Raw genomic sequence first — 144,179 nt, 5'->3', positions numbered from 1 at the left:
TGCGACGATCATCACAAGTCCTTATAGATTCATCTAAAGTCAATCGGTCAAGAGAAATTAGTTTTTTTAATAGATAATCTTGTGCCTGATCGAAGCCAATATTTTTCAGATTTTCGAGAGAAAAAAATCGAAATGTTTGAAAAAAAGGTGTGTGTGTCAGCTCCGACACGCGACTGTAGTTTACTCCTTAAGAACGATTACCGTGATATTTAAAAATATATTTAATATGCAAAAGGAGTAAATGAAGACTTTTTCTATATTACTGGAAAAATATAAATTTATTTATTCTATTCGTTATAGTAAGCCACCTGGAATGAACAATTTTTTGTCCAATTGCAATGTCCACTTATAATAGCACTACAAATATCAAATAGGTATTTTTGATCCGTACTTAAATCTTTTTCACTGGATATATCTGGTAGTGTGAATATAATTGGTTTATAATTGAGGAAAGAAAGCTTCTCACAATCCTTCAATTTTTTCTCTATTTCATCGTTAAAGCTTTCAGACATAGAGCCATCAATGTACTCAAACAAATGTCTAAGCGGTAGTTCATTGGCGTGTAATTGGCAGATGAACCATTGTAAGGGTTTTTGAAGACAATCTCCTCCAAAGGTTCAGACGATATCACTAGTATATGTAATATAGGTTCTCAACGAACGCCCAAGCACTAGATAGGAAACGGAAATAAGCACCAAAATGTGGGCAGTGTTATTTCTGACTAGAAATTAGCAACCACAAGGAAATATATATTTCCTACAAGTTTGCACCAACAAACCAGCGCCACAAGGTATGCAGTGCTTTTTCTCACGAGAAATCAGCACCCACAAGGAAAATTTATTTCCTACAAGTTTGCACCAACAAAGTAGCGCCACAAGGTAGGCAGTGCTTTTTCTCACTAGAATATAGAAAAAGGGCAACGCGTCACTTCCGTCAGCGTACACTTCCGGTGATTCACACGATTTTACTACCCATGTTTTTCATACCATGGGCCTTATATATCGTTTCTTAAGGAGTAAACTCCAAAAATCCTTCTATCAGGCATGATTCTTTTATGTTTTTCAAAAGCAGTGTAAATTTTATTGAATTTACAGTGATCACCAATTCAAAAAACATAGTTTTGAGAAAAACGCATTTAAAGTTTTCCTATTGACTTATGAGCGCCCGAGCGCCCTTTGTTAATTGTTGAATAACTCGAAAAGTATTTGTCGGACTCACTTCAAATTTCACAAAATATTTTTAAGGTATTATACTTTAAGAAAATGCAAACAAATTCTGACTACCCGTAACCACTCTAGTTTGATGTACACTCATTTTCGAACGGCTTAGCAGCCGCGCTCTGTGATTATAAATCTATGATAGTTATGCCATTTAGCTCTTGCAGTGCACGCAGGCTCTATTTGGTTACTTTTTGTGGCAAACTTTATAAAATATCCGGTAGCCAACATCAACATCGTAGAGTTGTTAGGAATTCTTTTGTTTTTGAATCAGAAGTTGCTGCTTTGGCTGAAATATTCAAATACTTTGATAGAGAAGGAGAACCAATGGACTTCGAATGGGTGTTTCTGTGTTCTATCAAAGAGTTTGACAGGATTAAACTCGAAGCTCATCAGCTATACATTTAAAAAAAAATATCATCTGTAAATACCGCTCAATATTTAATCCTGCACATACCAAATCTTTTCCCGCTCGATATTTCTCAGCAGCGATGTGGTCTTATTCTTCTTTTTTTTTAATTTTGTGCAGAGAAGCGTCCGTAGAGGTGCAATTCATGCGCCAACCTCTTTTTGCCTCACCACTACGACATTTTTAGTATCCTGTTTTTTCATCCCATTTCATTCAACGCATTTCCATTATAAATATTTCTGCACCACACGTTTTGCTTCAGCTGCTTGTAAGTGCATACACACAAATTTCATGCCAATCCAGAGAAAAAAAACTGTGATTTAGAATCAGTAAGCAAGATTTCTGAGAAAAAGGTTAACCCCGTCAGCCTTTACATAGGCGATATATATCTCACAGATTAATCAAATTTAACTTATCTACTGAACTTAGCGCTTAATAATTTGCATCTTATGCAATATAGTAAAAATACTTTTTTAATATTATTTACAAAAAAAAAAACGTGAAATTATTATATGTTTTAAATTATTACACATATTATTTTTAATTATTATTAAATATAAGTGGTTTTTAGCTTGAAAAAGTCATCAAATACGAGTATTTGCAATTTTTTTTCTGGAAAATAATATTTCAAAAGCATTTTGTTTTTGATTTTTTCTTAATGAAGTTTTTGAATTTTCTTCAAAGAAACTTTATTTTTTAATTTTATATTTTTTTTGGTTCGATTAATGAGCATTCCAGTTTAATAATTTCTGGATATTTCTCAAAAATGTTAATACCTTTGAAACTTGTGTCCGTCCTAAAAACAAGAGTTTTAGATTTTTCCAAAACAGACCTCGATAGAAAAAAAGGTGGAAAGGGAAAATTGCAGAACTTTTTATTTCACTTAACAACTTTCCCGTCCACATATGAATGCTTCACGTCCACTCTTTTTTCTTCTGATATGCCAAGTAAGATCCATTTGTGTCTTAATATAAAATTTCCACAAATCATTTTACATAGATTTTTATTATTTTGGTTATTGTATAGAGAAATAAGTCATATAAAATAAACAAAATAATAAAAATCTATGTAAAATAATTTGTAAAAGCTATATATTGATAAGTGGACCTTATTTGGCATATCAGCAAGAATTTCTGATATAATTTAAAGTTTGCAATTATATAGTTTATTAAAATTGGTACAGTAAAGCGCAAGTTTCAAGTAGCTCAAAAGTCACATAGATTTTTGGTAATTTTTTTTTGGTAGTGCTCTTGTGCATTTTCTTCATTTAACGCCTACTCCATATTTTCTTGTATGGCAGAAAAAATTGGCAAAAATCACACAGAATTTTGACGTACTTAAAATTTGAACTTTATTGTCCCAAAATTAAAAAACCTATAAGACTGCAAGCCTGACATTCTTTTAAAATTAAAAAAAAATTTCAAATTTTTAAAAATTTTTTACAAAGATGAAAACCCTGCATTATATGGATTTTGTAGTACTATGAGCTATAGTTTTGAATAAAATTAATTGCAATTAAGAATTAAATTAATAAATAGTCCAAACTTGCCAGTATTTGCTGAACATTTAATTTTGACGGTGCCTATATATAAATATTCACGTTAATAAAGAAGAATATATTTTTTGAAAAAATGTCGGAGAAAATATTTTTTTTTAACTGCCGACTGCATAACCTTTACCTTAAGAGCTCATTCTTTGGCAGTACTATTAAATGACTGAATTCCTGTTTCTGCTGGAGATGAAATATTTATCATCAAGCCATATGAATATGTGCGTCCGCCACATCCTTTAAATATAGTCTTTGCATTTTTTTAATTTTAATTCTGCCTTGACTTCTGCTAGCCAAGACCTCAGTGGCTAATGACCGATCTGCTCTATGTAGTGCGAATGCTGCCGACAACGTAAGATGTCAGTTCCAAATTCTTCTTAAATACTCGTCGAAATAGTTGATTGCTGAACACATTTTTGATCTCTTTGCGCCCCTTTTTAACTAACTTTTTTAGTTGAATGTAGTGTTAAGAAAAAGTAGCCAATTAACTCACTTTAGAAGAGATTTATGTACATAAAAGCTTCGCAAATTTTTCGAGCTGAGTTTTTCATCTCTCTTCTTCTTCTCTCTGAGTTTTTCATCTTCTCTCTTCTGACTACTTCACGCTTTACTGGATCCACTTCAAACGAGGTAAATATTTCGCTTCCCTACTCTCTTTGTAACCCAAACTGACACTGACTTTTCGCTCGGTTTCGTTTTCAACTAATTATCAGCGTAAGATATCCTTCAGTCCCTTTTCGTCAGGCACCCCGTCCTTGATTTCTTCCTTTCATTCCTTCTCTAATGGCATTTTTTTACTTCATTATTTGTTTACGTGCAATTGATATTGAAATTATGCAAATTTTCGGAATTCTGTTAACGTATTTCCCCGCAAAAGCGGCAATACTAATTACGCGCAATTAAAAGGGCAAATGAAGCGAAAACAACGAAAACAAGGAAAAACGAGAAAAAGGAAAGGAAAGGAAAAAAAACACAACGAAAACACAGCGAAAACAAGCGTCGCACTTACATGCACTCGCTATATAGACAATGAATTATTTGCTGATTTAATTACTTGGCAACACTTCAATTGTTGTTGTTTACACAGCAGCCAGAGATATGCGAATATGTTCGTTTGCATGCGCGTGTATGTGTGCATTGTGAGCAATAGGATTTCAATGTCGGTAGTGAAGTGCATTTGTCTGGCATCGTCAGTTGATTTTTGGCGGCCCAGCAAACAGAAGCCATGAGGGTTGTTGACTGAACGTTGAAGTGCGCTGACTTTGAGTGCTTGATATTCGCCGATAAAATGCCCGGCTTGAAGTTGATTCAATTATGTGGAATCCATTAAATGTTTGTTGGCATTCATAATTTGCAAAATTGACGAAAATCAAGAGAAAACTTTATTAAATTATGGAAAGATTAAAATTTTAGAATCTTGCATGCATTGCATAATAAGGTGATTAGTTTAGCTAATTTCTTGGGAAATTTATTTATATTGTAAATAAACTTTTAATTACAATTCACAACAAAGAAGGAAGAATGATAACTTTTGCTCTATGAATAGTAGGGGGAATAGTGAGAGTTTCCACACACACCTCCTTTAAGGCGGTCGCGGCAGCTGAGTGGTTTTTTCCACTGTTTAATATAAGTTGTCAAGTGATATGAAACTTTTTCACGAAAAGCAGTAATTTTTTGACATGAAATTCTAATATTAAATTGTAATTCAATGGCAAAGCGCCGAGTGTATTTCTGCCATGAAAATCCTGGTAAAATCCTACTTGAAGCAAAAAACCAGAAACAAAAATATATATAGCGGGCGGGCAAAATACTTCAGCGCTAATTATTCTTATCATTGCATTACAAAAAAACAAAAAAAAAAAAACAATAAGCGCGACTCACAGTCACCCAATTTTGAACCCCAGTTAAACCAATGTTATTAACGCCAAACATATAATGAAGGGCAACAGCTGCAATATTCGCAACAGAACATCCAGTTCTTGATCTGTAAGTCTTTTTTATTTACTTAACAGAACCAGTTGCTGACATTGTTTACCAATCTTTGATTTTTTGACTCATTATGATGATCATTCCCACCAAAAACATTTTGAATTCTGCATTATTTTGTTCTTAAAGAACGATCAGAGTAGAGTGACTACTAAGATCTCTCCTTAAGAAGGCGATCTTTTTTCATCATCAATTATGTGGCTCCTACACTTGCGTGCAATCTTGGGAATCTGAGATTTAAATTAAGGATGCAAGCCACTAACTGTGCTGCCGATTTAGCAATAGGTTAATACTTATAAACTAGTGGAATTTGTGCATTGAAAATTAGTAATACATATTTTATTATAGAGAAAGAGAGCGAGAAAGAGATGGCCTGTGACAGGCCAAGTTGAATATCAGTAATTGGTTTTTATGGAAGTCCATTAAAGGAAGGTATATTTAATGTACTATACAAAAACAAACATTTAATTAAAAAAATGTAAAGAACAAACGAATAACCTCAGAAAAATAGTTCAGCAAATCAATTCCGAATTGAAAATTAAAACGTTTTAAACAACGCTAAGTAATAAAATTTTAATTAATTCAAGTAACTATTTTGAAATACAAAAATTAAAAAAAAATAAATTATACAAAAAAAAAAAGGAAAAACTTAGACAGTATTACAAAAGAAAATATTACACAAAATTTAAATACTGGTTTTTAAAAATGAAAAAACTTAAAATTAATATTGCAAAAACAAACAAAAAATATTACTAGAATTTAAATACTGGTTCTAAAAAAAATAATTTAAAATTAGTATTACAAAAATAAATTACATGGAGTTTAAATACTGGTTTTTAAACAAAGTATCACCAAAAAAAAAAAAACCAAAAAAAATTAACTATACAAATAATTTAAATTCTGTTCTTTAAAAATGAAAAAAATTTTAATTTATGTTACAAAAACAAACAAAAAACATTACTAGAATTTAAATACTGTTCCTTAAATACCGGTTTTTCAAAATAGAAGCACTTAAAAGTAATATCACAAAAAAAATCTATTACAGGAATTTAAATACTGGCCTTTTAGAATTGAAAAAATTTTAAATCAATATTAGAAAAATAAACAAAAAATATTTAAATACTGGTTCTAAGAAATTAGAAAACTTAAAATTAGTATTACGAAATATTAAAAAAAAATATTACAAGGAGTTCAAATAAAAAAAAAAAACTATTACAAGAAATTTAAATACTGGTTTTTTAAAATAAAAACACTTAAAACTAATATCACAAAAAACTATTAATATTACAAAAAGCAAATATTAAAAAAGAATAAAATACAGCTTTTCGAAAATGAAAAATCTATATTTAATCCATTGTATATTAATAAATCTAAAAATATTAAAAAAAAAATAGTACAATAACTTTAAGTAATGGTTTTTAAAAATGAAAAAATCTAATATTAATATTAAGTGAAATACTGTTTTATAAAAATGAAAGAAGTTAAAACTACAGTAGTATTTAAACAAAATATTACAAAAAATGTAAATACTGTTTTTTAAAAATGAAAAAAGCTTAAAATTAGTATTATTTTACAATATTAATTTAAACAATGGATTTTAAAAATGAAAAAATCTAAAATTAATATTACAAAAAACAGATATTTTAAAAAAATGCAAATACTGTTTTTTTAAAATATAAGGGTTAAAATTAGTAGATAAAAAAAAAATTTAAAAAAATTTAAAAATTTAAAATGAGTTAAATAAGTATTTCAAAAAATTAAAATGCTGGGTTTAAAATGAAAGTAGCTGGAATTATTTTTTATTTATGAATTTTATTTTATTCTTATGTAATACTCGAACTTGTCATTGAACCAAAGTTATAAAAAAATATCTTAACTCTATCAATCTTTGCTTATATTTAGCATGCTAAAAAGTAGTAAAATAACATAAAAAAGTGGAAAACTGTACTATATATCAGTAAAGTTTCGAGTGGTTATATAAAAAAAAAAAAATTAAATGAAATATTAAAAAAAAAATAGTATTAGATATACAAACAATAAAATTACGTTAAAAAAATTAAATTAAATTTAAAAAGTTGAATTAAATTAATTCCACAAAATCAAACTCGAAAAAAATTAAAGTAAAATAAAAAAAGAAATATAATTTACTTAACAAAACAAAAAAAAAAATTTTAAAAAGAGGTTGTCTGTAAAGTCGGTTTACTGACGATAGTTTAGCGTGACAACGTCATAAGAAAATATTGATGGAATGGTTGCAATTTTCAAAACAAAATTTTAATTTTATTTGTTTGATAGATATTTTGTATGGATATAGAGGAGGAGGTAAATGGAATTGCAATGGAATAGGTCAAGTTACATTTACACAAACGTGAAAAATGACGAAACATGTATCAAAGTGATGAAGGATATGTTCAATCTCGATTGTGCATCAGACGTTAATAAGTCACCAACTAAGAGGCATCATCATCGATTTGACTTTCTCAAGACACATTACACTTGAAACACTCCCTTTCATTTCCTATTTTTCCTATCATCGTTTATTCTCAACAGAGAAATGGTTCATTACCATGCACACAGGAAGAAGGCATATGCAAATACAAGTATGTGAATTTATATACAAATGCGCATATACATACATATATATGCTCACTCAAGTAGGACAGAGCCAGATGTCGAACGTTGCCGAACGCGGGGGCCGATTTTGCTCTTTGTCGTTCGTTCCGCGCTCTCGCTTGCAGTTCAAGCACATTAGCTTACATTTGCTTGCGTACGGAATACATAGATTCGTATATTTGATATGTCCATATGACTTGTATGCATCTTTACATATAGATTTGTTCTTTTTGAAAATTGCGCGAAATTGTATATGTATATGCATGTTTATATACATATATTAGTGTACAACATATCTTATAAGGTATATGGTAAATATTACCATACATTTTTTCCTTCATATATAATAAAAAAATTAATAATAATAACATTAAAACAACAGGTATTATTAACAAATTTGGTTTTGTTTTAAATTCTTCAAGTAAATCAAATTAATAATAATCAATAAGAAGGCATATGCAAATACAAATACGTGAATTTATATATGTACATATGCGCATATACATACATATATACGCTCACTTAAGTAGGAGAGAGCAAGATGTCGAATGACAATGATCAAGGTAACGACAAAGGAGCAAGGTAACGACACATTTTTTCGTGCGTGCAGCCGGCTAAATCGAATTATAAGACGTTATCACGTCAAAAGTAAATTCATATTCAAATATTCTATATAAATTCATAATACGAGTATCAGTTCATTTCTCATTTATTTAATGGGTTAAGAGTAGTCAGAGGCCCGAAAAAATGATGATTTTCAATAATTTTGTGAAGTGAAACATTTTAGGCGTCGATGGGCGAGCGAGAATGGAGAGTACAATTTCAAGGCCATGCAACGTTTAAATTGTTTAGCGCCGCCGCGACTAAAAGAATCATGGCTGTGCCTGCGTTTACGAATGTATTTTGTTTTTGTAGTCGCTAGGCTTAGATTTTGGGCGTCGTCCAAGCATATTGAGTCATGAAGTGAATGCGCTGTGTTTTTGTTGGGTTCTACAACATTTTGGAATGCGTGGTGCCAAAGCGGCCTTCGCGTTGCGCTTGCTGCTGCTTTTGCCTCAATCAAGGTATTTTGTTTTTGTAAGTGCAATATTCGGAATACTGACTGGTGGAAGGCAAAAGTACACGGAAGCAAGAAGAGAGCGCTGTACTTGCGCATATATACACTTGTAGGAAGTTTAGAAGGCAAGTTCGGTCAGGCAAGGCGCTCAGTTAAAGGTATTTTTGAAGCGACCTGCAATGCTAAAGTATTTTGAATTTTGATAATCTACCGCATCTTTTTTTAACTTAGTTTCATATGAAGTTTTTTACACAGCTTTGTTTATACTTGAATATTTTCCACTTTGAGGGCATCTCGATTCGAACTTAATCAATTCAAGCAGTCAATTGCTTATTATTTTCCAGTGTTGTCATCAACACTCGCCTGAACCTCCTTTTTTTCAACTCACTTAACCAAATCGCAAATTGCTCTATTTGTATTTACCAGCCCTTTTACGTGCATTGTCTTAATTTCTGTTTTGCTAATCGGTTATGAAATTTTCGTCGTACATTTCAATATCAGACCCTCTGATTTCATACTACACGCATCTGTCACTTTCCATTTTTCTTGCTTTTGAGTACCTGCTATATATCAGCACTTTCTATGTCTCGTCTATGTAACCTCTTACTTTTCATCTTACAACTTCCTTTTGCCGCTTTGTAAATATCCCCTTCTAGCTCATACTCCGGACACTAAATAATCTTTCTTACATCCTCGTTTAGGTTGCGCTTTTTTGCTTTTCCCGCCGACATTAATTCGTTTCCTTTTGTTGCCGTTATCTGCTCTACCTCTCTCATCACTGCTCCTCATTCATTTTGCCCCATTTTATATGGCTTTCGTGTTGTTAGTAATTCTTGGCGCAAATACGTTTTCAACCTATGGTTGTTGTGCTTTGCATTTGTTTGACCATCTTAGCTCAGATTTTCGTCTCATACAACCTTTTGCTCTACCAACAAGCAACAACAAAAGCTCCACACAATACATATGCACTTATAAACTTGTGCTCTGCCTTCATAGCCACCGAAGTGTTTTCTTTTTTAACACGCGCATTTCTCACTTTTCCTCGGCTGCCTCATAGGTCGTGCCACAGCACTTCGTGTGCGGACATCAGGATGTCAACGACATTGTTAAAACAGGATAATTAATTTGCGCGCAGCTTTGTTAGCTACAACAGATTGCGAGTGAGTTGTTGTAGTGTGGTTTTGATCTGTTTGTTTGTAGTAGATATTTGTGTTATAAGGATTGCTTGCTGTTGTTGCACTGGGGTTGTGTAGTTGTTTTGCGGGATTTTTTTTCTAGGTTTATATGCTTATATATTTTTTCTGATTTTAATTCTTTGCAACTACGCTTTACTACAACTGCGGTCGCCAGTGCGTATGAGTGATGCCAATTAATTTGTGGGTATTTACTCGTCTGCCACTTATGAAGATTGGCTGTAAAGGCAAATGATGCAATCAACTTTTTAAAGCTAATTAAATATGAATTTAATAAATAAAGCAAGAAAGAAAAAAAATAAAATAAATTAAATAAATAATAAAATAAATAAATAAATAATTAATAAATAAATAAATAATTGATAAATATTTAAATAAATTAATAAATAAATAAATAAATAAATAAATAAATAAATAAATAAATAAATAAATAAATAAATAAATAAATAAATAAATAAGTAAATAAATAAATAAATAAGTAAATAAATAAATAAATAAATAAATAAACAAATAAATAAACAAATAAATAAAATGTGCTAATAACTTTGCATAGATTTTTCGATAGCGCCTAATCATTTGCCTTGAATTGTATTTCTAACTATGTCTACAATTTCATTTGTGGAATTCGTTTGTAATTCTCAAACATTTAGCGATATTTCTATGCCTGGCTTGCCTGACTTTTTGGCCAAAAACCAGGCTACTAGTAGTCTCACAAACCTTCCAATTAATTTTGAGCTGCAGTCCTTCGTCCTTGAAAATCGCACTGACTTGTGATATGCTTACTAAGATGTATCATTTCTGCTCTTACTGAGGTCTACTAGTCCATATACATTTTTGAAAATTATTTACTAGCTATTTTGCCATTCAAAAGAGGGGATTGAAAAGCGTTTCTTGGTACCATATGGAGGTGGGGATCGCTCGATTGGTAATTTAAATACTAACAGTTCCATCTATGACTTTTTGTGATTAAAGTAGAAAATTTATTACTGCAATTTACACGAAATAATAGTTTCTAAGCCCCTGCAAAGTCTTCAGACTGCAGTTTTAATGTTTCTTAGTGTACCTCCAATTTCGGAGCATGCATTGGGGTGAACTACATGGACCGTAGGTGCTGAGGTGAGCAAAGTAAGTGATAAATCCGCAAAGCAGGCAAGCACGATGGAGTTCACTCCTTAAAAATTTGTTCGAAAGTTCTTTTAGCGCCATTTAGTTCTTGCTTACTAGTAATTTAGTATTTGAAGTTGTGGGGAGCTGGAATTTTATATCCTCCGTGTCTTTCATTTTTCATGTAATTATAGGTTTAATGGATTGCCCTATACTGTTTCAACAATTTATTTCAACGTTTCTCAATGAAACTTAATTAATTGTTTGTCATTTTAATTGGTAGTAATGAAATTAATCTGATACCGAAAAAGATGTTAGCCGATTTTTTTTTCACAATGTTTTACAAATATTTTGGAAATCTATTTTTTTAAATTTAGAATTTTGTGTGTTATTAACTAAACATCATTTTAGTAGTAGTTTGTAAGAAATTTTGTAAATTCTACAGACTGAATAAATAAATGAATAAAAACTGCCCATTTTCTATAAAGTGGCTGGTTGAAATCAAACGTCAGGGTCAGTATCGACTAGCTTTAGTGATAGTCGGGCTGCAAAAAAGGGCCTGGAGAATGCAAAGCAAACTTCAAAGATTGTTCAAGAATGCAAGAAGAAGCTTAATTCAGGACGGAATAAGCTTGTCTTATATGGGTCCAAGGATCAGTAAATTTTATTTGTAAATGCGTGCTTGTGTTTTAAATCAAATAGAGTTTGAGTCCAATGATTATGTAAATTTTTTTAAAACATTATTTTATTGGCTTCCTTACCCATATACGTCATATTTGATATGCAATTATACAATACAAAACATTGACTGCATCCAATTTAATTCATAACAAAACTAGAAAATTTACGCTTATTTTAGCTTTAAATATTTGCTCTTTTTCCATAACATTTTCCGTAATTTCAGAATGAACTTCATATGTCCATGACCTTAAGGGCATTGCTCTGCTTTGCCACTTCTTCTGTTTTACCTAACTCAGTTCGACCTTTTGCTAAGTGATGTAAAAAGTTAATCATACGCCCTGTCGAGTGAACGCAACAAATGTGAGTGTGCATGTAAACTTTTATGAATACAATGAAGTGCTGTTGTGTGCAAGCAATTAAAGCATAAAATGGAATTGAAAATTAGGGAGCGTATGTAAGGAAATGATAAACTCAAAAGCAGGTAAGCAATTATTTTTGTGAGAAATGTGGGAGTGGAGTGGAATAGAGTAGAGTAGAATAAGTGGCAAAAATTTGCAAACAATATTTTGCTGGTGGCAATTCAATTGCTTCGTGTGCATTGTACTGACAAAAAAAAAAACACAAATAAATAGCTTTACACATTACAAAACTTTATAGAGCCAATATTCGCACAGCTGCAGTGAGACGGCAAGTGAGTGAATTCTTATTCAAGCAATGCCCAACATTTGTTTGTGCAGATAATTAAACCACTTTGCCTAAACCGAAACCAAGGCAGTCAAAGTAAATAACAAAGCAAAGCAAAAGCAAGGTGAAGTGCAAAACAAAAATAGAGAATCAAATAAAAAACAATAACAACAATTAGCAACAGGAGATTGCATCGCATGACAGACGAATAGACGATGATGACTCAAAGTCAGGATGTGGCTTGCGGTTGCCAATTAAAATATGCAAAAGCCGTAAACATTACAAAAGACAATACTCGCACAGACAAAATGCTTGAATTACAGCGCACAAACACACACACACTCACATGCAGCACATATGCATACTAACATTTGTATTTGTTATAACAAATTGTTGCAAGACAATGCACTGAAATTATTTCGCCTTTAATAAGCAACAACAACAACCACAATTGCAGCAACAGTGAGAATCGCTATGGCTTTTGTACGCACAAGTTTTCTCTTGCTTTTGTGTGTGACTAACCAAATGTATCTAGGCGCATTTGCGAAGCATTTCAAATGAGAATGAATATGCGAGTTGGCTTGGCCGAGCTCAGCCGTTTTGACTCGCCACAAAAGCGTTCAAGCTTCAGTTGGTTTCCACTGAAAATTATCGTTAATGTTATAATAAGCTTTTGTCATTTGTAAACTTTGGCATGCTGGCGGCAAGCAGTACCAATTTACAGTGCACACACACTTACATATACATGCAAACATTCATACATACATACATATATACATATATAAGGAGTTTAAGCATTTCTATGACTTTTGGTTGCAGTGAAATTTAATTAGTGTAAATTAATTAGATTTTACTGCTCCTGTAGGTAATCGGTTGGTTTGCGCAGCGAATAGGCAAAAGCTAGCATTAATTAGTTGTAGTTGTCTGTAATTATATGAGCTAGTTGTGAGCAGACGCTGGCTATTTCGAAAGGTTGTATTTCAGCTCTGTGGGAAATATCCTACGTCCATGTCGAATGTATATCTGCGCCAAAATTGCATTCAGAAATATTTGGGACGAAATTTGTAACAAACTAGCATACGATTTCTGCTATTAGTGGAGAGAAGGGGGAAGGTTTAAGGTATTTAAACTTTTTTTCGCTTCCTTTCGTTTCGTTTTTTAATTATTTTTATATATTTTTTAACTATTTGTTATATAATTTTATTAATGAACGGATGACATTTTAAGAATTTTGTATCAAAAAAGCAAAATCGGCAAATTTAAAGAGTCTTGAAATACCTTTTTTTTAATTTTTTAATCATTTTTATATATTTTTTAAATATTTTTATAATATATATTTTTTAATAATAGTTTTTATATACTTTTTAAATCAATGCATAACATTTCAAGAATTTTGTGTCAAAAAACCGAGACCTGCTTAAAAACTACTTCTTATAAATATTTTTACATGTTTTTTATATACTTTTAAATTTTTTGTTCATATTTTGATATTTATTTTATATATTTTTTTAATAATTTTAAATATGTTTTATATATTTTTCAAACGAATGCAGGATATTTCAAGAATTTTGTAGCAAAAAGGCAAGATGTGTGAACTTCAAGAGTTTCTGAAATATTTTTTTTTAAATATTTTTTAAACACTTTTTAAATATTTTTCATATATTTCTTTAATATTTTTCAAATATTTGTATATATTCTTTATATACTTCTTCAAAATATTTTATGTATTTTTAAATATTTTCTAAATAGTTTTTAAATATTTCTTAAACATTTTTTGCATATTTTTTATTTATTTATTTTTTTTACATATTTTAAATTATTTTTTTTTGCATATAATATATTATTATATTTTTCAAATGAACATTTCACGAAGCTTGTATCAAAAAAGCTAGGTCTGCGAATTTAATGGGTTTTTGAAATATTTTTCAAACTTTTTTAAATATTTTCAATTATTTTTTAAAAAGTTTCTATATATTTTTTAACAATTTTTGCATATTTTTTATATAATTTTTAAGTTTTTAAATATTTTTATATTTTTTTATATTTTTTTTTGAAATTTATATTTTTTTGCAACTTTTTTAAGTATTTCTTAAATGAATATATAATATAATATTTCAAGAATTTTGTGTCAAAAATGCAAGATCTGCGAACTTAAAGAGTCTTTGAAATACTTTTATATATTTTTTTATATAGGGTGGGCCATGTAAAATTTGCTTTTTGAATCGGCTTTAAAAAAAAACTAATCAATATTTTTTCAAACTTTTTTTTTATTTTGTAGATTGAACATTGTCATTTATCAATAAAAAATAATATCGTTCAAATGACTGCCACGACTGGCTTTACAGTAGCCCATTCGATCAACCAAATTTTTAAGCACATTTTCGATTGTTTGGGCTCCAATTTTATGAATGGCAACTTCGATTTCGTGTTTTAAAGCATCAATCGTCTCTGAATGGTTCGCATAGCATTTGTCCTTAACGGCTCCCCACAAAAAATAGTCCAACGGGCTTAAATCACAGCTCCGAGGCGGCCAATTGATAACGGAATTTCGGCTGATTATTAGGTTTTCAAAAACGGTAGCCTAAAGTTCGAGTGTAACATTGGCAGTGTGACAAGTTGCACCGTCCTGTTGAAACCAAATGTCGTCCATGTTATCCTCTTCAATTTTTGGAAACAAAAAAATGGCCCGATGATGCCGTCAGACCAAAAACCGCACCAAACAATGACTCGTTGAGGATGCATTTGCTTCTCTACAGTAACGTGTGGATTTTCTGAGCCCCAGATCCTCCAATTTTGCTTATAGACGTAGCCACCGATGTGAAAATGAGCTTTATCAGAAAAGAAGAAGAAGACTCACCACTTTGGAAATAGCTTTTCAATATTTCCCAATTTTGTTCAAGCGTATAGCATCCCATTTCGTAAATGTCAAACCTTTAAGTAAATTATGAACACATTTGACATGTTATTTGTGTTACCATTCTCAAAAAAATAGGTGGTTCAAAAAGCAAAGGCTATATGGCCCACCCCGTATATATTTCTTAAGCATTTTTCGCATACTTTTTATATATTTTTTTAAATATTTTTAAGTACTTTTGAAATATTTTTTAAACCTTTCGTAAATATTTTTAATATATTCTTTAAATGAATGCATAGCATTTGAAGAAATTTGCATCAAAAAAGCAAGTTTTGCAATTTTGCATTTAAAAGGTCTTTTAAAAGTGACGCCCAGTTGCCAGTACTGAATAAATCCTAGACGGTACATGCTTTTGTGCAATGAATGAAAAAACTTATAAATTAGCCAGGAAAGGAGCGGCCTCCCCATTTATCTGCCCACATCCATTTTGGGACTTAAGAAATGTCAATTTCAGGAAGTAGAGGAAAGACAAAAAGATCATACTGGAAAAATCTTCGGGGTTTATCGCAATCAAAATCGTTGGTCGACTGTTTGGGCCTAGATAAAGTTAGGTTATGATGGTAGTCAGTCTGTACGATCAATTCACTTAGACCTTACAGATCCGTCGTGATACCAATGTGCGATACGTTTCCAAATATTAATCTTCGCATGCCCCAATGTTACTTCTATTTCTGGCTAGCTTAATGGCCGAAACCCGAGTAAGGCTGACCTTAGGGCCAGCTTTGACCTTAATCGATTTACAAATGATATGGAATTAAATAAGAATACTTTTAAGATTATCAAGAGAATTCTAACAGGGAGTTGCGGTTTGAATTATCATCATCCTATTAATATATTGTACTTGAATGAAACGTGCAGGCGCTGTAGGGCGAAATATGAAATCGTCAAATCTCCTGGCTAAAAATATGTTACCAGAGGAGAAAATAAAACTTGAGGAAGTTGAACTTAGAGAAATACCCTGAATCTATGAAGCGGTCATAGGAAATCTTTCCGAAGGCAGTGCTTAATTCTTTCACAATGAGTTGGTGCCGGTATCTGGACTACCATTTGGAAGTGCGCAGATACGAATCTCCGTGCGTGAAATACGAAATTATCGCAAAAGTTTTTTCTTAATAGCGGTAGCCCCTCGGCAGGCAGTGGCAGGCCTCCGAGTGTGTTTCTGCCATGAAAAAGCTCCTCATAAAAAAAATTGAAACTGTAGGTCGCTCCATTTGTGGAACAACATCAAGACGCGTGCCACAAATACGAGGAGGAGCTCACCCAAAAAATGAATGTACGCGCCCATTATATAATATTTTATAGTCCGAAAGGAACTACTTTGAATAAAACAGACCTGGTAAGTAATGAAAGGAGCTTTGAAAAAAAAAAATAATAATAAAACAAAAAAATAAAAGAGTAAATAAATTCTCAAAATTCTCGTCTTATCGTCTAGTCTTGCAAGCGCACTTAACCGCTTAAGTATCAGGTCAGTCCATAAGTTCGTGCGTATTTTACCCATACTTTCACTTTTGTACGATTTTTGCATACAAAAAATTATTCGCAGAATATAACGGAACTATTTATATTTTCTTTGATATATTGTGCTTTCAACAAGTGATTTTAATCGCGGATAGAAGCACGCGTTGTTAAAAAATAAATTGGAATCTTCGAACGCGTATAAGAGGCTTATTATGTTTTTTTTTTATAAAACTGGTAAAAAGGCAACAACTGCTGCTGCAGAGATAAAAACTCTTGACGGAGAGGATACTGTGAGTGTAAAGACTGCGCAAAAGTGGGTTTCAAAATTGTAAATTGTAGTAACTGCGACGGGGAGGATGCCTCGCGTGCTGGTCGTCCTGAAGTCTTTAACTCCGACGCCTTGCTCGAACTGAGCTGAGCCAAATTTCAAAGTCGATATGATAGCTCAGAAGTTAAATTCATCGCTTGCAGCAGTTCACAGGCTCCTGGTTCAGTAGGGAAAGGTTTCAATGCTGGGAAAATGGGTTCCGCATAGACTTTCCGTCGCCAACCTTCAGCAGAGAGTGAATGTGTGTTCTCAGCTGCTGCAACGGCTTGAAAATGAAAGTCTTTTGAACCATATCGTTATTCGTGATGACAAATGGGTCCTTTACAATAATTCTGTTCGCAAACGCCAATGGTTAGTACCGGCCCCTAGAGATGGCCTTCACCCCAAGAAGATTCTCCTGTCTATTTGGTGGGATATGGCAGGTATTGTTTATTATAAACTTCTAGAACCAAACCAGACGATAACTGCTGATTATTATTCCCATCAGCTATCGAACCTGAATGAGGCACTTAAAAAAATCGATCGTCTTTAGTGAATAGACGCAAAGTTTTGTTTCACCACGACAACGTAAGACCTCATACCGCAAGGCAAACATTAGGCAAGCTGAACGAGCTCGGATGGGAGCTAATGCCGTATCCACCATACTCTCCGGATATTGCGCCTTGTGATTATCACCTTTTCCGTAGACTCTAATCCCATATGAGTAACAGGAACTACTCCTCAAAAGAAGCTATAAAAAGGGATATCGAAGCGTATTTTGGCTTCAAGGACAAACAACTTTTTGAGCAGGGAATTAAAAATTTGCCTAAACGTTGGGAAGACATTGTAAATAATGAAGGAAAATATATTATTTATTAATAAATACTTTAAACATCTTTTTTATTAATTTTAAAACCACCTTTAAAAAACGCACGAACTTATGGGCTGACGTGATACTTATCAGCGTAAATTTATGTACTCAGCGAACTTCCTCTAAAGACTCTCAAATGTATTGCGTAACCCTTCTCATTCCCATATGATGCTGCCGAAAACTTTTTATTTCATTTCATTTTTATGGCTTTTAAGTGCAATTTCGGCAGACAACCCAAACCGTAACCTCCGTTGACATTTGTAGTCATTACAACTACACCAATTTAATATATGTCATACAAATTGCCTGAAAATATTTCCAAATCAACGCAAATCCCTTTTCTGCCACACAACAACGGCATAGAAAAATAAACAAAGCACCAGTTCGAATGCAAAACTTCGTCAAGTATACGAAAAGAAGAGCAAAACAGGGCATTAGAGCATTTAAATGCCCTGGCATTGTATATGGAAGGCGTTTTCAAGCTGTTCGCTCCCTCCCACCGCCGAGGCATTAAATGTTTGTGTGGCAAATTTGAATAGAAATGACATTTGTAAAACCATTTTCAAATTGTCACCCCGCTTAGTAAGTAGCGCGACATGGTAATACATGACTCGTACAGACATATGCACGCACACATACATGCATTTAAAATATAACAACTTTTCGCCACAGACACACACACATTGACGTACATGCGCTCATTTCTAAAACATAAACAAAAAAGGGAAGGAAACGGAGCCTCCGTGGCATTTGGACTGCATACTTTTTCTACGTCGCTTCGACTACAGTTAATGTCCTGCTGGTTTTATGGCAACGCATAGAATTTGTAATCAGCGTAAGGGACTATAAGGACACAACAACATGCTGAGCTGCGTAGATTTCCTTAGTTTTTGCCGCTTGCTTAGTGCTGGCACTCAACTAACTACGCTGGCGGCGGCAGCGGTGAACGAATTGAATAAAGCAATAAAGTTAATTTAGTTGCAACCAAAAACTGAAAAAAATAAAAATAATAATGAAATAAAAAAGGGTAAATAAAAAAACGAGAAAAGTTTTGTCAGTCGCTTAAAATTTGTTTAAAACAAAACTTTGTTTGGCTGCTGCTGTGCGGCCATGCTTACTTGCTGTTATTGCTTTTTGCTGTTGTTGCTGTTGCTGTTTACTCGCTTGCAACGCATTTTGTGGTTTAAGTTTATTAGGCTGCTAGCTGCCCCCAATGCGCCAAGTCCAATGAAAACGAGACGAACACTTGCTGGCCTAATGGCTAGCCAACAATGTAAGCCCATTTCAAAGTTGCTCGAAAGGGGAGCAAGAGGAAATTTACGATAAATACAAAAGTCCTTTTAAAAGTCTTATGACATAATACACAAGAGTGTGATTAAAAATTTACGGCTTAGACAGCAGCTGGTGGGGCGGCGTAAATGATTGGCGTGATCAATGCGCAGGGTTCGAGGTTCAAGTAACATAAATGGGTATTAGTATATTTACAAAGCGATGCATAGACCAGCATATAAAAGGTGTTCGGAAAGCAATTTAATAAAGGGTGGTCAATTTAGGGTTATCGGATTTTAAATAGAATAAAACAGTGAAAATTCAAATTGTATTTAATGTATTTTTTTGTATGATATTTCACACTTTGTATGATATTTTATGTAACATATCCTGAGATGCTTGTCCATCGAATTTACGTCCCAAAAAAAGTGATGCGTTAGAGTAACTTCTCGAGTTGCGGCATTAAAACATGAGGTAAGTGCAAAGGGTTAAAAAAAGTTTACATTTGTAATTAACCACAATCAAAAAATAAGTAGGTTGCAAAATTTTTGCAACTAGTTAGAAATGGTACAAAAGCTAACTAGTTGCTAACTAATTTCAAAGTGGCTAGTTTTTATTTTGCGGCACTAAATCATGTGGTAAGTGCAAAGGGTTAAAAAAATGTAAAATTTTCTAATTAACCACAATCAAAAAATAAATAGGTGACACAAGTTTTTACAACTACTTAAAAACGGGCCAAAAGCGAACTAGTTATAGACTCTTCAAATTAAATAATTTTTATTTTGCGGCATTAAATCATGTGGTGAGTGCAAAAGATTAAACAAATTTAAAATTTGTAATCAAATAATAAATAGGATGCAACATTTTTTGCAACTAGGTAAACATTTTTAATCAAAAAATAAATAGGTAGCAAAATTTTTTGCAACTAGTTAAAAACGGTATAAACGAACTAGTTGCAGACTCATTTCAATGCAACTAGTTTTTATTTAGCCTCTAGTAAACCAGTCTAACACTGCTAGTTTCGTAAGCGAATGAGAGTTAGTGGTGAATATATTTATAAATACTGTTGAATTCTAAATACAACTCTGCAAACCAATCCTGCTCTCTTATACGAACAATTGTACTTCACTTACATGGAACTTTGTACTTGTACAATTATACATTTTATAGTAGACGATGCCAAAAATGTAAAACGGCACTTAGAATAAAATCGTGAATTACATCGACACGATTTTTTCTTTCTCTGCGCGGAAATACTGCTTCAAATACTTATTTTGAAAAAAATTTTTTGTAACCACTTAAAAGCGGGCGAAAAGCTAACTAGTTACATACTCTTCAAATTAAATAATTTTTACTTTGCGACATTAAATCACGTGGTGAGTGCAAAGGACTAAAAAAATGTAAAACTTTTTAATCAAAAAATAAATAAAATGCAAAATTTTTTGCAACTAATTAAAAACGGTGTAAAAGCTAACTAGTTGCAAGCTCATTTCAAAGTAACTAGTTTTTATTTAGCCTCTAGTAAACCAGTCTAAAACTGCTAGTTTCACAAGCGAATGAGAGTTAGAGCTAAACATATTTGTTAACACGTATTTGTAAAGAATTTTTTTTCATGGTGATTGTGGCGTGATCGGCAAAGTGAGGGAGTAACTACTTACATATATCTGCAGTAAGCTGACGAAACCAAAACTTGTTACTAGACTTAATTTTTTTTCCAACAACCAAATTTATGTATTGTAAAATTTTCAATGAACGTAAAACCAGCAGCTATCAATAGAACTCTAACTGTGACCTGGTGTCTTTTCTCACAAGGCTGTCGTTTGCAAAATATTCGTACATACATACGTACATATAAAGCATGGAAAACTAAACACATACTCCTTGCTCATAAGTCATAGTTAATATGAAAACATTTGTGGTGATTTCCGGAAGCTACAGTTGGTGTTGCTGAAGGTAAAATGAAGTTGAGAGAGTGAAAGAGAAAATGGAAGCTGTAAGATGTAAATTAAAAGCCATCAGCTTGTAAAATTTCATGTTAGCAAGTAAAATGTAAGTGTACACAAATTAGAAAAAAGAAAAATGAAATAAAACTACCGAAAAGGACTTCAAGCATTGAATATATTTCTGTTTAAGCTGCTGGAGAAATTTTGTGGTCAATGGTAGCAAAAAGTAGAGCGAGAGGCGAACATGGAGGGAGTAGTAATACTAATTTGGGTTGCAGTGGTAATTGTTGTTCTAGTCTTAATAGCGCTTGGTTGGTAGCCAGCAACTAAAAATTGCTTTGCCAGCTATTCGGCTTTTATTTCTGGTCAAAGATTTAAGGCTGTGTTAGTCTGGCAGGGAATTAATGTCAAAAATTAATTTATACATTTTATTTCTCCTAGCTCGGGTAGTTTGTATTTAATAATTCAACAAATGGCGCTCCTTTTTTGTTTCGACCACAACACGCCTCTATGTAGGCAATGTTTTATGTGTATGTGTTGCAGAACTATGAAAGCTTAAACAAGCTTAACAACTTGCTAGCACATTTACATACGCCCCGAAGTAGCTGTTGTGGTTTTGTAATACTGCGTTTGTGCCTGCGTTAAATTTTACACACTTTTTTGTTATTAAGTTTGATAATTCCCAAATCTTTTTTTTTGTTCTTGTTTTTTGTAATAAAAAAGGTTTGTTATTAACGCCAAATTCATGCCAACAAATATATCCCTCACTTTTTGCTGTTGATACACTGTTTGCAAATAACTTTTTCAATATTATTTTTTAATTTGCTCTCGATCCGCAAATATTTTTGGCTTTACTCGCCGAACAACATATTTTTAATTAACACTACTATGACCTCAGTCATTGCTTAATTGCCATTTAAATATGTTTGATGTGTAGGCGTGTATGTGTGTGTGTGTGTGTGTGTAAAAGCGTTTATTAAAGCGTGCTTTCAGGCTTCAAGGCAAAAATAATGTGGGACGTACAGCAAAGTTGGGAAGCCAAAAAATATGGTCTGTTCTGTTAATTGTTTTAAATTGCGGTTTGATTTTGGCTTGCATGCGCTTTGGGGAATTTCAAATGTAGTTATTGCAGTAGCAATTTGAATTTTTCTGGGATATTACGTTATTATTTAGTTTAAGAAATATTTTTGTTGTTAACCAATCATTACATAACATTGTTGAAAAATATTTGACCTAAACTTTTCCAGGCCAAACTGGTAAAACAGAGAAGTGGAATATTTGTGAGCCATATATCTTGTACTTTGCATGATAGATGGAAAAAAGTGAAAACACATTTATTAAACAAAATTAAGACATTTTTATATATTATATAATTTATTTTCATAATGTTTTTTTATAAAGTAGCCTTTGCCCATATATATTTAAAAGCTTTTAGGAAAGAGTTATGTTACTAATCGTCATGTTTTTGTTTTACGTTCCGAAAATTGAATTTTTTAAATATATATTTAGGTGCCCTTAATTCTCCCGCACAAGTTTCTGTAGTTTTATATTTGATGACAGAAAGTAAAAAAATAATAAAGTAAAAAAAAGAACATAAAAAAATGTTAAGAAATAAATATATAAAAGAATATATAAAATAATTATAAAAGTGTATTATTTAAAATTTGTTTTGCATTATAAAATACTTTATTATTTATATTGTAATAAAAAAAATGTAAGAAATTTTTAAATTTTTTATTTTTTTAAGAAGTTTTTGTTTTTCACAAAACTTTTCACAATGGCAGCTTTTATTTAAATGCTTTAAAGTTATCAACCATAATTACTTTCAAAAAATTTAATTTTTTTAAATATATTTTTATGTAATTTTAGTTCACCCTTCTGAATCCAAAAATGGGACTTGAGTCAAATTTCTTGTGCTTGGTATATTTGATGGCTTAAAGTAAAAAAAATTAAAAAAACTATTTTTAAGAAATTTAAATACTTTAAATTCTCTTTTTTCCATTACTTTCAAAAAATTTAATTTTTTTAAATATATTTTCATGTAATTTTAGTTTCCCCTTCTGAATCCAAAAATGGGATTACAGTCAATTTTCTTGTATTTGGTATATTTAATGGCTAAAAGTAAAAAAAAAGTATTAAAAAAAATGATTTTTAAGAAATTTAAATACTCGTTTTTCCGTTACTTTCAAAAAATTTAATTTGTTTAAATATATTTTTATGTAATTTTAGTTCCCCCCTTCTGAATTCCTGAAAAATATATGTATATATATTATATATTTATATAAAATCTGTTTAAGAAATTTTATGTTTTTACAATTTTTTTATCTTTTAAGAATTTGTTTTTTATTATTTTATATATATATATATATAATTGTCGCGTACACCCGTTTTGGGTGTTTGGCCGAGCTCCTCCTCCTATTTGTGGTGTGCGTCTTGATGTTGTTCCACAAATGGAGGGACCTACAGTTTTAAGCCGACTCCGAACGGCAGATATTTTTATGAGGAGCTTTTTCATGGCAGAAATACACTCGGAGGTTTGCCATTGCCTGCCGAGGGGCGACCGCCATTAGAAAAGTGTTTTTCTTAATTTTGCTGTTTCACCGAGATTCGAACCGACGTTCTCTCTGTGAGTTGCGAATGGTAATCACGCACCAACCCATTCGGCTACGGCGGCCGCCATTATTATTTTACTTGACTTAAATTCTCCCATTCCCAGCTATACTTAGTCAAACTAGGGAGGATTTTTGTGAGTCAAATTTCGGGTATTGTTTATATTTGGAGATCAAATATAAAAAAGTAAACAAGAAAAATGAAATTTATGAATTATGTATTAAACAATTTTGATTTTTTACTAATTTTTTTTCTTAAATAGCCCTTCCTTTGATGTATTTAAAAATTTTTTATTTAAATTTTTTTATTTTCTAAGACATCCTTTTTAGGAAACTTTTATTTTTTTAAATTAATTTTACCTTTATGTATGCAAATGCCTTTAAGGGGGTAGTATGGTTAATTCGGTGTAAAACAAGCATATTTTTCGAAATTTTTTTTGTCGACACAGTTGATTTATTCAAAATTTTAAAATTACTTCATTATAAAGTCATATTTAAAGAATATTGTGTGAAATTTTCATTGATTTTTATGAAGAAATGAGTTGGTGGCAGCGAATCTTCGCGGAAGTCTCATAAAAAAGTTTTATTGCGGTGTCCCTCAGAACTCATTACTGGATCAACTAAAATCAAAAAACCAAATTGATTTCATCAGCTAATAAAGTTTCGCAGGTAACAACGTCGGTTTTTTTTGTTTTTTTTTTTTAAATTTTTTAAAGCGCTTTGAAGTCAAAACACCGATTTTTCATAAAAAAAACTTGAAAACTTTGTTGTTTTAAAATATGACAAAATTTAAAAAAAAAAAACTCGACGTCATTACCTCGTGAATAAAGTAAAGAAACAAAAAACCAAATTTGAAAAGAATCGGTGCAGTAGATATGAATCTACAGTGGACACCGACCGTAAAAAAGGCAAGTGTGAGAAAAACGCGTTTAAAGATTTGTGAAGATTTTTACAGCGTGAAATCCGGTTGTAGAGGTAGATACTTAATCCTTTGTGTCTTTGTCAATTTTACTCTAATGCACTTCAAACTTTCACACAATAATCTTAAGATGTTATAGAATAATTTAAAAAAAAAAAAAAAAAAAAATGAAAAAAAAAAATACCATACTACCCCCTTAAGAAATGTTTATGTTATGAACCACCCACTTTTCTATTACTTTCTGGGGGAAAAAATGTTTCTAAATACTTTCCATTGACAGCAGTATTTTTATTTGTACAAATTTGAATTATTTGTATTTGTATTTTTATATATACAAATTTGAAAGTAATATAAAAATTATATAAATATTCTTGGAACAGTAGATATAGATACAAAAAAAAAAAAAAATCCATTGTCTAATGGACATTTACTAACAGAAGAAATATAAAATTATTTAAGATTATTTCTTTATTTATTGTTTGTATTTATTATTTCATCATTAAGTTATATATTTTATTGTGTATATTTTCACTTTCTGTGGACTTATAAAGTGTTTTCCAATAACAGGTGTTATTTTCAATAGGATTGCGCTATCGAGAGATGATTAACGATTTTTTATGGCCGGAATTGAATGGTATTGATCTGGACAACGTTTATTTTCAACAAGACGGGAAAAGCTTCCGGACCGTGTTATCTCTCGAAGAGGTGATCACAATTGACCACCGAGATCTTGTGATTTAACACCTTGTGATTTTTATCTTTGAGGCCATGTGAAAGAGAAGGTCTACGCCAACAGCTCCGGGTCGATTCAAGACTTTAAAGATGGCATTCGTGAGGCTATAGAGGACATAGGGCAGCCACTTTGCATTTCGTTGATGGAAAATTTCATGAAAAGGATATTGTCCTGTAAGCGTGGTCGTGGTGGTCATTTGCCTGATGTAATTTTCTACTATTAACAGCATACCTTCGTCTTTATAATGAAATAAATATTCGATCATTTATATTAAAAAATAGCCTTTCTTATTATCAAAATTACACCTCTTATTGGACAACCCTTTAGACCTTTTGTAGAACGATGTTGTTTGAGCGGATCCCTAGTGAAATTTTATGGCAAATAATTTTGTAGAATATTTTAACCTTCTAGCGAACTTCAAAATGCCATTTTTTGCGGACTTTCTAAAAAAGCTCATAAAAGCTCATGGCTCATACAATTCTACTATATGTACCTTAACAATATTTTTCTCTCCGATATGTATTTTAGCTCTTTTTTCATTGGGTTTTTATTACTTGGGAAAAATATTGGAAATTCAAAATTTTACTATATGTACCTCAACAATATGTTTCTCACCGCAAAACGATTTTAAGGCTTTATTTTATGGCCTTTCATTCTGTGTTGTAATTAATATGCCTAAAAATTCCTGTTGCACAGTGCTATTTATCGCTTATGCCATTTTCTGTTTCGTTGTTTTTTTGTTATAATTCATATCTTGCACTCATTTCAGCAGCGTACCCCGTTTTTTCGTCTAAAAGTGACTCAGGCACAAAATGCAGCAACGTTTTGTGGATAAATAGCCAGCGCTTTCCAATGCTGATCAGGAAATTGAGCAATTGCCATGACGCGGTGTAAAAAGTGTGACAAGGAGAGAAGTAGAAACACAGAAATAGAGAGAGAAAGAGATAAAGTGCCTAATAAAGAGCTGTTTAAATGCTTACCATTGATGTTGTTTTAACAAGCGCCCAAAATGCTAGCCCAACTGCAGGTGAAACGCAACCATTTTTGAGTTATAGGCAGTCCAAACACCAGAGTATTTTAGTTAAGCTGCCGCTGCTTGAGGGGCCAAGGTAGAACCGAACAAACTGGTGCTGATTTGGCGAATTTGCGTGAATAGCTTAGGGTTGGCAAGCAAACAATTGCAAATTACGCTACACACAAACTGCACAAGTATGCGGATGACGATGACAGCTCGATTTTGGCTGCGCACTAGCGGCGCTTTAGGCATTTTCAGCGACCAAAACTATTGAGCTATGCGTTTTTATACAGCAAACGAACTGAAATTGCGCCTAAATGAACACATACAAGTGCAATTACACACACGCACAAATTCGTACCTTCACATTTACATGCTCAAATATACACACATAACCTACTTATACAATTCATGACGAATCGTTGCGCGAATTTAGGCGTTCCGGCAAATCGCACACATTTTAATTTACCTTTACGCGTCACAAAAAGCTTAGCTAAGGTCTGCGACGTCATACAAGCACATCAGCAAAAACAACGTAGAAGCATAATAATAACAACAACAATAAAAACAAACAAAAATTTGTTGCCCTTGCTTTAAATGGCATTTGAAATGAGCCACATCGCATTTGTTGCGTTCGTTTTATTTGCTGCCAAGTTAAGTTGTTGTTGATGTTGTCGCTCTGTAGTCTCGTTTTTGTTGTTTCGGGGCGTTCACCACCTTTCTAACGTAAATCAGCAGTAGATACGAATAACTGTATATCCATTTGTGTGTGTGGGAGTGTGTGCAATCCATTTTAGTGAAATTGAATTTGAAATGTACGCTTTTTGGGGGCCAACGGTGCGTATACGCAACCTAAGTGCCATGTAATTTTATAAAATTTGTGCGCGACCAGTGCTGTGTGCTTGTGAAAGTGTGTGCGCTGCTTTTGTGGCTTCACATCTACCTATATAATGCGTGGTGTGCTCCTAATGAGATCGCTGCAAATCTATGTGAGGAATTGAGATTTGGGAGATTTTCTTTTTTATTTCCACATTTTTAAGTGATTTTTCAGCTCTGAAAAAAATTAATCGATTGAGTATTGAAATTATTTAGCTTCTACAAATTTATCAAGTTTATTTTATTTCTCTTGCATATTATTTATGAGCTGCGACGTAACAGGTACTTTTTTTCTGGTGAAGTAAAGGTGTTGAAGTCAGATTTTTTAAGTCAGAAATATGGAGGCAGGTTATAAGTCTCGAGCCTCTAATTGGACCTGAGCCTTTCTGTGGACTTACAAGAGGCTACATGTAACAATTTCTCAGGAAGTGGGAGGAGAAGGTGGAGAAAAAATGCCTTAAGCACTGGCGAAATTTGATCGGTCAGAGACAAGCGACACAATTCGTAACGCTGAACAAAGGAATTTCTGATAGGTTAGTTTCACTCAGCAGAGTAAACTTAAGACTTTTAACTGCTGACTTTATAGGCCCCAAAGCGGAGTAACATATTTTAATGAAAATTTTTTGTCTAGTTGATTTCAATTGATTAAAGAGGCTTTACATTCCACGGCGCAAACTGAAAGATCCACTTTTGAGCAGCTTTACCGCCGCCATTTTTTTTCTAATTTCAAACAAAATTTTGTATATTCATTAAACCATAAATATTAATATGTAATTTATTTTAAGATAACAAATACTCTCAGTTTTTCGCAAAAAATGATTGAAAAACTCGTTGTCTGGAGGAGCTGCCTCGTTAAACGCCCAAGGAAGTTCACAAATTTAGCAAAAAGTGGTTATTAAGTTACCACAAATAAGAAATTTCAACAAAGCGGAGAATAAATTGCCTGAACCTGAGGTGAAATCGAGGGCTATTATCAAAATTAAACATAAATTCTATAGTCACAGAAAGTCACCAAAAATTTCTCAGCTTAAAAGTATGCTAAAAATTTCAACAAAATCGAGGGGAAATGAAAAAATACATAACAGCACAAATAAGGAAAGAACCAGCTCAGTAGCGGTGAGCAAAATGAAGAGAGCACACGAGAGAAGTTAGAATAAAATGCATGGGGAAACTGTGTTGCTTTGCTTCAGAGCGCGACAGTTCATCGGCATTCGCTGTGGGGAAGGTGAATTAACACAATACACACATTTACTGCTTCTCTCCCCTTTTCCTTGCATATTGAATTTACCACAGCCCACCTTGGCTATGGTGATTATTGTTAGCTCGTTAGCACTGAACCGTAATCGTTAACAGCGTGGCAAGAAAAAACAAATTTACGTATTAACATTAGTATAACGGCTAAATGAACGGTAAAGGTGTATATTCAATACTGCATATGTGTGTGTGTGTGTATTAAATTAGACGAATTTTCACACACCACAGTCAAGTGCTTGCAACTCACCACAGTAGCCAGTAGTAAAACCATCAAATGGCTTGGCCAAGAATGCATCAGTTCGGGTCGGACATTTAACGGTGAATGTACGCAACGCACGCCAGCGTCGCGTCGTGGCAGTAATGTAACGCGAAAGTAGTGGGGAAACAGAAAGACAACAAGCAGATAGTATAAGAAATGAAAAAACAAAAATTATGAAATGAAACCAAAACAAAAACAAGTGCAAAACGCGAAAAACAAAAACTAAATAAAATTCTTACCAGCCACACGGTCGAAAACAAACTCATGTGTTTACTTATGGTATAAACCATTATTATTGTATGGGTACGTGGGGTACGTGTGTGTATTTGGATAATTAAAAATTTATGTTTACGCGCCTTGAAATATGCAGGCTGCTCTGTGCTGTTATATGCAGTGCGTTGCGCAGCTGAACGAAAGAGTGGCACACAAACTAGTAAAAGCGTAAGGGCAAGCATTGAGGGTATCTATTAAGTGAGCGTGTGTGCGTGTGTGCATGTGTGTAATTGCTGTATGGGTGCCTGTGTCGATGCAATCGTGTCCCCATGCAGCTGCTGCCGTAGTACGTCATTGCGGTCTGCCGCTATCATTTCCTGCCGCAACGCACTTCCCAAGGGTGATGTTTTTATTTTTTATTTTTAGTTTTCTGCCTTTTTATGGATCTGCAAGCGTTGCAGGTTATGCGAATGTAGCGATGTTCGCATTCTCAGAGAGAACTAAAAAATTAAGCAGCTTAAAATACAAAATGGTGAGTAGAAATACATGAATGGATTTAAATTTTTTAATAAAATTATATTTAATTCATCAGGGATAAAAAGTGCGCATAAATATTTATGTGGAATGGAAAGAGTGCACTAGAATTTTTATATTCTCGCATTTCAATATTTTTTGCTTTGATGGTCTCGAATTCTTCGACGAAGTAAGCGGTTTAACTAGCTGTTTTTGTGCGCTAAGAGGGTTCGTGTTGTAGTATACGGGAGTCCAAATATTGGTCAAAATATAATGCAAAATATAATGCAAAATATAATGCAAAATATAATGGGTCAATAATGATTGCTATCTTCAAGTTGCTTATAGGTGAGCGAGAGGGGTGGGATGTAAGATATAAGAAACACTTTTGGTTGTATATATGGAGTAAAACACTTCACACAATCAGCAGGAAAAATTGTCAAAAATCAAAGTAATTTTTGAGCGACTTGAAACTTATACTTTACTGTAACAAAATTCAATGAACTATTAAACCTTATACTCGAAATTTTCCAGAAATTCTAATTGAAAATTTTGCAATTCTGTTACCGTTGTTGATTTGCCGAATTTTTATAAATTTTGTACAAAGTTGAGACTTTGCGTTATATGGTTTTTGTTGTACTATAAACAATAGTTTTATAAAAAGATTATTGAAATTAAAAAACAAACAGATAAATAGTCAAAACTTCTCCATATGTGGTGTACACCTGCTTTTGACGCTGACTGTAACGATATATTAGCTTGGGGAAAAATAAATCCATTACTTTATAATACATTTTTAAGCAAAAAAGGTCCAGAAAAAAATTAAAAAATGTTAATTAAGCTAAAAAATCTGCACTTTAAAACTTACGCAATTGAACCACGAGAATCTTTAGTTTCCAACACACTTTCAATCGACTTTTTTTTTTTGTTAACTAAAAGTTTTTCAATTGTTTAAGTTTTCGCAAAAAGCTATTAGTTCTGGAAAAAGAAATCCTTTATTTTTGCGTATACTTTTTGCACAATTGGCTTAAAATTGTTTTATGATTGATCCTTTCTGTCTGGGTGATACTACGACTACTAACATGCCGGTATGCTTGATTATGTTTGTGATTGTAGCGACATTTTAGACATTTTTGACACTTTCTTTAACATCAAAAATGCCTGAACGGCATCGACAAATCAAAATTGCACGTAAAGTTGTTACAGTATCGGCACTATAAAGGCTATTCACAATTTTATCGACCTGGCTTGCATTTTTGTCTTTATAAAAGAATAACTCTAAAATGTACCGAATTTTCTCTTTGTTGATTTTCATTGTTACTCATCTTGTCCTGCAATTCACAACTGAATGGAACAAACAAAAAACAGCAACAACAATTAACTGGTGCTTACTCCCTTTTTTTGGGTTTTCGGCCGAGCTCCTCCTCCTATTGGCTTCTTGTGCGTCGGTGTGCGCCTTGATGTGGTTCCAAAAATGGAGCGACCTATAGTCTTATGCGGCCTCTGAACGACAGACAGTTTTTATTAGGAGCTTTTAATGGGAGAAATACTCTCGGAGGTTTGCCATTGCTTGCCTAAGAGTGAGCATTTGAATATATTCGGCCCTAACGCCCGAATATTTGTGAGACCTTAGGGTCATGTAACCGTTTTTTGCGTTTTTTTGCATATTTAAAAATTACGTAGTTTTATGTCCAAATTAGGAGGGTACAAATTAGTAATTTCGCAATTTTTTTATTTCATTAGTAAAAAGAGCTTTGGAATGTTTGCTCAAAATAGTTTGGAATATGAAGATCTTCAGTATCTGCCGAATGAATATTAAATCCAAATATTAAATTATACCATCATTAGGGTTTATTTAAGAAAAGAAGTGAAACACATTTTCTATTAGAAGCTGCAATTGTGTATTAGCCGCAGAAGGCTAGTTAATTTCCCTGTTAAATCTGGTTGGCTTTCGCACACTGACGTTGGGGAAAGCCATCCGCTGAATTAAGTCAGAGTGGTGGTCATCCGACCCCTTTCGAGAACCATGCCACTCTTGCTTCTCTACTTGAGACGAGCTTTAGTTTTGCAATTTTCGGGACAAAGTGGTACAAAAAATGAGTTTGTTTTGCATTTTTTGAGCTAACAACTTTTTCATATTTGCATTTAATGGAAAAATGAATAAATAATAAATAAAAACAAATTAAATTTTATTAAAACTTAATAAAAGCTAAAAGAAACGTAGTTTAATATTTTTTTATAAAGTTTATTGTTTGGCAGATATCCCACGTAGTAGGCATACAATTTTAAATGAGGAGGATGCTTTGTCAAAGGATGCTTTAAAATCAACAAAAAAGCATAAACATTTACTTCACAATAAATTTTAGATGCACCATTGACGCAAGTCTGTAGATATTGTTAATCGTTGAATACTTTTACCGAAAAACCTGCCTGAAACTCTGTGCACACCCATTAGAATTTTTGCATTGCAATTCATAAATGATTTTTTTCCTTTTCCACTTCTCTCGGGAGTATAGGGTCCCGACAAGACATTTGTCTTGCGCTGGTTACGTTAATCTATTTGATTTCTGACAGGGTAGGTGATTAGCCTGCCGCTAGTTCGTAAAAGATATTCCACTGTAATTTGTGACTTCCGCTCTATCACCCTTTTTGAAAATCAGAATCAGAGCAAATTTGTTTGGAAAAAGTCCCTCAAACTTTAACAGTTGTGTGTAAATTACTGTAAATTCCCACAAGCTGGTCCAAAAATTCACGTGTTGAATTTTTCAAAAAGGCATATGCAACAAAAAAATTTTTTCCCAACGTTTTATTTATTCATAAAGTAAAGGCAAGCCTTAATGCGAAACTCTTATTACGAAAAACAAATTTTACAATAGTAAAGAGTGAATTTTTTCTTTTTTATTAAAGCAACAACAATATATTGAACAAAAAAAAAAATTTGTAGTAAACAAATTTAGTACAAAATATGGTTAAAAAAATATAAAAAAATTTAAGAACAATTGTTTTTTTTTAACATAAATACTATACATACAAATGATTTTTACTCTTTTTCGTAAACAACTTTTTTTCTTTTTTCGTAATAAATTTGTGTGAAAATTTAGGTATTGTTTGTTTTATTGAAGTAAAATAAATTTTTGTGTCGAATCAAAACAAAAATTTAAGAAACAACAAGAAAAGCAAAAGTAATACATATAAAAACTAAATAATCAAATAAATTTTTTATTAAAGCAGCAACAATTTATTGAACGAAAAAAAAATGTTTGTATAAATTTTAGTACAAAAAATAAAAAAAAAATTTAAGAAATAATAATTTTGAATTATTGAAGCAACAGAAATTTATTGAACGAAAAAAATGGCAAGCAAATAATTGTAGTAAAAAATTTTAGTGCAAAAAATATAAAAAGAAAATTAATAAACAAATGTGTTTTTTTACAAAACAAAAATAATATATATATTATAAAAATGATTTTTTTTTTCGATTTTTATGTTTTAGTAAATCATTTTAAGAAAACGTAATATCTAGTAAAAACTTTTGGAATTTTGTTTTCTTTCGACAAAAAAATTGGTTTGTTTTCAATAAAAAACAAAACAATACCAAAATTTTTTTCTAAACATTTTTTTCGATAGAAGGATGGTTTTGTTTTCAATAACAAACAAAAAAATATTAATTTTTTACTAATTTTTTTTTTTTGGATTAGACAAAAAATTGTTTTTGTTTCGACAAAAAAATTATTTTGTTTTCAATAAAAAGAAGTCCTTAATTTTTTACAAAAACTTCTTTTTATTTCGACAAAAAAAGTATTTTCTTTTCAATGAAAAAGAACAATAGCTCAATTTTTTTTTTCGACAGAAAAATTGTTTTTGTTTCGACTAAAAAATTGTTTTGTTTTCAATAAAAAAAACCTTAATTTTTTACTAAAAACTTTTTGAACTTTTCGAAACAAAAATAATATATATACAAAGTTTTGTTTTCTCAGTTTCAGTTCGGTTTCGATCCAAAACAAAAAATTAATAATAAATTAAATATTGGTTTTTAATTTTCGGTTTGTTTGGATCAAAACCGAACTGAAACCAAACCAAATCTTCGTGAAATAACGTTTCTTTTCCGAGATAAAAAAAATATTTTTAAGAAAACTTTTTTCCACAACAAAAAGTTTTTGTAATATATTTACAATTTTTCCTTCTGGAAGAAATATTTACAATTTTCCTTTATTTAAATAATATAATATGTAAACAATTTTTTTTTTGGTTTCAGTTGGGTTTCGATGCAAAAAAACAAACTGAACTTTTGTGTTCTGGCTTCGGCTGAAGGCGAAACCGTAGGTCGGTAGTTCTCAAATCAAAATCCTAGAAAAGTATTTTGCGGCGTTTCGTTTTAAAGTTTTTCAAAACATTTTATTTGGTTGCACTGCGTTATGAAACTGAAATGTTTCACGTTAAAACAATAAAAGAATCTTCATATAATTTAAATTTACGCCCACATTTTCAGCGCCGCCTGCTTGCACTCATTTCGAAATGAGTGCTAAAAAACCTATTTTTATGTGAACGAGTATGAGAATGTAGGTGTAAGCTATTGTTTAGGAATTTCACCGCCACAATACATGAATGCAAGCGAAATTGTAGCTGCACGAATTCACTAGTTGCGCCGTGTGAGCGCATGGAAAAAATACTGCGAAGCATAAATTTCGGAGCGAGACTAAATGTTGAGTGTGTTTTTTCTTGTTTTTGTGTGCCAGCGATTGAGGTTTTAACTTCATACAAGGGGCGACTTACATTTTGCGTCAGGCGGTTGTAGTGTGTGTGTGTGCGTATAAAAAAACACGTACAAGTGTTTGTCTGGCGAAGCTGAGGAATATACGGCTGCATGTGTGCTACATATGACTGTGTTTGCAGCGTACTGGTGTGTGTGTATGTGTGCGCGCTAAATGCTTGCAATGTGCGCATTTCCATGCCAGCGAATTATGTCTTTCGTTAGCGCGAATTATTTAGCAGACTGTTGGCATACTTTCGTGTGCATAAAAATAAGTTTTTTGCGCGCGCCTGTGTGAGTGTGCGTGTGCGTGTAGTGGGGGTAAGCATTTATATGTAGTTGTGGACGATTTGTATGTCGCCTGATTCCACTTGTCTGGTTGTTCGTTGTTAAACCATGCGACCACGGCGGCTGTATGCACTTGAGTGCACTGGAAAAGCCACAAAACACACACACACAAACGCACGTGAATGCACGAATATGCATACATGCATCCATAAATAAGTTTAAAATAAAAAAAAAAACAAAAACGAAATACTATTCAAATGCATTTAGTGGATGCACTTTTTTAAACATTTCCATATTGAAGTATACACACACATACAAATACATACTCACTCATACACACTTAAATATGCACAGCTCGCTCGGTTCACGCCTTACTTTGTTGCCATTTTGCCGCCATTTAAGTGCACTTTTAATATGGTTTGTTGTTCTAGACTCGTCGCGTCTCGAAAGTTGGCCTCAGTTCCTTGCCACTTTACTTGGCTTTGCCTCATATCTCACAACCTGTTTCTCTTGCTTCACTTCACTTGCCTCATTTGTTTCGCTTCCCATCGCTTTTCTTCGCCTGCTTTACTTTATCACAATGCGCCTCTCCATTTCAATTTAAAAGCTAGTATTTTTTCTCTCCCGCCCTTTTCCCTACCCTCTTATTCTTTCGCTCTTCCTTCCCGCCACTTGTCTCGATTTGACTTATTGTTGCGCTTTTCATGGCATGCGCTGACACACATAGCCAATCAACTACGCACACACATACACACTCACTCACTCAAATGTAAGAGCGCGCCATGCCAGCACAGCTGCGGTCTTGGTCACATTTCTTCAGTTTTCGTATATTTCACTGTGTGTGTGTGTAGGTGTTTGGCTTGCCTGGTTGAGCATGAAATGTGATATGAGGCACAGCAAAGTGCAATGACTTACTGCAGTCTGCTGCTAAGGCGCTGAGCTCTACGAGAGCTGCAAGCATTGTCTACACATACATATGCACGCAATGTGCGTAGGTATGTATATTTATTGAGCGCTTAAAGCGAAGAAGAAGAGCCCTGCACATAAATGAGAAGAAAATGCTTTTAGCGCAAGTGCCACTTTTCTACATACAAAAACAAAAAAAAACAAGTACTACAAAAATATTTTGCAACTCAGTTTAAGAATTCAAGATATAAATTTTAAAGTAAGCTCGCTGAAATTTATACTTAATAATCATACCAAGTCACCAATAAATTGCTTTCAATCTGACCTGTTAAACGCCACACTAAGGCGACGTGAATCGAATATCGAAAGCGAATCCATTATCTTGGGATAATCCTCGATAGTAAACTCCTTTGGAAATCACACGTTGAAACAAAGACATCCAACGCACTGACAGCCTTCTGACAAAGGCACAAAGGTGTCTTTGGGGAAACGTATTTCTCGTAGCAAGATCCTATGGATCTACACTGCTCTGATAAGACCTATTATCACCTATGCATCAATGGTCTGAATGGGTAAACTCTCAATTGGGGAAGTCAGCAGGACCTTAAGTAGGTAGGTAGGTAGGTAGGGTGGTTGTCGTAAGACACACTTAGACCTTCGGCAGGTCCATTGTGATACCACTGGAGCTTATCCTTACTCTACGTGTTCCTTTCCAAACCATCCGGTTGCTTTAATAAACGAGCAGAGCTTCGTTAGTTTTAGATGGGCTATATCCGCTACATCGGTTAGAAATGCTGTATCGAGAGTGCGCAGCCTTCTCATAGCTAGGCTTTCTTCTCTTCTTCTTAATTGGCGCGATAACCGCTTACGCGATTTTGGCCGAGATTAACAAAGCGCGCCAGTCGTTTCTTTCTCGTGCTAACCGGCGCCAATTGGACACACCAAGTGAAGCCAAGTCCTTCTCCATCTGATCTTTCCAACGCAGAGGAGGCCTTCCTCTTCCTCTGCTACCACCCGCTGGTACCGCATCGAATACTTTCGAAGCCGGAGCGTTTGTATCCATTCGGACGACATGACCCAGCCAACGAAGCCGCTGGATCTTTATTCGCTGTGCTATGTCTATGTCGTCGTAAAGCTCATACAGCTGAAAGCTAGGCTTTCACACTCACATAAAAGGTGTCTGACTGTTTCCTCTTCTTCTGTATTAAGACAGCTTCTACAGAAATCGAAGTAAGGGAGTCCTAACCTTCTAGTGTGGCTGCCTATTAAACAATGACCAGTTAAAACACCTATCATTTTTCTTATAGGTTCTCTGTTGAATCTTAGCAAGATCTTCGATCGACCGCTGTTCCAGCTCGGCCAAGTCTGTCTGCTTAGTTCGCATGTTGTGAGGTTTTGCCAGATTGTATTTACGTATTTGATGGTTTCCCTGTCAATAAGTAATTTACAAGTGGCTATGGGCATGGGTATCAGCGCCTTATCCGGTTCGATATCGAGCTTATCGAGACTACAAACCACTGTGGCCATCTGTCGTACCGGAGCTTTTCCGACTACTTTAGGCTCGGCATTGGATGCTCTGGTTAGTCTACCACTACTTGATGTTTTTATCCAAGGAGAGGCCTTGAAAGCCGTCTGCAGGCTGAAAAACAATGGGAATTGGGGCAGCCCTTGTCGGGCATTGGACTTAAATCTATGGACTTCAATATGCCGCTTTACTCCATGCCATCAGGAGTCGTACTTGATAAGTGATACAGTGTGGTGCTGCCAGAGACTCAATTGTAGTCAAACTCCGAAAATTTGGCAGAACACTGCTTTCACATTTTCCCGGATGGCTCCAGGACCGAGCCCAGATCTGGTTCTGGTATCTACGTGGAATCCAGCGGGACAAAACTACACTTCGTTCTTGGTATGCGCGCATATGTGTTTCAAGCGGAGGAGTATGCTGTTCAAGAAGTTCATTGCTGTTGTGAAAAACAGATGGATAGGTAAATCTGTATGTGTCTGCAGCGACAGCAAAACTGCGTCATGGCCTTAAACAGCCCGTCAACTACTTCAAGGGTAGTTGAGTACTGTAAATTCAGGTTAAACTATGCCGGTAGACATAATATCCTGATGCTAACATGTTTCCCGAGACACGTGGGTATCGTGGGTAACGAATCTTCTTGCTCTTTAGCTAGGATGGGCTCTGAGCCCAACTTCTTTGGCTTGGAGCCCGTTCTGCCAAACTCTTCTGCAGCGATCGAAGCCACGGTTAGCAAACGGGTTACTTCAGCCGACAAGCGATCTTGGCAGTCTGATAGAGACTGCAGATGGACTAAACTATTGTAACCTGTTGTGCCCGACCGACTGTCGCAGATCCTCTTGTCACCAAGCAGAAGGGATTGTAGGCACTTTTGACAGGCACTTTTCTATGGGTGAAACACTTGGAAAAGGTAGGCATCTCAGACTATGCACTCTGTCCAGCATGTGGAAAGGAGGATGAGACAGCGGACCACTTTCTGTGCGCATGCCCGACCTTTGCTCGAATCAGGCTCGAGGGTTTGGCACTGATTTGTTAAGAAGCGACTTCCTTCGCTCCTTGACGTCATAAGATCTACCCAGATTTCTTCGGAGGTAGGGTAGATTTAAAAAAATATTAAAAAGGGAACCTAAAAATTTTATTTAAATGAAAAACAATTCAAATGTAAAAACTTTATATTACAATAATTAAACGTTTTTTTTTTTAAATTCAAAATAGTTCAAAACATTAAGATTTAAAAAACTAAAACTATTGTAATTAAAAAAATTAAAACAAAAATAAATTTAAAAAATTTAAATTAATTGCAGAAATTAAAAAAAAATTATACTAATTTAAAAAGTAAAATTGAAAAATTTAAATTAATTAAAAAAAATAAGATTACAAATTTAAATTAAATAAAAAATTTAAATTAAATCTAAAAACTAAAATTTAAATTAATTAAAAAAGTAAAAAGAAAAAATTTAATTACATATTGATTAATTAAAAAAAAAACAATTTAAATTAATTTAAAAAATGAAAATTAAAAAAATTTTAACTAGCTCAAAATATTAAAAAAAAATTTAAATTAATTCAAAAAATTAAGAATTAAAAAATAAAAAAAAATAAAAATAATGCAATTAAAAAATTTATAATTAATTACAAAAATTGAAAAACAAACAAAAAAAAATTGAAACTAAAAATTTTAATAAACTAAAAATTGTAATATAAAAATAAAAAAATTCAAATGAAATCTAAAAATTAAAATAAAAAAAATTTAAATTAACTACAAAATTTATTAAAAAATTAAAGTTTAAATTAGTTAAAAAGTTTAATTAACTGCAAAATGTAAATGAGATCTAAATATGTTTAAAAATTTAAAAAATTTTAATTACTTAAAAAATTTAAAAAAAAACTTGTAATTAATTTAATAGAAGAACAAAAATTTATTTTATTTAATTAAAAAAAAAAAAAATTGAAAACTTTAATTAACTAAAAAATTAAAAAAAATTTTATCAAATACAAATTAATTAATTTACTTAAAAAATTAAAAAAAACATGTAATTAATTTAATAGAAGAACAAAAATTTATTTTATTTAATTAAAAAAAAAAAAATTGAAAACTTTAATTAACTAAAAAATTAAGAAAAATTTTATCAAATACAAATTAATTAATTTAAAAAAAAATTTTTTAAAATAATAAAAAGAAATAAATTTAAGACATTTAGATTAGTTCAAAATATTAAAAAAAAAATTTGAACTTTCAAAAAGTTAAAATGCAAAAATTTAAATTAACTAAATATTTTGTTGTTTAGTTTGATTTAATTAAACTAATTTTAATTAAAATTTAAAAAGGTAAGAGAAAAAGTTTTTAATTTTTTTTTTTAATTTTTAAAAAATTTAAGTTAATTGCAAAAATTAAAAACCAAAATTATTTAAATAAAGAAATGAAACTTGGAAAATGTATATTAATTAAAAAATTTTGAATTTACTTATTTCGTTATAAAAATAGCGTTTGTGCTGTTTGTTTTATGGTGTGGTGTAATTACTTATTCTTAAAAACTTATAAAGAAGTGTCTTTTTTTATGTTCTTATTTTTTAAATTTTTGTCCAATCTAAATAAATAGTATTCAAAATTTGTTCTTCATGAATTTCGAGTAACGCTCGTTTACTGTCATAACTTTTAATTAACTTCATAATGCTAAAATTTCCCTAATTTTTATACAAATGAACGAGGCTTTTTAAATTTTTACTTAATTGTTCAGGCGCTTCGCGATCCCGAAATTGCGTTAAGGTTATCCTGATAATATTGTTAATTTTATATTTTTTGTTCCTTACTTAATGTTTCTAGTTTTTATAAGAAGGACCGGCTAAAGTCTTCTAGAAGTATGAGTAATTTTCGGGATCCAGAAATCACACTAGAAATATCTTAAAATCCTGCCATAAAAAGTTGCTGTTAATATTTTAATTTTTATATCTTTATTTCTTATTACTAATAAAGCCTCCAAAACCAGCTTAAATTTCATATCAAACATTTGTTCGATTCACACTTTTTTTAAATAGTCGGGACTAAAAATTGCTTCATTGCTTGTTGACTTTAGTCTTTACTGCAAACTAAACCTGCAATACTAGTTTTCTGCTCCTATCAAACGGCTATTAAGCGTGGCAGTGGCCATTTATCAAAGTTCTCACAAACATAACTCTAAAAATTTACTCAAGAAAAAATACTTTAATTTACTTAGTAATTCAAGTGGTGTATTTTTTAGTCCTCGTGCTTTCATTAACATTGACTAAGAAGTAGCTCCGAAAAGTAGGCCATATTTGTGGTCACTCTTAAAACATAGTTGCCATGTCTTATGTTTAGGTCTTACTATTTTTAGCGATGTCACAAGTGACCAGAAATTTAGACAAAAATGCAAGGTTTCCAAACTTCAACCTGACTTGCCTTCTCTTCGCAAACAAAACTTTTATAGCTACTTATATATGTGAATATATTTACTGATATGTAGTAAGCATGTATGTATGTATGTATGTGTGTAAGTACGCTTCCAATGCAGCCACATATGCTGAGGAATATGTATTTCAAACAAATTTAGGCTTCTAAGTTTTTTATTTTTATTTCTGCTCCGTTATCTGGATTTATCAGCTTTTGCACTTAACTGTTGACAAGTCAACGCTTAAGCCCATTAGAAATATAAAACGACAATCATGCATTTCTAAACATGTATGTGTGCACATAAACACAAACAAACGCACCACATATACAGAAACTTTATCAAAATTGTTGTTGGGCGAGTTGACATTTTCAGCAAAGCAAAAAAGCATACCAACATTGTTGAAAATAGCAGCCTTTAAGTAGTTTTAATGGTAGACCCTATAGTCTACTTTAAGGGCAACATGTGTTAAACATGGCAAACAACAAAAACATTAGCAACTACAAAAGTGAGTAGAGCAAATAAAACACATCCGACAAATGCGAAAATTACAGCAAGAACTAAGGCGAGCAACAATGTGAAAAATTGCTTAAAAGTAGAAAATAGAGAAATTTGACTTTGCAACTAAATGAGCCAGAAGTAAGAAAAGAAGAGAAAGCAAATCTGATTTACGAATTTGTAAACCATTCAGAGCATTGACCAGCAAGTGAAGGCATATATGTATGTGCAGTTTTGTTAGAGAGTACGAGTAAATCATGAACATTTTTTATACTGAGGTGTGAGTAGCGCTTTGAGGAGATAGGGATTTTCAAAATAAAAAAAAAAAAAGTTTCTGAAATGGGTCCGACTGGATGAGATAGGCATGAAAGGTGGTCCATTGTTATAAGCAAATGAAGTGTTCAAATTAATTTAGAGTAACCATAATATTCATCGCACGATCTGAAGACCCGGGTTTATCTAATTTTCTACAAATTTTGTATTTAGTTGCTTAACGGGTTGCAGACAACGAGTTCTTAAATATTTTTTTGGCTCCTTTAAGAGGTCAGCAGCGCTAAAAGAGGAACTGTTTTTAGACAGGATAACAATAAAAAAATTAATTTGTAGTGTTTCTTAGTATTTAAATTTTATAAAAAAATGAATTTTAAGTCACATGACCCAAAGTACAATACAATGAAAAAAAGTTGCACCACGGTCTGCAAAATTTCTCTTTGAAATGTTGATGGATCTGTAAAAAGTAAAAAAATTAAAAAAATAAGGTTTCCGGCTCTACAACTATATAGAAAATACTTTCAAATATTAAAAAAAAAACGCATCAAAAAACATTAAAAACTCTATGAGTTACCATGCAGGCCGTGCCGAAAAAAGTAGTTTCGAGAAAAACGAGTAACCTGATCTTTCCAACGCAGAGGAGACCTTCCTCTTCCTCTGCTACCGCCTGTTGGTACCGCATCGAATACTTTCAGAGCCGGAGCGTTTGTATCTATTCGGACAACATAACCCAGCCAACGTAGCCGCTGGATCTTTATTCGCTGTACTATGTCTATGTCGGCGTAAAGCTCATACAGCTCATCGTTCCATCGTCTGCGATATTCGCCGATGTGCAAAGGTCCGAAAATCTTACGCAGAATCTTTCTCTCAAACACTCCAAGCGTCGCTTCATCGGATGTTGTCATCGTCCAAGCTTCTGCGCCATAGGACGGGCATGATGAGAGCCTTGTAGAGTGTTAGTTTTGTTCGTCGAGAGAGGACTTTACTGCTCAGTTCCTACTTAGTCCAAAGTAGCATTTGTTGGCAATAGAGATTCTGCGTTGGATTTCAAGGCTGACATTGTTATCGGTGTTAATGCTGGTTCCTAAATACACGAAGTCTTTTACAACCTCAAAATTATAACTGTCAACAGTGACGTGGGTGCCGATACGCGAGTGCGCCGACTGTTTATTTGAAGACAGGAGGTACTTCGTTTTGTCCTCGTTTCATTCATATCTTCATCCGCCTCATTTGTGATGATGGCTCAATGGACTACAAACCTCACAACAGTGTGTCATACTCGTAAAGTTATACAGATTTCGAAATACATTGGCCTAAATTTCAGAAAAATTAAATTTATGATATCCGTGTTTCTTTAGAGTACCTCAAATTCTTTATGCAATCTCCGTTCCTAAACATATCTAAAAAAAATAAATAATTGGCGCTTACACTTCTGTTAGGTGTTTGGCCGAGCTCCTCCTCCTATTTGTGGTGTGCGTCTTGATGTTGTTCCACAAATGGAGGGACCTACAGTTTCAACCCGACTCCGAACGGCAGATATTTTTATGTGGAGCTTTTTTGTGGCAGAAATACACTCGAAGGTTTGCCATGCCTGCCGAGGAGCGACCACTATTAAAAAAATGTTTTTATTAATTTTGATTTGATTCGAACCAACGACCTCTCTGTGAATTCCGAAAGGTAATCACGCACCAACCCATTCGGCTACGGCGGCCGCCTAAACATATCTCCTAATGGCAAAAATTACTAAGATATCGAAGATTTAATTTCTGCTCGTACAATCAGCGTCTTGCCTAACTGCTATCTAAGCCTATACGGCCAACTCACTTTTGCTAGCTTAAAAGGTTGGTTCGATCAGCAGATTTATGCGGTTATGGTTATGGCATCCCTAACTCAACTTTAACAGAAGATGTTACAGTTGCAGTGAGAACCATTTCTCATATGCATGTTAAATGATAAAAGTATTTTGTAGGCGCAACCAGAGCCACTCTGTACAAATAAGAGAATAATAATGAATTTGGTGTGGCCGAGTTCCTGCACAAAATGCTTGCTTTTGGCATAAATACATATTTAACGTAATAAACGAAGTGATTGCTGTCATAATTTGGAAATAACAAAGACCAAAAAAATCAAACAAAACCATGCAACTAGCACTCTCTGTTTTTTTACATAAAATTACAGGAACCTCTGTTAGTCCTCTGGTGTCAGCAAGCCACAAATTTTAACGTAGATCGTATATATCTCGAATTTAACAGAGTTATCATTTGCAGTTAAGTTCGAATAATTGGAAAGAGGCTATATTTATTTTGTACTACGTCCCATTATTGCTTAAAAGCTCTGTGTTGATTAGCTTGAAGTGGATAAGTTAAATATAAATAAATTCTCAATAAAATGATTACACAAATTATCTTTTCATAACATTTTAAGATCTTATGTAAGCTGAGATACAAGTTTTTGTTGTTTGAAATATATTATATCAATTATTATGACATACAAATATTATAATAGGACTATGAATAAGTTCGTGCGGTTTTTTTTCGAAATTTGAAACTTTATTGACGTAAAATGGTTACAAATTTAATATTCAAAATATTGTCCATCGCTTACTACTACTTTTTCCCATCTTTCTGGCAATTCACGGATTCCCTTTGTGAAAAATTCGGTCGGTTTTGCCGCAATCCACGAATCGATCCATTTTTTGACTTCATCGTAATTACGGAAGTGCTGGTCAGCCAGGCCATGTTGCATCGATCGGAAGAGATAGTAATCGGATGGCGCAAGGTCTGGACTATACGGCGGGTGGGGTAGGACATCCCATTTGAGCGTTTCTAAGTATGTTTTGACCACTTGTGCAACATGTGGCCGAGCATTGTCATGTTGCAAAATAACTTTGTCGTGTCTATCGGCGTATTGCGGCCGTTTTTCTCGCAGTGCTCGGCTCAAACGCATCAATTGTCGTCGGTAGACATCCCCCGTAATCGTTTCATTCGGTTTCAGTAGCTCATAATACACAACACCCAGCTGGTCCCACCAGATACACAGCATAACCTTCAGGCCATGAATATTCTGCGCCGACGTCGATGTTGAAGCATGGCCAGGGTATCCATACGTTGCCCGACGTTTTGGATTGTCGTAATGGACCCACTTTTCATCGCCAGCCACAATTCGATGCAAAAAACCCTTTCTTTTGTGCCGTTGAAGCAGTTGTTCGCATGCCATAAAACGGCGTTCAACGTCTCTTGGCTTCAATTCATACGGCACCCAATGGCCTACCTTTCGGATCATTCCCATGGCTTTTAAACGTTTGGAAATGGATCTTCTTGCGTTTGAGCCGGATCTTGATCGAGCAATTCCTCCAATTCGGTATCCATGAACTTTGGCGGCGCACCCTCGCGTTCTTCGTCTTCCAAGCCAAAATCACCACTTTTAAAGCGTGCAAACCACTTCTGGCACGTTCGCTCAGATAGAGCATGCTCACCATAAACTTCCACCAAGATACGATGACTTTCGGCTGCTTTTTTCTTCATATTAAAATAATGAAGAAGAATTCCCCGCAAAAACACATTATTTGGCACGAAATTCGACATTTTCAAGTGTGGTAAAAATATTGTTGTTTACGCTTCAAATAAAAAACTTATACTGACGTTTGTGCCTTACGACAGTAGCTCTCCAATGAATGTTTGGAAATGTGGATCGATGGAATAATAATCAAGTTACGCCATCTGTTGTAAAACCGCACGAACTTATTCATAGTCCTATGAAAATCGCCACATCATCGTTTTTCAACGTAGGAATTCGCTATGATGCTAAATATCTTTATTTTTAAATTTGCCTTCAAGTCTTTTCATGTAATTTCTAACAAAATCTGCAAAATTTCACAGCTTACTGCAATGCACACTTTTGCGTGCTAAATTTTTGTGTAGCTTGTACTACTAAACATCCATATGGCGGCCTTGCTAGCGAGAAAAACCTAGTGATGTACGAATGAAAATTGTTACAAATTTAAACCAAACCAAACGCAACAACAAGAACTTCTATATGTACATATTGTTTACGCTTCAAATAAAAAACTTATACTGACGTTTGTGCCTTACGACAGTAGCTCTCCAATGAATGTTTGGAAATGTGGATCGATGGAATAATAATCAAGTTACGCCATCTGTTGTAAAACCGCACGAACTTATTCATAGTCCTATGAAAATCGCCACATCATCGTTTTTCAACGTAGGAATTCGCTATGATGCTAAATATCTTTATTTTTAAATTTGCCTTCAAGTCTTTTCATGTAATTTCTAACAAAATCTGCAAAATTTCACAGCTTACTGCAATGCACACTTTTGCGTGCTAAATTTTTGTGTAGCTTGTACTACTAAACATCCATATGGCGGCCTTGCTAGCGAGAAAAACCTAGTGATGTACGAATGAAAATTGTTACAAATTTAAACCAAACCAAACGCAACAACAAGAACTTCTATATGTACATAGGCAAGTATATATGTAGCGTCTACTATATTTAGACACAAGAGAATTGCAAGCAAACTTTTGCTACGCCCCAATAGCTTGATAATCAATAACAGCTGCAAACAACAATGCTAGTGACAACAACAATAATGCCAGAACTAGCAAAACTCTTGTAAAAGATGTATGCACTTGTATTTCTAGTTTGTGCGCACAAAAGCGTTGGACAACATTGCGTATACGTAACATTGTAGCAAGCAATATCAAAGCCGGATAATAGATGGTTAATGGACGGATGAAGAAATGTGTGATCGAGAGTCGCTAGTCGGTAACTGTGTCAGTGTAAGCAAAGAAGTGGTAAGCAGAGGAAGGTGGTACAGAAAAGCGGATAACAGGAGCCAACAACAACAATGCAGACCAAAGGAAAGGAGAAAACTTTATTGGCGCTTACTTCACTTGGAATGGGTGAAGGAAAAGTTCAAAGGAAAGTGCATACACTACCATGTATTTGAAGCTATGTGTAAGCATGTGTATCTGTGTGTGGCTGTGCATGAATAGAAATTTCACTGCAACACCGCTTCAGCGTGCCTCTAAGCGTTGATGATGCTTGGGATTTAGTGGTAAGTTTGTTGAAGAATGTTAGCAAACGCAGCCACAGCAACAGCATAAGCAGCAGCCTCGTAATGTTGGCCGGCAACCGTTGAGGCGTGAGGATTTACTACTAACTGAGTTGTTAGGGCAACCAGTTGCTCAACCTCGATTTACATACATACATTATTCACCTGACATATCTACGTGGACATTTAAATGCTGAGGTGTTGAGTAAATATTTAAGAGAGCATTTGAAGTTTTAAGCGGTGAGGGGCAAGTAGTGGATCTAAATCAAATATTCGCTTTTAGTTTTGAATCAATTTAATATATCTAAAACTACTTTTTCGTTAATAGGATGTGCCTTAAAGCGATTGGAAATATTACAAAAAAATTTCTCAGCAATAATTTTTTTGTCTGAAATTATGTGTGTTTTGCATATGTTGATAGAAACAAATTGTTGGATTTTGCTGCTATAGCAGTTAAATTTTTATAAAAAAATGAAAATGATATAAAATGCATTAAATTCTATGCATTGCATTCTCAGTAAATGGTTAACCAATATAAATTGGAATGTTTCGAAAAAAAATTTTAGGTTTATTTTTAATTATTTTGAGTAAAAATAATAATAAGAAAAATTAAATTAAATTATAAATTTTAAAATAAGCTCGTTTAAGTTTATGCTAAAACTTTTGCATTAGAACTTTCAATTTTATTTATAAATGTAAAAGGGATGAAATATTTTGTACTTTTTTTATATCTTTTAGAAGACCAGGGTTAAGGGAAAAATCTGTTAACACAAATTTAAGAACTAAGAAAAAAAAATTTCATGGAAATATAAAATACAAATACATTTTGAATTACAAAAAAGGAAAGAATATAATAGAATATAATAGGAATAAAATTTGCAAAAATAATAAGTTCAATATTTCTGAAAACAAATCCATTTTATACTTAAATTTCTTAAAATTTTTCACCGAAAAGAAAGTTTTTAAAGAAAAATGTCTTAACAGTTTGACTTGTATATATCTGCCTGTGAGGTCTCATATATATATATATATATAATTGGCGCATACAACCTTTTTGTGTATTTGGCCAAGCTCCTCCTCGTATTTGTGGTGTGCGTCTTGATGTTGTTCCACAAAATGGAGGGACCTACAGTTTCAAGCCGACTTCGAACGGCAGATACTTTTATGAGGAGCTTTTTCATGGCAGAAATACACTCGGAGGGCGACCGCTATTAGAAAAATGTTTTTCTTAATTTTGATGTTTCACCGAGATTCGAACCTTCGTTCTCTCTGTGAATTCCGAATGGTAGTCACGCACCAACCCATTCGGTTACGGCGGCCGCGAGGAGGTCTCATAATGATATCAAAACGGCACTTCTGTGCTAGTTGAGGAGTGCCAGACTGGCACTTCAACCATTTCACCTACCTACGTACCATTTTATCTCATATTTGACTTCGAAGCGAATCTAATATTTCTTTTTGTAAAAGATGAAATAAAACAGAATAAAATATTTTGAAAATAAAGAAAATCACAAAAATGAATTGCTCACAAGGACCATTTTCTCATCTAAATTTGATAAAAAAATTCTAAAGATCATTTTTCACTTCAAGGATTTTGTACAGAAAAAGTAAAAAAAGCAGCAAAAAATATGTATGAAAAAAGAATATTTCTCCAAATATTTCTCCAATATTCATCCAAATTTTAGAAAAAAAATTACAAAGGTCATTTGATCACTATAATCTTTTCCAACATTTTATATAGGAAAAGTAAAAGAAAACAAGAAAAATTTAAATATTTATAAAAAATTTTTAGAAAAGAACAAAATATTTCTCACAAGGGCAAGTGGTAATTTCATCATCCGAATTGTCAAAAAAAGTGTCAAAGCTCATTTTACCACGTTCGTCTTTTGAAAAATTTTATATGGCAAACAATTTAAATATTTATAACAAAATATTAGAAAATAGTATAAAAAGATAAAATACTTCTCAGAATGGCATCTGACCATTTTATCACCAAATTTTATAAAAAACTTTAACAAGCCCATTGATCACTTTTATCTTTTGAAATATTGTATATGGGAAAAGTAAAAAAAAAAATAAGAAAAATTTAAATATTTATAAAAAAACAATAAAAATATTAAAGAATATTTCTCTCAAGTGTACCTGGTCATTTTATCATGCAAATTTTACAAAGAAAAAATTACAAAAGCCTTTTCCTCACTTTGATCATATTAAAGTTTTTACACAGAAAGTCAAACATAACAAAAAACAATTTCTTTAAAGAACGAATATCTTTTAATAGGCCCATTTCAGCCCCTAAATTTTTTGAAACTCGTAGAAAAAAGGTAAAACTGCAAACAAAGTGTTTTAATGAGCTATTTTATCAAATACAACTTTTGAAGCACTTTTTTAGAGGAAGACTGAAACTGAAAATTTTTGAACTCTTTTTTTTCAAAAAACCAAACTTTAAATTTTTTTGTGGGTTTGAATTTGAAGACATAAGTTTGTAAATCAGTTTCATATAATTAATGCTTTTTTTGTAGAAATGGTATTTAATGTAATACCAGTTGCTCACCTGCGTAAGACTCCTGCTAATTGTTTACAAAGAAAAATACAGAAATGTAGAGAAAAGTTCTTTAGTTGAAAATTTAAACTTTTTTACAAATTAACAAATTTATAATTCAGAAAAATCACAGAAAAAAATTCATTTTAGGGAAAATGTATTTAAAAAAATTAAATTAAAACAAAAATTTAATAAAAAGAAATATGCATTTTATACCAAAAGTTTATGAAAATTTGTACAAGTTTGGTTGTCCGCAACAAATTTGTAAATTAATTTAGTTAAGCCCGTGTGAATCCCAAAACTTAAATTTTTGAATTATCTATGGGCTAACAGATAATAATTTTAATGTAATGGGCAGATCTGTATTGAAGCTTTTCATATATTTATCAAAAAAAAAAGGCAAACAAAATATTTAGTTTTAGGGTAAAAACATTTAAAGGACCATTTTATTACCTGAATCTTATGAAAATGTATCGAAAGGGCATACCCATTTGTTTAAAAGAAAATTACAGGAACAAAAAAATATTTTTGGAAATCAAAATATTTCTTATTTACTATTATTTTTCTAAATGTTTCAAAAATTTTGGGAAAAACTGGGATGAGTTTCAGAATTTAAATTTTCCAATAAATTGATGTATTTTCATAGAATACTTTTAATAGAATGGCAGCACCTACATCCGTCATATTCATATTTTTTACAAAAAAAAAGGAAGGAAACTAAATTTTCTAAATGTTAAACATTTTGGGAAAATATCGGTCTGTAATTAAAAATTTAAAGTTTTCAATTAATTTATGTGTTGGCAGATAATATTTTTAACCAAATGGCGTCATCTAACATAGTTTTATTCATTTTTTTTACAAACTAAATTTGGTTTAGAGGAAAAATATTTAAATGGCGATTTTACTACCTAAATTTTACGAAAATTTTTTTTAAGGACATACTCGTTCATTTTAAGAAAATTTTACAAATAAACAAATATTTTGGGGAAATCTATTTTTTTTACAAATTTGTAAATTCAGCCGTTTATTTTGAAAGTGGTTTAAGTCCATTTTTTAAAAAATTCTAGTTAATGATAACAATAATCACAATCCTATATAATCTTTTTTATGAACAATTTATGTCTAGTATTATCATTAAAATCGCTACGATTTGGGGCACCGAAAATTTGCTTGTTAACGAAATGCAAAAAAAATTATTTTGAAAGTGGCTTAAGTCGACGCAGTAAAATTTATAATGGCAAAAATTATAAATTGGCGTTTCTTTGGTAATATGAAAGTGCTTTAGTAAGCAAATTTATAAAATTCTTTAATAGTGCCATAAGAATAGTTGTGTTTATTAATTATAATTTAAATAGTTTCTTAAGCTCTAATTATAAACTTTAATATGTCTGACAAAAATTACACTGGAATTACCTCAGATGTGTCACTATCTGGGTAACAAAAAAGAATTTACTTATAGGTTTGTAATTAAAATAAATTTCTATTGGGAAATATACCCTGTGCAAAGAAATAAAATTTCAAGAATTTTGGATTCAGAAAGTGAAGATGATTTAGAAATCAATAATTCGAATAGTACTAAGAAGAGAAGAAGAATCGTAGGAAATTATTTGTCATCAGATGATGGTCATGTGATTTCAGCCCAAATTCTCTAGAAGTGAATGAGTTACCAGAAAGAAATGGTGATAAATACGCTCAAAAATTAAGAAAATCTTATAGAATTACAGGAAAGAAATATTACAGTGCGGCTGGAAAAATTATCCGGGGAAAAATATTCCAAGACAAAGTCTGTCATTGTTTAAAGAAATGCTTAAATCTGATTAATGTATAAGAAAGGAAAATAATTTTTGATAAATTTTAGAATTTTGGGAATTTCAATAAACAAAATGTATATTTACATGGAGTTACCGAACATCATATTGTGTAACGTAAACGCTTGAGAAACGGCAAAGGTTCGCCAAAAAATTACACTTACAAATACTACTTAAAAACTACTCACGGAAATGTTTCAGTATGTAAAAAATTCTTTTTGAGTACTTTTTTTATATATCATTAGACCAATTACAACGTATTTTAAAATGTAAAAATATTGGAAATGATTTGCGTGGACGTGTGCCAGGACCTTTTAGGAAAATTAATGAAGAGGATAGAGAAGCCGTAAAAAATCATATTAAATCTTTTCCTCAATATGAATCTCATTACACAAGGTCTCATAATCCAAATAGAAGGTACTTACACCCTGAATTTAATGCTACTAAAATGTTTAATTTATACCTGGAAGAGTGTAAACAAAAAAAATTAAGCAATGTTAATGAGTGGACATATAGAACAATTTTTAAAAGCGAGTTTAATTTACATTTTCATCACCCACAAAAAGATACTTGCCAAAATGTGATCAATTTAATATTAAAACTAAAGTATCTTGTAATACGGAAGAAAAGGAAAACCTCACGGAAGAGCATAATATTCATTTAAGATGTGCTGAACTGACCAGAAAATCATTAAAAGAAGATCAATATTTGGCCCGAAATAATCCAAATGTATATTTTGCTTTTTCATTCGACTTTGGAAAGGTTACCTTTTATAAAATTGTCTGTTTCCATCGCCTATTACAAACGTAACCTGTACATTTTAAGCCTAGGTTGTCGTAACTTTCACAATAATGAAGTTTACATGTATTCCTGGGTTGAAACTGTGGCATCGAGAGGTTCTCAAGAAGTAGTATCTTGTATATTAAAACACCTCAAAAATCTTAAAAATCAGAAACATATCAGAGCTTACAGCGATATGTGTACTGGGCAGAACAGGAATATAAAAGTGTCAGTAACATGGTTGAAAATTGTGCAATCAGCAGAAAATAATGCAGATATTATTGACCATAAGTTTTCAGGACATTCATTTTTGTCAAATGATAGCGATTTTTGAGTTATAGAAATGGCTTTGAGGAAAAACAATTTAATGTATGTCCCCCTGGATTACTATGAAACCATAAAAACGTGTCGAAAGAGTAACAAATTTATAATATTGTAACTAAAATGAAACGTGAAGATTTCTTTTCTTCAAAACCTCTGGAAGAAGAAATTCATAAAATATTTAAAAACACTAATGGCGAACCTGTAAATTAAATAAATAATTGGCGCGTACACTTCTGTTAGGTGTTTGGCCGAGCTCCTCCTCCTATTTGTGGTGTGCGTCTCGATGTTGTTCCACAAATGGAGGGACCTACAGTTTCAAGCCGACTCCGAACGGCAGATATTTTTATGAGGAGCTTTTTCATGGCAGAAATACACTCGGAGGTTTGCCATTGCCTGCCGAGGGGCGACCGCTATTAGAAAAATGTTTCTATTAATTTTGCTTTCACCGAGATTCGAACCAACGACCTCTCTGTGAATTCCGAATGGTAATCACGCACCAACCCATTCGGCTACGGCGGCCGCACCTGTAAATTGGCTAAGGATATTTTGGATGCGATTTATAAAAAGTGAACGCTATAAAATTTTTTATAAAGAATCTATGGAAGTGGGTACAGAGTTCAAAGTACTTGATTTACTACCTTGTCGGGCAAGATCAAGGAACTTCAACAAAATAAAAAAATCAAAATATTGTACAAATTGGGTTTTTAGTGAAAATTGCCGCAGAACTTGCTCGATTCTTAGATTAAGTTTCGAATTAACATTAATTTTATGTGTACAACTTTTTTTGAATAAATATACGAATTTTTCGTTATTGTGAAACGATTTGTGTCGTGTTGCTAAGGTGCAAATTTTTTTCGACGGAGAGTAAACATAAACACAGAGGTTTGTACGCTCTTTATGAAGAGAAATGCTTTAGTACACATACACGAACGCCGAACTACTGATTTGTGTTTTGTGTGCAGTTCATTTGTGAGAGCAACAAGTGTGTTGACCAAGGATAATAGATTTACCAAGGTTTGCCAGACAAGAAACAGTTATTCGGCTCTCAGAGAATTTGACAGAAGTTGTTTTTGGGTTTACGTCAAACGATTCAAGGATGATAGATTTACCAAGGTTTGCCAGACAAGAAAACAGTTATTCGCCTCTCAGAACAAAGGAAATGTTCAAACGGTTTGTTTACGAATACCGCACACCAGAGCACACCACTTTATACCTTTCCCCATGTGATGTGGCAGAAAAAATTTGTTTTTTTTTTGTTTTTGCAGTTTCAAGCAGACCTGGTAAATTTATAGGCCTTGTGTGTTGACAGTTTTCTTGGGGTATTCACATCGATGAGATTACAATAGAATGCATTGTTCCCGGATTGATACGAATTGAAAAAAATAACATTACATTTTCGGAATGGCAGATTTAAATAAAGTTGTGGATTTATTTACCGAAGAGGATGAACAAATGAATACACAAAATTCAGATAACTCCAACGATATGAGCGTGTTTGAAGACAAGGGAATTCAGATCGATGAGGACAATGTGATTATTGTTTCAGACGAAAATTCAACGAACAACGAGTCAAAGACGGAAATTGTTCACCACGAAACGAAGCACAATCCGAAGTTCTCAATCGAGAACTGGAGCGTGAATACCATTATGATTGTAATGAACTAAACACATTTGTAACATCAAATTTAACGAAATTGAATGACCCATGTAGCTGTTGGTGATACAATCATGAATAATGTTAGCCATGGAACTGGTGGATTGTTTTTCTTGGATGCTCCTGGGGGAACAGGAAATACCTTTTTGATTTCATTGATATTAGCAACAATTCGATCAGATAATACCGGTGCATTGGCACTCGCTATTTCCGAAATTGCGGCTACATTACTTGAAGGCGGTCGCACAGCACATTCTGCATTAAAGTTGCCATTGAGTATGCAGGTAAATGAAACACCAACATGTAATATTTCGAAAACATCTGGAATGGCAAAAGTTTTTTCATCGTATGGGACGAGTGTACTATGGCACACAAGAAACCATTGGAAGCACTTGATAGAACTTTGAAAGATCTACGAGGAAGCCAAACAGTCTTTGGAGGTGCCATGATTTTATTGGCGGGAGATTTCAGGCAAACCTTACCTGTGATCCCAAAATCTACGGCTGCAGATGAAATCAATGCATGCTTAAAATCATCGTATTTATTGAGACATGTAAACACGCTTACACTTGCTACAAACGTACGTGTTCAACTACAGAACGATCCGTCAGCAGCTGAATTTTCACACCAATTACTGAAAATCGGAAATGGCTAAATGTCTGTCGATCCAACAGGAATGATTACATTGCCTAACAATTTCTGCACCTTTGCACAGTCTAAAGAGACATTGATACAGAGGGTATTTCCAAACATAGTTCAACATTACAAAAACCATGATTGGCTCAGCGAAAGAGCAATTTTAGCTGGGAAAAATAAGGACGTAAATGAAATAAATGTAGCTATTTTGGATCAAATACCTGGTAACATAGTTGCATATAAGTAAGTCAATGGCCACTATTACTGATCAAGATGATGTCGTAAATTATCCAACTGATTTCTTAAACTCACTCGATTTGCCAGGCCTACCACCTCATAATTTACAATTAAAAATTGGAGCACCGATTATTATGCTGCGCAACATTAATGTGCCAGGACTTTGCAACGGTACCAGACTCGCTGTGAAGCTAATGGGTAACGTTATCGAAGCAACAATTTTGAAGGGAAGTACAAAGGAGAAGACGTTTTGATACCCAGAATTCCACTGATTCCGACGGATTTACCATTCGATTTCAAACGTTTGCAGTTCCCTATTCGCCTTGCCTTCGCTATGACAATTAATAAGGCGCAAAGACAGTCTCTACAAATGTGCGGTATTAATTTAGAATACCCAATTTTTTCTCATGGACAATTGTATGTAGCTTGCTCACGAGGTAAACTATCGTCATTATTCATTTACGCGAAAGATGGAAAAACCAAAAAGTGTTACAATAAAGTTCGAATGAAATTGTATCAAAGAATTTGCTTTGTTTCGTATTAATTTTATTCTCTTTCAGCAAATCATTGAATTTATCGCCTAGCGAAGCGGGCAAGGGTACGCTAGTATAATATATATATATAATATAATAATAATATCTTTAATATTATCCTTAATAAATGAATGTTCGCTTAATTTTTAATGCATGAATTAATATTAATTTTTAAATACATGCTATTCTAATTACATAAATAAAAATCTGTATCTAAATTGAGAGCTTCCCTATTTATTTTAAAGCTATCACATTCTACTACATCAAATATAAAATATTTACAATTTCTATTATTTAATTTCTTTAAAATAATAATAATTTCAAGAACTTACCTTAAAAATATTACTATTTACAGAAATCTCCAGGTATACAATTCTTTTGGATAATTTGTTCAATATTATTGTGAAACTAAATTATTTTATTTGCTAATCAACAACATGTAATAATTATATTGGAATTATATAAACGTAGTGGAGTAACTTTAAGTGAATAAATTAACTTATAATAATATTAAACAAAGAACACAAAGTGGACTTATTCTTTTTCAGGAACAAAAAAGGTCACAATGCCATAAAAACAACTTAATACAAGTTAACAATATTTTTGAAACAATTCAAACGCAAACCCTTAAATATCTCAATATAAGAAAAAATGGACTTAAACCACTTTCAAAATAAACGGCTCAATTTATTCTCTAAATGCGTAAAATTTTTGGAACAAACCGGGGGTGACTTAAAATACATTTGTCCTTTTTATATGTTTTACAAAAAAAAAAAAAAAAATTACAGAAAAAATCACCACCGGCCATTTCTTTTCAATATAATTATATCTAAATTTTTCTCTTTGAAAAGGAAAAACTGAAACAAATTTAGTAGCAATTTTTTTTTATTAAAATTCATATAATAATTTTTGCTCTAAATATTTGATAAATGCAATATTTCCGTTAAGTGCGAGAGCCTATTTTCGTTTGTTTCTTTTTGTTTATAAAATATAATGCGCACCTATATTTACTTTTACATGCAGCAGCAGTCATATGTAGCAGTGCTTTTAGGCGTGAGCACATCAATCAAAGGCCGTATGAAGGCCATGTTTCGTATTCAATACATCCACACAGTAACATACATACATAATATACAAACACCTAAGTCCCTACGTGCATTTTCATTCATCCACTCACACATTTGCTTGCTTTTTTCAGGTTTTTCAGGACAATGTAGCGAACAAAAGCGAGTAATATCGAAAACCGCGCCAACCAACCAACCACCAACAAAATGGCAAGCGAAAACAACTACAACAAAAAGAGTACATGCCACGAAATCGTACTAAATTAAATATTTTCTGCAAGCTTTCAAAAAATATATGATGAACAGCAACAGTAACAAAAAGAAAGCAAGAAACAACAACAGTTTGAGAGAAAACCCAATCAATATGTGGGGAAAAAAACAACGAAATGAATGAGCAATCGGGCAAAGTGAGAAAGAGTCGAACGCAAACACAATAAGCAGTGAAAATGAGCTGCAAATTTGAAAAAAAAAATAAAGTGATATTCAGGAATTCATCAACAAAAGTGTGGAAATAATTAAAATGAACAAAATAGCAAAATCGGAAAATTGAAAAAGAAAAAAAATAAGTTAATTAAAGTTTAAGGGAAAAGGTTTTTGGGTAAAAGCAAATGAGAATTGAAGTGGAAAAAATCGAAAAATTTTAATTTCTTTGAGTTTGCTAGAGTTTATTTTTTGTTATTGAATTTTAAGTTATCGTGAGGCGAGTTCAACAGCTGAATAAGCTGAGCATATATCCTAGTCCTGCTGCATACTGCGCTGCGACAAAGCTTCTGGTTGCTTTAAATTACTTACACGCATATTCCCATTCCTCAATTCTGAACGCTCAACACTGGCCACAGGACTTAAACCAATACTTACCAATTTCGAAAATCCTACGCTTTCAGTGGTGCCCAGAACCACAATATGGAGCATGGGAATCTATTAACACCATTCAACACTCCTTACCGAGAAAGGCCACACATAGGGGCAGCCTTGTGAAAACTTTCAGACAAGTGATACAAATTTATAGGAGTATGCCCAGGACTCTCATGCTCGTACTTTAGTAGTAGTTTCGAAATTGTTCCGCCCTTCCATTAGAAATGGAATTTATGCCTTTGGAACACTTTTTTGCCTTGACTTTATTTTTACTGGAAATATGGAAATGAGAGAAGTGTAGAGTATGTGTCAAGTCAGATTACTTAATTTCAATCCAAAAGAAAGCATCAGTGGACGTGAGCGCAGTAAAAGAGAGATAGGAAGAAAGTTTTGGTCAAACATCACTAAAGATGATATACTACCCGGTTTGACCTTCAGCTGTGGGGAAAAACGAAATTGAGCGAATGATTTCAGCTACCACAGGTACTAGGTAGCAGCTAATTTCACACAAAGCGTATTCCTTAAGGGGTTAGGTGGGTTTCAGAGGTTGGAAAAAAGAAGATTTTGACTATTTTTTTTTAGTATATAAAATCATATATTTTATTAAAACAATTCACTATTTCTAAGATACATTTATAAACAGTATTTTGTAAAATTTTTATTTAAAAATTTCGAAAACTCAGCCGTTGGTACCTCATCTTCTTTGACGTCTCAAAAACAAATGCTCTTGCCGTGGACAACATAACTCATTATTGGTTCATCTAAAATCAAAAAACGAAACGGATTTCGTTAGTACATGGATAAATCATGTTGTTGTACGAAGGAAAAAAAATCAAAATTTGAATTTTTGACAGGCTTTGAACCAAAAAACACATTTTTTAGTGAAGTTTTCGACATACATTGGCTCAAAAAAAATAGTTCTAATTAAAAAAAAATCCTTCGTTCAACAACTAGATAATGTTATTTCAAATATTTGTACAAAATTTGAACTAAATCGCTTCATAACCGTTCGAGATATCGTGTCCACCGTCTTAAAAAATGGAGTTTTGAGATAAACACGTATACCTGAGAAACGCTCAACTGACGTGGCCTAATGGGCGGGAACTTCTGAAGGGTCTATCTCTTAGAATTTTACTCGGATCGACTTAAAATTTTAGGAGAGTATTTTAAACATACTGTACTATTTAAGGAGACAAAAGAAAAAAAAATCGATTTTTTTAAATTTTCAAACCCACCTAACCCCTTAAAGGTGGTGTCACTAGACCAACAACCATGTTTACTTCTTTGGATTGTCACGGCAAAGTATTGGCAAAGTAGAAAACAAAGAATGAATTCGCTTTGTTTTATTCTGTGCTGGCAGCTATATGGGCAAGGCGAAAAAAATGCCAGCTGATTTATCGATACCACATTTAATAGACGCGGCTTGCTTTCACAAACTGGTCCAATCAGTTGTTGTTCAGGCGCCATCGAAGCAGCATGAGAGGTTGATTTGATTTTTTTCGTTTATCACCAACACAACCCAGTCTTTTCGTAAACAAATCGTCATATCATAACCTCAGTGACGTCATAAAATCAGCTGATGCTATGAAATTCACTGAGAGCCAGTTAAAGGTCTCATATTTGCCACACCTACTGAATTTTTTCTACCATGAGTTGCGTCCTGATTTTGGTGAAATTTTCAATGCATAGTCCTTACTATAATAAGAAGGCTGTGGTAAAAGTGACGGTTTTACAAGAGACAGGGAGAAATGGATTGAAGATAGAATCCTTTTTTATTGGATTAGATTTAAGTTATGAAATTTCATATCCCTGATTTTTAGTATAAAGTAATAAAAGGACATATTCTTGTGACAAGCCGAACAGAAAACTGTCGAAATTTCTTCTAAAACTTGGAAGTAAAAACGTTCGAGTGATGGTCGGTGTTATTAGAGGTCTGCATATGACCACTGCTGATTAGCTGTCTCTATCTCTATCTCTATTTCTTTCTTTCTGTTACTCCTTTTCTTTCCTCCTTGACTATCTACCCTTTTACTTTCCAGAGCATATAAGTTGATCGATTTTGACCAATAAGTGACAGTAATTATAAAATAAATTAATAGATACAAATAAAAATAAATAATAGATGCATTTAATGTGAAAAATCCTAATTTATTTTTATACAAAAAGAACCTGCTAAAATACGTAGTTGCTTCATCAAAACTTGACTTGATTTGACACTTTAATAGGGCCAAAAATATTTTGGTCAAGGAAAGAAAATGAAACGCAGAGGGGGCTACAATGAAATGAGCACAGCGAATGTGCATAAAAAATAGAAAAGAAAATACAAAAAATAAGTGCGAAAAATTCCGTGTATAAGAAACAACTGAAAACACTGAAAAGGTAAATCCCAAGCCGATGGGGAAGTTGTTAAGAAAAATGAGCAGCAGAAAAAAAATTAAAAAATGTGAGCCAGGAGAAATCGAAGGACACAATGAATTGAAATTTCACTAACAAGAGCTGGAAAAACAGTAGGAAAAAATCAGCAGCCTCCGTAAGAAAAGTGAAAGCAAAACGCGTGAAACGAACTAATACACCAATAAACCATTACAAAAACAATGCTAACAAAAACGTAACGACAAAATTTCAAACTCAATGAACGAGAAATTATCACTACCCGCAGCCACACCTATTGAACAGCTGCAACAACAACAACAACAACAACAGACCATTGCTTGTGCGACCATTGACCGCGCGGATTATCATTACGAATCAACGCAGCTACCACTAGCGATAACATACACACACGAAAGCACGAATAGCAATAATGACAAAGCGAGTGGAATTGATGTGGGCTGTGTGGTGGATGGCAGTAATGGTGGAGCAGCAGCTGCAACAATCGGAGCTGGAGGTGGTGCCAGCAGTGAATTGTATCGTTACGCGTCGGTAGCAAGTTTAGGCGGCGGCTCAACAATGCCGGGTATAGATGCCTTCATGGCGGGCACATCTCCTGCTCCAGCTGGTGCGCCTCTAGCGCCACCTGCGACAATTCTGAAAATTAGCAACAATGGAGGCAGTGGCAGCGGCAGCAAAGGTAGCAACTTGAACAGTCCGCACAAGCAGCAGTTGGGTGCACCACAGCGCGACAATTTTTGCGGTTGCTTTGGCAACGGCAGCCCGAATGAGGGCGTTGGGGTCGGCGATAAGCAGCAATTGCCCGCGTTGACTTTTTGGCCCGCATTGTTTGCCAATTTGGGGATTTGCACGCTACTGCTCGGCTATCTATTCATTGGTGAGTACACATTAGAGATTTCGTTTTTGGCGTTTTTGCTTCGTTTTCCTTTCGTTCGAATTTTTCGTTTTCCGTTTTTTTGTTTGTTGGTGGGATTTACGCGTTGCTGGCGGATTTGGTTGTTTGCTTTTGTTTGCTCATTCTAATTTCATAAATCAATAGATTGTGGGTTTTCGTGGTGTAGGCTGGGTGTGGTAAGTAGAAGTGCGCCATACTCGTGGGAGGATGAAATTTAGGATTTGAAAAAGAAAGAAAAATTTAAAATTTGTGAAATTGATTGAGAGGCTATTTCATGAAGCACTGATAAAAGGTGATATAAGGTATCTAATTTTCACCCTGTGCCAGCCATCTTGAGCTGTGATGTTCTCTTGGAAAAGCTACTTTTTATTTTGGAGCAAATTTCAAGAAAAAAGAATAAAAATAATTAAATTAAGTTGATATGTGTATGTTCATATTTTAAAAATTGAAAATTATTTCACATTTCGTCAAAATTAAGAAAAGAATTTAAGAGATAAGAAATTTAAAAAAAAAATTTTTGATTTGTATGAAAATATTATTTGGAAGTCTGCAATTTTTGGTCAATTTTAGAAAATCAAAATGTAAAAATTGAGTTTTGAAAATTTTAACATTAAAAAAAAGAATTAAACAAATAAAATTTAATTTAAAATTGAAATTCTAATATTTCTAAAATAAAAAAAAAATATTTTACATTATCAAACTTAAAAACAACGAATATTAGAGAGAAAAAAATTAAAAAAGTGATTTAAAAAAGGTATTACATTTGAAATTATAATTATCCTATTCCCTAAGTTTACCATTTTTGGCCAATCGTAGCTGATAAAAACAGAAAAACACGAATTTTGAAAATATTAAGTTAAAAAAAAATGAATAAAATAAAACAAATTAATTTGGAATTGAAGTTCTAGTTTTTCAAAACTTAAAATTTTTTTTACATTTGTTCAAACGCCTAACGTAAAAATGGAAAAAACTAATTTATGAGATTAAAAAATTCAAAACATTAAAAAAAAATCTTTGAATAAAGAAAAAGATATATTTCAAGGATAAAATTAAAAAAAAAAAAATTTGAAATGTAAAGAAAGATTAAATAACTTCTGGTCATCCAGAAATTTTTAAGTTATTTTATATTTGGCCATGCGTAGAAGATGAAAAAAAAATTAATTCGAAAAACAAGATAAAAAAATAATAAAAATAAATACAATAATAATAAAAATATAACAAGGTTGAAGTTGAAATTTTTATATTTTTGAATTTAAAATTATTTTACATTTAGTCAAAATTAACGTATTTAAGAGAAACAAAAGTTTAAAAAATTATAGTTAATAAAAAATTAGATAGTTAATAAAAAATTAGAATCATTAAATATTAAAAAAAATTGTTTATGATTAAAAAAAAAATTCTATTAAATTCTCATATCCCAAAAATCTAAAATTATTTTGCATTTGGTCAAATCTAGAAAAGGAAAATTGAAAATAGCAATTTTTAAAAATTTTAAGATTCAGAAAAGAATTTATAAAAAAGAAAATTAATTAGAAATTTAAATTCTCGTATTTTAAAAATTAAAAATCATTTTACATCGAACCACTTCTACCTACTTACCAAGATTTGTTTGAAAAAAATATATATTTATGAAATTAAAAAATAATAAAAAAATCCATATGTATTGGTTAATTTTAGAAAATGAAAATAAAGAAAAACGAGTTTTAAAAATAATAAAATAAAAATTAAATTTATGTAAACAAAATAAAATAAAATGAAATAGGGGATATCTTATATTAAAAAATTTATTCTGGATACAAATGAAAAAAAAAAAACATTTTAAAATTAAGAATATTTAATTAAGAAAGAAAAAAACAAAAAGAAGTTATTTGAAAATACATTTCTATAAATATTAGAAAAATTTGAAATTATAATTCTCTTATTTAAAAATATGTTAAATTACTTTACATTTGGTCAGTAGTAGGACTAAAATATTATAAGCGAACTTAAATTTAGTTTTTAATTTTTTTTATTGTTTTTTAAATTCGTTTTAAATTAAAATTTTTATGGTGTTTTGTTATTGTTTGTTAAATTTGTTTTAAACTCTGAGAATTTAAATTTCACGTTTTGAAATTAAAATTTTTATTCACGAATTTAGGAGTTCTTTCAATTTAATTTTAAAAATTCCCTAAAGAATTTTAATATTATTTCTAATGTTGTTGAATTTATAAATTTTTATTGGTAACAAAAATATGGAAAATATATAAAATAGTTAAAAATTTTAATTTGCTTCGCATATATTGATGCACTTTTATTCCATGTATTAATTTTTCTACACCACTTATTTTCGCCTGTTTATTAAACCACTTTTTCAGAGGCACGAAAAAACTGCGCTAACAAAAAAGCCATGAACCCATTAAAAAATTTCAAATCTCAATTACATTTCTCTTTGCCACAGGCTCATTTCTATTCCTCACCATAGAAACTTCCGGCGACGGAGGCAGCGCAGCGGGCGTTGTCAGTGATCCAAATGCCTGGTCATACGCGCACAATGCATACATATCGACACAACAAGAACAAAAACCACACAAACACCCAGCTGAAACGAGTTTCGGCGGAGCGCAGTCAAAGTTATACAAATCCAGTGAACCGTTATTGGATGTGGCAACCGCAGGAGGAATGCGCTTGCAAGGAACTACTGCTGCTGCTGCTGCTGATGGAGAGAAGCCACATGAAAGCAGTATCAGTGGCAACTTCCACGTGAATATGCCCAATACGAAGAGACAGGTAGCGGTGAATAGTACGCAAACAGTTGCAACGGTTGCTGTGCAATTTGATGTGATTGCAAAACCGGAAACGGAAACATACATTGACAACAAGCACGCCAACAAGTTGGGGCCAACGAACAGCATGACGCCGCAACAGTCAAATGACGCTCCGGCTGGTATAGCTACATACGAGTATTCAACACTGCGACAAGCCTATCGAGTTGCTGCTAATACCATGGAAGCTGCCATTGGCAATGACATTAACGGCCATGATGTTGATGTTGATGCTGAGGTTGGTGCTGGTATGGCTGATGGGGAAGGGGTTGGCGAGGTGATGGCTGCGGCCGATGGTGCATGGGTTGGGGAAAATGTGGCGCTGAAACGTACTGTGGAGAATATTTGGGATATAACGGTTTCATTGAATATACTCTACAAGGAAAATTGGACTAAGTGAGTAGCTATGTAATTAAGCACTGGTAGGTAAAATTATGGCCTGAAATTTGCTTTGCTTATTCATTTATATTTTCCAAGAATCAGAAAAATGGTTAGTTAGCTGCTTGCTATGCTTTTTTGTCGACCTCAGGTGTCAAAGTAGTTTTGCTATATTACGTGATCGCTATATTTGTTATATAGGGTTGTTCAATAGCTGCGCTTCAACTTTTTTCCGATAGGGAGGGCGAACGACGCAATATTTTTTATTTTTCGCTTGTCATTTGTAAACTTCATAAGTATACATTTCATCATGGAACGCAACACACTTGAGCAAGGAGCAATGAGCAAATCGTGCAAACTTTTTATGAAAATAATCGTTCTGGTGCTGCTACTTTAAGAGCATTACGACCATTTTACGGTCCATTTAACAAGCCGTCCCGTTTTGGGGTTATGTGAAGTCATTGGTCTACAGTAACAAGCCGGCGACGATTTGTGAGCTCAGAGCCAATATTGAACGCGAAATTGCCGGAATTTCGGCCGATTTATGCAAAAGAGTGGTCGAAAATTGGGTTCAACGATTGGACTTCGTAAAACGTGCACGCGGTGGTCATGCAAAAGAAATCGAATTTCATACTTAAATGTATATGTTCAAACCCGATAATAAAAAAAACATTAGTTAAAAAAGTCAAACCGTTTGTGTTTTATTCAAAAAAGTTCAAAAGTTGAAGTGCTCTTACTGAAAAACCCTGTATTAGGACTCCGAAAGCCAGCTGTTTCTTTTTATGAGGAGCCTTTTCATGGCGGAAATACACTTGCGGTTTGCCATTGCCTGCGCACTCTCTAATGGCAGTCACGCACTAAACCATTCGGCTACGGCGACCGCCTTAAGTGGCATAGTTGATCATGTTTTCGAGTTTGTCAGTCTAGTCGTCGTGGATCCAATGTGACCATCCATCTAAATATGATTTGCGCGCACATCCTTTGCGAGTATTTGGCCGAGCTCCTCCCTTAATTTATGATGTGCATCTTGATTCTGTTTCACAAATGGAGGTATCCGCATTCCATGCCACCTCCTAACGGCAAATGATTTTTTATAAGTACCTTTTTTATGTCAAAAACACACTTGGAAGTTTGGCCTTGCCTGGCGAAGGGTGACCTGTATTAGAATAAACGTTTTCTATCATTTCACATCCATCCACAGTGGGGTTCGTATCTAGGATCTATTGCGACATCACGTAAAGGAGAATTAGGTGACTATTTACAATAATATTAGAATTTTTATCCATCCCAATAGTCCTATTCTACTAATGTCCAGGGGCTACTTTATGTGACTTATGGAATTAGTTGCCAAAATATGGGCATTCTAAGTCGAACTTCTTAATCTTCTTTATAAAACTACTCCATTCAAATCTGCTCTGTGCCAGTCTCTTGACTTTAAGCTGGAGGAAGATACGATTTTTGGAATCAATTTTCAAAAAGCCCCATGTTTTAGCTGGCCTTCCGAGTTTTTCTTCTCATTCTTCCTTACACGTTGGAGTACATGAAAATTTGGGTAGATCGTCGCTTTCTGGACCTGCCAGTGCAGATTCAATTTTTTCCACGTATCACGAAGAGCATCGGCTTACGGTGAGATGCGCTTTATAAATCGCCACTTGAGGTACTCTGTAGCCAGCATATTTTGTAAGATTAAATAAAACAATTCAGTAAAACCAATTTTTGTGGAGTTTCAGTAAATTTTCACCGGTCGTTCATGTGTTTTATTCGTTTCGCAGCCACAGTTTGACGCATTGGAAGACATCTCAGCAAGGGTCGGAAACATCTGCTTAAATTCGCAATAGAAATAGGGACCATGCGAGTGGAAATTTTCAAATATATAGCTAATAATCTCCATCTGGTAGCTCTATGGACCGAACCGGTCTATGCGTGACTGCAAGTCAACCAGTTCAACTTAACCTAACCTTTATAGAGTTTTAAAAATCATATCCAGATGCCTGCCTGTCTCAGCTCTATTTTCTATTCATAATAGCGACTGTTTCGCTTATTGTTTTCTTGTCGGGAGAAGTTTTTTCTTTCAAAGGATACCGTTACGAAAAGCTGAATAATTGCCATGGGGATCTTAGTCTTCAGTCCAATGAAATGAGAATTAAGTGAACATTTTATTTATATTATTATTATTTGGGGGTAGGCAGCTCAGAGAAAGGTTAGAGCTTATCAGAGAGGCCGGGTATTACTTGATACTTGATGACTGTTCTGAGCTAAGATGTGCATACTTGGAGTACCAAATGTACAGCAGGGGAAGCTAAAATAAGCATAGCCTTGTCACACTGATTTTTGGTATACGAAGTACTGTCTTATTGGGAAGCACACTCAGAGACTAGACCTGCAGACTCAAAACTACTGTATAAGCTGTCTAAAGGAAGAAGAGGAGGAGATGAACTCGCACCTTCTGTGCGATTGTCCTGCTCTTTCCAGACATAAATTTCCCACTTTTGGTAGAAAAAGTTTCAATGAAAATTTTTGAAAAAATTCACATTGGTTTTAGGCAGATCAGGACAAGTTCCTCACGCGATAAATGGGTAGATTGAACTATGGCCTGAGTGTGTCTCATAGTTGACAGGCGCTACAACCTAACTTAATCGTGAACACCGAAAACTTGCAGATGCCACTGATGGACTGTGCGACTGTATTGGGCGTCTTGCTTATCATTGTTCTGCTCAGAATTACTCTTCGAGAAATATTCTCTTCATCTTTTTCTCGATTGACGCGATAATCCCTTACACGATTTTGATCGAGCTTAAACAAAGCCCGCCGGTCGTTTCTTCCTCGTGCTAACCGGCGCCAGTTGGACACACCAAGCGAAGCCAAGCCGTTCTCCACCTGATCTTTTGAATGTAGAGGCGGCCTGCCTCCTCCTCTGTTACCATCAGCTAGTGCTGCATCGAATACTGTCAGAGCCGGATCGTTTGTGTCCATTCGGTTGCTATATTTCGCTGTGCTATATTTATGTCGCCGCAAAGCTCGGATAAATATTCCACTTCCGAAAACACAGATCACTTTACAGCTCTAAGCATCGAAAGGCTAAGACCTTTATTTTTTGCATTTACAGGAATAGATGTTTAGTGCTGGATTTTTCTGTGATGTACGCCTGGATTTCCTATGTTTTTTGCTCACATTTCTAAAAGTGATTCTGAAATCATTCGCCTTTGATTGAACTTTTAAGTCGTTGTTAAGGGAGACTCAACCGCCCAGCATCCCAGCACGGAGCTTTTGGGCTAACGAACTCACTCGGAACTACTCAATTTTTGTGTATTTGTGTTGTGCTGTTTTCGTGTTTAAGTGCAGAATTACCCAGAAACCATATAAATTAAAGTAGAAACTTGCTAATAAAATGCTTAAAAGCGTTAAGATAAAGCACTCGAGTTTAATTGTATTTTCCTCTTATCAACTTTAATTAAATTAATTTTAATGCGATTAAACTAAATACTTTTCTATCCATCCCCGTTCTGCTTCTTGTCTGAATTTCTTGCTACTTTTGCCTTCCTCATTCTTCGCTTGTGCACTCACATTCACACACGCACACATGCACATATAGATTGGCCGCCTTGGAGATTAATAAATTTCAGGATCAATTAGTCAAACGGCTTGTCATGGATTTGACTCTATCAACGGCGACAGGAGTAGTGGGGGCAGGTATGCCCGCAACAACAATAAACGATGCATATTCAAGGCAACAACAACAATTATACTCACAACAAGATAACATTGAACAACATCAGCCATCGCAGCCGTATGATTATCACAACATGGAACCGGCTACAAATAAACATTACGGCAATGATGCAGCTCAACAGCGTCAACAACAAAGACAACGTGAACGTTACTGGCAATTACAAGCGGCTCGACAACGTCAGTGGCAATTGCAACAGCAGCAACAACAATTTGAGTGGAATTTCGCAACGTCGTTTCTGTATTCACTTACCGTGGTGACGACAGTGGGTAAGTGTTGGCTAAATTGTTTGCAAAAATATTAAATACAAAAAAATATATATACAATATATAACTTATTTATGTGAGTGTTTTGTAAATAAGGGTATTTCAAAAGTGACGCCTAGATGTTAGTAGTGAATAATTTCTAGAAGGTACCTTTTTTATGTCACCTTTGACATTCGTCAAGTAGGCAGACGTACAATTTTACTCTAGAGAACAAGGCGTTAAAATTTTTGAAACTTATTATGAAAATAATCGAAGTTTAAGTACAACACATCGCAAAATTCGAAATTTTTTTAGTGGAAATAATCGTCGGAAGGAGTCGACAATTCAAAGCTTAGTGAAAAAATGGTTCTATCGAGAATGAAAAAGGGTTGGTAGACCAAATGCTCTGATGCTCTCTTGAGAATGTTGCTGCTGTAGCGCAGAGTGTTGTGGAACAACATTGTCAACGTTCCCAACAATTAGACATTTATGAATTGACTGTTTCGCGGATTTTACCTCTAGACGTGGACATTTAATTGATGTAATTTTTCACATGTACAGTCTGTCCAACAAAAGTGTGACCGGTGAAATTCAAACTTAGAGTTTCATTATATAAAAATGTAAATGCTGCCAAGTAGGCCTATCCATTACGGAACACGCTTTGCCCAATTTGCTAGTTTTTGAGAAATTTACGAAATAAGTACCGCGTATGAAAAATGATTTGAAGCAGTGTTCCTATTACACACCCTGTTGCGTGTATATGCAGCAAAATATTTGAAAAAGTCGGAGACGTTCAAAAAATGCAATGGTATAACGAACTTAAAAACGTAGACGATTTCGTCGGACGGGGCACAAAGCAAGGTCAGAACATCATTGATTTGTTTGTGACATAGTCGAACTTATCGTTCAGTGAAGCTGACATAGTTTTATGGAAAAGGGATGTTAATGCAATCAAAAACATGATTCGGGTATGTTTACATGTAGAATATCTCGAATTCCGGATCACATTAAAAAAACCGCTGTTTGCATTATCCCACAATGGAAAAGCACCTGACTGTGCTAAGGCAAATTCAGTATACTCGTATTTACAGATGAATCTTCCTTCTAGGCCAATAGTTGCATAAGTCGGAGCTAGTGTATTGTTGATAATCGATAATTTCAACGAACTGTTAAACATCCAGTTAAGGCTCCTATTTGGGGCTCCTTCTCCGTAAAAGGATTTCAACGTTTATTTGTGCTTACCGCCAATTTGGATATGGTTTTGATGTATAAAATTTACTAAAAAGCAGTATTTTCGTCAATTGCGAAGATGGTTGGAAGAACTAGATGAGTTTGGATTTTACAGGAGGACAGCCATCCCAGCATCGAAGCCGAAGGTGTATAGAGTGGAAACAGTAAAATAGGATGGTAATGTTGGTTTACACTTCACAGTCGCCAACCCTATTGAAAATGTTTCGACAAAAGTTCGGTTAGGTTAGGTTAACGCGGCTGGCATTAAGCCACGCATATACCTTGTGGTACTTAGCGATACCAGATGGAGATTGGGCTTTATTAAGATTTAGAGTAGACATTATGTAGGATCTCAACGCATTAAGTAAACCTAAGCACCTCAGGTGGCTCTGTTTTTAAGATATCCTCCAGACCCTCAAACTGTGGGGCTCCCAGGCATTTCGAGCGCGTTTTTGATAATGTCGGACGAAACACAGTAGATGCTCCAAAGTTTCCCTTATATTATCCCTGCACTTCTTGCATTTGTCGTTGCTAGCAATCCCTATTTTGTACGCATATGCAGCCAATAGATTATGACTTGTCAGCATACTTATGATAGTTCTGCAGTCTTATCGCGAGAGTGTAAGTACGAATTGAGTCAATTTTTTGTCTTTAGTTCTACACATTCGTCGTTCGGATTAGTTTACTTAGCATGCGCTTGCTTTTTCATACAGTCGACCATTTCGATGTAAATTCTATTCAGCGGTTTTTGTATGTCGATCTCTTGTTCAAAAGGTAGGTTAACAGCACTTTTGACTATCTCATCCACTATTTTGTTTCCTTCGATGCCTTTGTGACTCGGTACCCAATAGATACACAGCCCTCTGTTTGCGGCTAGCCTTTCTATGGCTTCCCTGCTCCAATCAGCAATGAAGCAAGATGAGTGAAGACTGTGTGGATTTTTTCGTTTATCACCAACACAGTCCCAGTTTTTCCGTAAACAAATCGTCATGCCATGGTTCCGGTTACATCAGCCAATCAGTAAAATGCGCTGAGAGCCGGTTAAGGGTCTGATATTGGTCACACCTTTTGAATTTGTTTCACCATGGTACGAATGGGTACTGCAGCACTGAAAGTATTCATTGAGAAGTCTGTTAGTGAAGGCAGAGCAAGAGAAAGTACTCCTCCAAGTTGATGATAATTTGGGCTCAATTGGTGTTTTTAAATAGCACCAGTTGATTCTAGTAAGTAATGAACGGCATGCTTTGCTGAATTCTTCCAAACTTTCTTAATCGATTACGGCGCCAAAGGCTGAGAAATCACTCAGTAATTTCCATATTTTCTCTCATAACTTCTACGTCACTTCATATTTTTTCATCACTTCTGAAATGTAAATTTTTATTTAAACATTTCCTTTTTGTTATTCCAGGCTACGGCACCATTACGCCACGCACTACACTCGGCCGCATGGTCACCATTGCGTATGCCACAATTGGCATTCCACTCACGTTGGTGTATCTCTCGAGCATCGGCAGCATTTTGGCAAAATTAGCCAGCGGCTTTTGTGAGCGTCTACTATGTTGTTGTTTTTGTCGTGCGTCTCCCAATAAACGTCATACAATTTGTGGCTTTAGTCGACAACAGGTCTCGGATAAAAAATGTAATCTCAAACTGCAACAGTTACAAAAGCATCATCACCAACAACAGCAGCAGCAGCAGCATCCGTCGAACTCAGCTCAGTTGGCTCAACAACAACAGACAACGCAGTCTACACAATCGGCACACTTGCCCTACTGCTACGTGCGTCCCCCAGCTGATGATTCACTTAGCTATGCTGAGCACTCACCACTCTCTGCGCATTCCGGCACGCGCAACAGCAGCGCGCATACACTACGCTGGTCGTTAGCGCTGCCGCTTGGCTTCTGTGTGCTGCTGTTATTGTCGTACGTTGCCTTCGGCTCGCTGGTTATTGCGCTAATGGAGCAGTGGCCTTTCTTCGATGGCATCTATTTCTGTTTCATGAGTTTGACGACAATTGGCTTTTGTGATCTACTGCCGGGTGCGCATGTGCGCCCTGCCACCACCGCCTCCACGTTGGTGGTGTGGTTCTGTGCGGCGTACATATTGAGCGGTCTAACGCTCACATCCATGTGCGTGAATTTGTTGCATGATGAATTTTTGCAGCGTATGCGTGTTGTGGTGAAATTCAAAAAAGTTGCCACCGGCAAGAACACAGCGAAAGAGCGAAATTTCTTTGGTGCACCACCTTGACGATGCGGCGAAAACTGTGTGGGTGCACGTGCTGGTGGTGGCACAGCTGTTTGCGATGCAACTTTGTCGTCGAGACTGCTGCATGGCGATAGCTTTCTGCGCATGGTGGCATTGTTTCTGCGGAATGGAATACGGATGCAGCAGCGAACGAGCGGGCGATGAAGATGCAGATGGGTGTGTGTATGTGAGCGTGAGATGCGGAACGTGTGGATCGATATATGAGATTAAACCTGTGCCAAACGTGATTATTTTTTAAGTGGTGAGTATGGTGATGATTGAGTATGGTGAGTATGATGGTATGATTCTCATTTATTTAGACGTGGGATACTTGTTTGGGATTTTAAGAAAGTTTGTTTAGCTTAAGTAGTTTATATAAATACCATGGGGTACAAATTTTTTCCTACTTGAGAGAAAATCGTAGTTAGCCTTTATAGATTCAGTGTTAAATGTTTCGAAAATTTGTATTTGGAAAATACCAAAGAAAAAAAAGAAAATTTTACGTCTTAGTTATTGTCAAACTCAATTAAGTAAGTCCCGAAAATAGACTAAGAAAATTAATATACTTTTATGAGATTAAATGCTAAACTAACTCTAAAAAATATTTGGTGAGCCCGTAAGATACTTTAAGAAATCCCGAAACCCTCAGTCAGTTCCGATAAATTAATTTATGTAAAGGAGATTATTTATTAATATTTTTAGGAGTTCGTTAGGATAAATTAGTTAAGGGGTTACAGACCTTGTGAGCCCGAATAAATGAACGATTGTCATAATTTTTTTTTAAATATGGTTTAGAAATTGTATTCAAATGAGGTATATATCATACTGAAGGGTTACTCTCGAAGAATCCATTTTGGTGCTTTTATTTTAAAAAATGTTATTATTTATTGTTGATATCGCCCTTCCCACGAAACGCCGTTTTTTAGAAGAGGCTTGCGGTGATCAGGTAGCGCAAGAGCAGCTCAACTGAAATCAAAAAAAATTCAGTGATTATTGTAGAAAAATGTTTTGTAGTGAATCTGAACGGTTTATTTACTCAACAAAAATTTTTCTCGATATGAAAATCGGAAAATAAAACTATTTTTGAGGGGTTGAAAAATTAAAAAAAAAAAATTTATTTCAGCGAATGCATATATTTAAAAAAAGTGAACCGTTCAAATTCACGAGGTCTTAACTTTGAATAATTAAAAAAAAGCAAATCGGTCAAATAGTTTTTATTAAATAATGATCACCGTGACGGTAATTTTCAAAAAACACGACTTCGAGATAATGGCGTCTAAAATTTTGCGTGCACTTCATTTATGGATAATTTTTATTCTGTCAAACTTCTGTAACTTTCGTTCTAGTTCTCCGATCTGCATGATTTTTTGAATTTATATTTTTAAGATGATGTACTTTTAGAATATGTCATAAAAAAATTTTCGATTTTTTAGTCCAACACAAGGTTTCATGGGTTTCTTCGGGTAAAAAAAGGCCTATTTTCAATAGTTTTTTTTCTATGTAAAAAATTATTCATTTAATTCGAACTTTTTTCTGCCTTATAGATACATATTTAAAGAATAATTTCTGGAGTTTTCAAAAAAAAAAATTTTAACTCCTCCATTGTGACATACTTTTCGGGTTATGCCTCGAAAAAAGGTGCGTCCGCGTTGTCAGCATAACTCCTGACAGGATTATCAAAAATGAAAAAACAAAATTAAGTGTTTTAGTTAAGACCATTAACTCGTGCTTGAACGAAGGAAAGAAAAAAAGTAAAAATTGAAGTTTTGACAGACATTTTTCCAAAAGATGAAAATCGGTCAAATTTGCTTGGCATTTTGATTTTTTTTAAATAGTTGTAACTGTAAAAAAAATCGACGACATACATGGGTGTCCCCTAAATTAATTCCAAAACTAAAGTTCAGTACACCCGTAAGTTATTTTAAGAAATCTCGGAATCGTCAGTCAGTCCCGATGAATAAATTTGTATAAATTAAATAAAATGTATAAAGTTATATGAATTAATTCATCGCGTATACAATTAGCTTAGTTTAGGCAGGTTAATTTAAATAAAATAATTCAGAAAAGTAGAATTTCAGTAAACCCTTGAAAGATATCGAAAATACCTGCGTTTGTAAAAATAATAATTATTTAAGAATGTTTATGCTTATGACTAAATATTTCGAAGGTCCTGTTTTTTTGATAGCAAGATTTTCAATAAAAGCTTTCATCATAAAAAAATTATTATTAATTATCTAATTTATTAGGATTAATATACATCTTACGAGCCCTAGCTGCTAGGACCATGTTGCGAAGTAGGAGGGAAGCTCTCTTAAATTACACAAATTTTATATTTAGGTTGTACTAAAACTCAATTAAGAAAATCTCGGAAATAGTCTCGATAATTAAAACGGGAAAAGTTTCAGAATTGAGTTTGATAAATTCCGAAAATAATTTTTGTAAATCTCGAAAATAGTCCCGATATTTAAAACAAAAAAAAAAAAAAAAAATCAGGATTACGTTCGATGAATTTCAAAAGTATATAAATTTTTTAAATCCTGAAAATAGTTCCGATATAAAATGGACAAAATGTCAGGATTAAGTTCGATAAATTCCGAAAAATATATATATTAAAAAAATATATAAAAAGAAAAAATTAATATATATTTTAATAAATCCCGAAATTTATCCTGATCAACCTCGGAAAAATTTCAGAATTAATTTCGAAGAACTCCGAAAAATATATATTTGAATAAATCCCGGAAACAGTACCGATATTAAAATAATTTCATAAATTCCGAAAAATATATTGTACAGTCGAACTTCTCTACAGTGAACTTCCATATAATGAAGCTCTCCTTATAATGAACTGGTTTCGAAGACACTGCTTTTTCGTTCTACTTTCGGTGTATTTTTGTCTCCTTATAATGAATTTCTATATAGTGAAGTTTTCTATATAATGAACAAATTTTACACCTGGAAATTCAAGCGTCCTAAGTTTTTGTCTCCATATAGTGAATTTTTTTCAAAAGTTTTCTGTTGCAAAAAATTACGGTTAGATGTGGACAAACTGTAATGAGGGGAATCCTAAAATTAAAACAGAAAGAGCTGAGCTATTACAGTTTTATTCAGTGATTGAAGTTAAAATGACGCATCGAAGCAGCATTTCGCTTGAAAAAAAGTCATTAATGATTAACAAAGTTAATGAAGGAAAGAAAAAAAAAAAGATATTGCCAATGAATTCGGAGTTCTTCCCAGCACTTTATCAAATATTTTAAAAAATAAGGAAGTGATTTTAAAAAATGCGGAGGATTTGGCAGTAAATACCAAACGCAAAAGATTTCGACCTTGTCATTTTGAGGATATTGACGAAGCAATGCTGAAATGGTTACTCGTTGCACGTGGTAAGAATCTCCCTTTATCTGGACCATTATTGAAGCAAAAGGCCAAAGATTTTGCGGAAGCACTAGGACACCACGAATTTGAGGCAAGTACAGGTTGGTTAGACAAGTTCAAAAGTCGGCATGGCGTTATTCAAAAGACATTATGTGGGGAAAGTGCTGACGCCAACATAGAAAACCATGATGAATGGGTAACGAACGTCTTACCGAAATTAATTGAAAATTACAACATTAACGACATTTTTAATGCCGACGAGACTGCTTTGTTTTTCAAATGCTTGCCAACTAAAACACTGGCATTCAAAAATTAAAAATGCTTTGGTGGGAAGCAAAGCAAGGAGAGAATAACTGTCCTGGTGGGAAGCAATATGACAGGATCAGAAAAGCTAAAATTGCTGGTAATCGGAAAGGCCAAAAATCCGAGGTACTTCAAGGGGATAAAATCTTTAGGTGTCGATTATGAGTTTAACAAAAAAGCATGGATGACCAGTGAGATTTTTACGAAATGGATTGCAAAACTCGACAAAAATTTTGTGATCAAAACAGAAAGGTGTTGTTTTTTGTTGATAACTGCACTGCCCACCCTAAAGATGTAAGAGACAAGTTGAGAAACATTCATCTCGCTTATTTTCCTCCCAACATGACTTCGTTACTGCAACCAATAGACCAAGGCATTAACTACAACATGAAACAACATTACAGAAAACGAATTTTAACGAATATATTGACTCAAGTGGATGAGGGAAATTCTGTTATGGCCATAGACTTGCTGCAAGCAGTTCGAAATCTTAGAAATGTATGGAATGTCTATGTTAAACCAGAAACAATTGCCAACTGTTTTAAAAAGGCTGGATTTTCAAAAGATGCTATGCAGATTCCATTTGAGCATTGGGATGAAGAGGACCTTCTTTCAATATCGGATTTGGCTGTTTTACAGTCTTCATTTAAAAAAGTAGCAAATATCGAAGCATCGTTTGATGACTACGTAAATGTTGATAATGGTGTGCAGACTTGGGACAACCCATCCGAAGAAGATATTCTCAACAGCATTTTTGAAAGTCCAGCTGAACCTGGTAAGCATTTATCTTTTTATAGTCAAACAAAAATTTAATATGTAAATATTATTTTAGAACCTTTGTGGAAATGAGGAGTGACGTGCCGATTAATGTTTTCAACTCTCTACATGATTTGGAAGCTTTTATTGAAAATGAAAAATGGAAGACTGTAATTCAAACCAAACTCACTGATTATTTTAAATAAAGTTACATAAAAAATCAATGTTTCTTTATAATGAAGTTTCTATATAGTGAAGTGATTTTCAGGTCCCGTGCGAATTCACTATATGGAAGTTCGACTGTATATGTTTTAATAAATCCCGAAAATAATCCCGATATTCGAAACGGAAAAAATTCCAGGATTAAGTTCGAAAACTAAATATGTTTTAATAAATCTCAAATTTGCAATGGAAAAAATTCCAGTATTAAGTTCGATAAAGTCCGAAAAAAATTATATTTTAGTAAATTCCGAAAATAGCCCTCATATAAAAATGGACAAAATTACAGGATTATGTTTCATAAATTCCGAAAAATAAATATATTTTAGTAAATCCCCAAATTAATCCAGATGTTTAAATGGAAAAAATGTTAGGATTAAGTTCGATATCTTCTGATATTTTAAACGGAAACAATTTCAGGATCAAGTTCGATATATATATACTTTAGTTAATCCCGAAAATAGTCCCGATATTTAAAACGGGAAAAATTTCAGGACCAAGTTCGATAAATCCTGAAAACAAGTTCCATAAAGCCCGAAACTAGTCCCGAGTAGGCCCGATATTTAAAACTAAAAAATTGAGATTAAGTTCGATAAACTCCGAAAAAATATATATTTTAATAAATCCCGAAATAAGCGCCGACATTAAAGAAGGAAAAACATTTCAGGATTAAGTTCGATGAGTTCCGAAAAAAATATACATTTTAATAAATCCCGAAATTAATTCCGATATATAAAACGGAAAAATTTTGGAAAAAAATTTAATACGAAGTTCGATAAATTCCAAAAAATATACAATATTTATTTTAATAAATCCCGAAAATAGTTATTTCAGAAATAAGATTGATAAACACTCCGAAAAATATTAAACTCCGAAAAACTTTCAGGATTAAGTTCGAAAAATTCCGAAAAATTCCGAAAAATATATATATTTTAACAAATACCGAAAATAGTCTCGACATTAAAACGGAAAAAATGTATGTTAAGTTCGATAAAGTCGGAAAAATTTATATATTACAAAAATTCCGCCAATAAGCAGAATTGCCGCATTTGGGCGAATGATAATCCAAGAGTGATTGCCGAAAAACCAATGCACCCACAAAGAGTGACTGTTTTGTGTGGTTCATTGGGCCGTATTTTTTCCAAAATGAAGCCGGTCAGGCAGTTACTGTGAATAGTGTTCGCTATCGTGAGATGATAACGAACTTTTTATGGCCCGAATTGGAAGATATGGATGTGGACGATATGTGGTTTTAAATGGACGGTGCCACTTGTCACACACACTTGTCACAGAAAGAAAAGGTGTACGTCGATAAACCAGCAATAATTCAAGAGCTAAAGGATGAGAAAATCCGGCACATTAACGGCATAGAACCCCAATTGTGCCTCAGCGTCATCGAAAATTTGGACCATCGGATGGAGGTGCGCCGCCGTGGTCGCGGCGGCCATTTGTCCAATATTTTGTTCCATACATAATTGAACCATACCAATATTATCGTAATAAAGAGAAATGACAATAATTTCCTAAAAAATTGTATTTTATTCAAAATCAACACCGGCCCTTAAAACTTAACCACACGTTATAATTATATGGCTTTGAAATTATTACCCAATTTCGGAAGGATAAGTTAAATAATCTAGAAATTGGAATTTCAGTTCACTCACAAGTTATTTTAGTAAATCCTGAAATTGTCGGGAAGTCACGAGAACTATATTTAAATAAATTGATTTGGCATGCATTTTATTTGCTCAATTTGGCTGAGTGGAGTTAAATAGAGTGCTTCCGCAAATTAGAATTTCAGTAAACTCATAAGTCATTTTAAAAAATTCCGAAATCAGGTAATAATTCCGGTGACTGTATAAGTTTTTGTACACAATTAATTTGCAGTGAAAATTTTTATCGCAGCTTAGGTTAGTTAAGTAAGATTAATGCGGTTTGAAAATTAGATTTTCGGCAAATGTTATATAAAAATTATTTTGACAATTTCTGATATTAAGCAGGTAAAACCGTAAATAAAATGTTTGTTTTTTAGTTTGAAATTAGTACTTGAGTGTAAGCAAATTAAGTTAAACAAGCAAAGTAATAAATCCCGAAACTAGCACGCAATCCCGATAAGTAAACTTAGACCAAATTGGGAAAAAGTTAATATTTCTTTAGCCTCATGACTTTGAATGGGGCAAAATGATTTCTCAAATAGTACATAATTTTTTTTATTGGGATATTTATTAATCCACCAATTCACAGTTCAGAGTTAAAAGACTCAAAAAAATAATTTTTTAAGTTGAGTTTTGTAAGACTTATTACTATCATCAGATAATTTTATGACTGTAAATATACTAAAATTATATTAAAAATAATTTGACTGGTTTTCCCCAGTTTAATGCTTTCTTTTCAATCCTCTTCCTCTTTTTGTCTCTTTCAGTTAGTCGTACTTAAGTGCGTAAAAAAAGTGTGTTTCTTTTCTTTATGTTCTTGAAAATAAAGAAACTTCCGATTGATTCGTAATTCCATTTGATGCCGCACAAAAGTGACGTAGTAACAACGCCCGGAGTAGACAATGAGTCGCGCAAAAATCTACGCCTACCCTCTACTCCATGAGCCATCACCAAGAAGCCGTGTGAAAACTGACACAATTAACTCTTGGAAATTTAAGCAGCAGACGCTGACAAAACGTGACCATAACGAAAATTTAATTTCAACGTAAATTAAGATGTGTTTAAAACTTTGTGAGCTCCACTCCCCTCATCGTATCACATCGAATTATTCTGCAACTTCGACGCTACCTTCAAACGCACCCGCACATAGAGGGGGAGTGAGTGAGAGATTATGTCACGAGTACGTGAATTCTGCGCTCAGTGCAGTTCAATTTCGTGAAGCTTTGTGAAACGTGACAGCAATGCGCGGCAACAGCAACAACAACCAGAACAACAACGTTTTCTTATTATTTTTATTGCGGCGCACTAAGGAGGCAACATCGAGAAGGCGTAGTAGGGTAAGGAAAATGCGCAGGCGAAAGTTGACAGTTGCTTGACAGTTGACAGTGAAAGTTAAGCTGCGGTAGCTGCCACAATTGACAACTCACAGCTGACGTAGTCGCTGTCACTGCGGTTGTGGTCGGCGGAGTACAAGTCGTACATGCGGAAATGGGGTATGGTGAATAGCAGCGGATGCGATGGTGCGATGGCAATCTTCGCCGCTGTCATTTGCATATTTCATAATATATTTGAAATGAGTGCAAGGAAATATACGAGTATAAGGAAATGTAAATTTAAAATTGAATTTAAATATTTATGAAATGTGTTCAGTTGTATTGAAAATATTTTAAAAATATGAAATAGAAAAAAACCTGCATTTATTATTTTTAAACCGTAGCGTGAATGAACATTAAGTTTGTTAGAGTGTGCCAGAAATCAATAAATACATCTATAAATATTTGAAATATTAAATTTAAAGAATACACTAATGTGCGTGCAAGTGTATGTGTGTATGTGCAAGAGCAACTTACGAAATAAAAAGCACGAAAATTTAATTTTCGCAAATAAAAATATTAAATAACATAATTATAAATAATAAATAAAAAATGTGTTTTACTTGTGACTTTATATGGATTAGGGAGAGAATATTTTAAATTTGGTAAAAAAGTAACTAGGTTGGATTTTCCAAAAAAATGGCTTTTTAGTAAGGGCAAACTTTCTATCAATGTGAAATGCATTTCGGCAATTTTTGTATTTTTTTTCTTTGTTTTGTGATTTAAACTGTTTTACTGATCTCCAAATATTTAGTTTTTGTATTTTAATTTCATGAGCTCAAATAATTGATTTTCCATGAATTTGGACACTACTTCGGATGTTGTCGAAAATCGGCAAACTCATAGAAGATTTTGTGAACTTTTATAGAAACATGACTCCTATGGATTATTTATTTTGAAAATATATTAAGTCAAAGGCAAATGGCGTCAAATCAGCCTCAATTGAAACTCAATATTTTGTTGTGTATGAAATGAGGTCAAATATATGGAGAAAAGTAAAAATTGTTATGAGCTCTCGGAGGGCGTGCGAAATCATACTAGCATTAATTTTTATTTTTTAATTTTTTAAATTTTTAATTTTTTTCTTTAAAATTTTTTTTATATATAAATTTTAAAATTTTTAAATATTTGATTTTTTTTATTTTAAATTTTTTTTTGTTGTTAATTGTTATGAGCTCGCGGAGGGAGTGTGAAATCATACCAGCTTCAATTTTTATTTTTTTAGTTTTTAAATTTTTTAATTTTTTTAATTTTTTTATTTAAACATTTTTTTTTTAATTTTTTAATGTTTAAATTTTTAAATGTTTTAATTTTTAAATTTTTTTATTTTAAAATTTTTTTTAACTTTTTTTTTTTCATTTTGTATTAAATTTATTTTTTAACTTTTTTATTTTTTAATTTTTTATATACATTTTTTTATTTGTATTTGTTAAATTTCTAAATTTTTAAATATTTTTGTTTTTAAATTTTTTAATTTCTAAATATTTAATTTTTAAATTTGTTTATTTAAAAATTTTTTGATTGTTAATTGTTAGGAGCTCTCGAAGGGCGTGTGGAATCATACTGGCTTCAATTTTTATTATTTTAGTTTTTAAATTTTTAAATTTTTTTACTTTAAAACTTTTTTATTTTAAAATTTTTAATTTTTTTTCTTTTTAAATTTTTTTATTTTTAAATTTAAAATTTTTTTAATTTTTTATTTATTTTTTTAATTTTTTAATTTAAAATTTTTTTTTTTTAATTTTTTTTAATTTTTTTATTTTTAATTTTTTTTTATTTTTAAATTTTTAAATTTTTTTATTTTTTAATATTTTTATAAAATTTTTTTATTTTGTTATTATCCTTTTTTAAAGTATTTAATTTTTTTATTTTTTAATTGTTTTATTTTTTACTTTATTTTATTTTAATAGTCTATAGTGCAAGTTACCTTATAGACTACAAAAAAATGTAAAGAAAAACAAGCCGAATTTGGCAACTAAAATATTAAAATTCAATATAAATAACACATGGGCTGATAAGTCTCGGGCTCGTCGCCTAGAGGACACCAGTTTTATTTCATCCCTGTTTTCAGTTAGTACTAACCTTAAGAAGACAGCTGTTAAAATTTCATGATATTCCATTCCTTAGTTCGTGAGTTATTGTGCTAAGAGTGACGCTACTTTTCTTATTTTCGCTTTTCCCACCTCTCGACCAGTTTGTTGATGCCGTTCCGCCAAAAATCGCATGGTCTGGTGTTAAAGAAGTTGCTGAGCCAGTTTTTAAGGACCTCTTTGTTATGGATGGTAATACCCTTCATTTGTTTGACAGGGAGCGGAATAGATGGTAATCGGTCGGTTCAAGCTCAGGAGAATACGGCGGATGATGAAGGACTTCCCATTCGAGCTCTTGGAGTGCGGCTTTGACCACTTGTGCAATATGGGGCCTGGCACTGTCGTGAAGAAGTTTGGCTTTACCCCGTCGGTCTGGTCTTTTCAGTCGAATAGCCTCATGCACGCTGTGTAGCGAGGCAATATAGAACTACTTGTTGACTGTGGCATTCTTTTCGAGCATTTCCCAGTGCGCCTTTCCCTCTCAGTCCCACCAAACACATATCATGATCTTCTTTGGATGAAGATCCCACTGGACTCTCGGCTTTGGCATATCTCCTGGAGCTACCCACTCCGTTTTTTGCTTCTTATTGATGTGTAGGCCCCATTTCTCATCTTCCGTGACGATTCGGTGCAAAAAGCGCTGTTTGTGACCGCGTATTGCTCGATGGCGGGCGAGACGCTGAGCAGCAATTTGAAGACTATTTTCTTTGATTTTTTGTTGAGCTCGTGAGGCACCCAGGCTCTAAATTTTTCGGTAAATCCCATTGAATGAAGATGAATTGGTTTGTTATCATAGTTCATTTATTCCGCTAATTCACGACTGGTTTGGGGACCGTCCTCCTTCAAAAGAAATTGAAGCCGTTTCTCATCGAATTCACAAGGTCTTCCGCTGCCGGACTTGTCATCGATGTGAAATTTGCTGCTGTAGACTTGCCTATGACACCTTCGCCATACACGTCGAAAATATCTCAAATGTTTCGACAGCTTTTCGACCTCGATGAAAAGCAAAGAAGAGGAGGTGACGAGGAATATGTGCGTTAAAATGAAGCAAAAAAAAAATCAAAACTTCGTGGTAATTTAGTCCTTAATATGTGGTGGTAATGCCTGCAATTGACTGTTTGTTGCTTTTTTTTCGAAAAAAATTATACAATGTGTTGTCGGATCGAAATTCGCACCAAACAATCCCTCGCAGCGGATGCGTTGATTCCTCTATGATGAAATGTGGATTTTCCTATTCTCAAATGCGGCAATTACGCTTGTTGAAATATCCACCGAGTTGAAAATGAGCTTCATCTTAAAATATAATTTTTCAGTAAAAACTGCTGACAAGCTTTCCTTTGCGATGAATGTTCAGTATTTTCCAACTGCGCTAAAATGAAGGCGACCAACTCTGTAAATTTCTAGCCTTGAACTAAATTTTTCATTCATCGGGTTTTTAGTTTAGCTGTCAAGGTAACAAAAAATTGACAACTTAAATTCCAAATGCAAAATCTGTGACCCACACCTTTGGAAAACTTAATAAAAAATTATTAAAAGAGGGCTCAGGTATAAACGGCAGTTATAATTCAGCAATTCTTTTTTACTTTTGGGATTGTACATTTTTTAACCACACTGGTATTTCCGCATTATTAACCCATTGCATGCATACTTCCATTGCAGAGCAGATAATTTGCTTAATTAAACGCGATTATTCGCTCTAACTTTACACATCCACCTGCAAATTCAGCTAATGCAAATAATTACGACTGCGTACTTCTTTCTCTACTAATTTTTTTGAATATTCTCCATCAAAGTACTTAAGTGAATCGCATTTGCATGTCACTTGCATTTTGGCATTCGTTTTCTTCACTACTTAACTTCTTCATTTCTGCTTTGCGGCAGTTTTTCATTTCTTACTGCTCACAATTCCTTTGGATGCATTCTGTTGAGTTGTTCATTTGTCCGTTGCCTTGTTGATCCATCTGTCCGGTACTCAGTACTTCGTTGTTTACATTTAATGCTAATTGCATTGCTGACTTGGACTTTGAAATACCACAGAAATTTCCTATGTAAATCTTTTCAGTAGTAGCAACGACAGGCAATAACTACTTCATGGCTAGCGGCGAGGATTGCTTGGTTTGCTCGTTTATGCGTGTGTGCTAGAGATGTACATTTTCTCCGATTTTACGATCTCGCGATTTTCGGGATTTCTCAGGATTTTCGGGATTTCGCGGGATTTTATATACCGGGACTAGTACTGGAACTAAGATATTTATTATATTGCAACAACGTAACTCGAAGCAAATTGCATCAATATTTTGAGAAGACCTCCTACCAAATGAAAAATAATTAGTAAATGGGTTCAAATATTTAATAATTAAATAATTTGGTATTGATCTAGCATGTAGATATTTTTGAAGCCACTTAAGATATGTCGATAAAACCTTGATGCACAAAAACTTAAAATTGGAGAAGGAATCTGTTTCTGGGTAACAAAATCTGATGTTTTTGATCTCATATTTTGATCTTGAAATGATGAAGTCAGAACATAATTCTATTACTTATTATTTATTCTATTATTTTTATATATTTATCTGAAGTGGATGGCGGTCCACCCATATTATTCTCATCTTATTCCATACAGAACGAATATAACTATTTCATCGATTCATCTTTCGCTCATCATTTCACTGACTTTATAGGGACTTTTTAAATTTTTATTAAGGGGACCACCGGGTCTAGAAATATCAAAAAAATCTTTTTTTTGTTTTTTCGATATTTCGTTTTTTCGATATTTCAAAAGTATAGTACCTTCAGAATATACTGTGAAAATTTCCTGCGGAAGTTCCCAATAGGTATAATAGCTTCAGCAGCCCATTAAGTAGGTACCAGTAGAGAGCGGTCCGCGCGAGTTATGTGTAAGCCTCTGTTAATAACAGAGCTTAATAACATTAGCTCACAATAACATAGGCTAGACAATAACCTAATAGCAGAGAATGTTAATGCAATTACAATTAATAGTGATGTTAAACAAATGTTAAACGATGTTAAAGGTTAAGAACTGTTAATGGAAAAACAATGTTGTGGGACCTAATTGAACAGTTCTAGTAACAACAAATAAACAAATAGTAAAAAGGAATGTTGGATGGAAGAATACCATTGCAACTGAGCTTTTAGGTGGCGTGATGCTTTTTGTTTAACTGTTCATAAAATGCAGCTTTGTTTTTGGTAATAAGCTATTTATTTTAGAATGTACAGATTAGTCTTAAGTTGACGTTGTGGATTGAAGTCTTGTTTTCTGCGAACTGCGCTGCTGTACCTCAAACTTTAAACTCATCTATCTCGAAATGACTTTTTTCGGCCTGGTGTTGTCAAAAAACAAAAACCAAAAACTATTCAACCGAGTCATCTGAAATTTCAATATGTTGTTCACAACATCAATGGCTATCCCCCAAACTATAATCATATTATTATTTCAATTAATTGGTATTTATTTTTATTAAAAAACTGAAAAAAAACGATTTTTAGATTGTCAAATTCAAAACCGCGCCAGTTTGTCAAATTTTTTTGGTTTTTTTATTCTAGTACGGGACAGAGCATAAGTTATACTGGTTAATAATGTTTTTAGTGTTTGTGTTTCAGATAAAAAGAATAGCCAACATGGGCAACACCGTCCTGGTCCAATTTTTTCAGAGGGCCAACTTCACATTTCATTTTTTTTTCACTAAAAATTTTTTTTTGAATTTTTTGTTCAGTAATTTTTTGATTTTTTTTTTGTTTTTGTTAAAAGAAAATTCATTTTGGGATGTAAAAGAAGTTAAATAAAAAGCCTAAACAATCATTTTTCATTTGTATTTATTGTAAACAAACTTTCTGAAAATAGCCTAAATTTTCGAGCTCTAGGCCACTGGGACCCCTTAAGGAGCTAATATTGAACCCAACAACCCAGTTGATTTTTCCCACAAAGTACTGTAAACGAAAAATGCTTTTAAGAGTTGCTTTTTTGCTATAAGAAATTACACAAAATTTCGGGATTATTTGGGATTATGGATAAATAAAGCATTAGAAATCCCGAAAATTAGTTTTCGGTGTTGCGTTTTTGTTATAAGAAATTTCGGGATTATTTGGCGTTGTTGGTAAATAATCCCGAAATGTTCGGGACTTGAATCTCTTTATGAAACATCTCTAATTTCTTTTCGGTTTATATGTCAAGAATCCTTAAATTTTCGGGACTGAACAAATACCGAGATTCCTGCATTTCGGGATTGACATCCTTAGCGTGTACCTGTTTTTTAAACTAGCAACCAACCAAACTGTTGTTTTTATATTTAGAAGAGCGTTTCTAAGATACTAAGCATCTTTTCAGTGTTGATATCTGTTGCGAGTTGGCATTGGCTGCTTGTATGAAGCTGTGTTAATACTAGCATCAGTGGTGACTTAGTTACTATTGTTTTTTCTATGATTCGTAGAAGTAAGTAAGAAACCAATCTGGCTTTTCTTGTATTGCATTCTGGCTGTTGCTGCCCTATACTTGTGAGCTAAGATTGGTACAGCTGGAATACAACACCGAGGATAAAACGTTTGTGATGGCCACTCATAAAAAAACCATAAAAAAGTACCATTAAACCATAAGTTTGTTCAAAATACACTCATAGATAATAGTTAAATAAATAAGGTAATTATTAAGGAGCAAATAATCTCCGCAAAGGTGCATGAAAGAGAAAAAGAAATACATAAGCCCACTAGTAGGTTAAACGGCCTGCCCGATAAAGAGCTCAAGAAGTTGCACAGGAAGTCGATTGCGATGCCCAGGTAAGAGCTTTCGCAATTCTACCTTACGAAATATGACTATTGGATATTGATAATAATAATAATAACACTGAAGCTACTAAGTATAGAAAAAGTAAGTCACGGCTTTTTAGTGAGAAATTCTTTTCTTTTGAAAGCAATACCTTTCGATTTTTTGAACGAAACCGGCGATCGCCCGCACAACTGCCACGAGAGGCGCAGTTCACTTGACGTATGCATCAATTTTGTTTCTGGCGCTGGACAGCGAAGGTAGCAGTTTCACTTATAGATGAAAATTAGTCAGCTGAATAAAAAATTATTTTTTTCGTCGATTCAGACAAACTTAGACTTAAAATGTAGGTGACAAAATTGTCTTTCAGAAAACCCATCTTATGTCGATATAAAAGAATTGTTTATTCCAGAAAAAAGTTAATAAACTTTGATAATTTAGAAAAAAAACGTCAAAAATGCCTTTTTTTTAACTTTCAACAGCTGTTTTGCGAAAACAACGACTTCCATTGACACGAATTATATATTGCCATGTAGGTTATATGTGTGCCTTTCGAAATGTATGCACTTCAAAGAAATGGCGCGCACTGTTTTCGAGATTGCAGGCAATAACTGCACTATTGCCCAAAAAACAGGTTTTTTGGGAATATCTCGGAAACCGTTCTGTGAAAAAAAAAAATAAAATTAATTTTTGGTTTCAGCGACCTGAAATTAGTTTAAAAAACGCCTTTTGGTCGAGGACCATTTTTGGTGTAAACTAGTGAAATATACTTATTTACGGAGAAATGATAGTAAGGCAACTTCTTTCAAGTAGAGCGGCTGATTTTGCGGTTATGTGCTTTCATTGCCAAGGCGGCCTGCTTCTTCGTTGCTACAAACAAACAAAGTTTATATGCGGATGAAAATTCTTGCATTAATAGCCACTTATACAAAAAAATATACATGTAAATGTAGCTGCTGCTCAAGTTGTGTCATACATTTTTAATAGACTCGCCTTGGAAAGAAGGCTGCATTGAGAGTTGAAATTTTGATCGATCGATTCAATCGATCCTTAGGTTTATAAAATTCGAAATTTGTTTTCAAGGCCTAAAAAAATAGGTCTAGTGTTTGTAGTTAAAAGGTATTGCTATTACAAAAAATTATCAATAAAATTTCAAGCAAGCCCTGACCACTGAAAATGGCTAATTGGTAAAGTTTTGAATTTAGGATTTTTCGATTTTACGTAGTGTTCCTACTTTACTTTAGTTCAAAAGCTGGTATGTTATTATTTTTTTTAATTTTAAATTTTTGTTTGTTTTTTGTTTTTTTTTTGGTGGGTGAGGTAGGGTTCAAAATGCCTTTGCACTTACAGCGACCGTTGTCTACTGCGTTGTGTGGTGTGGCTACTAAAACAATCCCTCCTCCATTTCTGGGAAGACTCCTTTCCCGGAACTACTTTCTGCCTTACTTCGGGAGAGCATAGAACGACGTCCATAAAGTGGACCAGTTCTATTCACCCACGTTTAGGTCCGCCTTGCTTCTAGTCAGCTTCATGCTATAGGCTCGTCTTCTTTTGTCTCTGTCTTTGAGGCTTCTTTTCGTTGTAATGCGTGGAGGTCTATCTTGTTTCGCCGAAATACGCCTTGGACGTGTCTTAAAACCGCATCCCAATTCCTCAGAGGATCTCTTAAGAAATATATGGCTATCGTCGTCCAATGTAATATTGATTCCAATCATTCCTTGTTTAGTACCAGGCATAAATTCAGTAAACGAAAAAAATCGCAACAAATTTAAGAAAATAATTAGAACTCGTAACAGGAATAGAGGCAACCAAGAAAAGTTAATTTTTATTTTTTACTTTTTTTCCCGCAATCTCCAATCGAGAAGTGTTTCATTTATTTCTTTCAGGTATTTGTGTACCTGTTATAACCTGTTCTTTTAAGCAGCAGACATTCGAAATAGCAGGCAGTGGAAAGACTTAGATTTAAAATTAAAACAGAAATTAGAGGGAGAGTTTAATGGCGAAGGCGCAAAAGAGACGTAAACGTTTTGAAAGTAGAACACATAACAGGAGTTATACCAGAAAAAAGAGTGAATCGCAAATTTGTGTGTCTTGGTTTATAGAGTTGCCAACAGAAGTCATTGCGCTCAATATTCTTTAATATTTTTCCATTATTTGAGGAAATGTGCAATATTTTTATATTATCACCGAATTTTGTGTAATTTGGTTTTTCGTTTCACCTTAAGTGCCATTGGAACTTCAACTGAATTCAAAACTTGCTGCTTAAAAACACTGCAAAGCTTCAATTCAAAGTAATGAAATCAAGTTTTTGAAAGAAGTTTAAGGGGTCCCGATTGGTCCAGAATTTTCAAAAAAATGATTTTTTTTGTTTTGATATTTCGATAGTATAGGTTTTTAAGAATATTCTGTCGAATTTTTGGAAGGATATTCCCATTATTTTCGATTCTACAGCTCTCTACTTGCTAAGAGTCAGACTCGTCACGCGGCGGCATCAATGGAACTTTACTCTGGAACCACTTTCAAAACTTTAAGCTCATTTATCTCAAAACTACTTTTTTCGACTTGATGTTGTCAAAAAACTAAAAAAAAGTATTCGACCGATTCGTCTGAAATTTCAATATGTGGTTCATAACATCAATGGCTATCGCCCGTACTAGAATCGTATTATTGTTTCAATTATTTCGTATTTTTTTATTAAAAAACTGATAAAACAATCCGATTTGAAGAGTGCCTTCTGCCAAATTTTTGTTTATTTTTTTTTTTATTCTAGTACCGGTCATAGCTACAGTCATACTGATTAATAATTTTTTTGGTTTTTGCGTTTCAGTTAAATAGAAGAGCCAAGTTCAGCGCCATTTGTTAAATTATTAAATGAAATGAATTAAACAAATAAAAAAAGAAATGTTTATGAAAAAAAATTGAGAAAAAATTTTTTTGCATAAAAAAAAGCAAGAAAATATTTTTTCAGTTTTTTTGTCTTTTTTATGCAAACATTTCTAATTTTTTTCATAAACTGCTTTTTCATGAGTTTTGTTTTTTTTATATACACATTTTCTTTTTTAATTTTCTTAATTCAATTCATTTAATAATTTTGCAAATGGCAAAGTTTTTCATTTTTTTTTTGTTTTTTAATGCTTTTTGTTTTTTTTTTCTCTTTTTTTAATGTGTTTTATTTTTTTCATAAAATTTTTGTTCATAAAAATTTTTTTTAATTTTTTTTGCATTAATTTGATTTTCATTAGAAAAGGTTAAGTAAAAAGCCTAACAAATTTAAATATTGTTTTTAATTTTTTTATTGCAAAAAAAAATCCTGAAAATGCCATAAATGTTCGAGCTCTAGATCACCCTTAAGTGTTTGAACTTAAAGAATTAGTTGCATATAAATTCAAGCTTTTACTCACGTGGCCCAGTATATGATAGCGTACAAACAACGATTCTTCAAAGGGACAGTTCTGCACTCAGAGAGGACTTTTGAATATACGATTCCCTTTGAGCTACGCCGGATTATTCAACATTTTTTAATAATCTTGCTTTGCTTGAGGAAATCTGCATCTCGTTCCATTAATAATGGAGTTAAGATAAGCAATAGATTTCAGAGGCGTATGCATGCAACTTAAGAAGTAGAATTTCTGCAACCGAAATCCTTACACAATAAATGCGTGATTGATGCTTTAACTTTTTCCTCCAAATGCTTTGGTGAAGCCGCCAAATTGTGTGCGCTGCAGTCAGCTGACCAAACGGCGTAATTCATAGCTACGACTTTCCAAGGCAATGCTAATTAGCCACCCACAAATAGTAAAAAGTTGTAAATAATCGTTCAAAATTGATTTTTTCCGCTCTCTCAAACTTTGTGCGAATTAAGCTGCTCGATCAGAGTGAAGTTTTTGTCAAGTAGCCAACTCTGGCTGAAAAGTTGTTAGAGCAATCAGCCATGCAGTGCACTTCCTACACTGCTTCGCACACATAAAACTTTCGTAATTTATACGCAATTATTTTCATTATTTTCGCACAAAGAGCAATTACATACACACAAACAAAAATTCCCTCTCGCTCTCTCACGCATACACGTCGTAGGTATGGTTTCTTTTGAGTTGACATTTGAAGAAAATTTATTTGCGGTTGGTGGGGATTTATGTTTCTGTGGCTGTTGCAGCGTTGCAGCAAATGCTTAAGTGGTTGTTTTCAAGTTCGGCGCAACGAATGTTGAGAGTTTGCACAGGAATTGAGCTCAGGCATAACATTTGAAGTGTTATTTGTTTTACTTTTGAGGTTGCGACACTAACAAATTTCTAAAATTCATGAGGTCGGAAATGTGGTAGCAAATTTTTTGAATTAGGAAATTATTTGAACAAAGTAAGGAATGTGCGCAAAGGAAAATAGGGTCACGAGTATTCATAAAGGAGTTCAACGGCTTTTGGGAGCACTTTAGGAAAGGTTAGCAAAAGTTGGAAAAATTCACGAAACTGGGTTACGTTTTGAAGTTGAAATGAAATGGGTTAAAATATTTACATTTCTTAAATCACTCGAAATTGTCCTAGCGGTTTTTAAAGAATTTCTTATCCATGCCACAGTTCATTTATAAGAGATTTCATATGTTAATAATGAGTTTTTCTCCACCGGAAAAGCTTTCACAGCAACTTTCACTCCGCTATGAAAATCTTTTATCCAAGCTTTCTCTAAACATCAGAAAGCTCCATGAAAATATTTTCTTGCTCTCTCAATTCAAGTGCAAAACTTTGAAAAATAGCGCTTAAATTCTAAAAGTTTAATCAGCCTTTTTTTGTTTTGCTTTTTTTGCTAATTGTAAACCACTCAAAGTAGCCTTAGCAGTTTCTAAAATATTTCTCAGCTATGCTTACGTTCACTTATAAAGTGAAAAGCTTACCCAGTAACTTTCACTCCGCTATGAAAAACTTTTACTTAAACTTTCGCTAGACATTTGCAAACCTCCGGGAAAAATAAGCTGTAATTTAAGAGTTTAAACTCACTCTCAAAGTTCAATCATAATAATCAGTCTTTTTTTTTTTTTTTTTTTTTTTTTGCTAATTGTAAACCACTCAAAACAGCTTTAGCAGATTTTAAAATATTTCTCAGCCATGCTTAAGTTCACTCATAATAGAAGTGAAGTGCTAATAATCAGCTTTTATCTATCCAGAAAAGATTTCACAGCAAATTTCTCTGTGTTATGAAAAACTTTTACCCAAGCTTTCGCTAAATATCGAAAAGCTCCGGGAAAAATATTTCCTTGCTCCTTCCTACTCAAGTGCAAAACTTTGAAAGCTGGAGAATAGAGCTTCAACTGTGAAAGTTAAATACCAAAAACGTTGGAATCAAACCTTTTTCAGCTCCATTTTTGCTTCTTCTAAATCCCTCAATTTTATAAAAATATCAGATGCACATGAATACTACAAATAGGGGGAGAAGCTCGTTCAAACCCTAAATAAAGGGTATAAACGCCGGTTACACATAAAGCGTTTTTCAGTAAGAGCGCTTCAATTTTTTTTTTGAATAAAACACAAACGGTTTGACTTTTTTAACTAATTTTTTTTTTTTATTATCGAGTTTGAACATATACATTTAAGTATGAAATTCGATTTCTTTTGCATGACCACCGCGTGCACGTTTTACGAAGTCCAATCGTTGAACCCAATTTTCGACCACTCTTTTGCATAAATCGGCCGAAATTCCGGCAATTTCGCGTTCAATATTGGCTCTGAGCTCACAAATCGTCGCCGGCTTGTTACTGTAGACCAATGACTTCACATAACCCCAAAGAAAATAGTCTAGAGGCGTCAAATCACACGAGCGCGGCGGCCATTCGACCGGTCCATTTCTGGAAATAATGCGCTCATCGAACTTACTCTTCAACAAATCAATTGTAGCATGTGCTGTGTGGCTTGTGGCCCCGTCCTGTTGAAACCACATGTCGTTTAAGTCCATACCATTAAATTGCGGCCAAAAATAATCGTTTATCATGACGCGGTATCGATTTCCATTTACAGTAACGTGGCGATCGTTCTCGTCAACGAAAAAATATGGGCCAATTACGCCGCCGGCATGTAAACCGCACCAAACAGAGATTTTTTCGGGATGCAACGGTGAATCATGAATCACGTGTGGATTGCTTTCTGCCCAGTAACGCATATTTTGCTTGTTGAAAAAGCCATTGAGCCAAAAGTGAGCTTCATCACTGAAGATGATTTTTTGGAAAATTTATAAATTTTCATAAAAAATTTGCACGATTATTTTCATAAAAAATTGGCACGATTTGCAATCGTTGCTCAAGTGTGTAGCGTTCCATGATGAAATGTATACTAATGAAGTTTACAAATGACAAGCGCAAAATAAAAAATATTGCGTCGTTCGCCCTCCCTATCGGAAAAAAGTTGAAGCGCACCTATTGAAAAACGCCTTATATACAAATCGCTCAAAAAAGCTTGAGCGGACTTCGTATAACTACTAGCTATGCTACTATTTACTCGTCATAGATTTTATTTCGCGAAATGGTTGGGAAAAACTTTCAAAGTAACGTTCACTGCGCTAGAATAAAATAAAAAAAAAAACTCACTTCTTACACTACAGCAGAAACCAAATGAAAAAGCTCAAAATAATTTTGAAAAAGAAACTTTCACTAAACTTTTGCCCCAAAAATAGGAAAGCTTTATACTGATGCGCTTTTGACCGGAATTTTTTTTTAATAATCCAGAAGTAATTTTAAAATTTATGAAGAGTCAAATGTTATAAATACAACACATCCAACGCTTTAGAATATTCTTCTTATCCGTCCAGTTAAGTTACTTTTTTCAGAAAAACTTTCAGCCTTTTCAACTAAACTTTGACTGGGCACAACAGTGCCAAGATAAAATCCGCTGGTAAATCAATTAAGTGCCTAGATTGAGCTATCATCCGTTTCCTATGCCATCGCTTAGTCCTTTAACGCTTTTTCAACGTACCACTATCGTTGCCGCATTTGCATAAATTTAGCCCAAATGAATTTATAATTATATCCTTTCCACGGCACACCTGTTGCGTTGGAGCTCACTCAGACACATACACACCTAAGTGGCTAATTACGCTTGATAATTCTATCAATTACTAATTACTTACGTAATAAAGTACAACCAAGCAACGGCTGAAAGGTTGCCGATGAATTTCACAGCGAAGGAAAACCTATGCCAAAATCTTTTCAATGAAAAGTGTTTGAACGGCTAAAGGCTAGTTGAAGTTCCATGCAAAGGACAGAGAGGATGGTGAGGGTGAACAAGTAACAGGTAAGGTGGTGAGTACAACTGACAGGTGTCACTTATGCCAACCAATTAGCGTTGCGGCCGTTAAAAACAACAAAAGCGTATCGCCACGACCGCATATAATCTGTGGCGAGTTGAATGTGGAAAGGATTTCGTGTCGAAATGATTAAATTTGAATTTAATTGGCACTTAAATTGGCGGAAATTCATAAATGATAAGAGTAAAGCAATTGAGAGTGACAAATGGGCGGAATGGAGATGGCAAATTAGTGAAAATGATTTAAGTTTCCATCAAAAGCATTTGTACCATTTTCAGGATTTTTAATATCAATTTGGAAATGCAATCACAGATATCAGCAAACCAAATACTTAAAAATAAAATAGTTGGATGAAAGCTCTGTAATTAGTATAATCGCGTTGGTAGAAGCTTTAAGAGGTTTTCCCTATATTTTTTACCTCCACTTAATACTATTTTTATTTCTTAAAGGCACTTCGTTAAAGATTAAAACCACGAAATTAATTTGACTTTTGAAAGAAACCATGAAACTCTTTTAAAAATTTCTTTATTCTCAGCAAGCTTTTTCTATACACAAAATTGTAAAGCTTAGAGCGAAAAGAATGTTTCGAGTTTTGGAAATATGTAAATAGCAGGGCCGCCTTAGCCAAATACGTTGGTGCGTGACAACCATTCGGAATTCAGAGAGAACGTAGGTTCGAATTCCGGTGAAAGACTAAAATAAAGAAAACGTTTTTTCTAATAGCGGTCGCCCCTCGGTAGGCAATGGCAAACCTCCGACTGTATTTCTGCCATAAAAAAGCTCCTCATAAAAAATCATCCGACGTTCGGAGTCGGCTTGAAACTGTAGATCTCTCCATTTGTGGAACAACATCAAGACGCATGCCAGAAATAGGAGGAGGAGCTTGGCCAAACACCCAAGAAGGGAGTACGCGCCAATTATATATATGTATATATATAGAAGTACATATATACAGAGGGAGCTTGGATATGGCTATATTTTTGTTTATAAAGCTCCGCAGTTCTGTGGCGTCTTGCTCGAAAGCTTTGAAGTTCTTTCGCGTACATGAGAAGATTTTTGAAAAGGTGTAGTTCTTTCACGTTAATTTTTTTTGTATTTTGCTTTCACGAAAATTCATCCACGAAATATTAAGATCAGCGGAATATGCAAAATATTTAGCATTTTTACAAAAGAAACTTTAAAGTGTTAAAGAATTTTTATGTGCTAAGCTTTTACATATTTTGGAAGGGAAATAGTGGAATATTACTATGCCTGTTCTTCCCTCCTATTTGCGCTGCATTATCTGTAGAATGAATTTACGCCTTACAAATGCGGTTAAAATTCATTAGTAAAATGGTATTAGACTTAAGAAAGCAAGGTGTGTAAGAGCTTTCACTACAAAAGTCAGTTTAAGAATAATTTGGAACATGAGAAAATTGAATCTTTTGTTTTGATTTTATGTAAATTTTGTACAACTTTATTCGTAAGAAAAATCTACTACAGTGTTCTCGAAAGTAAAATAAACTTAAGAAAGCCTTTGCGTCAGAAAATAAGCTTTTATTTTTATAACTTTTTCAACAGGTTTCGATTAGCTTTAAAAACGAGGAAACTTAATATAAAATTATATCCATTTTACGCAATATATATACAGTTTTGCTCATAAAAACTTCTGCTATACTGAATCCCGAGCGGAGTCAAAAAGGGAAAAAAGGTTTTTCTCACTTTTATGTTTCATGCATCTTTTTTTTCTTAATTATCAAAACTTCGAATTTTAAGCAAGAATCTTCTCTTCAGCTGGTATCGCCACGATTACATCACTCCTCTATGATGCCAAAGAGGGGCCACTTGTAATTGTCGCAGCGCATTGGTAGGCAATTCTTGTAAATTTCCGAATAATTGCTGGCCAATCTTAGCACCTCGAAACCACGCCCGCAATCTAGTGATTTGTGTATTAGCAACTTGGTGCGATGCGTAAAATTCTGATGGCACTGTGTGCACGTGTGTACGCATACACCCGTATCGGTGCGTAGGAAGCGTTGCAAGTTCGTGATCTCAAAGAGCTGCTGTAGTTGGCCATCTATATTCTGCAGCATAATAAACTGAGCGTCACGGCCAACAGTATCCCAAGGCTGTCTATCGTTCTCAGCGCCGCTCCGACACTTGCCCAGCTGATATGGCACCGCATAAATCTCGTGAGTACGCGCGCAAGTCCGAAAGCAGTACAGAGTTGCAGCCGCTATTGTTTTATCACTGATTACTTGTGCAGGCACTGAAGCTGCATACTTTACGCCATACTGCAGCGGAAGAACAGCGTTCACCATTGACGTCTTTTCGCCTTCCGTATACGTCTCGCGTTGTACATGCAACCGTATGCGCTTCACACAATACTCTTCAGCATGCGCCGGGCAGCGCGCATACATATACGCCTCTATTTTCTCCAGTAGCATAAGAAATAGCATGTCCACGCATTCGGCAATGTCCAGATGATGCTGTATAACCAGTTCGCTGCTGTTGAATAACAGATCGGCGCCGTTGTAGGGACGCGTGTAGAAACTCAAGCGTAGGCGTAGGCGCGCGGCACCATGAAAGAGCAAACGCAGCAGCTGTGGTACAGCATTAACGCCGGCGTCGATCAGAAACTCCTTGGGATGTGCTGCATTACCCTGCTCATTGCAAAGCATAAATGTATCCACATGCCGCGTGGCAATTGTTTGCAACTGCTCGCGTTGCTCCGCGCTGCAGAGCGTTCGATTGCTGTTACTCGTGCCGTGCGCGCAAGCAGCTACTGGCTGCCAGTGTTGTGAGTAGGCAGCGCGCATATCACATGAATTACTGCAGGCATCACATTCGTAAATGCGACCACCCATAAACCAACGGTGATGGAAAGTACGAGTAGTGCCTGTGATGCTAAAGGTGTAGGTGGAACGAAAGTATGCCATGACAGGCAGGTAGCGGCACGATCAAGTGTGACTTGCTTTGGCAGTGTTGGAGGGTAGTCGATTGTATTAAATACAAGGGTAAACTGAAGTGAGCTACGTGCCAAGCGCGTTTATATGCCAGCACAGCATGAGTTAAGAGGAGAGCGGCGAAAGCGAGAGAGGTAATCATTGATAGTGAGAATCAAAATACTTTATAATCAATGCTAATGACGGACATTAAATGAAAAGTAGGTTTACGAATCTTCTAGTTTCTGGGTAAGAAATCATAGTTCATGTGCCAGATAACAGAGAGCTTGAAAGAGCTACTTGCGGGGATGGTTAATGGTTAATGGTTGTAAAGGGTTAAGGTATGTCCCTTTAGCACTGCGACCATATTGATCTATTGTGCACCCTATGCTGTCTATTGACTGTTAAGTATGCTTATAAATTGTACCAGCTCCTTCTGAGGGAGTGATTGGAGGTCTTCATCTGTAAGCATGAACTTGTTTAATGCGGCGATGGTCGAAGGCTTTCGAGAAGGTAAAAACGTTAAAGTATTATTAACATAATTTTTGCCATTAATGCGTACTTATAAGTGTATGCAAAATAGCATGAAATATAAACTATCAACTTAATGTTGTGTAAAGAAGGTTTTAGAAAAATTTTTCAGGCGTGTTCCTATAAAATACTAATTCAAAGTTTACTCATTTATTCAAGAATCTATAGCAATGTATTTCGCCACTGAAACGAGCTCTCACTGCTTTAAAAATACTTTAAATTTTAATTAAATTTTTTCAAGAGTGATATTTTAAAAAATTCCAGCTACTTAAAGAAAAAACTCTCCTGATAAGAATGTATTCTAAGTTCGTATTGTTTTCATGTTCATGTTTGTTCCTTTAAACAATTTTCAGGTACTTTGATAAAAAAATTTTCTTCTTTCATAAATAACTTCTTGATATTTGTTAGCTCATTATTGTTCTTTTCAGGCTTTGCTACGACTTAGTTTCAAGTCTTAAAGCTTTCATTACATGATAATGGCTTTTACAATGCAGGAAGGGCGATTTTAAAGGAACTTTGTTAATAAGAATGGCAAGAAATTTTTTCAAATCTTGTTGTCATATGTTTTCATTCAAGTTGAAGAGCTTTCACTACTTTAGAAGGGCTTTCACTAGAAAGAGTTCTTATTAAGGAACTTTTATCAGAAGGATATACAAGAAATGCTTCCTAATAATGTTCTAACATGTTTTCATGTAAGTAGAGGATCTACACTAGAAGCGACTATTTAAGAAGAGTTATTTTTAAGGAAATTCTATTAAAAGAATTCCTAGAAATCTTTACTAGTCTCATTATGAATTACTTTTAATATGTAGTAGAGCTTTCGTTATTCAGGAAAAGCTATTTTTAACTAATTTTTATTATGATGATTGCAAAAAAAAATCTGCGATCCTGTTATGGCATGATTTCGTTTAAGTATAAGGGCATTCACTATTCAAAAATATCACTTTATAAGGCATTTTTTATAAGAATTGCTAGAAATATTTTCTCGCCTTGTTATGACTTGTTTTCAATTAGTATTAGAGCTTTTACCACTTGAAAGTGCTTTCACTATCTATGACGAATGTTTAAATGAAATTGCAAGAAATATTTTGAGATCTGGTTACGATATGCTTCCTTCTAAATAAAGGAGCTTTCACTACTTTAGAAGTGCTTTCGCTATTTATTTAAAGAGATTATCAATGAAATTTTATCAGAAGAATTCGCAATACATGATTTGAGATCTTGTTATGACTTCCTTTCACTGCTTTGGAAGGACCTTCACTATTCAGGAGGGCCGCTTTTTAAGGGACTTTTTTTATAAGAATTACAAGAAATGTTTCTGGCTTTGTTATGACTTAATTTGTATAAGTATTAGAGCTTTCACCACCTTGAAAGAGCTTTCACTATTTATGAAGAGTGCTTATATGAACTTTTATCAGAAAATTAACTTTTCTCAAAAAAATTATTGGGACATGTTTTCTTCTAAATAAAGAAATTGCTTTATAAGAGCCCTCAATATTTAATTAGACCGCTTTTTAATGACATTCTATTACAGGAGCTGCAAGAAATCTTTTTAGGTCTTGTTCTGACTTACTTTCAATAAAGTAATAAAGCTTCCACTATTTTGTAAGAGCTTTCAATATTCACGAAGAATGCTTCTGAATAAGCTTTTATTACAAAAATTTCAAGATATTTTTTGAGATCTTGTTGGGATATACTCGTTTATAAATAAAGACACTTTCACTACTTTAGAAGAGCTTTCATCATATATGAAGAGCACTTATTAATGAACTTGTATAAGAATAATTCAAAAAAATCGTTTTAGTTCTTATTAGGGGTTTCTTTCAATAAGTATTAGAGCTTTCACTGTTTTAGAAGAGCCTTCACTCTTTTAGAAGAGCTTTTACTATTTATGAAAAATGCTTATTATTAAACTTTTATTATAAAAATGTGCAAGGTATGTGTTCTTGCATTGTTATGACTTTCATTCAATAAGCGTTAGAGCTTCCACTACTCTAAATGAGCTGTCACCATTTATGAAGAGTACTTATTAACGAACTTTTTCAGACGAATAGCAAGAAATATGTTTTGATCATGTTCTGACATATTTTCATCCAGGTACGGGAGCTTTCACTGTTTCGAAGGAGCTTTAACTATTAGAAAATAGCGCTTTACTTTAAAAAAAAATTAACATAAGAATTGCATTAAACTTTATAAAAAACATTTTTGACAGAATTTTGCAGAAAGCTAAACAAAAAACATAAAGCATAGCTTTCACTGTGTTGGGAGAAGTAAAAAAACACAAGAAAATATTTATTTTTATTATTTATTATTTTTTATTTCCATCTGCAATAATGTACTTAACTGCTGATTTCAAAACAAATTAACTCGATTTCCAATTAATGCCATTCACACACTTCTTAAATGCGGTTTTGGTAATCACAATTATTTAACCAATTACTGATAAATAGATAAAATGGTTATTACTGCACTTACAGATGTACATAAAATGTTTATAGCATTTTAATTACAAATTGCGCACATTAACCAGGCTTTGCTTGGCGTTGTAGCATAACAAAATCGAGAAAGATCAGAGCTTGACAAGCAAGGCTGCCAGCCAAGAGTTAAATATGTGGATGTACATACATACATAGTCGTACATAAATTTTACACAATTTTCGCGCCTAGTAATTAAAAAGCGGTTGCTATGCACATTTGCACAAATTTGCCTGGGTTATCTCTAAAGCAGTTTTACTTTCATTGCCACTTTAACGGTCTTGAGTTTAATCTCTTTCTGTTAAGAATTTCATTTAATTTTCGTTAAGTGATTTGAATTTTGTTAAATTACCAAAAGAATTTATATAACATTTTTAATTCAATCGATTATTTTTCGCCTCAGATATGAAGTGAATCTGAAGTGGACACCAGTGGTGAAAATATGCGTAGAAAGTTTGTAGAAATCGATAGAAGCAAATTCAGTTCAGGAAAGTCATAAAAGCGAAATATAATACAATTTTTACATATAAACAAAAATTCTAAATATTTCATGTATTCATGCACTCACACAACTTTCCAATATCTCATATATGCACTGCACCTTTACCTACCCACCTACGAGTATGTATTCATACCTTCATAACTCTCATATCATTTTCCAAGCAAAAACTGGATTATTTGTTGAATTATTGTATGTAAAAATGCATACATACATACATTGAGTATTCATAGGTATATACGTACGCGTAGATTTGTTTACTTGTATGTGCATTACATTGCATTGTGTAAATATTTGCTTGTCAATCTAAGTGATATGAGCACCAAGTAATTTATATAAATAAATATACGAAAGCAATTTATTTAAATAGCACAAAAGCACTTAAGAAAATGCAATGCTGTGAATGACGACACATACGCGCATACATGAACATATTTATGTATTACTTGCACTCGTCACACAACAAGTACGACTGCAAGAAAGTACGTTTCTAACGAGCTGGCTAGCTGATAAACCGACTCAGCATGCAACGCTCTACATATGTACATACTCGTACGCTTGTGTATACAGTGGCGGTCAAAGAAATTTGCACAGTTGCCAAGATAAAAAAAAATTGCCTGGAGAAGCACTCAAGCAACTGCCAGAAGATAGAATATGTTTCCTCTTGCATATTTACGAGTACAATGCCTCAATATTAACTGGTTTTGTTGCTCCCCAATGGAAGGTTGCACAAATAAAAATGATCTTTACTCCCAAAAAAAGCACCGGTGGCGTCTTATTGCCCCATCAGCTTGATGTTGCCTATCTCTTCACAAGTTTTGGAGTCACTATTTCTCAAAAGAATGATGCCCATAATTAAAGACCGAAAAACTAGTAAATAATGTTCACAAAAAGCTTTTGAACAGAAGAAGGATTGCACCCCCGCATTTCTCGACTTATATCAAACCTTCCTTCAACCGTGTCTGGCTGACGGTTTACTTTGTAAAATAAAGGCTGCCCAACCCACAACTACTCATATTACATCTGCCATCCCTAAATCTGTTCTGCAAATACTCAGCGGCCTGTTCCCCTTTAAGGCTCAGAGCAAGCTAACAACGGAAGACTGTCACACATGGACATTCAAGCATCTTAGACTCCTATATGAATATACCCAGTGTTTGTGCTTATCACCAATCTATTCTCTGCTTCGAAAGGAATTTCTTAATACTCGTAAAAATCTCTTCTAGACTGGAATGGCTTGAAGAAGATCCACCACCCAACACGCCCGTTAAGATCTACATGGACGGTTCTAAAATGGTCACCAGTGTAGGATCAGCGTTATATTGCGAAGAGCTTTTTATCAGTGAATACTTAAAATTGTTAAAGTTAAACAGAATATTATCAACAGATATCTGATATACCAGGGAACTACTTCTGACCAACTTGCAAGAGAAGGTACCTGTTTGCCAAATATAAGTAATTTTATGGGAGCACCTCTCGAAACTTGTAAGCTTCTTTTTAAGGGCACACTAACCAGTTCTGTAAATCAATCTGGAAGGGGCCCAGCAGGCTGCGGCTCACAACGGACCCATTTCGTGGCCTAAGTGGCATCGCTGTCTCTATGTGTGATGCGGCTGCCAAACCTAGCCTAACCTACCCACAAATTATTATATCTTTATCAAGTCCTAGAAAAGAAGAACAATCTCAGCTCTGGAAAAGTTTAGCTGATGTACCCTAGAACAGTATAATGAGCCCAATCCTATAGTTGCTCTACACACCCGATTTACCAATCACTGAGGAAACTATCGTCGAAACTTTCGCCGATGACACCGCTGACTACCCCACTGATGTGGCTTCTCTCAAACTCCAAAAAGGATTTGTTTAACTAACTCAATGGCTCAAAGACTGGACAGTAAAATCAATTGAGACAAAATCTGTTCAAGTTATATTTAGACTCAATCGAAATACTTGCCCGCGCATTAAACTCAAAAACACAATCACACCTCAAAGTAATGTGACGGAACTCTTTCAGAATGATCACAAATGCCCGAATTCATCGTGATCTCAAATTCCAATCTCATTTCCTTTAACAGATTGAAGAGGAAATCAACAATAGATCTCAAAGATCTCAAGAACAGATCTTATTCTAAAAAGCAAAAATTGAGGTTGGTTTAATGGTTGGACCACTAGGAGGTTTCCATGCATGTCTCGTAGAGTATCTTAGTTTTAAGTATAAATATTGTTAAATGTTATCAAACAGATCGCCAGATGTGAGGGAAGATCTAGGAAACGCTAGCTCGACGATGTCATCGAAGACATAAAGAAACTGAAAATAGAGAACTGGTGGTCTGCTGGCTGGAGTCGTGTAAGTTGAGGACGACTAGTTGATGAAGATAAAGCTCATCCCAAGCTCTCTAATGATAATGATGATGACTAAAAAGCAGTCAATGGTATGAGAACCACAAGTGCAAAGCCCACCTATTAGAGTCAGTCAACAAAAGTCAACAACTGAAAGGATGATCTCGGTTCACTTGACGAGAGGAAGAATCGTAGCTGTGTCGTCCCTAGATACTTTTCACACAGCAATTGAAAAATGATATTCTGAAACTTGCTTACCAAAAGTGTTTCAAAACTTGTTGGAAAATAGAAAAGAGCAGAAGAATTGAGCCACTGAAGCGGAGGTTTCCACTACTCAAATGAAAAGTAACTTTATTTCGTTTTCTGGCATCGAAGAAATTTATCCATTGCCCTATCTACTGTATCTAGAAACGAATGATTTCTGTTGCAAAAATTAGGAAAAATTTTAGGAGAAATGTCTTCGGTAGCAATGCCACGATAATTTAACCGCATTTAGAACTTAAAGCTACAAAAATATAATTTTGAGGACTATTTTCAGCAATGGATATATAGATTAAAGAGTGTCTTGAAATGAATAGTGATCATGTGGAAAAAAATTAAAAATAATGAAGATTAAAAATATTGTATTAAATTAAAAATGTTTTTGTATACGTTTTTCAGTTCAACCTACGAAAGGATTCTAACAACTTTCTAAATTTGCTGATTTTTTAATTTTGTTGTTATTTTCTGTGACTACTTTGTCGTATATAGCCACCTTATAATTTGCTTTACCGACAGAGTAGCGCATGTCGGGTATTTCGTAGTTTTGTTGTTGTCAGCATGTTTGGGAAGGCTCATTTTATTTACCAGCTGGCACTCCGGTCGAATAATCAAAGAACAAAAATTACGTTTCATGGTCCGATTTGGTATAAATAAAGAATATGGGTGAATATTTACTAGAAAAAAGGATAAAATGGGTCGTCTATGCAGCGAAGACAACGCTCTGGCTCTAAAAGTATTCGATATGGCACCAGCTGGTGGTAGCAGAGAAAAGAGTAAGTTGTGCTCTGTGTTGGAAAGATCAACTGGAGAAGGACTTGGCCAACTGGCGCCGATTAGCACGAGAAAGAAAAGACTGACGCGCTTTGTTAAACTCGGCCAAACTCGCTTAAGCGGTTATTGCGCCTATCAGGAAGAAGAATGTGAAGAAAAATCGTAAGAAGGAATATTTTTGCAGAAAATGAGTCCATCACACTTGAATGCCAGCAAAAAAATAAATCAATGAATGTTGAAAGTGTTTTAGGTGAATTTTTTTTATGACCACTACTGTATAAGTAGAAGTACATATAAGTCTTTATTGTATAGTCGCGCTTACATATGTTAGTGTTCAATGCACTTGCTTCTGTTTATGGGAATACAAGTCAAGCACGCAAATATTTACGTGCGTGCAAAATGTACAGTTAATCCAAATATATTTCAGAACATTTACATTTTCTAAGTAGAAAGCACAAACATGTGGGCATACATATGTATATATATATATATATATGTATACCAGCATACATCAGTTTTGAATTATTTGGCTAGAAATTAGGAACTTTCGAGATTCCGCGCTTTGGAACTCAGCTTCAATTTACTGAAGGCGTAGAAGAGATTAAAAAACTTTTGGGCAAAAAACTTCAAATATTGCAGGCAGAAAATGCCAATTTTGAAGAACCGAGTTCAGATATTTGTTAAATAATAAAATATAAGTCTTTTTTTTAATTAAAATTTGACATCTAGTGGAAAAAGTAATCTGCAGTGCACGCAGTCAGGGGAGCCGAACAGCTGTGCCTTATTCAAAGCAGCTCTCATGCTTAGGTCCATTGAAAATATGTAAATTAAGTCGATTTTGTTATGGAATGCGCCGCTTGGCGAATAAGTTGGAAATCCAAAATTAATTATACGCCTACGTCTTGGCAGATTACTGAGTTTTGGCTGGTGCTTTAATTAAACAAAATTTTTCTCAACTTTTTGGCCAAATGTATTTGGTATCTCAGAACTGCTTTACCTTTGAAATAAAGTATTTTTAAAAATCATTAATTTTTAGGCATAATTATAATATTTGTTTAAAGTGTTGAAATAAGTGCGAAAATGTACCTACTAAATTATTTGACCAAAATGAGTAAAGGAAATTACTTTTGCGTTTTCAATTTACTAGCAATCCATATACATACACATATTTTTCTGAGAAAATTAAAAAAAATCTTTTATCTTAAGATAAATATAAATTTAAAAAATTTGGTTTAGTACAAAGTAAACATTAAACATACTATATTTAATTTTAGTACTATGGTACTAAAATTTTTTTTTTTTGTTTTTATTCCCCATTTATTTTATACATCTGTCCTTTAACATTAAGTATGTTGTTTAACAATTTGGGCAGGATTTATATACATCGCTTAATGGCCAGTGTCAAAAAGCCATAAAATTAAAATAAACAAAATAATACCAATTAAATAATATACAATAATACAATACAAGTTTCACTTTACATGATTACATTTTACAACTATTTTTAATAATTTTTTTTTTTTACATATTTATGGTTTTTTAGCATTTATCATACTAGGTCGCTTGGTCGGGTTCTCTTTAAACGCCTTTTCCCGTTTCTTTCCCTTTCAAGAAGTTTGTTGATTTCTGCATTACTGTGTGTATGTATTTTTTCAAAGTGCCTTGTTGTTATCTTTTTGATTTCTTCGTCAACTCTTGCTATATTAAAAGTCCTGTGGATGTCATCATTTTTCGTGTACCTGTCAGACATGGTCAAAATTCGAAGAATCTTTGATTGTTGTCGTTGGATTTTTTCTATATGAGTTTTTTTAACCGTTCCCCACACCTGTAATCCATATAGCCAGATTGGTTTAATCATAGTTTTGTACACTAACAGCTTGTTCTGTATAGTGAGTCTGGATTTGGAGCAGACTAACCAATGAAGTTGTCGAAGTTTTTCTTTTATTTGTTTGACCTTTTGCTTTATGTGGTGACTCCAATTTAGTTTGGAGTCCCAGTGAATTCCCAGATATTTAGTAGTTGATTCTATTGTAATTGCTTTATCATTTATTTTAATTGGAACTGCGGTAAATTTTGTTTTGTTAGTAAATATAACCTGTACGGTTTTGTCTTCATTTATTTTTAGGCACCAGTTATCAAACCATTCCTTAACTGCGTTTGTATATCGCTGCAGTTTTTCAGTAGCGATAATTAAGCTTTTGTCTGATGCTAATAGTATTGTATCGCCTGCGAACGTAGCAATTGAAGAATTAGTTTCGTCAGGAGGTGGTATATCTGCGTTGAATAAAACATATAGTAGAGGGCCAAGAACGCTTCCTTGCGGAACTCCAGCAGTTATTTGATGAATATCTGAACATTGATTGTCATATTTAATGTAGAAGCTTCGGTCGGTTAGATAGCTTTTTATGATGAGATAGTAGTCAAAAGGTAGCATTATTTTTATTTTGTGGAGTAAGCCTTCATGCCACACTTTGTCAAACGCTTTAGCTACGTCCAAAAATACTGCGGCACAGTATCGATTGTTTTCAAGGTCTGATTGGATTTTATTTGTAATTCTATGGATCTGTTGAATAGTCGAATGTTTTTTTCTAAATCCAAATTGATGATCCGGTATTATACGTTTTTGGTCTAGAAGTTGGCTTATCCGATCATGCAGTAATTTTTCAGCAATTTTAGATATTGTCGGTAATAAGCTTATTGGTCTATATGATGACACGGTAGTTGGATCTTTACCCGGTTTTGGCAATGCAATAATCTCTGCCACTTTCCAGAGCTTCGGAAAGTATTGTAAGCGAAACATTGCATTAAAAACGTTTCGCAAGTATACATATGCCTTGGTTGGTAGCTCCGCTAATGCTTTTCCTGTTATCATGTCATATCCGGGAGCTTTTTTATGTTTTATTCCTTTTTTGATGCAAGCTATAATAGCTGTGTGTATTCGTCCTTTTTATTTTTGTAAAATCATAGTGGAAGTTGTTTTGGTTGTTGATTTTCTTTTCTTCGTCATTTGATAGAACTTTTTCGAAGTAATTTGCCAATGTTTTCGCTTTTTCCTCTTTTGAATTGTCATCTTTTTTTAGTGGTGGTTGATGTTTTATTTGAGTTTTTATTTTTTAGTACATTTCCATAAAATTAGTAATAAAAATTTAGTACTAAGTTTGAATTAATAAATTAAATACTGTATTTCAAATATAATAAATTAAAATTACTAAATGTCATACTATAGTACTAAAAATTTAGCACTAAAACTGTAGTACTAAAAATGTGTATTTATTTTACATACATTTATTTAAAGTACTAAAAGTTCCACAAACAGATCAAAAGAGTGCTGGAAAGTAATTTAATATAATAATTAATATAAGTACTAGAATAAATATAAATATGAAATAAATGGAAGTTTTTGCTGTTTTTATTTCTATAAATTTTAGTCTAGATGAAGAAAAAAAATTAATATAGTTTAAAAAATTTGGCTTAGTACGAAAATATTTAAGGTTCATATACGCCTATTTATAGTTGAACATTTTTTTAATATTAGTACAATACTATATTTATTTTTGGTACTAACAAAGTTTGCACCTATTCATTGGCTATTTATGGTTGAACATTGTTTTTAATATTAGTGCTATGTTGTGTTTAGTTTAAGCATAAAAAATTTGTACTTAAAAATTAGTACTAAAACACTGGTACTAAAAAAACATTATTAAATGTATTACTTTAGTTCGAAAAAAAAAATAAATAATGTAAAAAAATTAACACTACATATATTAATTTTTAGTACTACAGTAGTAAAGTATTTAGTACTAAAACTTTATACTAAAAAACTATATTACTAAAAATGCAGTACTAAATATTTGGTGCAAAGTAGGCAAACTGTTCAAGGGAGTGCTAGAAAGCACTCAATATATGTAGGTACTAAAATAAATAATGAAAGTTTATGTTACTTTTGTTTCTATACATTTTATATTTTAAAGCGGAAAAAATAAATCTAAAAACAAATTTTTTTTGTGACTGCGAAAATATTCAAAGTTAAAATTCGCCAATTTAGGTACTCATTATATAGGCGAACTTTTCCTTTTCATATTAATGCTATATTTATTTTTGGTACTAGAATACTAAAAAAATTAGTACTTAAAATTCAATACTGAATTTCGTAATTCAGATTTAACCATTGTGCTATAAATTTAGAATTCAATTTATTTTACAAAATTCATTACTATAGTTTTAAAAAATTTAGTACTAAAAATGTAGTACCACAACTAAAAGGTACACAAACTGTTCAAATGAGTGCTAGAAAGTACCTAATGCTATATTTATTCATATTACTTTTGGTACTAAAATTTTAGTATTAAATCTCTAAAAACTACATAAACTACAAACTACCACTAAAATAAATATAAAAGGCGGAATCTATTTACTTTCGTTTCTATAATTTCTCATTTTATAACAGATGATACCATGTTAAAAAAAATTAAGTACTAAATTTTTACTAAAAACTAAAGTTGTATATGCCAATTTACTGTTTATAAAAATAAAAAATTGGTTGGATTTGGTTCTACATCAATAAGTCAACTTTTTTTGCATTAAAACTTGGTACTAAAAATACAAGCTAATCATCTGAGTAGATAAACTAGCCAAATCGCCCCTTTTGTTTTATAAATTTGAAATTAATAACAGCTCATATGGTTTTAAATGTAGTACTAAAAAAAACTCTAGAACTATATACATAATTTCCTGGCTAAAAAAATTAAAATTGTAAATATGGAGTTGGTCTCATATTCAGAAAAGATTTGACTTAGTACTTTGTACTAAATTATAAGAATTTATTCAAATATATTTTGAAATACCTGCTTAAGGTAGTACTAAAAACTTGTAATAAAACGAGCAACATTTCTGGTTCACAAATTTTCAACATAATGGCTAACTTATTTAAATGGCTAACTAAGTTTATTGAAGAATTTAGGAATTACAATTTTGTACTACGGACGCAAAACTTGTATGTACTAATTTACTGTGTTTATATCTACTTCTCCGATTTTCACTAGCCACAAATTTTAATTAATTGCACTTAAAACGAATTCTTACTCTCGCAATTAAAATATTCTAACAATGCATATTTATTAAAATTCAGAGTGATTTTACTGAATCCTTTAAGATTGTTGCACTTCAACCTCGACCACTTACACAAAAAGCTCATCTCAGATAAGCCACAAAAATTGAAAATATTTCTTGCTTGTAGGCATCTGTTCTTATATGAGTATGCAAGTCTATATAGTACATATATATACACTCCTACATATACATATGTATGCAATTTTGTCAGAGCCCACACACACACACAGATCTTTACCACATACCCATATACATACATACATATCATACCCTTAATTTTGTCCACAGCTAACTCGACATACTTTCGCCTTTGCACCAATATTAAAATCAAAATTTTTGATAAGGGCCTCAGCAATTGTGGACGTCTGTCAACTGTCAGTTGCAAAGACCTACTAATGTGCAAACTCTCCCTGTGACTCCTACGCCCGTTGGGCGCGCACTCAGTCAGTCAATCGGTGGCTTATTGCCTTTCTCGCCTTTTGTGCAGCGTTTTCACTTTGTTGCATAGTTGTTGTACAAGTATAATACATTTTTTCGTCATTCATTGTTGTTGTTACTTTATATTGTTTGTGCTGTCAGCTTTTGACAAACACACATCCTACCCGCACACGTTTATGCGCCCACTTATGCAGCCGTTTCTGGAAAGTTAAGGCAGCGAAAAATTTAATCTTCTTGTCACATTTCAATGTGCGATCGCTCAAAGGCGAAACGCCCAAAAATATGTGTAGGTATACAGTAACGAACAACAAGCGAACAGAAAGCAATGGAAAAGAAAAGGATTTATTCAGCTGATGGAAGTAGTGAAAGGCTGTGGAGTGGCTATGGTGTGTATATCAGTCAATTAAATTGCTTATGTATGCGTGTTTGTGATTGTTTCACTGCTGAGAAAATTCGAATTTTTATTGAAATAACTTATGGAATCTGGTATAGAGATGAAAAATGGAGTGTCATTGCCACAATTTTGATTGACATTTAAATGAAATATTTTTTCAATTTGCGTTTGCAAATATGGGCGCGAAATATTTAATACTCTTATTTGAAGGAAAATCTAAGTTGAAGGATTGGTAAAAATTATTATATTAGGGGAATTGTTTTCCGAAGTATTACAATTAAAGCTAAACTACAATATTTAAAACACAAGTAAAATGTGTGTACACAAAACTTATTTGTTAAAAGTTTCTGTTACAATTTGGTACTTTATTTTTTTTTTTTGGGGTTCGGTTGCGTTGAAAATGCTTTCGCACCATATAGTTAGTAACCGTCGCTAACACGTTTGTGGTAATCCCACTAAAAATATTTCTCCTCTTTTCTTGGATTTTTCTCTCCACCCCGGGACTGCTTCCGCATTGCTTCGAGGTATAGGGCCAAGACGGGGTCCTAAGAAGGTCACTTACTTACTCACCCTGCGTCCAGGGTCGCCTGTTATGAGGAATCTATGCTCAATGCTTTCAGCATAAGTTTCAATTTCTCGCTTCTTCAATTTCTAATTCTTCAAGTGTAAATACACTAATAGCTCGTTGCAGAGCTGTTCTCTCTATGTTCCACCTCTCGCATTTAACACTTATCCTGTATTCAAAAAAAAGTAACGTACGTGACATAAGTGGGTCAATTTTGCCCAATGGACGAATGAATAGATTTTGATTTTATTTCAAGGTTTAAAGTATTTTTTTATTTAATAAATTATGGAATTCAACATCTTTTATTTAAAAAATTTAAAAATTCAGTTAAGTAAGTACAAAAAGGTGTTCTTATGGCGATTTTAAGCAACTAGTACATAAGATAGATGTTTCAGAATGAGTCTTACAAATAAAGTTTTCGCAGCTTCCGCATTTACTGCTATATTTCGTACTATTTGATCGACTTGGACAAATAAAGCAACGACCACGTTTTAGATTTGTAGGTTTCAGAGTCTTTTCAGTAGTTTCTGCCGTTTTTTGAGTGTTTATTACGATCATTTTTGCTGCACTGCTTCGAGGGAGTACAGATCTGCGCGAAATTTCCTGTAAAATAAGTTCCTTTCCGAGCTCTTCTAGGAACAAACGACGCTTAATTTTTTTATTCTTGTTCCATTCAGTGTTTATTTCTCTAAAAATTACAAAAGCATTGTATGCACTTATATCCAACATATTGTAAAACAAGGACTGTAGCCATCGATTTGTCCTTCGCTTGCAGGTGTATGCCCTAATAACTTGGTCTAGTATATCGACCCCGGATTTAGTTTTGTTGTAAAAATCTATGATTTCTGGCTTTTCAGTATTGGGATTGATTTCAACATTATTATGGAGAGTACTGAGTAGATATACAGCTCGATTATTTTTAGGCACATATCCAACTATTGTTATCAAAAAAGAAGTGTGAATAATTTTCTGGTTTATTTTTTAACTTTGTAATTTCCACAGGCAAGAACGTTTTATTCTTTCGAACCGTAACAACTAGGGTTATCTTACGTTTCAAAAGTTCAATCCCCAACTCGTGAGATGTAAAAAAATTATCGCACGTGATATTACGACCTTGTATATCCTTCACTAGATCGAGTACAACACGACGCCCCTGCTCTTTCTCAGGCTTACAATTTCGATCTTTACCTCTATACACCTGCAGCGACCATGCAAAATTTGTTTGGCTATCACACAAGGCCCAAATTTTAATTTCGTATTTTCCAGGCTTCGATGGGATATATTGTTTGAAAGGACAACGCCCGCGAAATGTAACCAATTGTTCATCGACTGTGGTGAATTCTCCAGGACTATACATCTTTTGTATGTTACATTCCCAGCGATTCCAAACATCCCTGATTGGTGCCAGTTTATCTCGCGCTCGCCTCTCATTCCGGTCAGATTTCTTGTCGAACTTCAGGACTCTCGAGATATTCTGAAATCTGCGTAAAGTCATTGTAGATCTAAAAATCGGACGGCCCTTAGAATCATCCCACAAACTTTCGAGTGCTTCTCCATGTGATCGAAATACACCTGCTACGAGCAAAAGTCCAAAATATGCTTGCAAACTAATACTATCTATTTCGACCCAATTATTTTCAAACACTGATTGACCTGAAACAAATCCCCAGGTATTACTTTACATGCAGGTACATACTTCTACTTATATAATTATGTCTTTCAATTGCAAGTGAGTTACCTTCTATATTAGTCATCTTAATGATTATTTTCACCACATCGGGCGGCATAAATAACATAAATGAAGATTTTATACCATCGGTCCGAGCAATGGCATGCCGTGTAGAACCGGGTGCGGTGGTAATAACATTTTCTGCAGCCCGCCTGCCAGCTCCGCTTGCAACTGATTGGTTATACCACATATATTTTCCATCCTTAGACGGAAAAGCTCCTGAAACATTATGCTGAAGGACAGAATTGTCCTCTTCGTCTGTTTCATCTGATAAATTGGGATCGTAAAGGGATTCCACTTCTGATATCTGGTCTTCTTCATCATCACTTTCAGTATCGTTTGGTGCTTCATCATCCAAATCGGAGTTCTCTAGAAGGGCTTCAATTTCTTTTCTATTCATACTGAAACATAAATAAAACACAACCGCACTAAAAACACTTCTTACTAACTCACAAAATAATATTGATTTCACTTTTTACGCTTACTTTATTCCTTGAGAAAAACAACCTGACGACTCAAGAATTTTTAGCGTAAATTGCTCCAAGATAAACAGGATCTTTCACAGTTCTATTCACATACATGCATATGTACATACATACATACATACATGTCAGTCAGCCGCGAGGTTCATTGATATTGTCCGTAATGTGCACGGGAATATGTACACATACTGCTTTTACTATTGGGCAATTTTGACCCACTTATAATAGGACTATGAATAAGTTCGTGCGGTTTTTTTTCGAAATTTGAAACTTTATTGACGTAAAATGGTTACAAATTTAATATTCAAAATATTGTCCATCGCTTACTACTACTTTTTCCCATCTTTCTGGCAATTCACGGATTCCCTTTGTGAAAAATTCGGTCGGTTTTGCCGCAATCCACGAATCGATCCATTTTTTGACTTCATCGTAATTACGGAAGTGCTGGTCAGCCAGGCCATGTTGCATCGATCGGAAGAGATAGTAATCGGATGGCGCAAGGTCTGGACTATACGGCGGGTGGGGTAGGACATCCCATTTGAGCGTTTCTAAGTATGTTTTGACCACTTGTGCAACATGTGGCCGAGCATTGTCATGTTGCAAAATAACTTTGTCGTGTCTATCGGCGTATTGCGGCCGTTTTTCTCGCAGTGCTCGGCTCAAACGCATCAATTGTCGTCGGTAGACATCCCCCGTAATCGTTTCATTCGGTTTCAGTAGCTCATAATACACAACACCCAGCTGGTCCCACCAGATACACAGCATAACCTTCAGGCCATGAATATTCTGCGCCGACGTCGATGTTGAAGCATGGCCAGGGTATCCATACGTTGCCCGACGTTTTGGATTGTCGTAATGGACCCACTTTTCATCGCCAGTCACAATTCGATGCAAAAAACCCTTTCTTTTGTGCCGTTGAAGCAGTTGTTCGCATGCCATAAAACGGCGTTCAACGTCTCTTGGCTTCAATTCATACGGCACCCAATGGCCTACCTTTCGGATCATTCCCATGGCTTTTAAACGTTTGGAAATGGTTGATTGATCAACTCCCAAAGTTTTTGCAACCTCTTCTTGCGTTTGAGCCGGATCTTGATCGAGCAATTCCTCCAATTCGGTATCCATGAACTTTGGCGGCGCACCCTCGCGTTCTTCGTCTTCCAAGCCAAAATCACCACTTTTAAAGCGTGCAAACCACTTCTGGCACGTTCGCTCAGATAGAGCATGCTCACCATAAACTTCCACCAAGATACGATGACTTTCGGCTGCTTTTTTCTTCATATTAAAATAATGAAGAAGAATTCCCCGCAAAAACACATTATTTGGCACGAAATTCGACATTTTCAAGTGTGGTAAAAATATTGTTGTTTACGCTTCAAATAAAAAACTTATACTGACGTTTGTGCCTTACGACAGTAGCTCTCCAATGAATGTTTGGAAATGTGGATCGATGGAATAATAATCAAGTTACGCCATCTGTTGTAAAACCGCAACGAACTTATTCATAGTCCTATTACAATATATGTAACTATTTCTGCCCAGCCTATCCTGTAGATGACACATTTAATAGAAAACTTTTTTCAAGTTTAACTTTTTTAAATAATAAAAGTCGAGAAGTTTCACCAGATTATATGAAGCATAAAAAAAGATATGCAACTTTTAAAGTCGTTTGGGCAATTTTGACCCACTTATACTGGATAAGTGTTAAAGAAGGTGTGCTCCGCATCACCATACTCAGTATATTCACTAAAACAATCCGTCCTCTCCTTCTGGTGAGATTACCCTTGCGGAACTCCTTCTGAATTTCCGGAAGGCCCAGAACGGCATCCATAAAGGACCAATTTTTTTCACCCATGTCTGGATTGACCGTATTTGCTTTCATGCTATAAGCTCGTCTTCCTACATCTATCAGCGTGGCTTCGCTTTGTTGCACTGTGTCGAGGTCTATACCGCCTTCCAGCTGTTTTAGCGTTCGAGTATTTTGCTGATTGCTGTTGGTCGGTGCAATGTCGCCAATATGCTTCCTCAACTCGTCTCTTTCCATGTAACAACTAAAAAACGTGTGTTCAGCATCATGGCTCGGCGCTTCGCAATATATGCACTTGAGATCGCTTACCTTGCCCTTGCGGTATAGGTATTTCCGGAAGTATCCATGGTCCGAGAGGAACTGAGTTAAGAAGTATTTAACTTCTCCGAAGGTCCTTTGGACCCATTTGCCTATAGATGGAATGAACTTCACCATCATCTGTCACTCGGGTCAGTGTTCCTTTGGCTTTGCCACCGCAGCACGGTTTGGCATTTCCGTTTCGCGACGCTAGTGATGACGTTTTTCTTCTTGGAGTCGCACGCATCCATTCATTTCCGGGTCATGAATTTTGTCGAAAATACATATTTTTAGCTTACTACTAAATCGATGCCATTAGCAACTATAATCCATTGTTTCTTCTCTCAACAATTTCACTGAAAAACATTAAACACGAGGTTAAACTTGCAGTAAAAATGTTGTGTACTAACATACATAAATTACGGTATTTAATTAAAATATTTCAAAAGCTTGGTTCTAAAGGTGTTATATGCTCTCTTTTCTTTGAAATTAAGTATGTAGTTCCGTCCAGGATTATATGTACATATAGTATTTTTAATGAAATTAGAATAGATGATGTTTGGGAACCCCTTGATTTTAGTGGGAAAATTTAAAACTAAATGCTAGAAGAATGCACTAAATTTAGTATTTCTCAGATTTTGCTGTTAAATTTTTTATATTAGATTTCGAAGCATTTCATTTAAAGCAGAAACCTTAAATTTTACAGGGATATAATTTTAGTACGAAAATTTTTACTGAAACTGCAGAAAGTGTTGCCTTTTTTTTGTCAAATTATTCAGTTCTAACAGCGCTTCAGGTGAGTACTAGGTTAGGTTAGGTATATCTGGCTGATCTGAATAGATCTCGGATAGACCACAAGGTTCCGTAGTGTTACCAATGTGGTTGGAATCGTGTTAAGGGTAGTCAGAATTTTCAAGAACTTGCATTTTGTTTACATTTTCTTAAAGTGTTATTACAAAAATATTGTGTTAAAATTTGAATTGAATCTCACAAATATTTTTCGAGTTATTCAACAATTAACAAAGGGCACTCGGGCGCTCCGGAGCTCAATAACAAAACTATGTTTTTTGAACTGGGGATCACTGTAACTCAAAAAGCGCTTCGTAGAATTCAATAAAATGTATACTGTTTTTGAAACACATAAAATACTCATGCCTGATCGAAGGATTTTTTTTTTCAAAATTTGAATTTTTTTTTTAATTAACTGTCCGTGTTTTCTCGAAAATCTGAAAAATATTTCCTGAGGCCGCCATATTGTTAATTTTGAAATGAAAAGCTTCGATCAGGCACAATATTAATAAAACTAATCTCTCTTGTCCGATGACCACGGGACTTGTGATGATCGTCGCAAGGGACTTCTGGAGAAACGGGCTTCACACAAACAGCGATAACTTTTACAATTTTAAATTTGTTAATTTTTTTTTTAAATTTTGTTAAGGTCAAGTCGAAACATGATGTATTAATGGTTTTACAGGGTTTGATTGTAAAGTAATGAGCTTTCCCGCGCGGAGCGTCTGCCAAGCGATCAACCGAATCGGCTGGTGGGGGAAAATGATCGTTGGACCTTCCTCTTCCACTAGAAACCGGTCTCAGTTCGCTGGCAACAGCGGCGCAGTCAACATCGCTCCGCGCGTGAAGGCTGTTTTAAAAGTGTGTTAGGATTTTGCAGTGGCGAAAATGCAGTGATCGTTGGAGCAACGTGCTGATCATCTTTTTCGACTCTCGAGGCATCGTCCACAAGGAGTTTGTACCTTAGGAAGCACTGTAAACGTGGCATTTTACAAAGAAGTGCTCCTTCGGCTGAAAAACCGCGTCGGCCGGGTTCGGCCCGACCTTGTCAGCAATTGGACTCTTCATCACGACAATGCGCCGGCGCACACGGCCTTCCTCTGCACCTCTGCATTGGCCAAGATGGGGGCTCCGGTGCCACCACACCCTCTCTACAGCCCAGATCTGTCCCCTCCGGACTTCTTCTGGTTCCCGCGCTACCAGCGGTGTATTGACGCTCAAGGGTCCTATTTTGAAGTATATTAGTTGTATTAGCCAAAAGGTTTAATAAAACTGCTTAAAAAAATAAGGCTCATTACTTTTCAATCAAACCCTGTATTTGTGAAAACTAAAGCAATTGAGTAGGAAAAAAAAAAAATTATTGAAAATCATCATTTTTTCGGGCCTTTGACTACACCTAACCCCTTGAACATATTTCGTGATACTTGTCTTGGTGAGTTTTAATAAATAGTTTAAACTTTTGTCAGCAATATCTTCCAGAGATACTTCTCATCTCATCGACGGCAGTTGTAACGAGTTCTGCTTAGAGCAATGTACTCCTTTCTTCGTCGCATAAGTCAAACACGTCATTCTGGACCACTCCGATTTTAGCTGCATGATATGGAGTAAGATAATGCTCCGTTAGTATTGAATTAAAAACTAAATAGACTAAAAATAAAAAAAAAATAAAAGTGTGCTCAAATTAAGTTTTAGAATCCAATTTAGAACATTATTTTTTAATATCGCTGTTTATACTGTATTGATGCCTTAGAACTGAAAATTTATATTTCTGTTGAAAGTACATATTTTTAGTGCCAAAATTAGTACTAAGATTTGTTGAAATACAATTTTCGAATTGTTAAGTTTTTTTTTCTAATATTCATTAAATATCAAAAGTGTAGTTAGCTGCTTTGAGAGTGTACTAAATCTAAATGTGGCATTATATTAGTTTAAGCTCCACGACAATTCATTCGACATAGAGTCATCTGAGAGAAGTTCTGTAGATAACTGGCGAATGCATTTAATAGCCTGGGCTCCACTTTGGTATTATGATAAATCAAAATCTGTGGTTGAAACGGCGGCATTGTCAAAGGCGAGGTTTACTTTACTTACTCTTTTTAATCAGAAAGAGGTGACTGAAGGAAACTAAAAACTGGCTATCGTACTGATCAAATAAAACTGAGATTGCGACCAGGTTACAGAACCACTTAAAGCTTTCACGTCCAGAGTCCGCTAGCACTTTGTGAACATATTTTTTAACATTAATACTCTTGCCATAGTTAGAATAAAAACTTCATCACTATTTGGGAGCTACGTATGTTTAGTACTAAAAACTGTACTAAACCTTACTGAAGCAGATCATGCGTACCTTCTTTCCACTTAATAAATGCTTAAAATAAATTTAAATATTGTATGTAGGTGCTAAATTTGGTTTCAATGCGACCTACAACTTTTAGATCTTAATTTGCCAACAAGTTCTATCTAAATTTATTACAGCCAAGTGACCATTTCTTAAAACACTTTTTATTCATTTGGAACATTCTACCAAATCGTCTTCACTCAATCTTCCATTAGCGAGGATTAAATAAAGATTCCAACGTGAAAAATGCTTCAAAGTAAGTAAAAATCTTTATAAATGTATACAGTCTGCGACAAAAAAAAGTTTACACCACACATTGATAAGTTTTGACTATGTATATAAATTGAAATTTCAATTATTTTTTTATAGAAATTAAAGTCATACTACAGCAAAAACCATACACAGCGAAATTCCGAGCTTCGCATAAAATTTGTAAAAAATCAGTAGATTTACAACAAAATTGTAAACTTTTTGCTAAGAATTTTTTGAAAAATTATCTTAATCGGGTATGCAATTTATAGATCATTGAATTTTAATGCAATAAAGTGCAAGTTTCCAGTGGTGCAAATATTGCACTGATTTTTGACAATTTTTTCCGCTGTGTTGGGTGCTTTCTTCCATATAAAAAAATGTGGAGTCGGCGTTAAATGGAGAAAGTGCGCAATAAAATGAACAAAAAAATTCTCAAAAATCATTTGGCGGACTTGAAACTTGCACTTTCTTGCATCAAAACTTATTGGTCTATAAAATTGCATACCGGAATGTGGATAATTTTTCAAAAAATTCTGTGTAATTCACAATTTATTGGTTCATAAGATTGTAGTATATCTGAAAGTTTTCTAAAAATTCTGTGTAAAAGTTAGGAATTTCTATGAACACTTGCCGGATTTTTAAAAATTTCAGACAAAGTTCAACACTTTGCTTTATATGGTTTTTGTTGTAGAATGAACTGCGTTTTTATTAACGAAGAATGAAAACTAAAAAATAAATAAATAAATAGCCAAAACTTGTCCAAACATTTAGCACACTTTCTTTTAACGTTGACTGTATATCAAGACGCAATGCGATAATTTCATTTAAGCCTAAAAGCCAGAAAATTCAATTTCCCAAGCAGCCACCCACATCTGAAAAAGCAGCATCAAGGGCGAGAGGCAGCGCAGAAAAGCGACAACGAGCAAGAAAATAATTTCGTTATTATTTCAACGCTAACTTATCGCTCATACTAACGATGAAACGCCTTTAAGGCGAGATTAAATCGAAATTTATTGATTGTCGTCAGACGCAAAAGGCATCAATTTGCAGGAGGAAATAAAGCTCAGCATGGATAATAATTGGTATTGATATTGCGCTTAAGGTTAACAAAATCAATTACTTTTAATGCGCGGGGTCTCGTATATATGTATAAAATAGCTTATGTGATTTGGAAGACAGGGTTTCTCAATTTAGGTTGACTTTTAGCGCGATGTAAGGCGAATGGTTTCAAAATAGTATTCAATAGGCTTCTCTCTCGAAACAAGAGGTTGTTCTGTTGATATATCGAAAGTGAATGGCAAATAGTTGGCCAGTTAGCGTTCTTTAAGTATTTACGCCTATGACTTAAGACTTCTGCAAGCCCGAATACGAAGAAGTAGACTCACAACATAAAATCGTGCTTAGAAAAAATACTCTCTTGTAATGCATAACTTCTTTGTTGATTCAAATTTTCATTATCAATTAACTATTCCGACAGCCAAGGGATAATAAAGGCAGTTGAAGCAGCCGGTATGCATTCAGATCATCCGCACAGAGTTATCTTGATTTGGAAGCCAGATTCTTGGCAATATTCGTGGCAACAAAACGCCTATTAAGCTGGCCTGGAACGGCTAAGCCCTGGATATTTCAGAAGTAGGAGAAGTTAATGGCTAACACGGCAGACGGCTGTGAAGGCTGGACAAAGACTTCCAGTGAAGAATCGTATCTAAGAGTATGCGAGCGAAAACTGCTGCGAAGGTTGTTTGGTCTCCTACGACTGCAAGACGATATCTATCGGATGCGATAGAATGAAGAATAGCTGCAACTATGTAATTGCGAGGGCATCGTGAAATACGCCAAGCTCGAGAAAGGCTGCAATAGTTGGGTCATTTTACGCACATGAGAGATGACCGCCCCCAGAAATCAATCGTGTCATATAACTCCGTTGCGCCTAAACCACGAGAACGTCCAAGACTAACTTGGGTTGAACAAGAGCTAATGAATCTGAGGACACTGGGTGCTAGAAACTGGAGACCTGTTAACGAGGATCGACATTCATGGAAACAAATCGTGAACGAAGCGAAAGCTCACCACAAACTGCGAAGCTGTACGATAATGATGATCAAGAGAAGTTAATGTGACTTCGAGTTTCATCAAAGGTCAGATATCCCAAGTGGGGCTTGTTTATCTTATTTGAGGTAAAATAATCCGCAAATTTGCAGATACCCAACTACTTGAATTTACACCAATTTATCGCCTAATTACCTCATCAAACGCAATTAAGTTCGCCCTAAGATCATTCGATAACTCATTAGAGAGATGTGCGATGGATAATTGTCGACTGCATTTGTAGGTAAAACGGCAAACAACTCTGCATGATGATGTATTTTACGTCCTCTTTTTACTCAAAAAGTGGTGGCTGAAGGCTAAAGGAAACTAAAAACTCGCTCTCGTTCTTCTCTAATGCAACTGAGACCGGGACTAGGTTACATAACCACAAAAAGCTTTCACGTCCCGCGACGCTAGCACTTTGTGAAAAGTTAAAGAGCCGCCTCATGCACTCAATATCGGGTAATACTAGGATGCAGCGAACCAAGCGTCAGGTCTCTCAGAAGCTTTTTGACACCACTGGAATTTTGTGTTCTCTCCTGATTACTCCTTTGAAGAGCATATAGCCTCTAAAAGTCTACTCCAACGTAAGTGGTTAGGTGCTATCGTCTTGGCATCGTCCCAGTTTGTGTTTATGGAGTAAAAGTTATGTACGATGGATCTTTTCCAGGTCTTTTTTGAGAGTCCACGGGTTTCTGCTTCCCTGAGGATTTCGATCTAGGGCCATTCTTGTCATGCTGTGGCGCAATTTTCTAAGAGCGCGGCCTATCCAACTCCATTTCCTGCCTGTTAGCTGGCGTGAGATGAGTTCTTCGTTCGTTTGTCTCCAGAGTTCTGCATTATTTATTATGTTGGGCCATGAAAGCTCTGCATACTATCCTCAAGCATTAGCAGGTGAATCATTAAAGTGCGCTTGATCGTTTTCGAAGCAAGTCACGTTTTACTTCCATATAGCAGCGCCAACTTGACATATGCGTTGAATATCGTGAGCTTGGTTGAGGATGGAAATTTGCGAGTTTGCCCAAATTTTCCTCAAGCGCCCGAATACAGCCCTTGCCTTGCTCAATCTGTTGTTGACGTCTTTCTTTGCGCCTGCTGCAGAAACTGTCAACGAACTCTACTTCTTTGCCATCTACCATTACGTGGTTATTGTTGGTGTGGTTGATTCTCAATGCCTTAGGAGAGATGTACTTCCAGCCTGACTTTGCGTGCCAGCGCCCCAGCGCCACTGGAATAGGAGATGTATACAGATGTAGTAAGGTAATGTGGTAGCATATTCCAGTACGGCCAAAACGGCTTTTCCAGAAAATACTGACTGACCGCCGTTGATCACCCAGACATCCGTAGGTCCCACAATGAGATTAAGTAGAACTTGAAGAACTCTGCAAGATATAAGCCATGGACTCCCTTGACTTTCAGGTTGTGTAAGGAAGTAAAACTTCTTCCTCCTTTACGATGAAGAGTGTGAGTTGCCTCAAGACACAGATACTTCTGGCCTTTAGAGTGGATTAACTATCCACAGCTTTGGAAACCTTAATTTGTAACAAAGATGCGAATCAAGCTCGTGAAAGAGATCGCCTCTATTCCGTAAACTCAGCAAATCATTGCTGTTATTGTTGGAGCAGCATAACAGTGATAGTCTTTGGGTCGATATAAGCTCGGGTCGTTTCGGTAACGCTGAATCGTACTGTCGACTGTCGTGTGAATGTCGTCTTACCTTTTGCTTCTAAGTATCTACGTGACCTCTTTGACAATACTTGCCGACTTCACTGCCCTGGGCGCAGCTTAGTAACTTCTTCTCTCATAAGTGCGCCTCTTTGATTGCTTATCGTGCAAATGAATTACTTACTACTTACACTTACAAATGTTTGTGTCACCTTTAAGCTGCAAAGCCACCATGCCCAAGGCAAATTCATGCCGTTTAATATTTTCATTTGTGAAAGTGAACTTACAGGGCTCTAAATGTTCTGGCCTTTTTGCATGCACAAGTGCATAAAATTGCCATTCAATTTTGAATTTGTGTTTGTATTTATTCTACAGCAAAACCAGCCAAAGGTTATTGCCAATGCGCATATAGCTCACAAGCCGGACCACTTAGCTACTTACTTTGACTAAAAGGTAGACTGAAGTATGAGGAAGAGGAAAGGAGAGTCTTATCTAAACTGCATTTTCCCTCTCCAACGAGCGTTTCTTGTCACACATATTCATTTTTCTTCCTATCTCCTCTTCTATCCTACTTTTCTCCACGTCATAAGAGGAGTATTTCCCAAGCACCTACAACTCGTCTACACTTTTGACTGCTTGAGACAACATCATCAGTATGTCTGCTCTGTATTCTTGCAAGCTCTTCAATTTACTACTACTACTATCACATCGTAATTTCATTTAGCTTTTACTGCCAAACTGACACAGGACGTGCGAATGGCTGAGCGTAGTTACCATAAATAATTCGAATACTCAAACATATTAATCCGAAGCTTTATGCTGAGATGAATGCGAGTTCAGTATGGCAGCATAGGGGGAGCGTGTGAAGATGCAGTGGTGTATGTGTCAAAACGTGCATTGAAATGAATCTTATGACAATAATTTTGTCAAGGGGCTTAAACCTCGGCTGGAGAATAAACATTTAGTGGTCATAATTTTTACTACCATTTGAAAGAAGGGCTGCTGAAATTTTGAAGTGAATGTTTTCGAGAGTAAATATGAAGGTTTGGGTAGTTGTAGTAAAAGCTGTTCTACGTAATTGGAATTTATTGCTTACTCATTAGTGGCAATTTACTGCTGGCATCGCGAAAGGCAAGAAGCGCTTTCTGTGAAGTCAAAAATCTAGTATGATAGTAAAAGAGCATCCTCGGGCAAGAAGCCACAAAGTTACTGAACAAGAATCCGTTGATATTCCTTCATTAATGCAGCAGTAGATTTGGTTTGCCATGCTTTGAAGATTTAGTTGTAACCTAAAACCATTGACTCATGGGAGGATACACTCTGATTTTAGAGCGAACATTTGGACAAAAATAAATTTTTTTGTGAAAAAATTTTTAAGGAAACAAATTAAACCTTTTCCCCAAAAATTTTTTATCCTAAAAAATATTTATCCTCTATTTTATATATGCTTTATCTAATGACTTATCCCAAAAATGAAAAAAAAAAACATATTAAAATATTTTTGTGAACAAGTTTTTAAGCAAAAACAAATGAAACCTTTTTCCCAAAAATTTTTTATTCTAAAAGATATTTATTCTCTATTTCATATATATTTTATTCTAAAATAAAAATATTATTATAAAATAAAGCTAATTATAAAAAAACAAATATTTAAATAATAAAACGACCCAAAGATATTTCACTTTAAAAAATTATATACCAAAATTGAATTCTGAAAAATTCTGAAAATTATTTAATTAATTTCCAAATTTTTTTTCAATTTACTTCTTTTTTTCTTCAAGACTACAACTAACCAAATTCTAGAAAATTCGACGGCAATGTTCACAAGACTTGGATCACTTCACATGAAATCGCTTCAAAGAAATTTTTTTAGCACCTATTTCTTTGGAAATTGTGCAGAGCACAATTCATAAGGGGTCCACTGACATCTGGTAGCAACATTTTTCTGAAAAGTTGTTAGGAAATCAAAAAAATAATAGCTACTACAGAGAGAGAACGCAGAAGGTTAGGTATTAATCCTTTTGACTTATTACCATGACTCGTAAATACTTGTATACTTAACTCATAATTCCAATAACGATGGAAATGTAAAGGCTAGAAGATACGTCCTACAGCGCGTCGCTGGGCGTAATGATACGTAGGATTTCTGTATAAGATTTGCCCTGCTCGGCTGCGGAAGTGACAATCACATATAACTTAGGACGAATAGTTAGTTGTCTTTCGCTTGTTTCTATTGCTTTTGACGAGCTTCCACGTCTCTTGCTTCTCTGGGGTTTGTGTCTCTTTTATGGAGTAAAAGACATTTTTTTGGTTGCTGGTGCGTTAAGTGCTGGGAAATGGGGTCATTTTGCTCAAGCAGATTCGTCGCCTCCATATGTATGTGTTTTATGTCGGAGCCCATATTTTTGGTCTTTCATTTTTTCTTACAGCGTTGGCTTGCATAGGTGGCGGGTCGGAGTCTTGGCAATGTCAATACTGCCCAAGGAGTTTGTTAAAGCTGCTACTTTATTTGCTCGACGCTGAGATGCTGTGTTGCTGGTGGCGTTATTAGCCCTTGGTGTATTTTCGAGTGATCAGGCCAGCGTATTCCCCGCGAATGGGTTGCTGATAACTCTCCCCGCTCCAACCCCTGTGGTTTTTGTTGTTGCTGCTGTTTGTGTAGTTGTCTTTGTGGTATTCATTTTTGCTGTTGGGTCCCCCTCAGGACCGCTATCTTCATCCGTTTTGTGCAGTTACCTATTCGCCCTGGGGTTATCTGTGCAAAGTAGGGCGGCCACACTGAATGCGTCAGAGCCAGGCAGATGTTAGTCCGGACAAAGTCAACCGAACCTCTATAGCCACATTAGTGACAATAGGAGTCGAAAGTATTCTAAGGTTCTTTCAGAGTTTTATCAGGACGGAGGCACCTGAGATGTCATTGTGGCTTACTAAGGTAGCCGAATAATACAGTTGTCAGCCCGAGATCATCATCTCCAAAACACGTATTTTTGTCGCCGTTATTTTCCATCATCATAGAATACAGCCGCCCCTTAAATGGGAAACAGACGCTGACCAGGGAACCGCCCAATATGAGTCCATCGTGCCTGGTTTTTTGTATAAGTTTACCAAGCTCTACTCATCTTTGTCACAGAAACCTCATGGGACATACTAGCTTTTATACCGCGCTCTCCGTTTCTGCCGCTCTTTGTCGGGGATTGCGTATTTGTTAGAAACTTATTCGCAACAAACCTGCTACTACAGGCCGTCCGGATATCCGCAAACTGCTGCCCCCTACGGTAGCTAAGAGCGCAACTTAGTGGTCCGCTCCCGAGGAGCGAAGATCTCCATTGGAGTTTCTCCGTTTTCAGACATGCCTTACCGACCCCCCCGACCGCTAGGTCACTCTACATTTATCTCTATCTCTATCTCTATCTCTACCTCTATTTCTACCTCTATCTCTATCTCTATCTCCATCTCTATATCCCCCCATCTGTGTTCCTATCCCTCCCTATTTCTTTATCACCCCCTTGCCATTATTTTCATATCGGAAGTTTTGCTCATCTAATTAATTCTTATTTCGCTGTCAAACTATTATATTTTTTGCCTCAAACTTACATTTACTTACATTTGCATTATTTCAATTACATTTCTTCTTCAAATCCTCAAAATCATTCATATTTCATACAAAGAAACCATAAAGTTTTTTGTGAAAACTTTTTCATTCTTTTCCTACCATCCTCGTATAAAATGTAAAATGTATGTATGAAATGTTTGCCCAACAAAAGTAATAATTCATAATTATTTCATGTCAAGCATATGCCAATAGAGCAAGAAAACACAAAAGGCAAGAAGACCACAGGAAGGGCAAAACAAGCGGAATTTCTTGTCGATGCGGCAGCACCCAACCGAGTCTCGAAAGGACAATAATACAATAATTGTCACCAAAATAATTGTAATGAATAGAGCGAATATTTCAATAGAGAAAGTTTTCATCGACTTTTGCTACTTTCACGTCCTAGGCGAAAGTTCTGTTGCTACTTCTGTTGGTCTTAGCCGAAAATTCATTTTCTTGGATATTTGCGTTTGAATGTAGGATAAGTTTTTTCTTAAGAAACTGTGCCAATTGCTGAACTACTTTTGCGACAACTATTCATATTTTATGTGCATACTTTGCGGTATTTTCAATGAGAAATCCAACATTGCTTTGCATACAGAGGCATTTACATACATATGCACGAAGTTACAGGCAGCGCACCAAATGTATGGCTGAATAGGAATACTACAAAGAAGATGGCATGCGGGTATATGAAAATAGGAATATGAGTTAAATTAAAAAGTATGGATAAAAAGTGAAGAATACTAAAGTGGAAAAGTATAAATATATTTTACCACTTTCAAAATTTATACAACCAACTCTCTGACCACGTGAAGCTCAAAATGAGTTTCCATTTATGACCAATTTTAAACTTTTACCATTCACCGTTAGCCAATATGCGTTGTTAAGTAACTTTCGAAAACAATAAACCAACAGTGCAAACATTCATACATCACATGATCTTCGTACGCCACCAAGTCTCCTCATTGCCTCCATCTACCGCACGGCACACAAAGTAACTCTCAGCAGGGCGATAGTTTAAGTCCGCTTACACTTGGAACTATTCTCTAAACTTTGTTGCAAGAACAATTTGGCAAAGCAGCGTTCAAATTTGGAAAAGAAATGGCAACAAGCAAAAACAAAAACACAAAGAGCGTTCAAAGCTCCGTAATATTTACTGTAACTTTTTAACTTACCAATCGTAAGAAACGGTCAGTTAGTGGTGTTTTAGTTAAAGAGCAAATGTTGTGTGTAAGTTGTGTAAATAGCTGCGTGGGGATGTACTGGTATAAGTGCAGGAAATTGGCAGCAGTAATGGGTGAAATAGGAAGTGGTGTGGCAATTGAAGTGGACAAGTTTGTGTAGATTTCACAATATTTTCATTTTTGTTCAAACTATTGCATGACGTATGTCTTGAACGGAGGGATGAATGCGGCTTATGAGATATGTTTTTTCTTGCAGTGTTTGATAGGTAAATGCAGTTCAAGGATGGAGCGGAATACAATATGATTTTTTTTCTAACTCGTGTTTTTATTCATCTTATTTCTGTCTGTATGAATATTCATTTGATTAAATGATTATTATTTATTTTATGATTATTAAAAATAAATTACAAAATAAAAAAGAACCCGTTTGGTAAACTTATTTTTTCATACAAAAATTTAATTTAATACAAATTTATTTTTCATTTTAATGCATTTTAATTTATTATTTTTATTTATATTGTACTAGCTGACCCGGTGAACTTTGTTCCGCCCTAGAGGCAATAGAAAAGCAGATTTTTGATTTTATTAAGTTAATTTTTTTATTAATCAAGAATTTCGATGAAGCTTTAATAGATTGCACTCTTCTGCACCTTGTGATACACGACCTTTTTTGTTTTATTATCAGGTACAAGAACAAACAACGCAGATGGTTGTCCAGACCACAAACTTTCAATGATTGGCCTTGTAATTTGTTAATGGTCATGGCGATTGCAAGACGCATCGGAAATTGAAGTATTTTAAACTCAAACGGAAGATCGGTTGGGATCATCGGGATTCTCGGAATGAGAACTTCTTCACCTTCGAATTTTCCTTTGAGTATCGTCGCGTAAATCACATTGTTTATCAATTTATTTACCACCAAACGCATACCATTGCAAAGTTTTGGTGGGCTTATGTTTCGAAGCATGATTACTACGGTGCCAACTTTTAGACGTAAATTGTGCGGAGGTAAGCCAGGCACATCCAAGGAGTTTAAAAATCCAATTGGATAGTTGGTGGCTTCATCTTCATTTGTTACACAGTCAATGGATTTGAATGAATGCATTGCTCCAATGATATCATTTTGAATTATGTAGCTTAGGGCATTTACATCTTTATTCATAGCCGCTAAAATTGCTCTCTCACTCAACCATTCATTATTTTTTTAGTTATTAATGATGGTTGGGAATACTTTATTGATAAGTTCGTCTTTCAATGATACAAAGTTACAGAAATTCTGAGAAAATGAAATCAATCTGCTCGATAGTCAGTAATTGCTCAGAGAAATCTTCAGTAGATGTATCATTAAGTAATGCAACTCTCATGTTTGTTGTCAGCTGAAGTTTCTTCACATAGCGCCATAGATTCGAAGATTTGAGGCAAGCGTTTATTTCGTCAGCAGCCGTTGATCTTGGAATTACTGGCAGTGTTTGGCGGAAGTCGCTAGACAGTAAAATCATTGCGCCTCCAAAAAAGTCAAAAGTGGCAATTTCACTTTTCCACTAAAGCAGCACAATCCCTGCGTTTCTCCGGAAAACTTCAATGCGTCAAAATACTCGCAAACAACGTTCATTGGCCCAATGCAAACGCTAGGATGCAAGCAGTAATCAGTGTTGCAATCATATCGAAACGCTGCTCGATTCAAATCAGCACTTGATAATTCTCTTCTTGTGCGTCGAAAATGATCTACATGTTGATCTCTGTTATTCACTCGACGATTTCGCATTGCCAACCGAGCCGTTTCACGGGCTGCCTCGCTTTGCTATTGTGATTGACAAGCACGAAGTCGGGCCATACTAACGCGGCGCTCTTCGCGGGCAATTCCTTGTGCTTCTTCAGTCGTTTTATTCATTCGCAATGTTTCGTGTCCTTCTTGCATTACGGCTTTGTCGGGAAAGATTCGATCGTCTTGGTCGCGGCATTGATAATGATGATTCAAAGAGAATACAAATTACTGTGATTATATATTTCTGACAAAATTTATATTAATAGGACTATGAATAAGTTCGTTTCGGTTTTACAACAGATGGCGTAACTTGATTATTATTCCATCGATCCACATTTCCAAACATTCATTGGAGAGCTACTGTCGTAAGGCACAAACGTCAGTATAAGTTTTTTATTTGAAGCGTAAACAACAATATTTTTACCACACTTGAAAATGTCGAATTTCGTGCCAAATAATGTGTTTTTGCGGGGAATTCTTCTTCATTATTTTAATATGAAGAAAAAAGCAGCCGAAAGTCATCGTATCTTGGTGGAAGTTTATGGTGAGCATGCTCTATCTGAGCGAACGTGCCAGAAGTGGTTTGCACGCTTTAAAAGTGGTGATTTTGGCTTGGAAGACGAAGAACGCGAGGGTGCGCCGCCAAAGTTCATGGATACCGAATTGGAGGAATTGCTCGATCAAGATCCGGCTCAAACGCAAGAAGAGGTTGCAAAAACTTTGGGAGTTGATCAATCAACCATTTCCAAACGTTTAAAAGCCATGGGAATGATCCGAAAGGTAGGCCATTGGGTGCCGTATGAATTGAAGCCAAGAGACGTTGAACGCCGTTTTATGGCATGCGAACAACTGCTTCAACGGCACAAAAGAAAGGGTTTTTTGCATCGAATTGTGACTGGCGATGAAAAGTGGGTCCATTACGACAATCCAAAACGTCGGGCAACGTATGGATACCCTGGCCATGCTTCAACATCGACGTCGGCGCAGAATATTCATGGCCTGAAGGTTATGCTGTGTATCTGGTGGGACCAGCTGGGTGTTGTGTATTATGAGCTACTGAAACCGAATGAAACGATTACGGGGGATGTCTACCGACGACAATTGATGCGTTTGAGCCGAGCACTGCGAGAAAAACGGCCGCAATACGCCGATAGACACGACAAAGTTATTTTGCAACATGACAATGCTCGGCCACATGTTGCACAAGTGGTCAAAACATACTTAGAAACGCTCAAATGGGATGCCCTACCCCACCCGCCGTATAGTCCAGACCTTGCGCCATCCGATTACTATCTCTTCCGATCGATGCAACATGGCCTGGCTGACCAGCACTTCCGTAATTACGATGAAGTCAAAAAATGGATCGATTCGTGGATTGCGGCAAAACCGACCGAATTTTTCACAAAGGGAATCCGTGAATTGCCAGAAAGATGGGAAAAAGTAGTAGTAAGCGATGGACAATATTTTGAATATTAAATTTGTAACCATTTTACGTCAATAAAGTTTCAAATTTCGAAAAAAAAACCGCACGAACTTATTCATAGTCCTATTATCAAATTTTCTACTTAACCATAGACAAAATTACGTTTAGCTGCCATTTGCGTTTTGTTATTTCATATCAGATGCGTTTTTGTTATACCACATTTTATAGTGACTTCACGGAAATGCGTTCGAATGGGATAAAAAGTATCCTATTTCCGTCTCCTGGTTCTAAACTACTGCTCCACCAATTTTCAGCCAAATCGGTTCAGCCGTTCTCTAGTTATAAATAGTGTAACTATATTAACATGACTTTCTTTTATATAAATAAATTAATTTGTTTAATTACTTCTCTATTTTATTTAGAGTTATTTAATTTTTTGTATATAATTTTATTAATTGTTTATTTTTTTTAATAAATTCAACATATTGTTACACTTATATTTTATTTTTTTCTTTTGCTTTATTTACAACATTTTTAATAAGATAAAAATTTAATATAATTCAAATTTATTTAAATTTTTTATTCTAATGTATTTTATTTTATTATTTTTATTTATGTGTTTTATTTTCCCAGTGCCTTATTTTATCTTGTTTAAGTGCTTTTTTGTTTTATTTCTTTAAATTTTTTAATAAAAGTTTATTAATTTTTTTGTAATAAATCCAATATATTTGTTATGTTTATATTTTATTTTTTCCTTTTGCTTTATTTGAAAAGCCCTTTGGAATACAACTTTCTTAATACAAAAATTCAATGTAATACAAATTTTCTTAATAGGAAATTTAAACTTAATACAAATTTTGGTTTTGCGCCACTCTACTTTATTTGCATTTTTTTAATGCAGTTTATTTTACTTTCTTTTATTCATATTTAATTGTTTGCTCTTTTGCTTTATTTTATTTTGTTTAATTAATTTTTGCATTTTATTTAGATTTACTTAATTTTATTTTTTTAATTTTTTAAAATAAATTTAACATACTTGTTACATTTATATTTTATTTTTTCTTTTGTTTTATTTACAACAATTTTAATAATAAAGGGTGGTTAGGTTTTGAGGGCCGGTGTTGATTTTGAATAAAATACAATTTTTTAGGAAATTATTGTCATTTCTCGATGACGATGAGGCATAATTGAGGTTCTATGCCGTTAATGTGCCGAATTATCTCATACTTTAGCTCTTGAATTGTTGCTGGCTTATCGACGTCCACCTTTTCATGCAAATAACCCCAAAGAAAGAAGTCCAACGGTGTCAATTCACATGATCTTGGCGGCCAATTGACATCTCCGCGACGTGAGATTATTCGTCCATCAAATTTTTCGCGCAAAAGAGCCATTGTTTCGTTAGCTGTGTGACAGGTGGCACCGTCCTGTTGAAACCACATACGTCTCCATCCATATCTTCCAATTGAGGACATAAAAAGTTCGTTATCACCTCACGATAGCGAACATTATTCACAGTAACTGCCCGGCCGCGCTCATTTTGGAAAAAAATACGGCCCAATGATGCTGCCGGCACATAAACCGCACCAAACAGTCACTCTTTGTGGGTGCATTGGTTTTTCGGTAATCACTCTTGGATTATCGTTCGCCCAAATGCGGCAACTCTCCTTGTTGCTGAATCCACTGAGGTGAAAATGTGTGTCATCACTGAAGATGATTGTCTTCGAAAATTGGTCAGTCACTGTTGCCATTTCCTGCCACTATTCTGACCATTGACGACGCTTGAAATGGTCAAGAGGCTTTAGGTCTTGAGTCAATTACACCTTGTAAGCGTGTAAATGCAAGTCTTTATGTATAATGTTCATCAACGACGAGCGTGAGAGGTGCAATTTTTGGGCACGACGACGAGTTGAGGTGGACGGCTCTTCAACCACACTATCGCGAAAGGCAATATTTTCTGGAGTACGAGCTGTACGAGCATGCACTCTTGTTTTCACATCTCCTACAGACCCGGTTTGCTCAAACTTTTGCACAATTTTTCCGATTGTACGCACATTTGGACGATTAAATTGACCGAAAAAATCACGAAGTGCGCGATATGCATTTTGATTTGAACGCCCGTTTTCATAATAAGCCTGAATAACTTTACCGCGTTACTCGATTGTGTAACTTTCAATAGTTCAAATTGAATTAGTCTGGAATTTAAAAATGTTAAATGAATTGCGGAAAAAAACTTGACGTTTAAGTGTGGTTTACATTCAACATCGGCCTTAAGATTTAACCAGCCTTTATAAAAATTTAGTTTAATACAAATTTATTTTTATGTTAATGCATTTTATTTTATTATTTTTATTTATAAATTATTTTTTTCCTGCGCTTTATTTTATTGTATTTAACTACATTTTTTATTTTCTTTAGAGTTCATTAAATTTTCAATATACGTTTATTAATTGTTTTTTTAAATAAATTCAGTATATTTGTTATATTTATATATTGTTTTTTTTCGTTTGCTTTATTTGATAAATATTTTTGAGTAACAAGTTTGTTTATCCAAAAATCCAATATAGAACAAATTTTTTAATACGAAATTGAATTTATTAAAAATTTATTTTTTATTCTCTTTAATTTTATTTTTATTTTAATGCATTTTTTTTGTTTTATTCATATTTCATTTTTTTCTTTTCCTTTATTTTATTTATTTGAATTAATTTCCACATTTTATTTAGGTTTATTTAATATTATTTTTATTATATTTTTTTTCTGTGCTTTATTTTATTTCGTTTAATTCCTTTCATTATAGGTATTATTAAGAATTTTTCATTTTCTTTTTAATTTATTTTATTAATTTTTTATATATATTCTATTTAATTGTTAAATTTATATTTTATTTATTCGTTTCCTTGATTTTATAAACATTTTTATATGAAAATCCAATTTAATAAAAAATTTTAATACGAAATTTAACTTAATACAAATTTGTTTTTTACTCTAATTAATTTTAATAATTATAATAATTTGTGTGATTTTATTGCGTTTTGTCTTACTTATTTTTTTTTATTTTATGTATTTTGTTATTTTTCTTTGTTTCGTTTAACTTTATATAGGTATATATAATTGGCGCGTACACCATTTTTGGGTGTTTGGCCGAGATCCTCCTCCTATTTGTGGTGTGCGCCTTGATGTTGTTCCACAAATGAAGGGACTTACAGTTTCAAGGCGACTCCGAACGGCAGATATTTTTATGAGGAGCTTTTTCATGGCAGAAATACACTCGGAAGTTTGCCATTGCTTGCCGTTTAACTTTACTTTAGTTTATTTTGTTGTTGTTCATTTCATTTTTTGTAATTAATTAATTTTGGTTTGACTTAAATTTGCTTAACATCGTTTTTTTAAGTTTTATATTCATATGTTTTATAAGATTTTTTTTTAATTTGTTGTATTTAATTTGATTTGCTATAACTTTATTTTATTGAGTTGTAGTTTGGTTTCGTTGTATTTTAATTTAATTTTGTTTTATTTTATTACATTTTTTAAATTAATTCAATGTAGTATACATTTTTTTGTGGTTTGATTTTATTTTGTTTCATATATCTTATTTTTTGTTATTGTTTTTAAATCTAATTTAATATCATTTTGTTTCATTTTATTGTGGTTTTGTCGTACTTATTTTTTTTTAATTTAAATTTTTTTAAATTTGACTCTACTTCATTTCATTTCATTATTTTCTTTATATTTTTCTGTTTGATTTAATTTTTTGTAAGTACTTCATCTTTTGATTAATTCTTAGATTTACATAATTTATTTAAAAATTTTGTTTTGTACATTTTCTTCATTTAATTAATTTAACACAACTTTGTTTTATATGATTCTCTTTTTACTTTGTTTTATTTGTCCTTTCAACTGCACTGTAGACATGGAAAAGGCACTTCGGAATTTACGACCACCGCGCAAATAACAAGAAGGAACAAGTTTCAAGCAAGGTCTATAAATATATTTTGCATGATACAAGACCATGTTCTCTTCCCTCAATCTCCACTCCAATCACATTTTATTGTTTTATTTTTTTGACTCACACCGGTTTTTAACACCATTAATTATTTCAACCCCCCTCTAACTATTTCCACCCATACTGTTGACAGATCTTCTGCTCCATGAAATCTATTTACTCCCTCCATTTATTTGCAGAGCTTTTGTGCCAGAGCGAGCCCCGCCCCTTATATACACCTCATATTTGCACACACTTTGTTCATTTCAAGGTTCATTGTGTGCTCGAAGATTTGTGTCCTTGACAAGTTGGTACACAAACGCGCACTTGTTTGCGCAGCATAGAAAAAACTGAGAAACAGCGAGGTTTAGAATGTAGAAAAAAAAGAAACAGATGACAAATACAGGCGGTGCATCAACCAATGCTTCCTGTCAACACATCAGCAGATGCATTGTTAGTCCAGTCAAGCCAATTCACTTCTTCGCCTACCTGTCGCCTTCTCTCAGATGGATACGCCAGTCAAGAATCCACACTACTTGCAACTACTGCAGGTAATTTTGCACTTTTCCACTACCGCTCAGCGTTCCTATATTCGCACCTACCTGTGACTTGACTTGCGCTGCCACTCGTCGGTACTTTGTCAGTTTGAATTGCTCTCGGCTTTTGTTTGTTTGCTTTTTTTCCTCCTTTGCTGTCACATCTTGTTCAGCTGCTTTGCTCGATTTTAAATTTTGCTGCTGTTTTTTGCTTCATTGCCACTTGTTGTTTACTTGTTTATTTCATTCTTTATTTTTACATTCTTTGTTCACTTCAGTCCACTTGTGTTTTAGTGACATTAGGGAAGAAAGGAAAAATTGTCCATTTTTTGCGTGGAAAATTCTAACTAAAATGAGAATGGAGTGAACGGACTCTCGCACAAAGTGTAGGAAGAAGGCAAACTATTTTTTGTTTTACTGTTTGAAAAAACTAGCACATCGGTTTGTACGCTGGGTGAAGAGGCTCGCCTGCTAAATTCTATGAGCTTCAGAACAAATTTGTCAGTTGTCGGCCAAATATTACCTCTTTGAAGCTGACGATTCCAACTGACTTTTTATATGAAATCACTCAGAAAATTTTAATGAGACAATCCCCATTACTGGTGGAATCTTTGTCCAGAATTAGGGGTTTTGACCCATTACTTTACTTGGTTTGGAGTTAATGTATTCCATAAAATAAATAAAAGGCTACTAAGAAAGGGTATGTGTCCTGTACTAGGCAGGCTAGTCGTTGAATGAGAGATATATTTTGGAGTCTGTCATCGCCTAATAATCGAAAAGACTGCTCGAGTTCGCCAAGGGGACTCTGAACGAAATTAAATCTTAGATATATTTGGTTCATTTAGAAATGCACTTGGTCCATATTCCGTCATATAAAAGGCTGCCAAGTGAATCTACCTAAGTCTATAATCCAATACTTTTACGTGTTATTTCATTCTGGTAAGCACAAAACCTCCGACTGCATTGTCCCCGACAGAGTCAAATGTGCAAACTGCAATGACAATCACAAGTAGAATGATATTGCTTGTCCCAATCGAGCTGCGTATCTACGCATCAAAGAGAAATATAATCGACAAAGTACTTGCCCATCTCTTTCACCGTCTTCGCCTAATATGCATACACAACCGAACTTGGACTTTGGTCTCACACAGTTTCCAGCTCTTCCTTCGAATCGTACGAATAACGTAGACAATACAAGAGCGGTAGAACCTGGAAAAGTGCCGACGTGGCGTTCCCCAATCACTCGCACCGCTGAGCCAATGTGTGACAGCAGCAATTTGTTCACTGAAAGGGAAATCACTGAACTAACTTTTGATGAATGTAGAAGTAAACATGATCAATTTAACGCACCATTAGCAATTAAGTTTCAATACTCTAGTAATAAGTAATGTCTGTATCTCAGCTTAAAATAACTTTCTGGAACTGTCGCAGTATCCGAAATAAGTTTATGGAACTTTTTGAATTTTTAACCAAAACTAATGTTGATGTATCTATGCTCTCGGAAACGTGGCTAAAACATACTGATAAATTGTATCATCCTAATTATGTATGTATGTAATAGGACTATGAATAAGTTCGTGCGGTTTTTTTTTCGAAATTTGAAACTTTATTGACGTAAAATGGTTACAAATTTAATATTCAAAATATTGTGCATCGCTTACTACTACTTTTTCCCATCTTTCTGGCAATTCACGGATTCCCTTTGTGAAAAATTCGGTCGGTTTTGCCGCAATCCACGAATCGATCCATTTTTTGACTTCATCGTAATTACGGAAGTGCTGGTCAGCCAGGCCATGTTGCATCGATCGGAAGAGATAGTAATCGGATGGCGCAAGGTCTGGACTATACGGCGGGTGGGGTAGGACATCCCATTTGAGCGTTTCTAAGTATGTTTTGACCACTTGTGCAACATGTGGCCGAACATTGTCATGTTGCAAAATAACTTTGTCGTGTCTATCGGCGTATTGCGGCCGTTTTTCTCGCAGTGCTCGGCTCAAACGCATCAATTGTCGTCGGTAGACATCCCCCGTAATCGTTTCATTCGGTTTCAGTAGCTCATAATACACAACACCCAGCTGGTCCCACCAGATACACAGCATAACCTTCAGGCCATGAATATTCTGCGCCGACGTCGATGTTGAAGCATGGCCAGCGTATCCATACGTTGCCCGACGTTTTGGATTGTCGTAATGGACCCACTTTTCATCGCCAGTCACAATTCGATGCAAAAAACCCTTTCTTTTGTGCCGTTGAAGCAGTTGTTCGCATGCCATAAAACGGCGCTCAACGTCTCTTGGCTTCAATTCATACGGCACCCAATGGCCTACCTTTCGGATCATTCCCATGGCTTTTAAACGTTTGGAAATGGTTGATTGATCAACTCCCAAAGTTTTTGCAACCTCTTCTTGCGTTTGAGCCGGATCTTGATCGAGCAATTCCTCCAATTCGGTATCCATGAACTTTGGCGGCGCACCCTCGCGTTCTTCGTCTTCCAAGCCAAAATCACCACTTTTAAAGCGTGCAAACCACTTCTGGCACGTTCGCTCAGATAGAGCATGCTCACCATAAACTTCCACCAAGATACGATGACTTTCGGCTGCTTTTTTCTTCATATTAAAATAATGAAGAAGAATTCCCCGCAAAAACACATTATTTGGCACGAAATTCGACATTTTCAAGTGTGGTAAAAATATTGTTGTTTACGCTTCAAATAAAAAACTTATACTGACGTTTGTGCCTTACGACAGTAGCTCTCCAATGAATGTTTGGAAATGTGGATCGATGGAATAATAATCTTATAATAACTTATTCATAGTCCTATTATCATAAATATTAATACAGAAATAGTTGAAAATATTGGAATTAAAATAACCTCCTCTGACCATAAATCATTTAAGCTTTTTAGTACTTACTTTCCAGGTGGAACAAATACCTCGGAGCTTCGGAATAGTTACAAAAAAGACTTAAGAAAACTTTTCCATTTGAATGGGTCGTATATTTTTTGCGGGGATTTTAATAGCAAGCATCGCAACTGGGGCTGTTCTAGAGCAAATACTTGGGGAAATATACTCCATGAATTTACCACATTTTTCCCGATAAGCGTTTGCTACTCAAACGATCCAACATATATACCTTCGTCTAGTAGGTTTTCCCCATCCAATATTGACTTGGTACTCTCGAGTATACCCACGAATATATCTCAGCCTTTAACGATAAAAAAATTTGATTCCGATCACCTACCGGTAAAATTTGTTCTCAATTTAAATTTCAAGCATATCGACAACTTTATAACGGATTACGATAAGACAAACTGGAAGATTTATCGATCCTCATTAAAAAATTCTTTATGTACTTGGTCAACCAACCTTGATTTAATTGATTCCACGGAGGATATTGATAAAACGTAATAATGTTCAGTGAAAAAATAATAGCAGCAGTACGAAGTTCAGTCCCACTTAAAACTTTGAAGACCAATTTTCTCAAACTACCCCAATACATTTTAAATTTAATAAAAACTAGAAACTATTTTCGTAGCCAATGGAGTCATTACAGACAGCTCTCTGACTACGAAGCAGTAAAACATTACTCTGTGCAAATCCGTAAACAGATCTTTCAGTATAGAAATGCCAGCTGAAATAAGAAACTTAGTTCAATTGAAAAGAGAAGTAAGCCATTCTGGAACATTTGTAAAATAATGCGAAGAAAACATTCAGAAATCTCACCTCTGCGTGAGTCAAATAAGACATTAATCTTAAGTCACGAAAAAGCAAATTTGTTTGCATATAACTTTTTAGAAAATCATAAGGTGTCCAATCAACTAGGATCTCCACTCGTCTCAAATTTAGTTGATTCAGCTATAAACCAACTAAATTCGCAAGAAGTAGACACTCCACTATCTGAACACGTGGATTCAGATTATGTTCAGGATCTTCTGTATGATGCACCACTGAGGAAATCTGCAGGGCATGATGACATAAAAAATATTATGCTCAGACACCTACCTAAAGAGGCCGTGATATATTTTACTTTTTCATAAACTCTTGCATCAAATTGCAATATTTCCCTAATGCGTGGAAAACAGCTAAAATAATTCCAATTCGCAAGCCGGGCAAGCCAGCAAACGCAGCTGATAGCTACCGCCCTATTAGTCTTCTAAGCAGCTTAAGCAAGGTTTTTGAAAAAATTATCAAAAATAAAATATCCCTGTTCCTAAACACCCATAAGATTGTACCAAACGAGCAATTTGGATTTAGACAACATCATAGCACGACTCATCAGATTAAACGAATCTATAATCACGTCAAATCTAACTTCGATCACAAGAAATCAACCGGTTTAAAGCTTCTTGACGTTGAGAAAGCTTTTGATTCGATATGGCATGATGGTATTATTTACAAATTAATAAATTTAAAATTTCCGTTACCACTAGTAAAAATCATAAATTGCTTTTTAAAAAATCGTTACTTTTGCGTGTTTCTGAATGACGAATACTCTGACATGATCGAATTACCCGCTGGAGTTCTCCAGGGATCGGTATTTGGTCTTTTACTATACATTATTTATTGCTCTGATTTTCCCAAATTAGCCAATTGTTCATATGCTATGTATGCAGACGCCATTGGCATATTTTATTCGCATGCGTTTGGTAACCAAATCGTAACTGAACTTCAAGATGCACTACAAAACATGGCAGACTACTTGTGTACTTGGAAAATAAAATGAAACATTGGTAAGACGCAAGCTATCTTTCTCACTAGAGAAAGAAGTCATTGCTTTATACCAAGTACAGGTTTGAAATTAGGTATTTATGATATCTCGTGGGCCAATACCGTACGATATCTGGGGGTGATTTTTGATAAAAAAAGTATCTTTTTGCGATCATGTAAAGTACATACAGGAGAAAGTAAATTTGGCGATTAAAATGTTATATCTCCTAATAAATAGACGCTCAGGCTTAAGTGATGAAAATAAACTAGTAATTTATAAGTCTATATTTCAGCCAATAATATTATATGCCTGTCCAGCCTGGAGTAATATCGCAAAGTCACATGTTAAGAAATTGCAAATCTGCCAAAATAAGGTACTCAAAATGATGCTACGACTCCCATGGCATTTCTCTACCAGAAAGCTTCATGATGAATCAAAAACTAAGATTTTGTCAGATCAAATACAAAATTTGACTAAAAGATTCAAAATTCGTTCCAGTTTTTCGGACAATCTGCTAATAACTGAACTTTCTTAATGTTCAATTAGGCCGTGGTACTTAAATGCGTATAGATTAACCCTAGCTTGTAAGATGTAAAGCGGAGGTTTTTCATAGTAGTTTTTTCCTTCGAAAAAAGAAAAAAATCGTTTAAAAAACCGAAACCTGTGATAAATACATAAATAATAGGGCTATGAATAAGTTCGTGCGGTTTTACAACAGATGGCGTAACTTGATTATTATTCCATCGATCCACATTTCCAAACATTCATTGGAGAGCTACTGTCGTAAGGCACAAACGTCAGTATAAGTTTTTTATTTGAAGCGTAAACAACAATATTTTTACCACACTTGAAAATGTCGAATTTCGTGCCAAATAATGTGTTTTTGCGGGGAATTCTTCTTCATTATTTTAATATGAAGAAAAAAGCAGCCGAAAGTCATCGTATCTTGGTGGAAGTTTATGGTGAGCATGCTCTATCTGAGCGAACGTGCCAGAAGTGGTTTGCACGCTTTAAAAGTGGTGATTTTGGCTTGGAAGACGAAGAACGCGAGGGTGCGCCGCCAAAGTTCATGGATACCGAATTGGAGGAATTGCTCGATCAAGATCCGGCTCAAACGCAAGAAGAGGTTGCAAAAACTTTGGGAGTTGATCAATCAACCATTTCCAAACGTTTAAAAGCCATGGGAATGATCCGAAAGGTAGGCCATTGGGTGCCGTATGAATTGAAGCCAAGAGACGTTGAACGCCGTTTTATGGCATGCGAACAACTGCTTCAACGGCACAAAAGAAAGGGTTTTTTGCATCGAATTGTGACTGGCGATGAAAAGTGGGTCCATTACGACAATCCAAAACGTCGGGCAACGTATGGATACCCTGGCCATGCTTCAACATCGACGTCGGCGCAGAATATTCATGGCCTGAAGGTTATGCTGTGTATCTGGTGGGACCAGCTGGGTGTTGTGTATTATGAGCTACTGAAACCGAATGAAACGATTACGGGGGATGTCTACCGACGACAATTGATGCGTTTGAGCCGAGCACTGCGAGAAAAACGGCCGCAATACGCCGATAGACACGACAAAGTTATTTTGCAACATGACAATGCTCGGCCACATGTTGCACAAGTGGTCAAAACATACTTAGAAACGCTCAAATGGGATGTCCTACCCCACCCGCCGTATAGTCCAGACCTTGCGCCATCCGATTACTATCTCTTCCGATCGATGCAACATGGCCTGGCTGACCAGCACTTCCGTAATTACGATGAAGTCAAAAAATGGATCGATTCGTGGATTGCGGCAAAACCGACCGAATTTTTCACAAAGGGAATCCGTGAATTGCCAGAAAGATGGGAAAAGTAGTAGTAAGCGATGGACAATATTTTGAATATTAAATTTGTAACCATTTTACATCAATAAAGTTTCAAATTTCGGAAAAAACCGCACGAACTTATTCATAGTCCTATTATAATAATGTAGAATTAAGCCTTATATTCTGGCAAAAATCCTCCACTGAACCCGCCCAGAGGGTGCCGGCTGGTAATAGGTACCACAGTAGTCCTGAAATAGGAGGTACCTAGCTAAGCTAAATATACAAAGTTTGGTGTTCGCTACTCCTCAATAGTACAACATCATTCGGAGTATCTTTAGCATGGTCGAGGGGTAAAGGGCTGGATCAAGGTGTAATGCGACCCGTGCCGAGGATCTGTCAGGCTGGGGGCCCTTTTCAAAAATAACTCAGTCGTAAACGGAGCTTACGGATACCTGGCGCCCTCCGTAATAGCTAGCCTTACCTACGTACCTGGAGCTATGCGTAGGCGGACTTCTCCTTCTCCAACACTCGTGGGTCCAAAATGAATATTGGCAAAATTAAAAATAAAAACTCTATGGAGACCGGTTCCTCCGCTAAAGGACTGGAAGGAGATTCCAGCTCTGCAAAAAGGGCAGCGTCCTTGACGAGCCTCTCTTCAGCCCCAGTTGCGACTGAGGCCAAGCCTAGTCAAAATTTGGTGGCTAACAAATCTACGGCTGGTAATTTGGTCCAGCCAAACAAGCAACTGTTGCGACAACCGAAAGTTGGTCGTCAAGCTGAGGTGACTGCGACCTCAGTCAGCGCTAAAAGCAGTTCTCAGGTCCAGAAATGGCCTACAATAAAAATTTCCGACCCGTCAAAAGCTGGGTACCAGGAAAGGCGCAATGCGGCCAGGTTACTCACTAGGATACACTCAACGCCACCAGCTGGGGAAGAACTCACCAAGGAATTGCAAGAGGCGATCGAGTGGGCGAAGGCGGTACTACCCAATTTCCAAATTGAGCGTCCGGTGCATCCGGACATATCTAAGCGTCAGAGGTCAGCCGAGGGGGACAGCTCGTAGGCAAAGAAAATAAGGTTGCACAATGTCACGCCACACAAGTCTTTTGTGGAGGTTGCAAAAAACCGCATCATAATAGGCGTTGTAGACGAAAACGACCCTGAAGGAAAAATCCCCAAGAACCAGTGGAAATGGGTGAATGCTGCGCTGACGAAAGTAGCGATGGAGGTTATGACCAGCAACCCTGGGCCTCCTCCTTCCTGTACAGATGCAGGGTGGTATCAGGGTCAAATAAAGATAGTTGTTTGCGACGACGAAAGGTCGGTGCAGCTTTACAAGATTGCCATCTCTAAAGTTGGCGAAGTATATCCCGGTGCCAAGCTGGCGGTGGTCGAGAAGAAGGAAATTCCGTCTCGAAGTCAGGAAGTTCTTGACATCACCCTAGTCTCAGATTGTTTAATAGATAAGGTGGTTCAATGGAGAGTATTAGAGAAGCACTCCTTCTCAGACCATCGCTATATTGAATTAATATTAGAAGAAGAAATCCCTCAACCAACTAGTTTTAGAAATTACAGGAGGACCAACTGGCAGGTGTATAATTACGAGTTGGAGAGAAATCTTCCCGAAATTCCCCCTTATTATCCAGAAAACGAGGAAGAATTAGATAAGCTAGTCAATTTGTTTACCGGAACATGTTGTAAAGCGCTAAATAAGTCTTGCCCTCTTGTCAGGCACAAGGGGAAGACAAAACCCCCATGGTGGTCTTCAGAACTTAGCCTTCATAAGAGTGTATGTAGAACACTATTTAATAAGGCGAAATACTCTAATTTGGAAGACGATTGGGACTTCTATTATGAGCAACTCAAAGTCTATAAAAAAGAGTTGAGGAAAGCAAAAAGATCTTCATGGAGGTCGTTCTGTGAGGATATAGAAACTACAGCGGAAGCTTCTCGCTTAAGAAAGGTCTTGGCTAGATCAACGACATCTATTGGCTTTTTACAGAAGCCAGACAACGGCTGGACGACTTCTACCAAGGAGTCGCTAAGTTTACTATTAGATACCCACTTTCCGGGGAGCTCTGAAGTCTATAACTCGGGTCCTACCCGAACTTGCAACCCCAGAGTATCAGAATTTGTGATTAGCTCAGATATCTCAGACATAATCAATGGAAGTAATATTACTTGGGCTATAGGAAATTTTAAGCCGTATAAATCGCCAGGCCCTGATGGGATAATACCGGCACAACTTCAGCAGCCTCTGGCTCATATCACAAGGTGGTTAGTAACCATTTTCAAAAGTACTCTTCAGTTAAATCACACTCCCTCAGCATGGAGGGAGGTTAAGGTCATTTTTATCCCGAAGGCAGGTAGAAGCTCGCATACCAAACCTAAGGACTTCAGACCGATTAGTCTATCATCTTTTCTACTGAAAACATTAGAAAAGCTGATTGACTCGGTTATCAGGAACAGCATACCTCACTCACGTCTGTCCAAATCGCAACATGCCTACTGTAAAGGAAAATCTACAGAGACGGCCCTAAACTCACTGGTCACATCAATTGAAAGCTCATTTGAAGTTAAAGATTATACACTAAGATTATACACTGGCAGCCTTTTTAGATATCGAAGGAGCTTTTAACAATATCCTGCCTAAGGTCATAACGAACACGCTGTCAGACCTGCGCATTTCCGGAACCTTTGTGAATTTCATTGAGCAGTTGCTTACGAGCAGGTTCGTGAACTCGACGTTGGGCTCTTCGGTGATGCGCAGATCTGTATGTAGAGGTACTCCTCAAGGCGGGGTACTTTCTCCTCTTCTGTGGAATCTAGCAATGAACAAGTTGTTGTTGGATCTGGAGGAGAGGAGAATTTAAGGTTGTGGCCTACGCGGACGATGTAGCTATATTAATAAAGGGGAAGTTTCCAGACACCCTCTGCAGTCTAATGCATAGAACCTTAAAATATGTGGATACTTGGGCCAAAACATGTGGTTTGAGCCTGAATGCGGCCAAAACGGAACTAGTGTTGTTTACAAGGAAATATAAAATTCCCGACTGTCGGCCTCTGACACTCAACGGAACTCTTTTGCTGGTCGGTGAAAAGGCCAGGTACTTAGGTTTAACCCTTGACAGGAAACTGTCATGGAAGCTGAATGTTCAGGAAAGAATAAAGAAGGCTGCTACGGCGCTTTATTCCTGTAAGAGAACTGTAGGCTTAAAATGGGGATTAGCCCCCAAAATAGTGCACTGGCTATATACGGCCATTGTCAGACCAATTATGACCTACGGAGTCCTGGTCTGGTGGCCATCCCTTGATAAGAAAACTTCCATTAAGAAACTAGATAGTATTCAGAGGGCGGCAAGCCTCAGTATTACTGGGGCGCTCAAAACAACGCCAACTTCGGCTCTAAGCGTTATGTTGCATCTATTACCAATTGACCTATATTGTAGACAACTGGCCGCCAAAGCGGCTCTAAGATTGAGGGAATCATCGATGCTCAAGACAAACAAATGGGGACACTCGCGCATACTTGGGATGTTTCCAGGTATTCCTAATACCACCGATTTTTGTGACTCGGTGAATACATACCTAGACAGGCCTTATACAGTCCATTTTCCATCCAGAGAGGAATGGGTGAATGGGTTAACAAACAACGAAAACGGGGTTAGTATATATACGGACGGCTCAAAACTCAATGATCAAGTGGGAGGTGGTGTATATTCGGAAACTATTTTCGCCAATTTATCCTTTCGCTTACCTGATCATTGTAGCGTATTCCAGGCCGAAATCCTGGCAATCTCAGAAAGCCTTTTAATGCTAAATAAAAGCGTAGTCACTGTTAGAGATATCTTCATTTATTCCGATAGTCAGGCAGCTCTGAAATCGCTTCTATCAAGCAAACACTCGTCTAAGACAGTAAAGGAGTGTTACAAATTATTAACAACACTTGCACAGTACTTTTCTATTAATCTGCTCTGGGTGCCAGGACACAGTAACATTATAGGTAACTGTAAGGCAGATGAGTTAGCTAGATTAGGCTCCTCGCTCCAAATTAGTCAGGACAGGCTTGACATACCTATGCCCTTGGCAACATGTAAACTTTTGATAGACAGATACACCATTAGTGCTGCTAACTCCAACTGGAGGCAGTTAAACACCTGCGCTATAAGTAGGCTAGCGTGGCCCGAATGGAACATGGGTCGCACTAAGAGTCTACTTAAGTTAGGCAGGAGGGATCTAAGGATTGTAGTAGGTGTCCTATCTGGGCACTGTCTAATAGGAAGACATGCCAGTAGATTAGGGGCACCATCTAATGACTACTGTAGAAGCTGTCAAGATATAGAGAAGGTAGAGACAATCGAACACCTTCTATGCGGGTGCATGGCTCTATGTAGAAGGCGGTGGAGATTGCTCGGTTTCGCTTTTCTGGACAGCATTGCAGATGTTGCAAATCTCAAACTATCTAGTATAGCTAGCTTTTTAAAGGCCACACAATGGTTTAGAGAGGAACAAGTTGAGTAGGATAGGACAGTTCCGGTGGTATCACAAGGGGCCTCTAACTGGCCTAGGTGCGTCGTAGGACAGCCACTTCACCTAACCTAACCTAAGCCTTATATCATATTCTGTAAATTGTGCGATAACATAAATATTGTAACGTTTTTCTACTTAATAAACTCTTATCTATCTATCTTCATCCCTTAGGGACTACTCGGGAGTCGCCACAACTATCAGTAAGTACCAATCTCGTCAAAACCGAACACAGTTTCTGCTCTCGGAGGAAGCAAATACCTTTTCAATGCTTGAATCATGGCTGGAAAAATTTGAACAATCTAAGTGACGATTTTATCATGAAAAGTTTTGGAAAATATGTGTTCAAAGTTGCTTTTAGTA

The 144,179-nt window shown here is 34.6% G+C and overlaps 2 protein-coding genes across 6 annotated transcripts; one reads left to right on the top strand and one right to left on the bottom strand.

Moving 5' to 3' along the window:
• The first annotated feature begins 28,947 nt into the window (after positions 1-28,947).
• Positions 28,948-78,904, top strand: LOC128858891 (uncharacterized). Of its 5 annotated transcripts, none has more exons than XM_054095451.1 (7): positions 28,948-29,361; positions 29,560-29,665; positions 56,072-60,060; positions 62,516-63,275; positions 66,850-67,253; positions 69,868-70,968; positions 77,782-78,904. In XM_054095451.1, the coding sequence occupies exons 3-6, from the start codon at positions 59,424-59,426 to the stop codon at positions 70,707-70,709; spliced, it is 2,643 nt and encodes an 880-aa protein (XP_053951426.1). In that variant the 5' UTR covers positions 28,948-29,361; positions 29,560-29,665; positions 56,072-59,423; the 3' UTR covers positions 70,710-70,968; positions 77,782-78,904. The 5 variants fall into 5 exon arrangements, with proteins under 5 accessions (XP_053951426.1, XP_053951427.1, XP_053951429.1 ...); XM_054095452.1 differs by having other exon boundaries at positions 28,948-29,665; positions 56,072-56,535; positions 58,959-60,060; XM_054095454.1 differs by lacking the exon at positions 29,560-29,665 and having other exon boundaries at positions 28,948-29,199.
• A 15,096-nt stretch (positions 78,905-94,000) lies between these two features.
• On the bottom strand, positions 94,001-95,520 carry LOC128856731 (protein terminus). Its single transcript, XM_054092045.1, has one exon. The coding sequence runs from the start codon at positions 95,454-95,456 to the stop codon at positions 94,332-94,334; it is 1,125 nt and encodes a 374-aa protein (XP_053948020.1). The 5' UTR covers positions 95,457-95,520; the 3' UTR covers positions 94,001-94,331.
• Between the last annotated feature and the right edge of the window lie 48,659 nt (positions 95,521-144,179).

Source organism: Anastrepha ludens, chromosome 3 (assembly GCF_028408465.1).
Source record: "Anastrepha ludens isolate Willacy chromosome 3, idAnaLude1.1, whole genome shotgun sequence".
NCBI classification, from domain to species: domain Eukaryota; kingdom Metazoa; phylum Arthropoda; class Insecta; order Diptera; family Tephritidae; genus Anastrepha; species Anastrepha ludens.
Note: the sequence above shows the minus strand (reverse complement) of the source record. Positions and strands in the feature narration are given on the sequence as shown.

Coding starts and splice junctions, on each gene's coding strand:
- LOC128856731 (XM_054092045.1), bottom strand. CDS start 95,456: ATGGCATACTTTCGTTCCACCTACACCTTTAGCATCACAGGCACTACT.
- LOC128858891 (XM_054095454.1), top strand. CDS start 59,424: ATGAACGAGAAATTATCACTACCCGCAGCCACACCTATTGAACAGCTG. Junction 63,276..66,849: donor TACAAGGAAAATTGGACTAA/GTGAGTAGCTAT, acceptor ATGCACATATAG/ATTGGCCGCCTTGGAGATTA. Junction 67,254..69,867: donor TACCGTGGTGACGACAGTGG/GTAAGTGTTGGC, acceptor TTGTTATTCCAG/GCTACGGCACCATTACGCCA.